General features: G+C 58.6%; 1 protein-coding gene across 2 annotated transcripts; it reads left to right on the top strand.

The window, feature by feature from the left end:
* Window positions 1-43482: 43482 nt before the first annotated feature.
* Window positions 43483-93324, top strand: ITGA5 (integrin subunit alpha 5). 2 transcript variants are annotated; one of them, XM_074935002.1, is made up of 30 exons: window positions 43483-43745; window positions 58575-58705; window positions 62558-62670; window positions 62892-63015; window positions 63389-63450; window positions 64322-64367; window positions 64572-64697; window positions 65748-65792; window positions 66562-66605; window positions 68411-68467; window positions 69505-69557; window positions 72140-72348; window positions 72778-72969; window positions 73818-73863; window positions 74515-74622; window positions 76301-76356; window positions 77432-77586; window positions 77894-78031; window positions 79228-79295; window positions 80982-81132; window positions 81554-81646; window positions 82402-82481; window positions 82796-82876; window positions 83196-83301; window positions 83757-83909; window positions 86400-86501; window positions 87098-87211; window positions 89825-89926; window positions 90288-90410; window positions 91093-93324. In XM_074935002.1, exons 1-30 carry the CDS (start codon window positions 43591-43593, stop codon window positions 91174-91176), a joined length of 3117 nt encoding a protein of 1038 aa, XP_074791103.1. In that variant the 5' UTR covers window positions 43483-43590; the 3' UTR covers window positions 91177-93324. The 2 variants fall into 2 exon arrangements, with proteins under 2 accessions (XP_074791103.1, XP_074791102.1); XM_074935001.1 differs by having other exon boundaries at window positions 58572-58705.
* Window positions 93325-115318: the final 21994 nt, after the last annotated feature.

The raw sequence follows: 115318 nt of genomic DNA, 5'->3' as shown, positions 1-115318 counted from the left end.
ACACACCAAGATGTATCTCCTTGTTCCCAGCTGCCCAGCCCCAATATGCCAGGCTAGCAAGGCATTAGAGGACCCCCACAATTAATTTCCTGAAGTTTAGGCAAATGGAGCTGGCTTTTCAGATATTCAGGCACTGAACGATGCAGATGGGCACCTTGTGGGATTTTCAAAAGCACCTATTTTCTGGATCTTTAGGTGCCTAACTACCCTTAAAGATCTGTCCATGCTCCCCAGCCCTAAAACAGCAACCCAGCCAGGTGCTGGCATCCCTGGGGGGGCAGAGGGGAGGCTGTGCAGTGGCGTTGTGTTGGGACCAGAGGGCAGGGGGCGCTGTTGTGCAGCAGCTGCCTGAACTCCACTCAGTGAAGTGACCGTAAGGGGACGGGCTCCTGATTGATCAGAAAATCAGAGCCTGATGCCCTGCCAATTACTAGGCCTACTGTCACCCTCTCCCCATCTCCCCCTCTCTTCCACTGGACACAAGATGTGGCAGAGCTGCATGCTGTTACCCAGGATGCTCAGCGTGGCGTGCAGGGCCAGGCCAAAGAGGTGGAGTGCAGACCGAGCTAAGCTGCTGTGTCTGAGCCTGGCCAGCTGGAGCTGTTCGAAGGGGCTTCCTCCTCCTCTGCCCCTCCCGGAGTTTTAGCTTTATGGCCCCAGCCCAAGGTGCAGATGTGCATGTGGAAGCCTCCAATGAAAAGTGCGCGGCTCCCTCTGCTCAGCACGCAGGCCACGCTCAGGAATTTCACTCGGAGCCGTTTGGCTCCTTTCCTCCTGTCTCGTGACTCCCCAGAACAGAGCAGCTCGGCAGCATGCTTTCCCAGCCGGGTGCTTGGGGCCAGCCCACAGCACCGTCCATACCAACAGCTGCTGCCTTCCCTTCCCAGAAGGGCACGCAGAGCTCCAGGACTTATGGCTCCTAGCTGGGCTCCAGGTGCTGCAGCTTTTCCCATATTTTGCTTCCTTAAAGGGATACAGTCAATTAATGCTCACTCTCTCTTTCTACAGTCAGCTTCTTGCTGGCGAAAAGTGCCGGCTCCGCAGGGCACCAGTAGCTGCAGGGCCTTCCTCCAGCCCCCCTGCCCACATTTACAACACAGCAGCACCTGTAGGCCCTGAGCAGAATCATGGCCTCCTGGTGCCAGGTGCTGCACAGACACAGTGAGAGAGAGTCCCTGCCCCAAAGTGCTACAGTCTGACTAAACAAGACAGCCACACGGAGGATGATTATCCCCATTTTACAGACGAGGGGCTGAAGCATCAAATGCGTTTGCCAGAATTACGCATGGACTCTGGCAGACCCAGGCAAAGTTCCAGCCTTGTCCCTTAGCCCCAAGCCTGGCCTTCCTCTCTAACCCCTCTAAAGTGCAGGGGGCTCAGCCACCCCAAGCCCTTGGGGACAGGAATATCACATGTCCAGGGGAATCCCTAGGAGTTTGGTGCCATAGGGAACACAATGTATTGGACCCTTCCAAATTCACGGTCCATTTGGTCAATTTCACCGTCATAGGATTTTTTAAATCATAAATTTCATTATTTCAGCTATTTGAATCTGAAATTTCACATTGGTGTAATTGTAGGGGTCCTGACCCAAAAAGGAGTTGGCGGGGTGGGGCTCGCAAAGTTATTGTAGGGAGGGATGCAGTACTGCTACCCTTACTTCTGCGCTGCTGGCGGGGGTGGCACTGCCTTCAGAGCTAGGCAGCTGGAGAGCAGCAGCTGCTGGCCGGGAGCCCAGCTTTGAAGACAGCGCCACCAGCAGCAGCAGCAGCGCAGAAATAAGGATGCCATGGTATGGTATTGCCACCCTTACTTCTGCGCTGCTCCCTGCAGAGCTGGGCCCTCAGTCAGCAACCACCACTGTCCGGCCGCCCAGCTCTGAAGGCAGCGCCACTGCCAGCAGCAGCACAGAAGTAAAGATGGCATGGTACAGTATCGCCACCCTTCCTTCTGCACTGCTGCTGGCGGTGGGGGGGCACTGCCTTCAGAGCTGGATGCCCGGCCAACAGCTGCCACACTCCAACCGTCCAGCTCTGAAGGCACTGCAGAAGTGAGGGTGGCAATATTTCAACCCCCATAAAATAACCTTGTGACCCCCCCTGCAACTGCCTTTTGGGTCAGGACCCCCAATTTGAGAAATGCTGGTCTACCCTGTGAAATCTGTATAGTTTAGGAAACTTTAGGGTAAAAGCACAAAAAAGACCAAATTTCACGGTCCGTGATGCATTTTTCATGGACCTGAATTTGGTACGGCTCTAAAAATGTGGCATTTGCATTTGCCATATAAACTCCAGCCAATACACAGACACTTGTGCCCAGTGCACCTTTTGTACCATCTGTTTTCAGAGCATAAACTTCCCTGCCCCCCAGAAATACCTAATCCGTCTGTGTCTTCCTGCTCAGTGAAGCTTTGCTGGTTTACACCACCTGGGAATCTGGCCCTTACAGACTGTGCAATGCTTCTCAGGAAAGAAAACAGGAAATTCCCAGACAAAAAACTCTGTTAAATGGAAGTGAAGATTGTGACAGCAAATAATTGAACCTTCATGTTCAGTGAATTTTAGAAAACATTATAAAAGCTGACCACTGACCGATCAAGGTCATTTATAGAAATAGCCTATTGCCTTCAAAGCACCTTTTTTTGACCTGCAATGTAAACACGTCCAATCTCACTTCACATGTTTCCAGAACAGCCTGCCCCAGACGACCTACATTTCCCGCACCCACGTCACTAATTACATCCTCCTGCCGGATGTTTCTGCTTCTACCTGCCACTCTTTCCCGGGGCTTGGCTTTGTGGTGTGCAAATGCAGACACTTGCTCTGCTGCAGGGTTCCATGAGAAAACCCTGCAGGGAGGATTTTTCTTCTCCTGAATCAGTAAGAAAGGGGCTGCAGATGCATTTGGGGCTCTGGTTCACCCTCTGCTCCCCCCTTTGGGGTCGCTTGTCCCTGCTCCCTCAAACTGAGGCCTTCATGCTTCACAGCCAGATTTGTATTATCCAATAGGCCAGTTCCCAGTGTTTCTGTGCTTTGATTTTCCCCACTTGTGTCAGGCACAGATTAGGCAGCTCATCCTTGAGAATGCTAGATTTGCCTCAGCAGCCACCCCTCGCTCCACTCCCCTGATTTTGCTCCCCTTCCCAGAACCCCTCCCCAAGCTGGACTGAAACAAACAAAACCGGGTCTTAGGAAATGCCACATGGAGGAAAGCAGGTTTGCTGCCTCCCAGCTCTAGCGGGGCATGTCTTTGTGGGTCTGCCCATCTGCCTTCGGGGGTGCAGTATGGCTGAGTGTGCTAGTTGGCATGTTTGTGAACATGTCTTTGTGTGTGATTATCTGCCTCTTTGTGTGTGCACCTCTGCGTGTGTGTACCTGTATTGCTGGGTGTCTGTGTGTAGCTGTCTGGGACGGGTCTGTGTGTGTGTGTCCATGACGTCTCCCCCTGCTGCAGCACTCGCTCTCTATTCCCTGTTTGTCCCTGTTAAAGGGGGGGAGTGGGGTATGGGAGGGGGATGCCCAGAGTCCTGCAGTGCAGACTTGCAGCCCCTCCCAGCGACAGCGAGAAGCCGAACACAGACGCACCCCTGCTTTCTGTGTAAGCAGGGTCTGAATGAACTCTCCCCTGACAGTGAGCTGGGAGGGGGAGAGACTTCAGGAGCAAACTGTATTTACATGAACACACCTACTCTGCGTAGGTGTCCAGCAGACAGGAGCTGTGTTGCACAAAAGTGATCAACTTTGGCTAGTGTTGGGTGACAAATCACTTTAGTACTGAATGCAGAGATAGTGAAATGCTGTTACCAATGTTGTTGTCTTTACTGTATGAATAAAGGGGAACAGAACTGTGCTTAACCCAGGGGTTCTCAAACTGGGGTTTGGGACCCCTCACCGGGTCGCAAGGTTATTACTTGGGGGGTTGCGAGCTGTCAGCCTCCACCCCAAACCCCTCTTTGCATCCAGCATTTATAATGGTGTTAAATATATAAAAAAGTGTTTTTAATTTATAAGGCGGGTCACACTCAGAGGTTTGCTGTGTGAAAGGGGTCACCAGTACAAAAGTTTGAGAACTACTGGCTTAACTTGTCCCAAATGAAGGGTTCACCCTCAGCCGAAAGAACCTTGTTAAGCCAGGGGCTCAAATGCCAGAGCCCTGTGAAAGAAGGGTAGGGACACCTGTGTGAGGTAGGAGGTGTGGACTCTTCCCTAAAGGCCTGTGGTCTGGTTTAATCTCTTTCTCCCCATTGTTCAAAGCTAAATAGGCTTCATTAGGAGCCTTTTGTTGTTTCAAGTCCTTAATAAGAGCTGACAACACTTGTGAGGCTGCAGTGTTTCTGCCCAGCCTGATGAGTTTTAAAAATCGCTAAGAGACTGATGTGCGGAAGTCATAGCAGAGAGGCAGGTGGCAGCAGAAGGTAACTGATGGGCAGTTAGCAAAAGTAGCAAGCAAATGGGAGCAGCTGGTTGAGAGGCCAGCAGCAAGGAGCAGTGGCTGGCAGGGTGGCCAGCCAGTGCAAGTGCTCAGATGGCAGAGCAAACAAGGTGCCTTCTTCCCCGGGTGGGAGGTGAACTCACACAGGTGCACCTCTGAACCCTGGGTCCTCACTGACCAAGGACAACCACTATGAGTGGGGTGTGGGGGGGAGCAGAGGGGGGCACAGAAAAGGAACTTTTGGTTGTAGAACTTAAGAACATGAGGCAGAAGACTCTGCCCCACTCCGGGGTGGGTGTCCTGCTCATAGTTTTACGATTATGAATCCTGGTTGTGGCATTTTCCCTAATTAATGTTGGGTGACTTCCCTCCTTTCATTAAAAGTTTCTTTTCTACACTCACACTCTGTGCATGTAAACGAGGAAGTATTGCTTCACAGAGGCGACCAGGGGCCGTGTGTAATTTTCCCAGGTTACTGGGTGGGGGCTTGAGCCTGTTCTGTGTTGTACTGTTGAAAAGAAACCCCTAGATATTGAACCCGGCCCTGGTTGCTGCCAGCTCCACCTGGCAGAAGGGTTACATTTGTAACTTGTCTAGACGCTGAGCGGAAGCAGGAAGATATTTTCTCCTGGGTTCACAAAAAGGGATTTCTCTGTTAGCCTGGAATAGTGTTTCAGGCAAAAGGAGGGGCCACGAGGAACAGGGGCTGCCCCTAATGGGGGGGTGCAGGAGTCAGGGGCTGTCACCAGCAGGGAGTGCAGGAGTCAGGGGCTGTCCTCAATGTGGGGTGCAGGGGCCAGGGTCTGTCCCCAGTGGAAGGGGCCAGAGGCATGAGGCTGTCCTCAATGGGGGATGGAGGGGCTGGGGGTGTCCCCACTGGAGGGTGCAGGAGACAGAGGTGATCGAGGAGTTGCAGACTATCCCCATTCGGCTGGGGGGGGGGGCAGGAAGGGGTCAGTGCAGTGGCTGTGGTCTGCCTCCATTGGGAGGGATGGAAAACTCCAGTCCTGGCAAACTCACAACGATTAACAATGTCATGGCACCGTTCCCAGAAGCCAGGGTGTTAACTCAGAGCCCTGGCCTGATGCTACACTGCTTGTCATGTTCCTCCGCCTTCAAATTCCCATTGCAGTGCCAGCTGGATACAGGATTCCTCTTGCCTCTCTATCCTTCCCTGCTGTGCAGCACTGCTGGGCTGCTCCCTAGCACTGGCTGTATTTCAGCCGCAGGTAAGAGGTTCATGTGAGCATTCTACATAGAGCTCTGGAAGCCCTTGAAAGACAGTGGAGAGATGATGCACTTGTTTGTCTGTGACTCCAAACCTGGGAGAGGCTGGCTCTGTGGTCCTGTGATTTCTAGTGCTATTCATTTTCTGTATCACGGTTGTGCCCCGCAGCCCCACTCATGGACAGGCCCCCATTGTGCTGTGTGCTGCACATTATTAGTGTGATGTGATCACTGGGGTACAACCTGGAACTGGGATACCCCTTAACTCTCCAGCCTGGGCTGTCTCTCACAATGCTTTGCTAGCGACAAGCAGCAAACCCCTCCAGGTGCTGTCACCACTCAGCACAACAGCAGATGGAGCCCCACACCCAGCTAGATTGCATGAATTCTTCTGAGTCACTCACAAATCACAGGAACCAGCAAATCTCCCAAGCCCCAAGTCATGCACCCCTGGAATATATTGTCTTGCCCTGGTCAGAAGCCTGAACAGTGTAAGTTTATCTCCTAATCTGCCCCTACCTTGATGTGGAGAAGATACACACTAGTCTTTGTAAACTGAGCTGAGATTTCCCAAGCACTTCAAGCAAAACACACTGTTTTAGGTAAAATATAAAACAGATTTAATAACGACAGACAGCTAGATTTTAAGTGATTATAAGTGGTAGGCACAAAAGGTCAGAGATAATTATCAAAGACAATAAAAGGTAAGTGCGTGGTCTAAATCTTAAACCTTATTACACTAGGCAGTATTTGGATCAAGCAGTTTTTCTCACCCCACTGGATGTTGCAAGTAGGTTATAGTTCTTAATACACAGGTTTCCCCTTTAAGCCTTGGACCAGTCTCCTCAGTTCAAGTCTTTGTCTTCCTAGCATTCTTGTTGCTTCCAGCATAGGTGAGGGAGGAGAAAGGTAAAAACATGATGCCACTGTCCCCTATTATTCTCAGTCCATGTGCCTGGAAGACACTAGCCCAGACGTGTCCTGGTGAGCTTTGCTGAGTCACAGAGTTGAGCAATCCCCCTTGTGTGGTACTTACAGCATTGTAAATCCCTTGTTTACAACTCCCCTGCTGATTACTGGTCACTTAAAACCTGCCTGGGAGTGGATCACCTCTTTTCTTGTCACTGGAGAACTAGCAGTGGACAACTCCCAAATTTACCACATATTTCAGTAACAACCATACAGCAAAATCTCACAGCTTCACACACACTAATGATCAACACATTTTGACAGAACAATGGGTTTCAGCAGATCTTGACCTTTCGTATAAAATCTTACATTGCATGCTTTGTATGAAATTTATCATAATCATATGACAGGAGTGAATATGGGGGTTCCAGGGTGCAGCTTTGAGGTACAGAGTGCCACAATTAGGTATATTATGGTATTTTAGAGAACTATCCACAATGAATCCAAGATCTCTTTTTTGAATAGTAACTGCTAAATTAGAGCCCATTATTTTATATGTATAGTTGGGATTATGTTTTCCAATGTGCATTACTTTGCATTTATCAACTCTGGATTTAATCTGCCATTTTGTTGCCCAGTCACCCAGTTTTGTGGGATCCCTTCGCAACTCTTCGCAGTCAGCTTTGGAGATAATTATCTTGAGTAATTTTGTATCATCTGCAAACTTTGCCAACTCACTGTTTATCCCGTTTTCCAGCCATTTTGAATACATTGAACAGCTCCAGTCCCAGTAAAGATCCTAGAGGGACCCTGCTATTTACCTCTCCACTGTAAAAAGAAAAGGAGCTGTAGCTCACGAAAGCTTATGCTCAAATAAAGTTGTTAGTCTCTAAGGTGCCACAAGTACTCCTGTTCTTTTTGCGAATACAGACTGACACGGCTGCTACTCTCTACTGTGAAAATTGACCGTTTATTTCTACCCTTTGTATCATATTTTTTTAACCAGTTACTGATCCATGAGAGGACCTTCCCTCTTATCTCATAACTGCTTACTTAAGAGCCTTTGGTGTGGTTGTTATTTTTTATGCCTTTTGCTAGTTGCTCTTCAAACTCTTTTTTGGCCTCCCTAATTATACTTTTACACTTGGCTTGCCAGAGTTTATATGCCTTTCTTTTCGCCTCAGTAGGATTTGATTTCCAGATTTTAAAGGACATATTTTTGTCTCTCACCACCTCTTTTACTGTATTGTTTAGCCATAATGACATATTTTGGTTCCTTTTACTGTTTTTTTTATTATTATTTTATTTGGGATATACATATATTTTGAGCCTCTATTATGGTGTTTTTTTAAAGTTCCCAAGCAGCTTGTGGGCATTTCACTCTTGTGACTGTTCCTTTTAATTTCCATTTAACTCGCCTCCTCTGTTTTGTGCAGTTCCCCTTTATGTCGTGAAATGCTCCTGGGGTGGGTTTCTTTGGTATTTTCCGCCCTACAAGGATGTTATATTTAATTACATTATGGCCTCCATCGCAAAGCAGTTCAGCTATATTCACCTCTTGGCCCAGATCCTGTGCACCACTTAGGACTAAATCAAGAATCACCTCTTCCCTAGTTTCAGAGTAACAGCCGTGTTAGTCTGTATTCGCAGAAAGAAAAGGAGTACTTGTGGCACCTTAGAGACTAACCAATTTATTTGAGCATAAGCTTTCGTGAGCTACAGCTCACTTCATATGCATCCGATGAAGTGAGCTGTAGCTCACGAAAGCTTATGCTCAAATAAATTGGTTAGTCTCTAAGGTGCCACAAGTACTCCTTTTCTCTTCCCTTGTGGATTCCAGGCCTAGCTGCTCCAGGAAGCCGTCACTAATGGTATCTAATGGGTTTCAGAGTAGCAGCTGTGTTAGTCTGTAGCCGCAAAAAGAAAAGGAGGACTTGTGGCACCTTAGAGACTAACCAATTTATTTGAGCATAAGCTTTCGTGAGCTACAGCTTACTTCATCAATGAAGTGAGCTGTAGCTCACGAAAGCTTATGCTCAAAAAATTTGACTCTAAGGTGCCACAAGTCCTCCTTTTCTTTTATCTAGAAATTTTATCTCCACATCCAGTCCTGAGATGGCATGTTCTAGTCAATAGGGGGGTAGTTGAAATCCCCCATTATTATTGGGTTTTCTGTTTTGTAGCCTCTCTAATCTTCTTGAGCATTTCACAGCCACCGTCACCTTCCGGAGTGGTCGGTAGTATATTCCTACAGCTATATTGTTATTATTCAAGCATGGAATTTCTATCCATTTCTCTCTGTACGTTACTGGTGTATTACGGTAGTGCCCTGGAGCCCCAATCCTGGACTAGGACCCCATTGTGCTGGGTGCGGTACATTATTAGCTGTATTACGGTAGCGCCCAGCCGCTCCAGCCAGGGACCAAGGCCCTGCTGTGCCAGGCACTGCACAAACACATTGTCTGATAATCTGCCAGCATTCACAGCGCACCCGGCACGCTCTGGGTATTCGCGCCACACAACAGATTGTACATGGTTAAAGCAGAGACCAATCCCAGAGGGAAACAAAACGGGATCTGACTATCCCATCCTGAGCATGCAGCCGCTCGCTGAGCTTTGTCCCCCTCTGCTCTCCATACCCGGCACCCATCTCCCACCAGCCTGCTAGTGGCATGTTCGGCTTCTCCCAGCTGGTGGGGTAAGTGGGCTGCAACTCTGTGTGAAACAGTTTAGTGGCGATATTCTGCTCTGCACCAAGTCGTGTGCAGACCGCAAAGGCATTCGTCTGGTTTTCAATTGCACTGTCAAAGGAGCAGAGCTGCCAGTCTGTTACTGAAGGGCATGCGTAACCCTGGGGCTGGACAAGAGAGCACGGACTGGGCCCTGGTCTGCACTGCCAACCTGCATCGGTGTCACCTCCTCACTCAGGGGTGGGGACAAACCCGTTTTAGCGACCCTAACTCCCGGGGAGACAGCGCTGTGCTACAGGAGGGCCTGTCCCGCTGCCATAGCTGCCACCTCTCGGGGCAATGGGTTCACTGCGCCAACGGGGGAGCCCTCGCCCCAGCGTAGGCAGCGTCCTCACAAAGTGCTGGAGCAGCAGCGCTGTAAGTGTCCCCGAGTCTGAACTTCGGGGGTGGGGGGAGGAGGTTGAAGCTACACACGCACACAAACACGCACACAGAGCCAGATCTGCTAGACACACAAATACACACAGCCCAGACCTGTGACACACACAAACACACACACACGCGCACACACACACATAGAGCCCGAGCTGCTACACACGCGCACACACACACAAAGCCAGAACTGCTACACACGTGCATGCACACACAGAGCCAGATCTGCAACACACACGCACACACACACACACACAGCTGACCTGCTACACACACACACACAGAGCCCAGACCTGCTACACACACACAAAGCCCAGAGCTGTTGCATAGACACAGCCCAGACCCGTCTCTCTCTCTCACACACACACACACACACAACCTGGTCCTCTTACACATCCCCACACACCTTGGCCTGGTTACACACACAGCCCAGACACTGGGAGCGGCAAGATACTCACAGTATAAACACATTTTTTTTAGATTGGGAGAAAAAATCAACAGAAACCAAAGTCTCCTTGAGAACGAGCAGGGCGTGCGTGTGGGTGGGCGCATCTCCTGTGAAATGCAGTGGGTGTGTTGTATGTTTGTGCACCTGTTCTGTAACATGCTGTCTCTCAGCATGTGTGTGTGTGCACGATGCATGCACTTCCTCTGTAACACTGCATCAGCTTGGCTTCACAAAATGGCAGAGCACATGGAAAACACATTCCCAGTAGTTGCGTAGCTGCAGACGCACTAATTACACCCAACCCCAATGCCTCTCACAAGCAGACAGGTGGGGAAGGTGGCCTAGTGGGCAGGGCACAGGAATGGGACTCCAGAGAGCTGGGCTCAGCATCTGGCTCTGCCACAGGCTTCCTGTGCGGCCTTGGGTGAGTCCCTTCATCCACCCTGAGCCTCAGTTCTTCTGTAGCCAGGGAAGTGCTTCCCTTCCCCCCACCCCCCCATGGAGCTGGTGGGGCTGGTGGGGACAGGGGCGAGATAAAAACGATCATTTTCATCACAATTTTGCATGGGGGAAAAAGCCCCTTTCCTGCCCAGCTCGACTCATTAGAGAATCTTGCTGCAACAGGGGCCTCTACTGAACCAGCTTCCACTGTGACCGAGCACGCAGCTGGCAGCTACTTCTGAGGAGCCCGGCCCCTGGAAGCTGTCTCCTCCCCAGATGTTCTGTTATGTGATCTCCCCCTCGCCTAGAGCCCAGCAGCCCACGGGCCTGGGCCCATGGTGGGAAGAGAAGATTCCTGATTTTCTCCAGGCCGGGTGTGACTCACAGCTGGAGTCTGTGAATGAGAACTGTCCCCTGAGCTGGGCGAGCACCCAGGAGGGCATGGGGGAGGGGCAGCGGAAGCCCCCTGTTTTCCCACGTGTAACCCTGAGCACCTTTGCCAGTGGGGAAAAGGAGGAGGTGATATGCATCTCCCCAAGGCCTCTTCCTGCCCTGCGACACGGAGAGGACCATGAGGAAGGGGTGAGGACACCTCTCTCCAGGGGGCTCTGCTGCCTTCCTGCCTCTGCTCCTGTCCCGCCAGTCGCAGCTGTTTCCAATGTTGCCCTTCCCCTCCTCAAATCCACAGGCAGGTCAGCCCCGCCATGGGTCCCTCGGATCTGGGGACCAGGTGAGCGCAGTGCCGCCCACCCTAACTGCCAAACTCAGGAGGCAGGGCCCAAGCAACCCTGGGACTAGTTTAAAGGTCTCAGACCAGAATCCCCTCGGGGTCCGGCCTCTGAGCCTTTCAGTCCTGCTGGGGTCAGCTCTTCAGTCTGTTCTCCTCATCCCCTTCCTGGTCACACACATGGGAAGGGGCTTGGGCGGAGTGTGGGGCCAGGGATTTGGGGGTGATGTGGGGTCAGTTTGGGGGGGAGTACGCAGGGAGAAGCGTTGGAGTGACGTCTGGAGGGTTTGGGGCAGCATGTGAGGAAGGGTTTGGGATGACACGTGGGGAGGGGTTTGGGCGGAGGGTTGGCATCAGTGCTTGGGGAGAGTTTGGGGTGAGCATGTGTGGAGGAGTTGGGGGAACATGTGGGGAGGGTTTGGGGGAGCATGGGGGCACGTGGGGAGGGTGTGGGGGCACCATGTGGGGAGGGTTTTGGGGGAGCATGTGGGAAGGATTGGGGGGCCTGTGCGGAGGCTGTGGGGGCACTGTTCAGGGAGGTATTGGGGGAACACCCTTCCTCTGCCCCTGCTCCCCACACTATGGCTCCCTGGAGCTCCTGTGGAACGCACTGAACTGGCCATGACCCCCACCCCCAATTCCCACTGCCCCAGCCTGAAGTCATCTTGGTTACCAGTGTGTTTGTTTACCCTCCTCTCTTAGGGCGGATGCAAGGCCTCCTCTTCCCTGCCTGGTCCCCCCTGCCCGGAGCTGAGCAGGATGGTGGAGCGAAGGCTCGTGGTGCGAGTCATGGGGGGGCCAGGGGAGTGGCTGTGAGGGAGATTCCCAATTAGCCCCAGAGCCAGGGGCTCCTGCCTTCGTTCCTGCCTGGCCACATAGAGCAGCAGAGTGCAGGCCCTGGGTCCCTTCCCAGCCCCCCACCCAGGCACAGACCCCTGGGGCAGGTCACCAGCAGCAGGGTCGCTGTGGGACACAGGATTGAATCAGAGTGGATGAAACCCAGCGACCCACCCTTATGTTTGGGATTCAGCACGGGACCCTGAGCCACCCTTGGAAGCCGGGTGCTGGAAACCACCCTCCTGTTTGTGCAGTAGTGCCTAGAGGCCATGGACCATCCGTCTGTCTGTCTGTCCGTCTAGCACGGGCTGTGATTGCAGCTAGCTCAGGTACCGGGGCAGTGATTGGTACCAAGTGACGGCTCAGCAGACTGGCCCTGCTGCCGCAGCACCGAGCTAGCTCCGCATCTCCACTCGAGCTGCAATGACACCCCGGGAAGCAGCTGGGGTGTGTAAAGGCTGGCTGGGTCATGGGAGCTCCCATCCTGCAAATCCAGGCTCCAGCCAGATCCTGAGACTGCCAATTGAACGGCTCGTACTGATTTGGGTGGGTTACCTGGGACCCCGACCTCTCTGGACCATAAAGGAACCCCCGCCCCATTCCCTCCCCCACTACATACAAGAGCTCTGTGGCCCTGTGGGACAGGGCAGAGGGAGCAGCCGGGGCTGTGGTCTGACAGATGCACTAGGCATTGTGCATTGTCCAAATCTCTTGCCAGGCATTTTTATTGCCGTGGGGCCGATCCCTGGGTCTGCCCATGCCGGGAAGTGACGGCTCCAATCCTGCACTGTGGCTCCACCATTCCCAAGGGGCGGATCGCTAGCTACGTCCCCCTACCCCAAATACAGTATGTGCATGTGTATGTACTGGGGGGAGAGATCAAGCGGCAGCTTATCCACTGCTCTGCCTTTATGCCTCCCACAAGGTAGGAAGGGGCCATCCTGCCAAGCCCTAATCCAGGCCTGGGCTCAGGCGCAGCCTGCCTGGGGAGGCTGCACAGCCTGAGCTGACTCCTCTGCAGCTTTAGGCACATCATGGCACCTCTGTGCCTCAGTTTGCCCCTCTCCTTAATGGGGCCATCAATACTGCGGGGGGACAAGGTGACTATGCAATGGCTACAGTCACCTCTCAGATGCAGATGCTGCCCTGTGGCAAGGGGCTTCTGTCCCAACCACGTGGGGCCTGCTTTGCTCTATTGGATGTGCACGTGCAAATCAGCAGTGAGTGTGCACAGCCATGTGGAAAACTGGGCCGACTAATGTAATGTGGAGAGAGGCAGCTGGCTGTGACGCTTGGGGGTGCCTGTAGCTCTGTGGGGCAAGAGATCCCGGATCTGGGTCACCCAGTGTCCCCGGGGGCTGCGAATGCAAACGGCGAGCCATTAAATGCGCTTCACTCCTTAACTAGCCCAGTGGGAGTGCAGATTAATTGGGTAATGGATGTTAGCAGATGGAGCCCAGACCACAAACCTCCAGCCTATATATAGCCCCTTGTTAGTGGCTGTATGGAGTGAGCAAAGAAATCAGCCACGCACTGAGCCTGCTCAGCAAGTGCGGGCTGGGGGGGGGAGTCTGCCCAGCCGCGGGGGTGGGGTGGTGGGGGGGGCAGTGGGTGCTGGGCCAACAGGCAGGAGGAGGAGGAAGGGTGAGAGTGCAGCATGGGAGCCAGAGTTACAACGTGCTCAGCCAGGTGAGGAGTCGCTTGCTCAGACCATCTGCTCCGTCCAACACACTTAGCAAACTGCACTGCCCTCTACGGGTAAGAGAGGGACTCTGTGTGTGTGTGTGTGTGTGTGTGTGTGTGAAGGGTGCACACTGCCCCCCACAGGCGAGACAGGACAGCCTGTGTGGGTGTGCCCCTGTGTCAGGCCTTGGAATCTCAGCCATGTAGTTCCCATCCCGAGTGCAACATCCCAGATTTGGGAGGGGTCAGACACAGGCCTCCCTTCTCTGGAAGTGGCTCTGGGCCAGGGCTCGGGTGTCCCTGCCCACGTGTCTGACTCTGCGGTTTCAATTCATGCCCATTTTAGTATCAGTCGGGAGCTACTGAGCCCTTTGGTGAGTGCAGCTGCCAGGCCCGACTCAAAACCCCTCACCCCCACTGCCTGGCTGACTGGGGCTTTCCTTGGGCAAAGCCGCAGAGGCCGTGGGGGTGACCCAGGGGCCGCGCCCATGGAGAGCATGTGGGGCAAGAACACGCATGGGCTGTGGCTGATGCCCGTGTGCTTACAGGGAGCATTGCGGGTCCCTGCGACAGGGCAGCTGTGCCCTCGGGGGACCTCGCGTGTAGCCCGGCCTGTAACTGATCCCAGCCGCACTCTGCTCCCACTCTGCCCCAGCCCAGGATGATCTGCCTGCACGCCACCCAGAGCCGCCAGGGTGAATCCGAGCCGGCAGCAGATAATTCAAGTGTCGGGGCCCTGTGACAATGCTCTGAGGGGCCCTGATTTCCCTCCCAAGCGCTGCACGATGCCGGGCCCAAGGTCAGCGACCGCGGTGAGTCAAGCTGGCGCAACGGTCCTTGGAGCGGACAGTGGGTGTTGGATGATGGTGCAAAGGGTATTCCTGCCCACAGCGACCCCTCTTGCCACCATTTCCCCTATAGCTTTGCTGGGATGAACTCCCTCCACCTGCCGAGTGACTAGCACAGTCCCTGTTACGCAGCTGGGGAAGGCCCTGGAGGTCTAGCAGCCTCTCCTGCTGCTCTGTCTCCAACACAAGGGAGCCAAGGGGAGGTGAGAGGCCCCTCCAGAGTGTGATTGTGTGTGTGTGTGTATTTGCACACACAGTAGTGTGTGTGTGTGTATCTTGGGTGGGATGTCGCCCTCTAGTGGCTGGGCCAGTAGGGATACAAACGGGCCATTCCAATCCCCAGTGCTGGGTGCTGTGGCTGTCCCTCCTCCGCCCGCCCCCAAGGAGAGCCCTGCCTTCCCTTTTTGGGCAGTGAGGTGCGAGTCACTGTGCTGCCTGGCAAGGGGCCAGCTCTCTCTAACGGCTCCAGGCACCACAGGTCCTTTTTGGGACGCAGCCCCTGGAAACGGTTCTCCCTGTTCTCTGGGAGACAAAAGCAGGGCTCCAAGCCAGCGCCCCGGGGGGGTGCGCAGCTTGGGGCCTGCCAAGCAGGCCTCTCAGGAGAGAATCCCTGGCTCCCAGGTTAGCTGTTTGCTCCAGCATGTTTCCCCAGCCCTGGGCAATGCTTGGATACCCCACAGCTCAGACACTGGTGTGAATAGCACAGCTCACCCAGAGCACCTTTCATTGGGGGAAACTGAGGCAGGGCCACCCAGGGGGTCAGTGTCAGATCCTGGCCTGCCTGGTTCCCCATTGCTCTCAACCTACACCTTCTGCAGCTGCCCCAAGGGTCCCAAAATCCACTTGGGGGGCTCTCATGAGCTTTCCCACAAGCTCCCCGCTCCCAGCCAGGGCAATACCATAGGCATTCTCCAGGCACAGCCACAGGGCCCCCCAAACAGGAGAGCATTAAAGGGGACTGGACATACTGGGAGGGTCCCATTATCCACCGCTTCATCCCAGGTCACATAATCATCTCTCCTCAGGAAACATGCTGCCGGACTGTGCCCAGCCTCCCTGAGGGGCAGAGCAGACTTCTGCTGGGTCCAGCTGCATAGAGAGATTGGCCCAGGGCAGATCTGTCCACCTCCCGCCCCGATCTAGGACTGGACCCCAACTGGGCAACTGTCCCCAACTTTCCCTAATGGGCTGAGCCAGGACATCATCCGCTCCCCAAAATCCTGGAGAAGAACCAAGAGCCCAGCCTGCCCCCTTGGCAGGGGGGAATGGACCACCCGGAGCACACAATGGGACTCCTGTGCTGCCCCCTGCAGCGACACCCTGGTACCCACACAGCCACAGGCAGCATTGGGCACCCCAAAGCTGTAACCGCCCCAGGAAGATCAGGCTGCAGCATCCCCTATGGGCAAGCTTCTGTGCAGGGCCTGTCCCTGAGCCTTGCAAAGCCAATGGCCCCACAACCAAGCACAGGGAGCCCTGGTAACCAGTGCACCCTCAGCCTCCTACCTGACCCAAGGACACACCCGTTCTTGGCCCAGGGGCCCCCTTAATCCCCATCCGCAGCTCAGGGCACCCTCAGCCTCCTCCCCAGCCCAGGGCTGTTCCCAGTCCCTTCCTCAGCCCAGGGCCACTGTGACACATGGATAGAAAGGGTTAAACATCCAGCAAAATAAATAACCCACAGAAGACGTGGGGAGATAATATTTGTGTTTTTGCCCTGAATATGAGATTTGGACATTGGACTATAACCTATGAACTGAATTCTAAAGGAACTCTTTGCAACTACAAAGCTCACCATCTCTGCTGTGAATCTGAACCTCAACGAATTGAACTCATGTCTGTATGTATATTGCAAAAAGAAAAGGAGTACTTGTGGCACCTTAGAGACTAACCAATTTATTTAAGCATAAGCTTTCGTGAACTACAGCTCACTTCATCGGATGCATTGATCTTTTAACCATACTTTCTCTCTTTTGTTTTTTAATAAATTTTAGTTTAATGGATAAGAATTGTCCATAGCTTGTATTTGGGTAAGATCTGAAACGTTCGTTAACCTGGGAGGTAATGTGTCCAATCCTTTGGGATTGGTAGAACCTTTCCTTTTATATGATGAAATAAGATTTACAGAAATTTTCATCATATTTGACATGGGTACTTAGATGGATGCCTGAGGCTGGATCACTTTAAGGGAACTGTGTTGTTTGGACTTCTGAGTAACCAGTAAGGTAATAAAAAAAGCTGTTTTATGCTGGGTTGGTAAATCTAAGTATTGGAATATCCACCAGCTTTTCGGGGTTTGGCTGCCCCATTCTTTGCAGTTCACCCTAATTGAGTGACCACAGCTGGCTCCACCCTAGGATCCCAGTCACAGTGGCGCAGGCCTGCTTGGATACACATTACCACAGGTTAATTGGGTTTTTGGATGAGAACCACACACTTGTCAAAATTTAATTTTGATATTGGAGAGTTTAAGGGTTAAAAATCAGTTACAGTGAGTGACTCATGATCAAGATCCTGACAGAAAAAGCCTGGAAGAATTGTGCTCACAGATAGGGTTGTATTTTAAGCAAAAGGCCCCAGAGCAGCAACTGAAAAATCTGTTAATTGCCAGTGATAAGGAAGCAGACCCAGCAAAAATGGTTGGGGTGAGAAACCAGCACCTAGAACTTAAACAAAAGCAAAAAGATAGCTGATATGGAAGGAGAAGTTGCTAAAAGAGAACACCTGTGTTTTGAACATGAACAAAGAATGGCATATATTCGATTGCAGGAACTAGAAGCTATGGCAAAAGTGGACAGACTTAAGCTTCTATACCAGAGACTAAAGAACAACAGGAACTGTATCATCCTGAAAAGCAAGCTCCTTTGAACAGCAAAAATGGGGATAGAATCTATCCAGTTTGTAACAATGTTGGTATGTTGTTTGACTCTAAGCAGTTGTCTGTGTGTAACCAAATTTACCCCAACACTGCCGCCTTTATGTAAATGCTTTTACTGTGAGCTCGGGTGAAGGTAACCCCATAACTTCTGCAGAGAATGTAAAAGTCAATGGTAAAAACTGTTTAGGGCAAATTACAGTGTAACATTGGTATACGGACCTGTGAGCTGCTAGGTCACTCCAATCTATAAGGTGGACTATAAGGTGGATAGAAAGCTGGCTAGATTGTCGGCCTCAACGGGTAGTGATCAATGGCTCCATGTCTAGATGGCAGCCGGTATCAAGTGGAGTGCCCCAGGGGTCGGTCCTGGGGCCGGTTTTGTTCAATATCTTCATAAATGATCTGGAGGATGGTGTGGATTGCACCCTCAGCAAGTTTGCAGATGACACTAAACTGGGAGGAGTGGTAAATACGCTGGAGGGTATGGATAGGATACAGAGGGACCTAGACAAATTGGAGGATTGGGCCAAAAGAAATCTGATGAGGTTCAACGAGGAGAAGTGCAGAGTCCTGCACTTAGGACGGAAGAATCCAATGCACCGCTACAGACTAGGGACCAAATGGCTCGGCAGCAGTTCTGCAGAAAAGGACCTAGGGGTTACAGTGGACGAGAAGCTGGATATGAGTCAACAGTGTGCCCTTGTTGCCAAGAAGGCCAATGGCATTTTGGGATGTATAAGTAGGGGCATTGCCAGCAGATCGAGGGACGTGATCATTCCCCTCTATTCGACATTGGTGAGGCCTCATCTGGAGTACTGTGTCCAGTTTTGGGCCCCACACTACAAGAAGGATGTGGAAAAATTGGAAAGAGTCCAGCGGAGGGCAACAAAAATGATTAGGGGACTGGAACACGTGACTTATGGGGAGAGGCTGAGGGAATTGGGATTGTTTAGTCTGCGGAAGAGAAGAAGGAGGGGGGGATTTGATAGCTGCTTTCAACTACCTGAAAGGGGGTTCCAAAGAGGATGGCTCTAGACTGTTCTCAGTGGTAGCAGATGACAGAACAAGGAGTAATGGTCTCAAGTTGCAGTGGGGGAGATTTAGGTTGGATATTAGGAAAAACTTTTTCACTAGGAGGATGGTGAAACACTGGACTGCATTACCTAGGGAGGTGGTGGAATCTCCTTCCCAGAAGTTTTTAAGGTCAGGCTTGACAAAGCCCTGGCTGGGATGATTTAGTCGGGGATCGGTCCTGCTTTGAGCAGGGGGTTGGACTAGATGACCTCCTGAGGTCCCTTCCAACCCTGAGATTCTATGATTCTATGAATCCTTGACTCTGGGGGCCAGCCTTACCCAGCTCTGCTGTGACAACCCCCACTCCGGGCCTGTTCATGCACAGCCTCTGGCATGGAAGCTGCTCCTTGGATTGTGCAAACAAATGACACGAGCCAATATCTCCGGTCTCAGACACAACCCTAGGAACCTCCTTCTTGCCGTGTCCAGTTATGCCCGCTGGATGCTGCAAGCTTATATGAGTTCACCAATTTAACAAATAAATGGATATGTTCCAGGCTTCAAACCAAACACACTGCTTCAGTAGCATAAACAAACAAATTTATTCACTACAAAGATAGATTTTAAGTGATATTAAGTGATAGGCAAAAAGTCAGAATGGTTACCAAAAGAAATAAAATATAAGCATGCAGTCTAAACTCTCAACCCTATTAGATTGGGCAGCAATTAGATGAAGCAGTTTTTCTCACCCCACTGGATACTGCAGTCCTTCATATGCAGGTTTGTTCCTTAAACCTGGGCCAGTCTCCTGTGTTGGAGTCTTGTCTTCTTCTCAGTGTCTTAGTTGCTTGCAGCGAAGGTGGGGGCAGGAGAAGGGCCCAGTATGTGTCCACTCTGCCTGTTTTATACCCTCAGTCCATGTGCTTGGGGAGCACAAGTCCAGGCATGCCTGGGGGGCATTGCTGAGTCTCTCCAAGCAAGGTTGAGCAATTCCCCTGGTGTGTTCTCATGCAGATGAATCATTGAATTTTAGCTCCCTTGCTGGACAAAGGCTGTTGATGGGTTGTTTGACACCCCACCCGGGCGTTGGCTACTTTCCTTGCTGTTGCCTCTGGGGAGCTAATATCTGGCTGATTCCCCAACTTGCAGCATGTTTTAGTGACCACCATACAACACAATTCTCATAACTTCATATGCATTATTGATACACATCTATGGATAGAGAATCATAACAGCAGATCATAACCTTACAAGGCCTGCTTTATATGTAAGATCACAAATATATGAAAATGAGGAATATGGGGGTTACAGGACGCTCCCCCAAGGTATAGAATGTCACATACAGCTTCTAACATCACTCTTGTTAAAGCAGATCTTGTCAAAGAGGAAGATTATTTACCAAATAAGAGTGTGAATATTGTAATCCTCTATGAGTTTACTAAGTGTGCCTTTAGCTAGAATCCATCTTGAATGGAATGGTGTTAAACATGTTATAGCTGGTGTAAGAAAGTTATTACCTAACGATCTTTTGATTGGGGATGATATTAAAGCTTTGTTCAGTCAAGTTGATGATATAAACCAGTCACAGGAAAGAAATAATCCTGAACCTGTGTCTACTATGGGCAAGGATTTGCCTACGGAGGGTTTCTCCAAATGTTTGTATGAGGAAAATAGCTGTTTATCTGTGCAAAGAAGCAGTGCATATGTGGAAGAAATTTCTTAGTGTCTGTCTGGTATCTCAGAAGTGAATCTGGCATTAGATAAGGCTCAGGAACATGTTTCTCTAGAGCAAATTAAAATTGGTGATCAGGTTAAGCCCTAACTGAGGAAGGAAGGGGGACAGTCTTGCTGAGTGATGGATCGTTGGTTAGTAAAGCTTGGGAAGGTAAACCTCATCCAGGTAAAAGTGATGGTCCTAAAGTAGCTCGGTGTAATAAGACACTATTTGTGGGAAACAGCAGTTTACCTGGTAAGGGAGGGAAAGGCAAAGAAAGTTTAGATGAGCCTAGGCAGACGTCTGGGCTGACGGCGTTGTCTAATCAGCAGTTTGGGAAGGCAAGGTTAGTGGAACATGAGTATCCCTACACCTTACCTGTTACCAGTGTGAATAATTGTGACAGTGAAGGAAATGTTCCTGTGTCTGTTAGGGGTAATGACTTGCCTATGAAGGGAGCTACTCCAATCTCCAAGCAAATTGTCCGTGAACAGCCATGTGTGCTGGGACAAGGGAAAGAATATTCCAAGCTGTTTGTCTGTTAAAGGGGAATGTTTCTCCAGCTCTTTTCTGTCTGTAAAGCAGACAGAAAAAGCCTGTCAGCCTATGATGTTTGAAAATTTATCAATTGACCCAGAGTTGATTCTGGATACAACTAAAGCCCAGGAAGGAAGTGGTCCTAAATTTGTGTCTGGTAGGGATGATGACATTGTAACTAGGTTGCATCCAGTTAAAGTCATAAATAGCTCCTAGAGACCAAGTGATTCAGGTGCTTCTATTTTGCCTGTTGCTAGTGTGTGACTGGGTAAGATATGACAATCTTGTCTGATCAGGGTGATATCATCGCCAGGGCACAAGGAAAGCATGAAGGTAATTTGACTATTTTACCCACTGACAGTATGGAAACTTGTAACAAGGAAGAGAATGCTTCTAATCTTGTGACTATGAAGTCTAGCAATTTACCTGAAAGGGGGTTTTGTGAAAATCCTCCTGATGGGACAGAGGTGATTCTGGATTTAAGGAAAACCCAGGAAGAGTCTGTTGTTGCTCAGGAAAATGTTCCTTTAGAGCAAGCCCTAGGTGAAAAGGGTAAGGGCAGAATTTCTGTGAAAAATGGGTTGTTGCTTAGAAAGATTCCTGAAGAGGAAAATCTTCAGGGTGCTTTTTGCAAGCAGTTCGCTGCAACTGATGGGTGTGGAAGTGATTTGATTGAGTCAGCTCAGGGTGAATCACTGTATAGAGAAAGCAACAGTTTGTTTGGGAGTCTTGTTTCAGTTCCTAACTGCCAGAGTCTTTCTGAGGTGTACAGATCCACCAACTTTGCTTTAGAAAGGCCCAGCGTGGATCACTTTGAGAAGGTTTTAGATGGAATGAAAATTGTCAGGGAATTTGGACGGCCCTATGACCAAGTGGCTGTGCTGGACCGGCTGGTTGGGAAGACAATGTTGTTGGGACAGGAGTGTCTCCATATTGATTCTTTGAGTGAGCAGTCTGTGACTCAGGTGCTGAGGAAAGACTTGGTTATGGGTTTTTCAGAGCAGAACAGCTTTATAACTGAACTCACCAGGATGCAGGGGAGAGCAGGCAAACTCTCACCCTTAGGCCTTGTCTACACTTGCAAGTTAGAGTGCATTAAATCAGCCCCGGGCGCCCTAACTCCTGAGGTGTCCACATTGGCAAGGCACGTAGAGCACTCGGACTCCACAGCTGGAGCGCCCCTGGTAATCCACCTCCACAAGAAGCATAAAGCTTGCTGCACCCTGGCTGGAGTCATGCAGCAGTCCCTTAATGAAAATCAAAAAGCGCAGGAATGGCGGGAGACTGAAACTGGGAGTTTCTGAAACTGGCTCCACCAGCAGAATGCAGATTGCCGGCACCAAAGCACGGAGCAGCTCATAAGCATTGTGGAGCGCCAAGTGGACTCGATACAGGTGCTCATAGCACTGCAGACAGAGCAGATCTGTGCCCGCCGCCCCCTGCAGCCCTTGTCCAAAAATTCTTTCCTTTGTGTTCCCATGTCACCACCATCCCACTTCCTCCAACATGCAGTTTCATACCACCACCAGCTGCTTCCAACACCTGTAGCTTCACCACCCAGCCCTGCAAACTACGACCCTTACCCACTGCACTCAACCCCCATCTCCAGGCATTTTAGCAAGTCTGAAGTGCAGCACTCATTGCGCAGCACTCCAGACAGGAAGGCTGAGTATGATAACAGGACATATGCCAATCTGTGATTGTCCCGTTCCCCACCCCGCCCCCTTCCCTCCTCCCACACAGTACAGATGTGTCATGCCCTTTCTGTTTCCCCAGCAGTTGTGTTTCTTTTCAATAAATGAATTTTTTGGCTTTGAAAACATTCTTTATTGCATTAAGTAAAAGATACCATAGCCCAGGAAAGCAAGAGGCACTGCAAGTCAGTGCATCGTACGTAGCAAACACAGATGCCTACTAACATTGGAGCCACTGCACTTCACTCCCGTGCAGGGCACCAAACATTACTTGTGGCTTTCAGCATCGAATTGCTCCCTCAAGGCATCCCTAATCCTTACAGCCCTGCGCTTGGCCCCTCTAATAGCGCTGGTCTCTGGCTGTTCAAATTCAACCTCCAGGTGTTGAACCTCCGTGATCCATGCCTGAGTGAAGCTTTCACCCTTCCCTCCACAAATGTTATGGAAAGTACAGCACGCAGCTATAACCGTAGGGATGTTGTCATCGGCCAGGTCCGGCTTCCCATACAGACAGCGCCAGCAGCCCTTTAAACGGCCAAAAGCACACTCAACAGTCATTCTGCACTGACTCAGCGTGTTGTTGAACCGCTCCTTGCTGTTGTCAAAGCTCCCTGTGTAGGGTTTCATGAGCCATGGCATTCAAGGGTAAGCAGGGTCTCCAAGGATCACAGCGGGCATTTCAACTTCCCCTACGATGATCTTCTGGTCTGGGAAGAAAGTCCCAGCTCACAGCTTCCTGGACAGGCCTGTGTTCTGAAAGATGCATGCGTCATGCACCTTTCCAGACCAGCCTGCGTTGATGTCTATGAAACGCCCACGGTGATCCACAAGCACCTGGAGAACCATAGAGAAATACCCCTTCCGATTTATGTACTTGGAAACTAGGTGGTCTGGTGCCAGAATTGGAATATGTGTCCCATCTATCACCAAAGGCGTGGCATGACAAAAATTATTGTGAATGTACACCTGCAATGAATTTAATGTTAATGTTAATACAAATGTTAACTTTTGTGACTGTGGTGCTGATACCAAGAACTGTAAAAATGTGCAATGCTGTTTGGTTCAATAAAAACACACTTTGTATTAAAAAGCCTAATAATGTTAAGGTTTTACAGCTAATGCATAGACACATTTCTAAAACTTTCCACAGTAGAAAAACCACTGCAAGCTTGAACTGCTGTGCACAAAGGGAAACTGAGGCACAACAGCTCACAGCCTTCATGGCTGAATGCCAGAGTAAGTTCTCTTTTTGAAAAACATTAATGGCTACGTTAAGTCAACACATAGACCAAACCCTGGAGTCACTAAAGTGTTTCACAAACTATGTATTATGTTTTTGGCTGGGGCCAAAGCATGCATCAATAATTTGGCCGTACAAAGAATTCAATGTAAACACAGCTCATATCAATGTTGAAAGGTCCTTAAAGTGTATCCGGGAGCTGTAATTTCGCCCTTCCACACCAGTCTCGTGTTGGGGGTGTGACACATGGCTAGAAAGGGTTAAACATCCTGCAAAATAAATAACCCACAAAAGATATGTGGGAAGATAATATTTGTGTTTTTGTGTATTTACATATGTATGAGTAGGGTCCACAATGTAATCAACAGTCCCTGTCTATGCTGTATTCTGATAATTCAGAGGTCAAAAGAAGATCCTGGCATTTAAATGAATTGCAAACACGGGATATCTCGGAATTCATCTCTCTTTGAAATGTACTGTGAATGGTGGAGGAAAAAGCAAATGGCCTTATGTTAATTTGTATAGCTAAGTACCAGTGATGGACCTCCTTCAAAGTCATCCTAATTACCTTTTGTTCCCCAGGAAATCCCAACTTGTCAAAGAGGACATGAAATTGTACAAAAGATCCTTGGGTCCTGATTCTGTCATCTCAGATCTGCTTAGACTTCATCAGGGGAAGGTTGAGTCGCAAGACTGAGGTCCCAGTTATGCTGGCATGCCCTGAATATGAGATTTGGACATTGGACTATAACCTATGAACTGAATTCTAAAGGAACTCTGCAACTACAAAGCTCACCATCTCTGCTGTGAATCTGAACCTCAACAAATTGAACTCATGTCTGTATGTATATTGATCTTTTAACCATACTCTCTCTCTTTCGTTTTTTAATAAATTTTAGTTTAGTGAATAAGAATTGTCTGTAGCGTGTATTTGGGTATGATCTGAAACATTCATTAACCTGGGAGGTCATGTGTCCGATACTTTGGGATTGCTAGAACCTTTTCTTTTATATGATTAAATAAGATTTACAGAAATTTTCATCATATCTGACATGGGTATGTGGATGGAGGCCTGAGGCTGGATCACTTTAAAGGAACCGTATTGTTTGGACTTCTGAGTAACCAGTAAGGTAATAAAGAAGCTGTTTTATACTGGCTTAGTAAATCTATGTATTGAAATATTCACCAGCTTTTTGGGGTTTGGCTACCCCATTCTTTGCAGTTCACCCTAATTGAGTGACCATAGCTGGCTCCCCACTAGGATCCCAGTCACAGCTCAGGGCACCTTCAGCCTCTTCCCCGGCCCAGGGCTGTTCCCAGTCCCCTCCTCAACCCCCGGCCGCCCTCAGCCCCCATCCCTGTCCAGGGCTGAGCCCAGCCGGGGATGAGGGTCAGTGTGCTGGATGTGGACGGGGGAACAATGGGCTCTAACCCCATCCCAGTGCCATGGGTGCCCATCCTGTTGGACTGGGGCCCCCACAGTCTCTGCACATCCAGCCATCACCTGCCACGTGGGCACTGCTGCTAGCTGAGTGTGACGAAGCAGGGAGGGGGGAGTGTTGATCTGGGAATGTGGCAGGGGAGTTTCACTGGGGATGGGACACCTGAGAGCCTGTAACCTGAGCCAGGAGGGGGAGGGGTAGGTAACACCTCTGCCCGGGAATGTGGAAAAGGCTGCAGGACAGAGCCTGCTGGGGAGGGGTTTTGGTTTCAGTTTGGAGCTGGGTGGTGGGACGCAGGGAACCCCAGGGATGGGGTCTAAGCTCCCTGCTCCCCTAGAAGGACTTGACTGAGGGGTCCTGGTTGTACCCACAAGCTCTGTTTTAGACTGTGTTCCTGTTGTCCAATAAACCTTCTGTTTTACTGGCTGGCTGAGAGTCACAGTGAATCCCAGGAAGAGGGGTGCAGGCCCCGGACTCCCCCACACTCCATGACACTGAGTGGCCCCACCGCAGCTACAGGGGCACTGGGGCAGATCAGGGGGCGGGTGGGATAGGTGGCTGGGGGTCTCTGGGTGAGGTGAGTTTGGGGGATGGAAGGGATGTACGGTGGGGGGGAGAGTGGGGGGTGATGGTCTTGTCCCGACCACTGGGCTGTTTGATGGAGCAGGAACCCCAGGATCTCACCTTGAGCCGCAGGCCCCAGAGCAGCCCAGAAGGTCTCACTCAGCAGCCAAGGTCTGTCCAGGCCTGGAACCCCCCCAGCCCAAGTGTTGTGGGGGCTGGAGGAACATGGAACTTCCTTGGGTCGCTCCGGGTCGGGCTTCTTGGGACCCTCAGTATAAATAGGATCCTGCCCGGCTCTGGGAGGATGTCCCCAGCACTGACTGGTGGCTGCTGGGTGCTAGGAAACAAGCCACTCTGCACTCTAAGTGCAGCTCTGCAGGAGTCTGCGGGCTCCCCACAAGCCACAGAGCAACCCGCAGTGTCTCCGCCAGCGCTGAGGATAACAGCCATGCACCCAGCGCTGATCACGGGCTGGGCACCAGCTCTGATCAGCGCTGAGATGCCAGGGTCATTAACTGCCCACAGTGACCCGGTCCCTGGGGGCGGCTGTGCCCAGACGGTCCCTGGGGGCAGGCAGAGGCCATGGAGTGCAGGCCTCCGAAGAGCACTGGGCAGAGAAACCCTGGGGAGTCCCTTCCTGGCACAGAATTCCCTTTGCATCGGTAACCAGTCACCTCTCCAGCCCACTGCTGGGGACGCTGTGCTGTGCTGCTGGCATGAGCTGCCACCTGAGGTTCTGGCCTTGGCATTATTCAAATATCCTGGGGCTTTTGGACAATGTCGGGTGCGAGCACCAGGGGCTTGACCTCAGGCCAGCTTGAGTCATCACATTCCACCTCCAGATCTCCCCTGGGGTACAGGGTTCCTTCATTTCCTGTCCTAAACTGTGCTGTTGCTGTGTGCTGTCAAACAGCTGCTGTGTCCCACCCCAGAGGTGGCAGCATTTCAGTGAGATGTGGGAGGAGATAGGAGATTCCTCTGTAAATACAACCTGTCTGCTTCTTTGGGAGCCTTGGGGGGATAATGGGCTGTAGAAAACAAAGAGAGAATTATCACAGCGAGACAGGTCCCCTGACCTAGAAACGGGGAAATGGTTTGAGCACACGACTGGCAGCCAGGCTGATCCATCTCTGCCACCAGCTTGCAGGGTGGCCTTGGGCAAGTCCCAGCCCTGCTCGGAGCCTCTGTTTCCCCATCTGTAAAATGGGGATAATGATAATGACCAATTCTAAAGGGGTTGTGAGGAGGCATCTGTCTGTCCCCATGAACACACATCATCTATCTATCTATTCCCCTACACACCCATTATCTATCTATCTATCTATCTATCTATCTATCTATCTATCTATCTATCTATCCCCACTCACACCCATCACCTATGTGTCTCTCTACCCATCCTGCATCCCTCACCCTGGTGTCTGCCCCTGTGCTCTCTGTGCAGTGGTTGGAAGCTGTGAAATGCTGCCCAGCATTGCCCCTTCAGCTGTGCTGTGGCGTGTATGTCTTGGCTCCTTTCGGGGGTGTTGGTGGGGGGGAGTGGACAACGGGGGAAGGGAAGTGCCAGTGCCGGTAAGCCAGATAAATCTTCCCTCCCCCGGCCCCACGCAGTGCTGAGTAACGGTCGGGCTGCTCCTGCCCTGAGCTCTGGATGTTCCACTGACTAAGGAGGGAAAGGGAATCACACATTCCTGGACTTGTATGGTAAAGGCAGTGGGTGTTTGATGCACGGGGCAGCAGGCAGCTCCGGGGGCGTGGGGGTGGGGGGGCATATGGAGGGATCTGACTTCTAGGGACTCTGAGCAACAAACAACAGCAAAGCCAAGTGGCCAGAGACCCTTCCCCTGCTCCCAGCACAGGGGTTCTGGTGCCTGGGAACTTTGGGGACAGCAGGGTTTGCCACATGCATATGTGCCAAGGGATTCTGATCTGACCTCTCTCCCCAGGGTTGCAGATACCGATGGGGCACGCCTGGCAGGTGGGTATGGGCCAGCTGCGCCCTAGATGGAGCTGCTAATTCCTGCCACCAGATGGAAACGTCTTTCAGTCACTCTCAGCTTGGGCTATGTGTGAACCAGTGCCCCAGAGGGGAAGGTCCTGTGTCCCGTTCCCCACCCCCCTGGGCCAGCCAGTCCCCGCATCCTGGGGCCGGATCGGAGCGAGCACCCTAGAGGGAAAAGGCCCCCCGCCTCTCTCAGCCAGCCAGCGCCATAAATGAGGTGACGGTTACCCATAGTTAGGAGGGTCTCTTCTGAGCTGTTTGCGAATGGAGTGGGTGGCACAGTCACCCCCAGGCCTCGTCCAGCCCTGTCTGCCTGCTGAGACAGGTGGGGCACGTGTGTTTAGCATCTCAGGGACGATCAGCGCAAACACCAAAGCCAAAGACTGCAGGCCCAGACCCCGTGTGCCCACATCATCCCCATGTGAGGGGGAGAGCCAAAACTGACTCCAGGGCATGGGAGACTGGGTCCCTGACAGGCCAGAAGGGGCTTGACAGATTCTAACTCCCTCCAGACTGAGCCTCACAGCAGAGCATCCCAGGGAAAGCCTTGGCCTCCCTCAGAAGCAGAGCCATAAGGTCAGGAGTCCTGGACCTCCCTGCCTGGTGCGTCCTGTTGCACAGCCATGGGGCTCTGCCCTTCATCAATAAATCTCTGCTTTACCCAGGATGTCTCTATGGTCACCACTGTTTTACAGATGAGGAAACTGAGGCAGAGGGCAAGGAAGTGACTTGCCCAGGGTCATCCAGCAAGCTAGTAGCAGAGCCAGGATTTGAACTCACGTCTCCTGAGCTCTAGGTGAGTTCTTTCTCCACCAGGCCACACAGTCTCCGCTGCCCATCGCCAGCTGCTGCAGATTGGCAGTGTAAGAGCCACACAGCAGCAGGTGTGCAGTGATCTGCTCCCCACGGAGGGCTCCTCCTGACCCCTCACAGTTAGTGACCAGCTGCCTCTCTCAAAGGCTCCAGCAATGGGAATTCTCCAGACCTACCTACTGAGGCCCCTGGAATCTTGCTGAGCTCTTGGCCGTGGCTCAGCTAATGGATAGCGATGCCCCAGAGCAGGCCAGGGGGCAGGCGGATGGATTTGATCTGTTAATGATCAGCTAATTAGCAGCTGAACTCTCAGCCAGCTAACCAGGCCCCAGGGAGGTGCCCCTGAGAGAGACGGACTTGACTTTGCCCTGAGGAGCAGGGTGGCGATGGGGTCAGCGAGATGGGGAAGGCCCGAGGCACGGGACAGAACAGCAGGGCAAAGATGCAGCACTCCGGGAATGGATGTGGCGGCAGTCAGGGCCCCCAAGGCAGCGCCAGCTGGTAGGAAAAGCCAGCAGTTGCACAGAAGGCAAAGAAAAGCAAGAGCAGAATCTGTTCCAGGCCTGTGAGCAGGCAGCCGAGCGCCAGCACGGTGCAGCCTTGGAGCTCCTGGCCAGGGCTTGATGTGACAAAGTAACGTTCTGCCCCCCAGGCTGGGGACCTGCAGCCCCAAAGCGCCTTTCCGGGAGAGGGGCAAAGCGCCATGGGCATTACAGAGATGCTAGTGACTGATCAGGCTCCTGGCCCTGAGATGTGTCTCCAAACACCTGGAGTCTTCTCTCAGACTCTGGTCCCAGTGCCTGGGCTGGGAATTGGGTAAGACCAGGCTTCCCCTGGGGCGATGGTGCCTCCCAGAGCCGGGAGGGGAAGCCGGAAGTGGAAAAGCCTGGCCAGAACAGCAAGCCTGGCATTTCCACACTGCCAGCAAGGGCCTGGCATCGGCTGCTGCCCTCTCTGAGCTGGCTCGTGTGTCCCTGTGCTCCCCTTCATGGGTGAGCCAAGGAGCTTAGCATGCCAGGATGGGAGCCCGGATGCCTGGGCTCTATTCCCATTCTGCCACCAATTCCCTGTGTCCCCTGGGGTGAGTCCTTTCACCTCCTGCGCCCCAGCCCCCCTCTCTACAATGGGGATGAGATCTTCCTCGGGAGAGGGATGGGTCATTTTTGCAAGAGGCTCCCTGGGGTGGGCCCATGCTCTGCACACGCGTGTGCTCAGTGTGTGCATGCTCCTACATGTGCAACCCTCTGCCTCGCAGAGTGCCGTGAGCCCCTGTCACAAAAAGACAGCCTGGCTTCTGGGGGCTCTGCAGCCCTGTGAAGCCGTGGGGCTCGGCCCCAGCACTGTGGGCCGCCACATGCAGACAGATCTCCCATGTCACTCCCCCTGGAGCCGGCTGATCCAGCCCCTGGAGCACCCTCGCCACCCCCACCCTACGCACATCCTGCCATCTGGCCAGCCGGCGCGTGGCTGTGGGAGGACAAGTCACCTCCAGTCATAGCTGCTGGTGACGTGAGGTCCTTATCTGGGGTCAACGCTGCCCCCCACCAGCTTCCCGCCATGGCTATATAGGGCCTGCGCCAGGAGCAGTGAGTCAGCTGCTGTGATTGGCATGGCCGGGGCCTGGATCCTGCCACCGCGCTCTGCTCCGGCTGCAATGACTCAAAGGAAACTCTTTGTAAACACAGGCCAGGGATATGGCCATAATTAGCCGGGCCTGCAGGAGCTCCTGGTGGGGGGGTTCTCCTGTGCTTGTTTCCTTTGGCTGCAGCTCCCCCCCAGCCCACGTCATACTGAGCAGCGGGACCAGGTCAGCTCCAGCCCCAGCTCTGAGGTTCCTGTGAGGAGCTGTTATAGGAGAGCTGAGCATAGCAGCAGCCACTGTGTCTGCCCCCCGGCTCCCACATGGCCTGCAGCCAGCACTGCTGCCTGGCATCCTGCTGTGCCCAGCACAGTGTGACCCCCGGGCCCTGGAGCCGGGATCCTGGCCCCTGGGGACGCTGAGTCCTGCATCCATCCTAATGGGCATGACAGACTGGGGGGCACAGACCCCTGGTCAGAGAGCTCAGGGCAGCAGGCCCTGGCTCGGACACAGCCCAGCACCTCTCACAGCCCCAGCCAGGAGGGTGGGCAAACGCTGGGGAAGGGCTTTGCCCAAGAGATAGCAACAGAGCTGGCTCCCAGTGGGCCTTGCGCACCAGGCGATACGGCCTGGCTTCCCGAGATTGCTCTGAGCACCCTACTCCACCCACCCCACATGCTGGGTAACCATTGGGGCCACTCCTAGGACAGCAGGATGTCCCTAGCTCCAAGCATCCCACGGCCCCCCAGCACCCTCATCCAAACATCCTGTATCCCACAGCCCCCCAGCACTCTCATCCAGCCCCCCTGCACCACCCGGCTCCCAGCACCCACATGCAACACCCTGCACCCTGTGTCCCCCGGCACCCTCATCCAACCCCCCTGTACCCCATGGCCCCCCAGCACCTGCATCCAACCCCCCTGTACTCCATGGCCCCCCAGCACACTCATCCAACCTCTCTGTACCCCATGAACCCCTGGTACCACATCCAACCCCTCTGAACCCCTTGACCCCCCTCCCCAAGCACCTTCATCCAACCCCCTGCATCCCATGGCTCCCTGGTCCCCTCATCCAATCCCTGGCACCGCATCCAACCCCTCTGAACCCCTTGGCCCCCTTCCCCAGCACCTCATCTGACCCCTCTGGTCCACAAGCCGACTCCTAGTGCGGACAAGGACCCGGCCACACCTGTTTCTGCAGGGCTAGTGCAGGGCTGGGCAGGCTGATAAGGTTGGGGATGGGGGGAGTGGAGCAGTGGGGGCGTGGGGGGAGGGGGGGGCTGCTTCCTGCTGTTTGTATGGCTGGATCAAACAAAGGTTAAAGAGCCTTTGGCCGGGGCCCAGCCAAGGGAGGGCTGTGCCCGGCAGGGGGCTTCCTTGAAAGATGCCGTGAAATGCCCCTGCCCCATGGAACCCGGCCAGCCCAGACCCACTGCCCTCCCTGCCCTCCCTGCCCTCCCTGCACAGACATGACCCATCTGTCACTGTGTCGCCGGCGCCTTGGGTTTGATCCTGGCAACAGGGCTGTCACAGTTAGAGGGAGACAGAGCCCAGGAGAGACACAGAGACAGATGGACGGACAAGCTGGCCTGTAGGCGCCCCAGGCAGTTTCCTGGCTCCTCTCCTCTTTGCGGCACGGTTCAGCTGAGTCTCTCAAAGCCCTTTGGCAGCAACTGTCCCCCATTTACCAGTGGGGAAACTGAGTCACACGGCTCCCCTGGCTCACCTTGCAGGGCAGTGGCAGACCTGGTACCAGAGCCCAGCAGGCTGGGCTCAGACTCTCAGGGAAACACGTACTCCTCCATGACAAGCTGCCTGTGACATGTGGGGGGGCTGAGTGAGCCACAGATGGGGCCCTGGTCATGTCTGGGGGCACAGCCCGGCTGGGCAACTTGATCACAACGCAACCAGATCCTGGACCAGCAGCCCTGGTGAGAGCCACCGCCACTGCCAGGGACATCAAGAGCCGCCTGTCTCCGTGTTCCTGCAGCCTGTTATTAACAGCCAGGAAATGCCCGTAGCAAGCGCATTGTTCCCACCCGTCCCCATCCCTTCCCTTGCCAGGCCCTGCAGGAAACGCTCCCATTGTCTGCTGGGCAGGGGGAATCCGGTTGCCGAAGCCCTGTCTAACACAGCTCAGAGCCGTCTGTCCCCCAGCCAGGCCAGGGGCCCAGTCTGCCCAGGGCCCAAGTCTGGGGGTGGCAGCCACCTGTGGCATTGGCACAGAGAGGGCAGCCCCTGGGAATGCTGCACCCCACCTGAGTGCTGGGCAGTCTGGGGAGCGATCCAGTGCAGCTGCTGCAAGCTGTGTAGGGGTCCCCAGGTAGCCATGGGCCCAATGCCCCTGTGTGACTCAGTCTCTCTTCCCCTAGGGGTGTTGGGTGAGGTGGAGTGCTTTGTTTTGGTCGTGTTTTTTTTATGTTCCTGCAGCCCCTCTGCAAACAGACATGGCACCATACGCCAGGGCCACGGCCGGTGGGAGCTCGGCCAACACCCTCATTTCTAGCCCAGCTGTGTCCCGGGGCTGTGAGTTCGGGCAGGGCAATTCAACAGCTGGGGGAAGGAAAGCCATTTCTAGGCCCAGTTGTTTCACCCAGCAGTGGGCTCAAAGGCAGACGTGGCTCAGGGGCCAGGGCACAGGGAAGTGGGCAAAGAAGCCGGATAAACACAGCTGCCCATGTGGCTCAGCAGAGAACCCCCTCCCTCGCACACCCGCATTGCACACGTGGGAGGAATGTCGCCACCCCAGCCATGCGTGGCTCCATACGTGAGGCTGCCACGCCCAGGTGTTGTGGGAGGCCCAGGCCAGGCATCTACAGCCAAGGGGAAAATCTGATGCCCCTAGTGCCAAACTGGGGTCAGCAGCGACTGCGAGGGGAGAGCGCCCCCTACTGCACCCCTGCCCCACTCCCTGCAGCACAGCGCCCCCTGCTGAGCCCCCACCTTGCTCCCTGCAGCACAGCGCCCCCTAGCACCACACTGGGGACTGCAAGGTGCATCCCCAGACGAATTCACTCAGGGGATGGCAGCAGCCTCAGAGTGTGAACAGCCCAGACCCTGGAGCAAAGGAAGGGCCCATTGTGTCAGGGCGAGGAGGGATGCAGGGCGCTGGAGCAGAGAGACAGGGAGGGGAAATGCTGCACAGAGAAATCAGCCCTGCCCACCTCTCTGAGGCTCCCCCTTCCCTCCCCCTTCCCCCAGCTTCCCCTGCCCTCCCTCCCTCTTCCTCCAGCTCCCCCTGCCCTGCCTCCCCATCCCCCAGCTCCCCCTTCCCTCCCTCCTCCTCCCCTTCAGGTCCCCCTGCCCGCCCTCCCCCAGCTCCCCCTCCCTTCCCTCCTCCCCCTCTCCCAGCTCCCCTCGCTCTTCCTCCACTACACCCTCTCATTACATCACACTCCAGCCATGCATCTCCTGCTGTCCAGATTCTTTCCAACCACAAGGCTCATTAGGAGCCCCCCAGAGGGGCTGACCTGGCTGAGGCCAGATTCGCTCTCATCCCAGGTGCACGGGCCCATTGGACCCGGTGCCAGCAGGCGGCCCCCAGGGCAGCCCTGGAGAAGTTCAGTCACTGAGGTGGGGGGAGCCCAGAGCTGGGCTCGCAGCACTGGGGCAGTCACATTTACCCACTTCTCATCGGGGAGCAGGGCCTTTAGTTCAGGTTAGGAGACCCACTTCTTTTTTATGACTGGCTCACTGGCTGGCAGGGGCCTGCGGGTCGGGATTGAGGGGCACCAACAGAGCTGCAGGAGAGAGGAGCCCAGGGCTGGGGTAGCAGGGGCTGCGGGTCGGGATTGAGGGGCACCGGCAGAGCTGGGGGAGAGAGGAGCCCAGGGTCGGGATTGAGGGGCACCAACAGAGCTGCGGGAGAGAGGAGCCCAGGGCTGGGACAGCAGGGGCTGCGGGTCGGGATTGAGGGGCACCTCTGAGCTGTGAGGAAGCTTGGCTGTCTCTGACCTGTGTTTCCCCCTCGCTTTGTTGCACTGACGCTCCGTGAGCCCCAGCAGCTCTGGGCTGGAGCCTTCGTGGCTGTCCCTGGGGGAACACAGTGGGGGGCAGCCCCTGCCCTTCAGTCTCCTCCAGCAGCAGGCGCACAGCGACAGTGGGGGCAGGCGCCCAGGGTTAGCTGGGTGGGTGTCTGCCAGGCAGGGGCTGATTTCAGGCAGGATTGTTTTCACCTGGCTGCTGGTGCTTCGGCACCTGGGCTGGGCATATCCCTGACACCCCCCTCCCTCTTCCCCTCCCCTTCGGGCACTGGCCACCCTCCTCCCCCCCCCCCCCCCCGCATCAGGTACTTGTAGGTCACCCCCACAACCCCAGGGGGAGCAAGTCCTCAGACAGGGTTGCCAAGCAGACCCCAATTTTTGATGGCCTGGTCCCCAGGGCAGGTGTGCAACACACTGGCTAAGTGTGTCACATCCCCCTCTGGCTCACATAGAGGATAACAGCCTTCTACTGCTGCCCACCAATGGAGTCACTCCTTTACTAAGTGCTAGAGGCCTTCACACATGCATCCCCCTGGAAGAGGGGAGCTGAGCCCTTTGGATAATCTGGCCCCAGTGGTCCTGCCCACAGTCCTGCAGGGGGTGGGGCTTGGGCAGGGCTGGGACCTGAACCCAGGTCTCCTGACCCCCAGCCCCATGCCTGAACCAGATGAGCATCTGTACAGCCCTGCCCACCCCCACCTCATAATCCCCTCACCCTCCACCTCCCCTACCCCCACCCCAACACCCCCACATCTCCCCTACCCCCACATCTCTTACCACCTGCACTTCCCCATCCCCTACACCCCATCTCCTACACGTATCCTACTCCCACATCTCCTACACCCCCCACATCTCTCCTACCCCCACCCCAACATCCCCACATTTCCCCTACCAAACATCTCCCCATCCCCACCCCTGCACCACCACATCCCCATCCCCTACACCCCAAATCCTAAACCCCCCACGCCAGCAACCCCACATCAATATCTCCCCTACCCCACACATCTGCTACACCCCTACCCCAACACCCCCCAAATCCCTTACCCCTCTACCCCACCCCACCCCATCTCCTACACCCCATCCCAACAACCCCCAAATCTCCTACCCCTCCGCCCCGCCCCACCCCCATTTCCTACCCCCCCATCCCAAACCCCCACAAATTTCCTACACCTCCCTCAGCACCCCCCCCAACATTATTTGATCAAGTTGGGATCTTTCTCCCTTATCCCCAGAATTCCCACTAGAGACGCCCTCCCGCCATTGACACTGCTCCAGGGCACGGTGGTATGGAAACATCTGCAAGACAGCCGAGCACTCGGGTCTCTCCCTGCAGCCCAGAGGTGTGGGCCAAATCCTCCCCTCCTCCACTGGGAACTTGTTCTGTTCACAGTCAGCCTTTCCTGTCTGGTAATAGCTCAGAGCATCGCAGGCAGAGCCGGGCCCCTCCAGTTGCTGCAGCCCTGGCCCATGAGCTGCTGGAGAATCCCCATTGGTGGTGGCAGTACAGGGGCTATGGTACATGGCAGGGCCATGGTAATGCTGCCCAGCAGGGGGCTGCACGGTGACACACACAGCACCTCCCACTTGGCTGCAGGAGGAACAGGAAGGGGCAGGATGCAGTCACTGGCATGTAACTGTGGTGGGGGCTGGGCTCAGATCCCACTCCTGGGGGAGACATGGTGGAGGCCTTGTCCCCCCAGCAGGCAGGGGCGAGGACTGATGTCCCCTCCCCACTACTGCACTGCTTGCGGAGAGCAGGGGTCCGAGCCTGCTCTGCCTGGGTGGCACCAGGACCCTGTAGGCTCAGCTGGGCAACACAAACTCCCCAACACACAGCCTGGGCGGCTCTGGGGCTGCCCGGCCAGGAACCCCCAGCCTGGAGGGGATGGCCTGCTTGCCACAGCCAGGGCCCTGGCAGGAAAGAGGGGGAGCCCTGGTCTGGGGATGGCAGTGAGTCCTGGGTGCTGTGTATGGGCCCGGCCTGGGGGCCCTGAGCTGGGGGTGGTGAGGGGAGGCCCAGAGACCAGGGGGCCAGCAAGGCACCCGGAAGCTTCTCCAGAGCCCAGTGAGGGGTGGTGCAGGAGGGCAGTACGGGGTGGGGGCCCTGGGCTGGGAGGCTGGGAGCAGTACGGGGCAGGGGGCCTGGGCTGGAGGGCTGGGGGCAGTACGGGGTGGGGGCTCTGGGCTGGGGGGCTGGGAACAGTACGGGGCAGGGGGCCTGGGCTGGGGGGCAGTATGAGGTGGGGGGCCCTGGGCTGGGGGAGCTCTCACTCTGTCCCTGAGCCAGGCCAGATGAACCCTGGGGCTGAGCTCCGGGCCAGGCTGTGAGAAAAGCCTTTGAACCCAGCAGGCGCCTGCTGATCAGAGACACTGATCCGGCCCTTTCGGGTTGGGAGACCCGGCCAGCCCGTGGGAATGGACCCTGGGGCGGGTGTCACTGTGGAGGCCTGGACTTCCCCTTAGCAGTGGGGCTGTTCCTGCCAGGAAGGTTGCGGGAGATGAGGGGTGGGGATGGGGCAGCGGGCATAGAGATGGGGGTTTGGGGGCGGGGAGGACTGGGGCATTTGAGGGGGAAGGGTGGTACCGTTTTAATTCGGCCCTTGAGCTCCTGCTGGGGAGCAGGGTCGGGGGTCGCTCCACGCAGCTCCCAGAAGCAGTGGCGTGGCCCCTCTCCGGCTCCTAGGTGTAGGGGCAGCCAGGGGCGTCTGCTCTGCATGCTACCCCTGCCCCAAGCGCTGCCCCTGCAGCTCCCATTGGCCGGGAACTGCAGCCAATGGGAGCTGCAGGGGCGGTGCCTGCGGACAGGGCAGCACGCAGAGCCACCTCGCTGCACCTCCATGTAGGAGCTGGAGAAGGGACATGCCTCTGCTTCTGGGAGCCGCTTGAGGTAAGCGCCGCCTGGAGTCTGCACCCCTGAGCCTTTCCCTGTGCCCCAACCCCCTGCCCCACCCCTGATCCCCACCCTCTCAGCCTCTGAACCCCTCGGTCCCAGCCCAGAGCAACCTCCTATACCCCAAACTCCTTATCCCCAGCCCCACCGCAGAGCCTGCACCCCCAGCTGGAGCCCCCTCCCTCCCCGCCCCGCACCCCACTACCCCACTCCAGCCCGGAGCCCCCTCCCACACCCTGAACTCATTTCTGGCCCCACCCCAGAGCCTGCACCCCCAGCCTGAGCCCTTACCCCCTCCCGCTCCACAACCCCAATTTTGTGAGCGTTCATGGCCTCCCATACAATTTCTATTCCCAGATGTGGCCCTCAGGCCAAAATGTTTGCCCACCTCTTCTTCTAGACTGAGCCAGGGCAATAAATCGAGGTCCATATAAGGCCCCTGCTGCCCAAGGAACCCCCAAGCCTGCTGGGACCAGAGCATGGAAGAGCCACTGCCAGTTGCTAATGATTAAGCCCAAAGAATGCATCTCTCCTGCTGGGGTGCAGTGGTGTCCCCCAAAGTCCCCCCCGAGCTTCCCATGCTCTGAGCTCACATCCCCCCCCCTCAGTGTTGTCCTGGTTCCCAGTCCTCCCCCCGCAACCCGCTCTAGCCCTGCTGAGCTGTGGTGCGGCTTGTGGGGGTGGCGCTGGGGACTCTAACATGGTCCCAGTGAACTAAGTGCCAGGTGCCCAGCCCCCTTTGATCTCCCCTCCTGGCCCCCTGAGCTGTGTGGCTGTGGGAGGCTGAGCTGCCTCCTTGCTCCCTCAATGGGGCTTTGTTGAGGGCCCCCCCGTCACCCTGAGCAGTATTTATCGACCTGCCGCTTTGCCAAGCCCTGCACCCCCCGCCACTGCCTGCCACTGCTCCCACCCACCCAGGCTGCCGGGCACCCTCAGCGCAGCCCTGCAGCATGGCGAGGGGCTTTGGCCCCAAGGGCAGCGAGCAAGGCCCTGTCTAGTGCCCTGGACGCAGAGTGCAGCCCCAACATGCTCCCCCGCACACCCTCCCTGCAGTACAGCACCCCCTACTGAGCCTCACCCCCCTCCCTCCAGCACAGTGCCCCCTAGCACCATGCTGGGGAATTGAGGTCAGCACTGACTGAGAGGGGAGAGCACCCCCTACTGAGCTGCCACCCGCTTCCTGCAGCACAGCGCCCCCTACTGAGCCGCCATCCGCTCCCTGCAGCCCAGCGCCCCCTGCTGAGCCCCCTCCCCACTCCCTGCAGCACAGCGCCCCCTGCTGAGCCCCCACCAGCTCACTCCTGAACAGCACCCCCTGCTGAGCCCCCACCAACTCCCTGAAGTGCAGCACCCCCTACTGATCCCCACTTCTCTCCCCACAGCACAGCGCCCCCTGCTGAGCCCCCTCCCCACTCCCTGCAGCACAGCACTCCCTGCTGAGCCCCCACCAGCTCACTCCAGAACAGCACCCCTAGCACTGCGTGGGGGCTGGCCCTATCTGCCGCTCCTGGAGGGCAGTGTGAGGTTCACCTGGGCTATTTTGGTTCCATGAAGTCATGGGGCTGCGGCTGCTGCTGCTCTCTGGCACAGAGCGTTCCCTGCTCTGCAGCCCGGGCTCCCCCTTCCCGCCCCCAGATGTGTGCACAGAGCCCATTGCATCAGTGTCCCAGGAATGCAGCCAGCGGTGAGTAATTCCCCCAGTACCCCTCGCCCTCCGCAGCTGTGTGTCAGTGCCCCGAGGTCGCCAGGGGTCGCTGGCCCAGACATCCTCCCACAGCCAGGCCCGGTGGGGAGGGCGGTGCATGGGTCGCTCCCATGTGAGGAAGATGGGGGCAGGGGCTGGCTGTGGTCTGCCCCTTTCACCCCACTGTTTCCTCAGGAAGAAAAACCAAGCGGGTGAGTCTCCCTGGCTGGGCCATCTGGAGCAGGACAAGGGCAGTTTTATTTATTGTAGGGTCTTTTCCCCTGGCCCCCCAGGGAGCTGAGCCCTGCCCACTTCTGGGCTTTGCCCTGAGTCCAAGTCCTCATTACCCACAGAACCAGGCTGAAACTAGCCATGTGTCCCTGAGTGGGCGCCTGCTGCCATACCAACCCCCAGTAACACCCCAGCACAGGGGAGCCCAGGCAGTGGGCCCCCCCAGCCCTTTTAACCCCTTGTGCACCAGCCCCACGGCCCTGCTTTGACTCCATTGTGCTGCGTGCCATGTGCCATGACTAGCACCCCGTAGACCTGAGCTCCCTGGGGCGTTGGCAAGGCTGGGGTGGGACCCCTAAGACGTGGCAGTCTGAGTCATTTCTAGCTGTGAAATAGTGACAGCACCAACACACACACACACAGACACACACAGGCCATTCCCCACACACACTTTCACATCCTCTTGCCCACCGTTGCTGGTTGCTGAGGGATACATGTGCAAACAGAGACTCAGTTTCCTGCTGTGCCCATGGCACTGCCCTCCCATAACCCATGGGTGCCACAGCCTGCCCGCCACCCGCATGGCGCCAGCTGACTGGGCTGCCAGTCGAAGTAGGCTGTTGGGGAGCAAGGCAGATAGAAGGGAATCAGCATCTTCTTCACCCAATGGCGAAACACAGACAGATAGAGTGACGGACGGACTGGGTGGGGTCTGTCCCTCCTGATGGGGACCCTGGCCTGGAGGTTTCTCTCTGCTCCAGCGCTCACCCCCCAAGTTGGTTCTGCTGCCCGGTGGGCTCCATGCCACCCTGATGCTGGATTGATTTTCACTGGCAGCCACTGCAGGGGGAACCTCTTGGGCCCCTTGACACAGCACAGCCCCTCCAAGGGATTCCCAGCCCTCTGCTCCCTGCTGGGCTGCGTATCCCCTGGAACCAGCCCCTGCTCAGACAGACAGATGGACACTCATCTCCCCTGGCCCAGAGTAATGCTGAGCAACTTCCTAGGTAGGGGTGGGAGGAGACCCGCGTGTCTGTGTCAGCCCTGGTCAGTCTGGGGGTGGAGGGGAAGGTGGGATGGGCAGGACACAGACATGATGAAAGGATGAGCTGGGGGAGGAGAGGGGCAGCTGGCAGTGAGATGGAGGGATAGAGGCAACGCCAGAGGGGTGAGGGATGAATGAAGCAAGGGGAGCCCCGAGGCAAGGATGGGGGCAGTGGCTTTTTGAGGTGGCTTTGCCCACAATTCTGGGTGAGCTGGTTCCCTCCCCTCCCCCTGGGGCAGCTGCTGCATGGGGTGAATGGGGGGGAGGTGAATGGGGGAAGGGGTACAGCCCCCTCCCAATTGAATTGCTTTTCTAGTTCAATCCTCTCTCCCCCAAACAGGGGCCATCCCAGAGAGGATCCAGCTGTGACAGGAAAAGCCCTGCAGCTGGCAGCCTGCCCTGCAACTGAGCGCCCCATGACCCTCCGCCACCTGAGAGCCCCCTGTTGCCCCTCCCTTCCACCACCTGAGAGCCCTATGCCCATCCCCCCACTTGAGCCTCCTCCCCCTCCTGAGAGCCCACTGCCACCCCTCCCCCTTCCTGCCACTGCCCCCTCCCAGCACACCCCTCACTGTTTGCCCTGCTGTCTGTGCTATGGTTGGATGGGCCCCAATAAACTGGGCCAAGAGGCTGATTCTGCTGCCAGGGGGTTCAAAACCTCATCAGCTGTCCCCTGCTTGTGGTGAGGGCCCTAAATTCTGCAGGGATCCCTGTGCCAGGCTCAGGCAGTGCCCCAACACGTCCCCCCACATAGGTGCTGGAACTAGGGGTCCTGGCTTGAAGTGGTTTCCATCCTATACAGGATTTACAGTTTGGTTCAATAGCTCTCAGCCCCCACAATGTACAAATTGTTCCAGCTCCCCTGTCCCCCCATCCATTACATCTCCCTGGCTGCCCCCTGGCTATTTATGATGCAGTGGGGATGTCATGCCCCTGTGTCGGCTGAGTGCATGAAATTGGCCAGGGAAGGAGGGCTCAGGAGGAGAAACAGATGGGCATGAGGCGGGGAGGGGGCAGTACAGCCCCACCCCATTCTCGACCTGGAGACTCATTGCACCGCCCTTCCCCTCCCCATGCCCACCAGACCACTCCCCAGCAGGGTCTGGGACTTGGCCTCTGCCCCAGCCACCTTTCCACCTGGCGTGTGGCACTGACTAGCCCCACCTTCTTAGCCCATAGTGCAGTGAGCGCCCCCTGCCTGTCACTGCCAGACTGTTTTCATGGCACCTCCCTTGGTGCAGCTTGCCAAAGGGGCTGACAGCCTGGTTTGTTAGTGTAGGGTCGCCTGTGTGCACTGGGCTCCTGCGTGCTGGGTTGTTATTGTAGGGTTGCCTGTGGGGACTGGAGGTGTCAGGCTGGGTGCCTGTGCCATTTCCCTTCTCCTTCTAACTCAGAACCAACTAGATTCCCCTGGAGTTTCCCTGCACCCGACATCACCTCTGTGCTGTGAGTGGAGACATTCCAGCCCACTGGCTGTTCTGGGGGAGCCCAGAGGTGGGGCTCACCCGCCAGCCGGGAAGTCATGGGGAAATGACTTCTAGCACAAGATTTCTGGCACTTCCTGTTTCCGAGGGGCCAGGAAATAGCACAAAAGCAGCTTTGCTGCAGCCATGGCTCAGCCCTGCTGCCTCTGGCTCCCTGGATTGGTGGGATTTTGCGGAGTGCCGGGAAAGCCTGGGGTGCCTGCTCTGGGTTGTGGGTGCAAGTCAGAGCAGCTTCTAGTAGCCCGAGTTTGGGCCCATTTTTCACCCAGCCAGCTCCCCCGATCCCTCCCAGGGTCCTTTCCCTCCATACCCCCTGGGATGGGCTGTCCTGCAGTAGGGGCTCACAATGGTCATCATGGGCCCCTGGGGAAGGAGCTCTCTGCCCTTCAGCCCCAGGAGAGCTCTTCAGGCTCCTGCCTTTGCTCCCTGTTCATGGGAACCAAGTGAGGCCAGGACAGGCTGCAGCTGCTGAATTCATCTGGACTGAGCTGGCACGAACAACCCTACAATAACACACCAGTGTGTGTACAAGTGACCCTGTGATAACACACCCATCTGTACAAAAACAACCCTGCAGTAACACACCTGTGCCTGCACAAGTGGCCCAACAATAACACAGCAGGAACTGACTCTTGGGTTCTTGTCCCAGTTATGGGAGCGGTGTGGGGTCCAGCAGTGAGGGCAGAACACCAGGACTCCTGGGTTCCGTTCCCAGCTTCTATGTGCTGAGAATTCAAGCAATCACTGACATTAACTTTTGCGTGTCTCCCTCTTTGTTCTCTTCCCTGTTTCACACCCTCCCTCCCTGGCTGTGAGGGCTAATTGCTGTTTGTGCCAGCTGTGGAGCCTCAGGGGGGCAGGGGCTGGAGCGCTGGGCTCCCTGCCCCACACTGACTCAGGCTGGGTGGAGTGGGATGTCAGTGGAAAGCTAGTGGGGTGGTGGAGGCCTGGCGAGCGCTAGCCTCAGGGCGTTTCTCACCCTGGCCTCCTGTACTGGGATACTATGGGAGATTTCCAAGGCTTTTGCCTAAGCAAATGTTTTGCACATTGCAGGGTCACCTCTTTCCATGAACTCAGCCGGGCTGGAGCCGCTGGGATGTGCCCCCCCAGTGGCCATTCCAGGGGGGCTGGCAAGTGGAGAGGCCAGTGGGTGGGGAGCCAAGAGACCTGGTCTCCACCCTGCCTCTGGTACGTGTAGGGGAGGGAGTGTATGTGGCCCCCATGCTGCAGCAGTCTCTGGGCACTGCCCCAAACCCACCGGGGGCAGATCCTTAGCCCCATGCTACAGCTGGGAACTGAGGCCCAGAGAGATGCAGTGGCCCGGCCAGCGCACACAGGAGGCTGTTGTTTGCAGTGTTGCTGTTGCGGGCTGGGCCCAGGATCCGAGAGACAGGGCGGGGCACAGAATAGCTTTTGTTGGACTCACTTCTGCTGAGGCCAGAGGCCAGCCTTTGAGCTACCCAGGGCTCTTCCTCAGGTCCCAAGGAGGCTGTGGCAAAGCTGAGAATCGAGCCCTGCTCTCCTAAGGCCCAGCCCTCTCAGGGCCTCAGTTTCCCTGTCTGTGACATAGGATAATGACCCCAGAGGAGCCATCAGGGATAGAATCAAAGTGCTTTTCCTCCTCTCTGCCTCCTGCCAGCCTCTTCCTGCCTTCTGCAAAGGGCCTTTGCAGGGAACAGCCCTGGGAGGGGCCCCGCTAGCTGCAGAACTACCCCCAGACATACTTCCTTGGGGCGCGGGGATCAGGATCTTGCTCACTTGGAGGGGGGAGGTTGCTGCTCCCCACAAGTGTGAGCTCCCCCTTTTGCTACTTGCACTTGCATAGAAGCTCCCTATGGTTGAACTGAAGAGCGCAAAGCCGGACCCTTCCCGGCCCATTGCTGGGGTCCCGGGCTTGCCCCCGGCCCGGCCGGTGCCAGCGGTGTCGTGTTCTCCAAAACCGCCCCATCTCCTCGCAGCGAGATCCACCCCGCAGGCAGGGGGTGGGCGCAGCCGCGGCTGGTGACTCCTCCCTTTGGCGGGGTGGAAACACCCTGCGGGCGCTTCCAGGAGGGGTTTCGGAGCCCTGCTCCCGCAAGGTCCTGCCTGCGCGTCGGGAGCGGGGCAGCCAGCGCGCCGGGCTCCGCCATGCCGCCCCCCGGGACTTTGCTGCCGCTGCTGCTGCTAGCCCTGCAGCCCGCCCGCGCCTTCAACCTGGACGTGGCCGAGCCGGCGCTGTTCCGCGGAGCCCCGGGCAGCCTCTTCGGCTTCGCCGTGGATTTCTACCTCCCGGAGCCTCAGAGGTGGGTGAGCGAGCGGCCCGTGGGCTTCGGAGTCTTGGCACCTTGTTGAAGAACAAATTGTATCAAAGGGTCATGGGTGGGGGGTTCACGGCCCCCTGCTAGCCCGGGGCCGCGGGAGTGGGGGGGTTCATGGCCCCCTGTGGGCGGGGAATATGGGAGGGGGGTTCACGGCCCCCTGTTACTCCCGGGGGAGGGGGCGTTTGCTCCTGGCCCAGCGCTGACTTCCCGGGCTCTGCTCCCAGTCTCCCTGGCGGGGCCCCGCCTCTTTCCGCCGGTCTGGGCACGCGGCTCCGGCACCGTTCCCCGTCCCGTCCGGTCCCGGCTCGCTCCTCTGAGCCTCGGCCGCGGCGCTCTGGTTCTGCCGGGCCCCGTCCCCCGGAGCCCCGCGCCCGCATTCCTCGCGCTCCCGGGCCCGCGCCTGTTCGTGGCATCCCCGCACGGGGTGGACGCGCGTGGGGATGCGGGGCCGGCCGGCCAGGCGGGCGGATGGGCGGGCGACGCTGCAGCCCGAGCCCCGCGCTCCGGTGGGACCCCCCCCCCCCCCGCGGCCCCGCACAGAACAGGCTGGGAACGGAGCGTTTCCTGTAATCGGAGCCGGGGATCGGCTCCTTCCCTTGTAACTCGGAGCAGGCGGAATTCCAGCGCTGGAGGCGCTTTCTCCTGGCGGCGCAGGGACCGGTGGGGGGACTCCCTGGGAGAGGGCAGCTGGGCGGAACGCTGCGGGGCTGGGGAGGTTATTCCTGCCCCCGCCTCGCCTCGCCTCGCCTCGCCTCGCCAGGGGGCAGCCCCGAGTGGGGCACAGGAACTGCGAACACTGGGGGGCGGCAGGAGTCCCTGACGAGCTACTAACACGGAGCGATGGGGGGGCTGGAGCTGGCGTCTCCCGGACCAGGGCTGAACCGCCCTTGCATTTTCCCATCCCCCTCCTGAACTGGCCCGTGGCCCACGCCCATCAGGGTGGGGGCGAATCTGCCTCCCCCGAGGTCCTGCTGGGTTGGGTGCAGAGGAAGCAACCAAGGGTGGAATGTGACAGGGATCGGGACCCTCATGCCAGTGAACGTGGCAGGGTTGAGGGCAGGACCCCTCCAGAGCTCAGGCGACTCCGGTTCATGGTGCTGTGTAATCAGGGGCGGGGGAGTGGGTGACACTGGGTGTCTTGACACGGAGCCCGGTGTTCCCAGGCTCAGGGTGTTAGGGTTTGTCTACACAGGCACTTTACAGGTGCCGCAACTTTCTCGCTCAGGGGTGTGAAAAAACACCCCCCTGAGCGCTGCAAGTTTCAACGCTGTTAAATGCCAGTGTAGACAGCGCCCCAGTGCTGGGAGCTACGCCCCTCGTGGAGGTGTTTTTCTCAGTGCTCTGGGAGAGCTCTCTCCCAGCGCTGTGCTGTGACTACACACGTTCAAGCGCTCGTTGCCAGTGTAGACAAACCCTTAGTCGGTTCTGACTAGAACCCAGTAGTCCTGGCTCCCAGCCCCGCCATTCAAACCAGTAGACCTGTCCTGGGTTCTATCCTTGTCTCTGGAGAAGGAGTCCTGCCTCACAGCTCGGCTGCTTGAACCCCAAGACCCCACTCCCCTCCCAGAACTGGGGATAGAACCCAGGAGTCCTGATTCCGAACCCCCCTCGGTCCCCTAGGGACACAGAATTCCCAGATGCTGCTCCTGAGAATGCCACTTATCAAAGCCCCTCTCTTCCCTGCCCTGGCAGCGCTGGGTGGGTGTGATGGCTGGTGGCTCTGATCCAGTGGGGAGGGTGGAGTTGGGGAGAGCTGTGGCCTGTGGCAGGCAGCCAGCTCAGTGAGCTTTCTCGTGGAGATGCCCCTCATGAGTGTGCTCTGTTCCATTCACGGTCCCTACTTGCTCCCAGCACCAGTCAGGCTGAGCTTGTTAAAGCCCCAGCATGGATGTGCCAAGGGGCAGCTGAGGGGGTAAAGCCCAACCAAGAGGCAGCTGTTGCCATTGATCCTATTGGCCTAACTACTCTGTTCCTCTTCTCTCCCCCCCCCCCCATCGGCCAGGAAAGTGCCTCCAGCCCCTGGTATCACTGGGCTGATTGGCCTGAGGGTCTGCCATGTCCAGCCCTGTGGGCTCATCCCCTGCCAACAGGGGTTGGGGGTGTAAGAGCCACTTCCCCTCTACTGGGTTGTTAACCCTTTCAGCTGCCAAGCAGACTGCTTAGAACCCACAGTGCGATTACTGTGGCATGTTAGGACAAAAGGTGCAGACCTCAGGGTGCTGTCGGGGCAAGTAGCAGTCTAGCCCCCATTGTCTTCAGTCAAAATCCCAGCTGGCAGGTTTGTTGGCTATTGTGCTCTACCCCAGAGGTGGCTGCATTAGAATGGTGCTGGGTGGGTCCCTTTTGGGGGGAAAGTGTTTATAGACCTGTTGGGCCATGTCCCAGCATTCTGCGATGTGAGAGCAGCCCCCGATGTGACCTGAAACTGCAGGCTGCTCTGCACCTAACTCCCTGTCTGCTCAGGGGGTCAGAGAGAGAGGGCCCAACCCAACACCCTAGCTCCGAAACAGCCAACACTCAGGGGCTAAAACCACACCCATCTCTGATCATTCCCAGATGTGTGTGCTTGGCTCCTTAGGAGCACGTGGTCTGGTAGCTAAAAGTACAGTGGACTGGGAGTCAGGACTCCTGGGTTTGTTTCTGGGTCTGGGGGGAGTGGGGTGTAGCAGGTAGGTTAGAGCAGGGGGGCTGGGACTGGGGTCTAGTGCAGGGGTAGGCAAACTTTTTGGCCTGAGGGCCACATCAGGGTATATAAATTGTATGGCGCGGTGCCACTGATTTCCCAACCCCCTTGCAGCCAAATCAGTGCATCCTGTAATGAAATGTCACTGATTGCCTTTCCTCGCTCAACATGTCATCTCTTTCTTGGCCTGGGCGTCCTGGTCCCTCATGCAGCGCCGATCTGGGCACCACCTGATACAGGGAAGGCAAAACTTTCACCTGGCTTGCTATTTTCCCCTCCTCCTGTTGAAGGGGCTGGCACAGGCTGCCCGTGGCACTGGGTCTGGGGCTGGAAGCGATTGGCACTGGGATGCTCTGTCCAGGGCGCTGGTTTCCAGAGAGGGGGACGTTTCTGGTAGCATTTCTGCTTCACAGCCCTGGGTAATTATCCCACTTTATAGAAGAGGACACTGAATCACAGAGCTGGGAAGTGACTCGCTCAGGGTTACACAGCAAGGCAGTGGCAGAGCTGGGAATAGAACCCAGGAGTCCTGACTCCCAGTCCCGCCCTGCTCTAACTGTAGAGCTCGCTGCAGAAAGCAGCAACCAGCTCTGTGAGGCCCCAGCAGCTCTGCCGGGGGAGGGTCTCTACATGGGGACCACAGGAAGAGGCCTTGTCGGGCTTGGCTTCAGCAGACATTAGTGCTCTTGACGGCAAGGAACAGATTTCACAAGGTTGGTCTGCTGGATTGGGTGTGGGGCTGGGAGGCAGAACTCCAGGGTTCTATCCCCTGCTCTGCCAATGACCTCCTGTGTGACCCCCCCTGTGCCTCAGTTTCCCCATCTATTTCAGGGGGATAATGGTACTCCCCAGTGCAGTGACATTGTGGCCTCCCAGCCTTGCTGTCCTTCCTGTGTTCCCTGGGGTGGTGGCAGCAAGCTATGCACCCTGCCCCCTTGGAATGGGGGGCATCAGCTGGCTATGCCGGGGGGTCTAGCCCACAGCTCCCTGCTACAGTAAGGGGCTGCCCACTTAGCACAGCCCTGGGCACCAAAGGGTTAAATACACAACTGGAGCCATTAGCTTATTGCCCAAGAGCTCTGCCTGGCCATGGGCCAGTCCATGCCAGTCAGATTTCATAATCCATGTGACCATCCAGCCTGACCTGCACAGCACAGGCCTCAGGACTGCGCTGGGCTAGCTCCTGCTTGAGCTCGTCCAAAGGACTTAAAATGGCCAGGGATGGAGAATCCACCACAACCCTCAGTAAACTGTTCTGATAGTTAACGCCCCTCCCTGTTACCCATTCACATCTTATTGCCAGTCTGAGCTGATCTGGCTTCAGCGGCCAGCCACTGGCGTGGGTTAGACTTTTCTCTGCTGGGCTGCAGAGCCCATTGTCATAGGGACTGTCAGCCCTGAACCTTCTCTTTGCTAAACTCACTACATTGAGCTCCCAGAGTCTCTCGCTATTGGGCCCCAGAGGTGCACAAGTAAGGGGCCCTTGTCCAGGCTCCTGGGGTGGGGGAGGGGGCAGGGTCTGGGAACCCGCCAGACAGGCAAGGTGGGTGCAGGACCCAGCTGCAGGCTGGGTGGATGCTCTTCCTGATCTTCCAACCGAGAGCAGCCCGGAGCTCAGCCAGTCTCTGCTCTGGTGTTCACACCACTCCCGTGGGGGGGGGGGGGGAGGGCTTCCTGACTTACCATAGCCCCCAGCAGAGCCTATTCTGATCCTGACTCTTGCCTATGCTGTGAGTGATTCAGTGTCAAGTCCCTGCCACTCTCTGCCTCAGTTTCCCCTCCGAAGTAGGGCTGATAACCCTCACTCACCCCTTCCCTGATGGGCTGGGGGATTCATGAGAGCTGGAAGATCACTGTGAACACAAGACTCACCAGACACCCTCAGAGTATCACAGCAACCGTGGTGCGCACACCCCTCCTCTCAGCCTGTGGCGTGGGGCTACTACCCCGGCTTTCCCTCCTTGCTAAACTACTTATCAGTCTAGCTGGCCTCTCTGCCTCTTCCACTGCTCCAGGTCTTGCTGCCTATTAACTCATTCACACCCAGGCCCAGACCCCGTCCCCAGCAGCAGGGGGGAAGTATCTACACAAAGCTCGGAGAAAGCAGCCAGAGAATGCTTTATGAGTGGTGGGGCCGGGGCCGGGTCTGCTCCCCGCCGGGCTTCGGAGTCCTGGCACCTTGCTGAAGAACAAATTGTATCAGTCCTCAGGGGTGCCAGCAGCTCAGCAGAGGGTGGGAAGCCCCAGAGGGCAAATGACCAGCCAAGCCCCGGGCTGAGGGTCTAGATCCCATGTGGGGTAGTTTAGGGCAGCTGGGCCGTGGGAACAGTGTGTTGGGTAGTGGGACCCCAGACAGCACCCACCCTGACCCCAGAGCAAATCCTACACACTCACCTGCCCCCTGGAACACTGGGAGGTTTGTGACCCCAGAGAGCTCCTGTGTGACGTCTCCCTGAGCAGTTTGACACCCCCCCACCCCAGACCTTCCAGGGAGCTGAGTTTCCCAGGGACTCAGGCAGCATCGGGAGCTGGCGTTGGCTCATTCAGCCTCAGGGTTGTGGCTGCCAGGTCCTGCCCCCACCCCCTCACCCCCACCCCTTGGCTGTGCCCAGTGGGGTGGTCTCCTGACCCGTGATCACTGGGCTTTGCTGTGCGGAGCAGGCTGTGACGTCTAGGGATGGGCCTCCTGATTCCCATGGCAGAGTGGCATGCGGGGGTGGAAAGAGCTGACCAGGATGCAGCCATCAGGGCCTTGCCTGGATTTAGGAAAAGTCTGGTTTGCAGTGTTCGGGTATGCCCATGTGTGCCGCCACCTGGCACGGCACCGCTCACCCTGACTCCGGCCTAGGCTGGGATTCTCCCTTAGTCCAGGTCTCGGGACTGGGGCTTTCGGAGCAGCGGGATCCTGGTTCTCTCCCTGCTGCCCTCAGGAATCGCCGAGCGGCCAGGACTACCCATGGCACGGCTCCCCTGTGCAATCCCTTTCCTGTCTGTCTCTCCCTTTTCCCGTCTCTGCGCACTCTGGCTGGCAGCAGAAGCCGCGCAGTGAGTCAGGCTGTTCCCGGAGCCCTGGCTCCCAGCTGGCCCAAACCACGGAGCAGGAGCAATGTGTGAGCGAGTGCTGCTTTCCCAGGAGAATCCCAGCCCGGATGCCGCACAGCCTCTGCCCTGAATCAGCTGACCCAGTCCCCAGCCGGGACCTTGTGGGTTAGCAGCTGAGTGTAACCCCCACCCTTCTTTCAGGGGGGCTGGCAGGCAGCCGACCGGCTCTCCCCATCTCCAGGGGCCAGCAGGTAAACCCCCTCTGTCCGGAGGCACACTGTGCTGGGGAGGAGCAGGCTGCCATCGGCTGGGCACCATGCAGGGCAGCAAGGCATGCTGGGAAGGATGCCAGAGTATATGAAGCTGCCTGGGAGAGAGCAGAGAGGCCAGCACTGGCTATGGGGGCTCTATGTCCATGGAGTGAGACGGGGGCTCTCCAGCCAGGAGCTGAGGGGCTGGCAGTAGGACTTGGAGCAGTGGAAGAGGCAGAGAGGCCAGCTGGACAGGACTGATAAATAGTCTAGCAAGGAAGGGAAGCTGGGGTAGTAGCCCCAACCCTCGGGGAGCCGCCTGACAGCAGGGGGGTGTGTGCGGTTGCTGCGATGCTCTGAGGGTGTCTGGTGTGTCTTGTGTTCACAGTGATCTTCCAGCTCTCAGGAATCCCCCAGCCCATCAGGGAAGGGGAGGGTGAGGGTTATCAGCCCTACTTCGGAAGGGAACCTGAGCCAGAGAGTGGCAGGGACTTGCCCATGCTATGAGTGATTCAGTGTCAAGAGTCAGGATCAGAACACAGGAGTCCTAACACCCACCCCCACCATCCTGCACTAATCCACCAGACCTCTCTGTCCTCTCCACAAATGGGAGATCAGGCTCAAAGCAGAACCACGCTTCTGGTCCTGGATCACCTTTAAGCTGGGATCTCAGTCTCCGTGATGGGCACCTCCCAGGGTGCTGGGTCTGGTTGGGCTGGGGATCCCTGTGTTTCAGCATGATCGGAGCCGGGTTCTGGCTGGTTCCATTCCAGGCAGCTGTAGCCTGGATTCTGGGCTTTGGTTTGGGCTGTGGGGCAGCCCTGGGCCCCTAGAGAGCCCCACGGTGAGGACATGACGCTTGTTAGCAGGGAGCATGAGCTGGCGGGCAGAGAAAAGTGGGCCTGAGTAAGAGTCCAGATGGGGGGTGTAACATCCCCCACCCCACAAGCTGCAGCATGGGAGCCCAGCCTGGTGCCCATGGGCTGGCTGTAGGGTCCAGGCCCTGGAACTCTGCTCCCCAAACCCAAATGTGCTGCACAATCTGGGCCTGAGCCCCCGACCCCCTCCATCTGTGGGTGCTGGGGGGGAAGCTCTGTCTCTTGCCCCCATGGTTCCCGTGCCCCCCAGTCCAGGGATCCTGCCTCTTGCCCCTTCCCACATCCCCAGTCTCTTGGGGCAGATTCCCCCCACCCCCTTGGCCTGCCCCTCTCCCACCAGCCCCTGGAGCGGGGTGGGAGAGCCAGCAGGAGCTTGGGCTGCCTTTGTTCTCCAGGCTAGCTCATTCCCAGGGGGTGGGGGAGGGGGCTCCAGGGAAAGAAACAACAGGTGCCCCCTCCCCCTTCAGAGACATGAGAGCTCAGTCGGGGCCTTTGATGGCCTAGACCCCCCCCCCCCAGCCCCCCTGCTGTGCCCAACCTCTGCTCTGCTGGAGCTCCCTGCCTTGGCCAGGCCTCCAGGGCCTTCCTCTCCTTCCCCAGCCAGGCAGGCTCAGCCCAGCTCCCCGGGCCGGGGGAGTTGAGGGGGCAGGCTCCCCAAACCCCTGCCTGGGCTGGGTTCCAGGGCCACAGCGCTGCCTGCAGCCACCCTGGGACAGCTGGGCTGAGGCCCCCGCAGACTGTGAGGCAGGAGGGGCTGCATCCCCCAACACACTTCTAAAAAAGGTTCTGGTGCCCTTGGGTCGCCCTCTGTAACTGCCCCAAAGCCACTGCTGGGGGCTCCTGGCTGCTCTTTGAGGGGGTTTTACTCCGAGGGGGGGCGGGTCTCTGTCCAGGTCCAATTCCCCCTGGGACCTGCAGAGCTGGGTGGGGCTGGTGCCTGGCCTGGACTTGTGGCATCCTGGACTAGTTTGGCTGCACCAGACACCAGCTGAATTGCCATTGCCTTTAGAGCCCTTCCCCATCTAAGCCTGCCCCATCTGCGGGATCTGCTGGCTCACTGAGCCCTCGGCCCTGCCAGCCTGCTTTGTACTCCAGGGCGCAGCCAGTTCTTGCAGACCTTTCCAGGGGAGGCCCACGCCGCACTCTCACTCCCACAGACGCAGTGCGGGGTCTCCTTGGGTTGCTTCATTTGGCCTGAGACTCTCTAGCTGCCCATTGTGTGCGGAAAGCCCAGGAGCTGTGTGTCCGTTTCCTTTCAGTATAATTATTACATAGCACCCAAGGGTCCCAAAGCACAAACCAGCTGTGAATTAAGTCACACAGTCACCTGCTAGAGGCTAGTAGAGGTGGGGCCAGCTCATGGGGCAGAAACTGAGGTGCAGTGAGGTGCCCAAGGCTATGGAGAGTCTCTGTCAGTCAGGGCTAGAACCCAGGAGTCCTGGCTCCTAGACCCCACTGCTCCAACCTATTAGACCCACCCTCCAGAGCCAGGGCTAGAACCAAGGAGTCCTGACTTCTTCTCCTTCTGTAACAGTAGCCCCCACTCTCACCATGTCTCAGGTCTTGCCCAATCAGATTCTCTCTTGTGAAGTGCCCTCCCTTACTCCAGGGCTGTGGCCATTAGTGAGGGAGGAGCCTGGTGCCCTGCAAGGGCTGGATGGCACCTCTCCGCCCTGCCCCTCCACCCCGTGGGGCGCCCTCTGGCTCCGCAGGGATTGACCCGACACTCTCCGCTGTAGACAGAAGCTTGTTGCTTTTAACCCCCTTTTCTGTGCCCTATGTGGGGGAGGGGGAAATAGTTTGCGGGGGGGCCCTCGCCAGCAGGAAGTCAGTTGCCTTTTACAGACCAAACCATTCACCCCAGGAATTGGTGCTGGCCCTTCCTGGCTGGTAGCGTCCCCCTGGGATTAGACAAGTGGCTGCCGCTGCTCTGTGCCTGGACCCCCAGCCCCTGCTCCACTGAGGTGCTGACCGCCCACTGCAGGGCCAGCCCTGTTTGTGTGGTGACGGGCCCAGAGCCCCCAGCACTGGGGCTTTTTCGGCCAGTATGGACCCAGCCAAGCTGGACCTGCTTTCCCCTGGTGCTTGTCTGAGGGGAGCGCCCAGCAGCCCCAACTGAGCTGGGGGCCCCTTCGTGCCAGATGCTGCATGGACAGACACAATCCCTGCCCCAGACAGTTCACAGTCTACAGAGACAACAAGTAGGGTGGAGACAGGAAGGAGGGTTCTCCTGCATTACTGACGGAAGCCAAGGCCCAGGTTGTGATGTGCCCAAGGTCACAAAGGGAGGCCAGGCATTGAACCCCTGTCTCCTCATCCCCTGACCCACCAGCGATGGCTCAGCTCCTCCCACCCACACCTGAGCCCTTGGGGAGCTGGTGCTGGGTGCTGGGTGGGATGTGCTGCTGGGTGATGTTGAGGGTTGCCTGGCATCTCCTGCTGTGCTGGGCACTGTGTTCTCCATCTGGCCTGATGGCACGAGTGTCAGAGGGCAGGTATTGCCCCATGGGGTCCCGCAGCTTCTCGGTATGAGTTCCTATGGGGAGGCTGTAATGGATCCCCGGGGTACAACCTGGAACTGTGGGACTGCTGTACCCCCTTAACACTCCTGCCTGAGCTGTTCTCACACTACTATGCCAGTGACTGTGCAAGCTCATTAATTCATTTGGCACTCTGACAAAGGGTAGTGGGTGTGCAGCAGCCCTTGTTAACCTGAGCTGAGATTCCACAAGCACGTCAATCAAAACTACACTGTTTTAGGTAAAATATAAAACAGGTTTATTAACTACAGAGAGACAGGCTTGAAGTGACTATAAGTAGCAGGCATTGAGATCAAAGTTGGTTACCTAAGAAATAAATAATTGGTTAGTCTCTAAGGTGCCACAAGTACTCCTTTTTCTTTTTGCGAATACAGACTAACACGGCTGTTACTCTGAAACCTGTTATTATGCAAGGCACTGAATTTAGCTGTATGGAGTGGAAATCTATCAACTTCATGAATTTTAATTTGTTAGTCTCTCAGGTGCCACAAGTACTCCTTTTCTTTTTAAGAAATAAAAGTAGAAACACAGTCTAAATCAGGGGTGGGGAACCTCCGGCCCACGAGCCAGATCCAGCCCCCCGCTTAATTTCATTCGGCCCACGGCAAGTATCTGCGCCATGGGCTGGAAGCTCTGAGCCTCGGTGTCCCGCATGGGACTGTAGCCGCGAGCAGCAGCTTGCCCTGCTGTGGGGGAAGCGAGGTGCCAGGCTGGTCGGTTGGCTGCCCCTGCAGCTGCTAAGCGCAGGGGTGATCAAGAAAGTTCAGAGTTCGCATGCGCCTACCACCGCCTGCAGGCGCTGCCCCTGCAGCTTCCACTGGCCGGGAACCGTAGCGGGGCAGTGCCTGCGGGCGTTGTCCGCGCACACAGTACAGAGCCACATGGTCACATCATGGGCTGCTTCCAAGAGCAGCAGGGGGCCAAGGCACAGGGGGAGCTTGACTTAGCCCTGGCACCGACGAGGAGCCACCTGAGGTAAGTGGCGCCTGACCGGAACCTGCAACCCAACCCCTGCCCAAGTCCTGAGCCCCCTCCCAGAGCCTGCATCCCCGCCCCAACCCCCTGCCCCAGCCCTGAGCCTGCTCCTGCACTCCAAACCCCTCGGCTCCAGCCCGGAGCCCCCTGCTGCACCCTGAACCCCTCATTTCTGGTCCCACCCCAGAGCCTAGGAGAAGCCCCGAGCCTCCCCCCTCCCCCCCGCAGGGCTGTGTGTGGCCTGTAACCGATTTTTTATGTGAGTCAGTGGCTCCCAATAGAAAAAAGGTTCCCCACCCCTGGTCTAAATTCTAACTTTAATAGACTAAGCAAGATCTGAACGAAGCAGTCTCTCACCCTAAGAGATGTTACAGCAGCTGACAGTTCTCAGTACACAGGCTGGATTCCCTTCCCAGCTGGGGACCAGTCTCCTCAGTTCAAAGTCTTTGTCTTCCAGATGCTGAGATGGGGGAGGAGAGAGTCCAAGTGATGATGTCACTGTCCCTCTTTTAAACTTTCCTCCCGCTGCTAGGAAGATCCTTGCTGTGGCGTGGGTTAGCCCTCACTGGGCATGTGCCCTCTCTGAGGAGTCTCTGGGCTGGCAATTGGGAGAGTGGTTTCCCCTTATCGGGCCACTGACACGTCTGGCTGGTGCTGGTGTAAATCTGTCTCACTAGGTGCTCCTTTGTTGCCACTGAAAGGCCGGCTGTGGGTGTTCCCAACCTCTCAACTTATTTCAGTAACACACCCATAGCAAAACCTCAGAACTTCCTAGGATGAAAGATCTGATGGGAAATGGTGAGGGGGAAAGGTGTTTAAAGTTTTGAACAAATGTTTGACCTGGTTGCTCAGGCGCGTTTCCTAAGCGTATGTAAAGATGTCTGTGGGACCACAATGTGAAAACTGGGGATGAGATGGTGTCTAGCCGATGCCTTTGAGCAGATCCAGGCATCTCTTGAGACTAAACCACAGGAACAGGATGTTTACAAGTATCTTCGGTGCTACTGTTAAACCTCATGATAAAAAATGTGTTGTTCGTGTTAACCCTGATGTCAAACCCTAGGAAAAGGGTGCAATATGCATGATTTTGGGGGAAAGCTCTTGCACATGCTAGGAGTGGTAAATAAGAACTCACCCTGTGTTAAGAGGCCATATGGTAATGCTGCTTCTCAGCTAATACCTGCAAGCAGGCTTGAAGCTTGTCACAGCAGAGAAACCATAATAAACCTGGTCTGCTGTATGGAAGGGGAAACTGAGGTACATCACCTCATCGCAGGCAGTGGGGGTACGCAGTTGGGTGTTTGCAAATATCTTTGTCATACCACCCCATCTGTTTAAACTGGCTGGTTTGTTCCATACCTCTTGTGTCTTCCAGCTCCTTCCTGAACCTTAACATGTGTTCAGTTACTGGTTTTTCTTTTCCTTCAGTGTTCCCTTCGCTATGGGTTCTCAAGCCAATTGTACCTTTGGGGATTTGGTACTGCAGGGTCTAGTGAGGTGAGGATGTAAGGCATTCTGCATATTGGCTGGCCCTTTGCAGAGTTGTCTCCCAACCCCAGGACTGTACCTATGCAAGAAATCCATCTCCACTCTTGGCCTTACCCTGTGTTCCTCACTCCCAGCCCTGAGACCTTCCTTGCCCCTTTTCCTTACAGGGTTGTGATCTGTGCTTTCTGGGTTACAAGTTTGTACTCTTTGGTCAGATGCACCTTTACGCAGCAGCTCTCCCTCAGCCTGCTTTTTGTGTCTTACGAGCCCAGAGGAAACACCCCCCCTCCCCCGCCCGTCAGCCAGCCGGGTCCTTTGCATGCTCACAGACAACCACTGCCTGGAAGCTTCCTGGACTCAACTTCTTGGCTGTTACAGGCATGGGAGCTGCATCTTGACTTAAAGAGACACAGTTACTTTCCACACGCATGTCAGGACTGGGGTCCAGGAAGACTGGGGCATGGATTGGGGTACCCTCCGTCACCCCCTTCTCTGTCCCCAAGAAGTTAGCTGTGTGACTGCTCCCCTCCGTAAAGTCAGTTACACAGTTCCCTCTCTGGACCTGAGTTAAAGGCTGCGTGCACAGATGCTGAATCAGCCCCTCCGTCCTGGCCATCCTCTCCCATATGACCAGTGAGGAGACAGTCATGTGCTCCCACTATTCCTTCCCCATTTTCCTTTTCTGGGTCCAACAGGCTATTAATGCTAAATGGATCTAGACTTTGTAAACGATACCTCCCAAGGCAGACTTTGTACCAGACACATCACAGTCATATCACCATGGGGAATATGGAGGTCCAGGGTGCTGCTTTGAGGTACAGTGTGTCACTGAGGATGGTTCTGCACTGTGCTGGGCAGGGCCTGAGCTGGCCCTTCAGACTGATGGGACTGGGGGATAACCTGGGCCTGAGTGGGGAGGATACTGGCCCCACAGCCCTCTCATGCCACCACCTACAGAAGATAGAGGGTCCAGCCATGGGGAGCGAGGTCACCCCTGTACCTGCGGGCAGTGCTGCCCAGCCAGTGTAGTTTGGGGAGCACTTGGCTTAGAGGTGGCCTTGCAGAGAGTGTTTGGGTGGGGAGGAGCTGAGCACATGGCATTGGTGCAAAGACCCATCCCCAGGAGCCGGAGGTGCCTGATCCAGATGTGGAAGTGAGGTGGGAAAGGCCTGGCATGTCCCTGCGGGTCGGGAATAGTGGCCGCACTGGGGGACGGAAGTCTCCTGTTGAATGTGAGGGCCTTGGGCTGGGAATCCAGGGAACCAGGCTCTTTTGGGGTTTCTGGGGCAGGGATTCTGGCACCTTGGTCCCAGCTGCAGCCTGGGGGCCTAAGTGGTGGGGACCGGCAGCCAGTCGCTGTCCCAACGAAGGCAGTGGTTGGGGCCAGTTCTGGGGGTAGTGACCTGCCCCTCTCCCTCACAGCGGCCTGCGGGCTGGGGTTGGTTTCAGCTCTATCCCAGGCCTGGCTGGGCCCTGGTCGGTGAATCGCAGCCACGCAGCTGCTCTGTGCACACCTGGATGCCCACAACAAGGGCCCATTGTCCCAGGCGCTGACAAGGGTCTGCTACAGACCCTGCAGCTGAGCACAGGGGCCCCATGGGGAGGGTGTGTGCAGAGGGCAATAGAGCTGGGGAAAGGGGGGGCATGAGGAGCAGGTTTGGGGGGCATGAGGAGCAGGTTTGGGGGGCATGAGGAGTGGGTTTGAGGCCTCAGTATGGCACTAGGGGGAGCTCTGCTGCAGGGAGTAGGCTGGGGCACTCTATAAGTGATGCACCCCTCACAGTCAGTGCTGGCCCCAGCGCAGTGGCTAGGGGGCGCTGTGCTGCAGGAAGCAGGCTGGGGTGTCCAACAGGGGGCGCTCTCCCCTTGCAGTCAGTGCTGGTCCCAGCACAGTGGCTAGGGGATGCTGTGCTGTATATTTGCCCCCTGTTGAAGGAGAGGTCAGGCCTGGGAAATCCCTGCGTCTTCTCACAAGAGCCCTTCCCCCCTCCCCCTCCAGCCACCTGGTCATTGCAGTGGTTCAGCCCTGTTTCAAAGCAGGAGTCCTGGCCCCTGTCGATGCTGCCGTCCCCCAGTGGACCCGCTTCCCCAACCCCAGCGGGTACCTGTGCTGGTCTGGTGTCTCGTCCCACCCCCACTCCAACTGTTCTCTCCCCTCTCTTAAGAGCAAGTCCCTTTTTAAACAGCTCTGGTCCTCCTGCTCTTTGGCCCTGTCCCCTCCTGGCCTTATTGGGAACAGGCAGCCAGTGTTTGCCCGAGACCGTGGCTGGTCGTTTCTTTCCTGCTGGCTTTTCCTTAATGAACGAACCCCGTCACTTTCCCATGGGAGTGTCCCAAGGACCAGCCCCCACAGCGATGCTCGGTCACTGCAGCTCTGATGCCCCCCCAGTGCTGGGGCCAGGGAGCTGGCACCATAGCTGTGCGGAAGGGCCGCCTTGGAGCTGATACACTAGGGCTGGCGGGGCAGGGCGGTATCGGTCTCCTGGGGGGAAGATGGGTGTGCGGATGGCGTCCCAGGGGAGGGGCAAGCCTCCTGGATGGCACATTGACCCTGCAGTGAGTCTATAGCCGGTGCTCAGCGAGGCAGCCTCAGGCCTTGGGGGAGCAGGGGAAGAGATGGGGCATCCCCCAGCTCCTGTGCTCTCAGCTTGGTTAAGCTAATTCCTGCAGTGACTCCAGGGGGTTCACAGTGGGGATACCGGGGGCAGGGGGTCTCAGGCCTGCAGACAGCGACCTCACCTGCAGAGCAATCACCAGCGCTCTGCAGACAGCTCCCACAGTCCCTTGTACCAGCCATGCCCATGGAGCATGCGGGGGGTGCTGGAGCAGTGGCTCATGGCCTGTCTGCAGGGAGCCTGGGAACTGGGAAGGGACCCTGGGGTGGCCGGGGGAGAGGGGCCCAGCCCAGCTGCTGTCTCTGACTCACGGTCCTTTCCTCCTCTCTTTCCCAGCAGTATCAGCATCCTCGTTGGAGCTCCCAAGGCCAACACAAGCCAGCTCAACGTCACACAGGGCGGGGCCGTCTACTACTGTCCCTGGCACCGGGGCAACAGCAGCTGCACCCCGATTGAATTTGACCAGACAGGTAAAGGGCATAACTGCCTTGTGGGGGGGAGGGGTCAGTGGGTTCAATCCAGCACCCGGGGAGGGGGCGCGGGGGCGGGTGTCAGCTGTGCTCCTCCCCTTGGGCAGCTTCCTGTCAAACAGAACTGATGGACATCAGCAGAGCTGGCTGTGGGGGAGCCCAGGGCTGGGCGAGCAGGGGGCTGTGGGTCGGGATTGAGGGGCACTGGCAGAGCTGGCTGTGGGGGAGCCCAGGGCTGGGCTAGCAGGGGGCTGTGGGTCGGGATTGAGGGGCACTGGCAGAGCTGGGGGTGGAGCCCAGGGCTGGGCGAGCAGGGGGCTGCGGGTCGGGATTGAGGGGCACTGGCAGAGCTGGCTGTGGGGGAGCCCAGGGCTGGGCTAGCAGGGGGCTGTGGGTCGGGATTGAGGGGCACTGACAGACCTGGGGGTGGAGCCCAGGGCTGGGCGAGCAGGGGGCTGCGGGTCGGGATTGAGGGGCACTGGCAGAGCTGGCTGTGGGGGAGCCCAGGGCTGAGCTAGCAGGGGGCTGTGGGTCGGGACTGAGGGGCACTGGCAGAGCTGGGGGTGGAGCCCAGGGCTGGGATAGCAGGGGGCTGCGGGTCGGGATTGAGGGGCACTGGCAGAGCTGGGGGCTGGAGCCCAGGGCTGGGATTGTGTGGGCTGTGGGTCAGGATTGAGATTCTCTATTGTCCATGAGATGAGCTATGTAGGGGTGACACCCTGAGGCCCTAGGAAGGGTCGGGGGAATCACATGGGGCTGGGGCATGGAGAATTCCCCTCCCCCTTGGGGTTTGTGCCCTTCTGACTCCTGCAGAAGGTGCCCTGTCCCCTAGGTCAGCCCTCTCTGGGTTCGGCAGCTGCCACATGAGACTCCCCAGCCCGGGCCCATCTCCTCCCTCTCCAGCCAGGCGGTTTCTGTTGTTACCCAGCCCAGCAGCGGTGCTGAGGAGGATCAGGACCCGTTGTGCTGGGTGCCCTGGCCTGGCCTGCCTGCGCGACGGGAGCTGAGGGGTGGTTCTTGCTCTCGGTCAACTCCGTGTGGGGCCAGGAGCCGGCCTGCAAGCTGCTACTGCGGCCGGAGTTGACCCGGGACTGAGCCCCCGTAACCCTCACGGGCCTGTCAGAGACTTTCTGCCTTGGAGAAACCTGAGCTGGGGGGAACCTGCTACCGTCTCCCCGCCCCCTCTACTGGCTGGGCCCAGGGACATGGCAGTGCAGCCCCACCCTGGGGCCATGGCACCCGGCCCCCATCCCAATGTCGTCTGCCACACTTTCCCATCCAGTCTCACAGCACCCCCTGCTGGAGAGGCTGGGCTGGAGTGGCTGGGAGCTCCCCCCACAGTGCCCCCTGCTGGAGGAGCCAGGAGCTCCCCCCACAGCCAGCGCTTCCAGTCTGGCTGTTCCCTGCTGTGCCCGCCCCCGCTAGGCCCCAAAGTGGATGTTTCTGCTGCTGTAGCTATACAAGAATGTTTCCCTCTGGGGTCTCTGGCTCCCAGAATGCACTGCGCCTGCCTCCACCCAGAGCACCCCACCCCCCGGGGAGGGAACAGCCCTGCGCCCATGGAGCATTGCCCTAGTCCCCCTCCCTGCCCTGGAGGGAGCGTTGCCCTCCCGGCCAAGCTCCCAGCCTCCTGAGAACCTGCTACAGGTGGAGCTCAGGGTAGGGACCAGGTTGGGGTGGGGGGCAGGTCTGGGGAGGGCATCAGCCCCAGGCTATCCCAACCCCTAGCCAGGGGAGGCTGAGCAGCCTAGCAGTCAGTGCTCCTGGTAGGGGAGAGCCCAGATTAGCTGTAGTCTCAGCCACAGCAGGTGGCTCCTCTGGCCAGCCCAGCCCCCCAGCACTGCCAGGATGGGGCTGTGCTGGGGGAGTGCTGGCCCCTCCCAGCTTGGATGGTTCCTGTGCTCCCCCCCCGTGTCCCCCCATTTTGTGTTTCCTCGCCACTTCCTGTCCCAAACAACCATCTGCTGTCACCGAGCCCCGTTAAACTTCCCATGCGCCCCACTCCAGAGGCGACTGCGTTTCCATGGCAGCCAGCCTGTTCCCAGCGTCCTCCTTGTTTTAACGGGGTCATCCCAGCTCCGGCCCTGGCATTGCTTTGCGTGGGGACAGGTGGGGTGCAAAGTCCTGGTCTTGCCATGGTGGTGCGCACATCCATCCCGCTGTCCCTCCCCCAGGGTCCCTCGGCAGTGATCAGTGCAAGGCCGGGGGACAGAGCCATGGGCTGGGGGTCAGGAGGGGAGCTCCCCCCCCAGTCAGGGCCATCGGGGGAGCTGGGATCCCAGGCTATAGGCTGTGCAGGGGGGAGGGGACCCCCTGTTCCCACCCACGTGGACAGGGCTCTGGCTCTGGCTGTCTCTCACTCTGGCCAAGGACAAATATTTACCCAGCTTTGCAAAGGGAAGCAAGGGCTTTGCGGCTGGATTGCAGAGCTGGCGCCTGGCTGGGGTGACCTGGAGCGGGGTTTCCCCGGCATCCCTGCTGGTGCCCTGGAGGGGCCGGCTTGGATGGGGCTCTGGCTGGCTCGCAGCCAGGGGATTTTCCTTGGCTCGTTGGTCGGGCCGATCGCGTTACGGCCGGAGAGCAGGACGCAGCCCAACGGGAGCTGTCGCCCCGCGCGGCTCGCACCAAACGTTGCTCTCGCTCCAGCCAGACGTGGCCCGTCTGGCTCCCGGCCCCGCTGGCGGATCCGTCTCCAGAGGATCTCCTGGCTCCACTCCCCCTCACGGCACCCTGCCAGCAGCTGGAGCCACATGGCCTCTTGCTCTGGGGCTGTGATCCCTCACCCTGAGATAAGTGGTTAATGATGAACCACAGGTGGCTCTGGGCTCATCCACCCCCTAGAGCCAAGATGGGGCAGAGCCCAGGGGAAAAAAGCGGGGATGCAGGAGGCATGTGGGGTGGGAAAATCCCCCAAAGCAGTGTGGCAATGCGGGAGGCAGTGGGCGAAGGCAGGGGGTGCGCTGCAGGGGAGGAGGACTATGAGAGGGGGAACAACAGGGCAGATGTGGGGGAGGGGTCCTGGGGGTTACAGTATAGGAGGCGGGGGGCAGTGTGGGTCTGAGGGGGCAGAGTGAGTTGCAGCACAAGTTGTGGGGGGCAGTGGGTGGGGGTAGGGGTGCAGGGGAGGGGGCAGGGTGTTGCTGTGGGTGGGGGCAAAGGTGCAGTGCAGGGGGTTGCAGTGTGAGCTATAGGTGGGGGCAGGGGAGCAGGGCAAGGAGTGTGGGCTATAGGTGGCAGGGTTTAAGTGTGGGGGTTGCAGTGTGGGCTGTGGGTGGGGGCAGGGGTGCAGTGCGGGGGTGGGGATTGCAGTGTGGGCTGTGGGTGGGGGCAGGGGTGCAGTGCAGGTAGAGGAGGGTACATGTAGTGGGAGATGGGGGGGTTCTTGCTCTTCCAAGAATTCACCTCTGCTTGTGTTTTCCTGTAAAGCAAAGCTGAGTGAAGGCCCCAGCATGTTGGACCCACTCAGGAGGAAGTGGGGGGGGGGGGGGGCTGTGGGTGGCAGGTGGGACCCGCCTGGGGCTGGCAAGGGCTGGGTGGGAGAGGAGATACTGTCCCTTCCTGGGACACTATGGCCAAATGCCTTCTTTCAAGACAGCTCGGAGCACGCTGCCCCCTCCCCTGTGGCGTTTGCAAGGGGGCTCCCCCATGCCAGCGGCTCCCTCCGTGGTGACAGGGCCTCAGGGCCGTGCTGTCCCACACAGGGTTTGTGCTGGTGAGCTGGCTGGCGTGTTGGGTCAGCGCTGCCCCCTGCAGGGCCGAGCTGGCAGCTCAGCCATGTATCCTAGGCCCCCCGCGGGGGTGGCAGCTGGTGCCAGTCATGGAGCCCGGCAGTGACCACGCTTCTCCCCGCAGGGTCCCGCCAACACGACTTCAGCGGGAATGGCACCGATGGGCTGACGCAGGTGGAGTTCAAATCCCTGCAATGGTTCGGAGCGACAGTGCGGTCCCACGGCAGCTCCATCCTGGTGAGAACGGCACCGGGGGACCCCGGCTGGTAGGGCCTGCCATGTGGCGGGCTGGGGCTGATTCGCTGCCTGGCTATGGGGCAGGGGGTTCCCGCCTGGCCCCACACTGTGCTGGGGTAGCTAGTGGGTGGGTGGATGCCATCAGGTACCGGGGCCTCCTCAGTCGCTCGGTCTCCCCTGTCCTCAACTGCTGCTCACCCAGCTGCTCTATCCCTGCCCAGGCCTGCGCCCCCCTGTACAGCTGGCGCACCCTCAAGGATGAATCTGGCCGAGACCCTGTTGGCACCTGCTACCTGTCTGTCAGCAACTTCACGAAGTTCGTGGAGTATTCACCCTGCCGCTCAGGTACCGGCTCAGGGAAGGGGGGGAAAGTCCCTTAGTGCTCCCTCCTGGGGCTGGGCTGGGGGGCAGTGGGCAGGAGACCCCCAAACTCCTTGGCTCCCCCAGCAGCAGATAATCCCTGCTTTAAGGGGTAATCAGGAAATCTTTCCATCCCAGGCCTCCCTCACAGCCCCAGCGCTGGGCTGGGCACACGTTCCCAGGGGATGGCGTCAGAGCGGGTGGGGACAGCGTTACCTGGGAAAGCAGGGAGAAGAGCCTAGTGGCTGGAGCAGGGGGCTGGGAGCCCAGAATCCCACCCCAGGGTGCTGGTGTCCAGGGTCAGAGCCTCCTGCCCCCCATCCCACCTTTCGCCCCTCACGGGTGTTTCTCTCTTCAGATCTGGACTCGGCGGAAGGGCAGGGTTACTGCCAGGGTGGCTTTAGCGCTGAGTTCACCAAGGTGAGAGGCCCTGATGCCATGCAGCTGTGCCCCTGAGCTCTAGTAGCAGCACAGCGCCCCCTGCCTGCTGCCCCCAGCATGTGTATGGGGGATTGCTGAGTTCCTCAGCGGGGCCTCCCGCAGTCAGACCCCCCTGAGTGGGGCTAGGGTCTAGGTCCCGGGCTGCAGGCTCTGGTACCTCCTGCCCCACAGAGCTGCATCTCAAGCCCAGACCCACAAACAGGCACCTCCTACGGGAGCACTCCCCTAGCTGGTAGCAGTTGCAGGTCCCTTATCCTCTCTGTGGGCGCCCCCCTAGAGGGAGCATGTTCTTATGTGCAACCCCTTGCATGTTGGGAGCTGCTGGATGCTGGGAGTGGGGCCTTGTGAGGAGCCCCCCAATACCTCCGGCCCACCCCAGTCACATCCCCCATGCCCCACAAGCAGGTCATTGCCCTGTTGGGCCAGCTGGGTGGGTCTCTGCCTGCTCTCACCCCTCTCCTCCCCCCCCCCCCCCCGGGTGCTAGGGCAGGTCTCCGGCGGTGTCATTCATGCCCGAGGGGACACAGAGAGCAGCAGCCCTTCCTGTGTCTCCCTGACCCCTTAGGGGGCAGCACGGAGCCCCCCTCTGCCTGTTGCAGCTGGGCCTGCAGAGACCAGCCCTGCCCCACTCTGCTACCCCCCTGTGAGATCCCTCCCTCCCCAGCTCCAGGGTGGGGGGGACACTGAACCTGCTCAGTCAGCTACCTCCCTTGTGGCCAAGGGGGGAGCAGTAGGGGTTTGGTGGGGGAGGGGTGAACCCAGTGACACCGCTGGGGATAGTCTCTTCCCTCCCCCCGACTCCCAGGCAGGATCTCACCTTGTGGCTCTGACCGGGCTCTTTGCTCTGCAGACGGGGCGAGTGCTTCTGGGAGGCCCTGGAAGCTATTTCTGGCAAGGTGAGTGCCCCCTCCCCCTGCTACTGGCCTCCCCCACCGTCTTTCCCCTCCCCCTGCTACTGGCCTCCCACACAGTCTTTCCCCTCCCCCACCCTCTGCTACTGGCCTCCCCATCTTCTCCCTGTTCGACACCTCCCTGGGGTACCACTCCTCCCCCTGTTCCTCCCCGCTGGACTCTCAGCTGCCCGCCGCATCTCCCCCCAGGCCAGGTGATCTCAGCCACGCAGGAGCAGATCAAGGAGGCCTATTACCCCGAGTATTTAATCCTGGGCACCCAGGGGCAGCTGCAGACACGCCAGGCCGCCCCCATCTATGACGACAGCTATCTGGGTGAGTGCCCCAGCTGGTGGGGGAAGGTACCCTCTGGGTGTGGGAGGGGATAGCTGAATGTAGAGGTCCCCCAGTCTTTGGCTGGTTACCCCATCTAGGTGCCTGTGGGAAGCGAGGTGGGGGTCTTGGCCCAGCTCCCAACAGACCGAGGCTCCTCACTGCAGGTTCATGGGCAGTCTCGGCCGGGGAAGACAGGGGGAACTGGGCCTTGCCCAGGGCAGTCCCTGCTCCCCAGGCCTGGGCATAGGCACTTCACCTGGCCGTGCTGCCAGCTTTGGGGGCTGAGACTCGAGTGCTGCTCCCCAGTGCCAAACGGAGAGAAGTTCCCAAAGCCGGTCTTGCTCGCCGAGTGCTCCCCTGCGAGGGGTGCAAGGCAACACCTGCCGTGGGCTGTGGGAGATGGGGCAGGGGGTGCTCCTCGGGGGAGGGGGGCAGGGGGTGCTCCTGTTTATAGCTGGGGAAATGGAAGCTGTACTACTCTCAAGGACATGCAACAAAGTCAGGAATAGAACCCAGGAGTCCTGCTTCCCAGCACCTCCCACAGCTCCAACCACTAGATCCTACTCCCGACCCAGAACTGGCAATAGAACCCAGGAGTCCTGACTCCCAGCCCCGCCCCGATTCAACCACTAGATACCAGTCCCTGCCTCCCAGGCCCCGCACTCCAGCCATAGACCCTGCTTATCCCTGGCACGTTACAGACAGTAACTAAGGGAACAGCTCCGGGGAGCTCCTCTAGCGCAGTCTCAGCCTACGGCTTGGCACAGGTGGGTGAGTGAGGCATGGAGAGGGACTGAGGCTTGCCAAAGTCATGGAGCCCCCGATCTCATCACCCAGTGCCCTGTCCCAGGAACTAACCCCTCTCCGGGGCAGAGCAAAGCCGGTGAGGAGTGTTTCTGTGTGGTTCCCTTTTAATCCACCAGCCTGTCACTGAGAAGCCAGCTCCTTCTGCCCAGTGTTGATATAGGGCCTAACCAAAACAATGGGGACAGAAGGGCCAGGGGCTGAGTGGTGCTGGAGCCTAACCCCTCTGCTCCTCTCCCCATGCAGGGTATTCTGTGGCTGTCGGTGAGTTCAGCGGGGATTCTACCGAAGGTACTGCCATGCTGGGCTCTCTGGAGTCGGTGGGAAAGGGAGAGTAATTGCTGAGGCCCCCTCCACAGGTTCTGCCCCGTTTCTAACACCCCATAGATGTGGCAGGGTCAGTCCCGGGGCAGAACAAGTGCTGGTTGGAGCCCAGGTGCTCTGAGGAAGCAGTTGCTATGGAGGAGGCCAAGCTGATGCTCCTGGGTCTGGCCAGCCGGGCTAGGAAGCTGCACAGGGCAAGCTGGCTCCCACCGTGCGGCCTGGCTGGGCCCAGCGTAAATAGCAGAAATGAGCGTACCATGCCACCCTAGGCCGGGTTCGAACCCAGCATCTCCAGCACCCTGCCCTCAGAGCAACTGGGTAGGCCATTACCCTGGTGGGCCAGCTGCTGTGACATGCTCGCCCTGTGTTACGTGAGAAATAGCTGGATAGGTGAGTTTGGTGGGTTGGGGTCCAGGGCTCTGGTTCGATCTGCCAGTCCTCCCGCACTGAGACAGTGAGTGAGCTATCAGTGGGTGAAGGGTGGGCTAGGGCTTCAGCCCCCAGAGTTTGGGCTCTAGGATTCTCTCCCCCCGCCCCACCCCCCAAATTGTGGGTGAACTGCTTTACCCTGGGATGTGGCATTGGACAGCCCAGGGTCACATCTGCCTGGGGAGCTGGCCTGGCTTTGTCTGTGTTGTCCATCCCACCCTAGCATCACACAGGCTGAGCTGCCCACAGTGACCCCCCAGGGACCCGCCTGAAGCTAACGGACCCGTATCTCTTTGCTCCTTTGCAGACTTTGTGGCTGGCGTTCCCAAGGGAAACTTGACCTACGGCTACGTAAGATCCTGAGCTGGGGCAGTAGGGTGGGGGTTCCTCCCTTGGGGGCCAAGGGAGCCCCCCTGTCTCTCCACCTGGCTGCACCCAAATGCTCTGGGTCTGTCCTTTTCCAACTACATCTCTGCTAGACTGGGCCCTCCTTCCATCTGCCCTGGGAGCCCCTTGCACCAGGCTGGCTCGGGCTGTTGCTCCCAGTGCTGCTACGCCCCCCAGAAGTGGATGGTTTGGCCCCTTTCTCCTACTCTTGCTCTCACCAGCTTGGCTTTGCCCCCCCCATAGGGATCTCGCACCCCAGGGGTGTCAGCAGGGTGGGGAGGCGCGGTGCTCATGTCATCAGCTGTTGTTTGCAGGATGGCTGTGCAGGGCAGGGTAGGGCCGTGCCTGCCAGCTCCGGTACAAGCTCCCCTACCCCCAAGAATGGACCTTGCTAAGCCCCACAATCCTGCTGATTTGGTTGTTTCCATAGTAACTAACACACTTCCCCGGGCAGGGCTGAGGGCACATCTACAGTGCGATTAAACACCCACGGCCGGCCAGGCCGCTGACTCAGACTAAGGGGCTCTTTAATTGTGGGGTAGATGCTGAGCCGTCCCACCTCACAGGGTCGTAGAGCCTGGGTGCCAGCCCAAGCGCTGATGTCTGCCCCACAGTTAAACAGCCCCATAGCTTGATCCCTGCAAGCTGGGGTCAGCTAGCAAGGCAGCAGTGGGTGCAGCCTAGACAGACTGTGACTGACCAAAGCCTGAGCCAAGGCCGAGGGGTGAGGAAACAGAGGGTGGAGACGGCGCGGAGGAAGGAGGGTGGAAACAGAGGGTGGAGAAGGCCCGGCCCACCCAGGGCTTTTGTGGTCACCCCCAACGCATGTGACCCCATCGCCCGCTCTGTCGACATCCCAGGCCCTTCCTATGACCTGCTCAGGAATCCTGCTATGCGGCATCATCAGAGCCGCTGCCCGGGGGCTGGCTGCAGGGTGACTGCCCAAGAACTTCTGAGTCGTGCCAAGGCCCCTCCCCAAACTCCCACAGCTTAAAGATGACAGGGGAGGTTTTAGAAGAGAGATGGGACTTAGCACCCTTGGTTCTGCTCTCTGATCTGGCAGGAGTGGGGCTAGAGTTTAGAGCGGGAGCAGGGAGGAGCTAGGACTCAGGACCCCTGGATTCTGCTCTCTCCTTTGGCGGGAGTGGGATCTAGAGGTTCGAGTGGGGGCGGGGAGGTGCTAGGACTCAGGGCTCCTGGATTCTGCTCTCTGCTTTGGCAGGAGAGGGGTCTAGAGGTTAGGGCAGGGACGAGGAGGTGCTGGGACTCAGGACCCCTGGATTCTGCTCTCTCCTTTGGCGGCAGTGGGGTCTACAGGTTAGAGTGGGGGCGGGGAGGTGCTAAGACTCAGGACCCCAGGATTCTGCTCTCTGCTTTGGCAGGAGCGGGATCTAGTGGTTAGAGCGGGGGTGGGGATGAGGGCTCATGACTCCTCTCTGGTGTGGTTTCCCATCTTTTACGTGGGGAGGGCGCTTAGCTGCTGTGGGCATCACCGGTAGAGCCCCTCAGAGGTGAGGCGCCAGAGAAGTGGGAATTGGATTTTCTACCTGACAAAGTTGCAAATACCAGGTGAGATCCCCGGCCTGCGCTCTGGGTCAGCAGAGCAGTGGAGTGAGCAGGGGCTGCCGGGGCCAGAACCATCCAGAGGAGGAGAATAGAAACCACCTGGGGGCTGGGACGGGAGTGAGTCCCGGTCAGAGTGGTTCTGCCCTGCGGGCTTGGGATGGGGACTTGGCGACTGAGCTGTGACCTGGGTCTTCTCTTGCCAGGTCACTGTCCTGAATGGATCAGACATGAAGTCCCTGTATAACTTCTCTGGAGAGCAGGTGAGCAGGATGCGCTGGCCACATGATCCAGGCCCATGTGCATGGCAGGGGCTCTTCTGTCGTCTGAGCAGGGCTTTGGAATGAGGCCACCCCGAGGGATCGAACGAGCCCCATGGGCAATGGGTGGCAGGCGATGCATGCTAGGCCCCTTGCTGGGTGGGAGCTGCCAGCTCTTCCCAGGGGGAGGGGCACGGCCCTTACCCAGATCATGTGTTACTGACCCAGAGGGCCCCTGGGTAGCACCATGGGGGTGCATGGGGCTAGAAGAGCTTCCCTTGTTGGAAATAACCCTGTCTGTGAGGGGAGGAGGGTGAATTATCTCCTGCAGCATGGGAAAAAGCCCCCTTCCCAGCATTTGTGCCAGGGCACGAGAAACAGCAGACATACCACCCAAGCCAGCGCGCAAGGGGCCTGTCGCTGTTTTGGCGCGTGGGTGGCATGTTAATAGAAAGATCGTCTCTTGAGCGCTCTCCCCAGGCTGGTGGCCCCATGGCCCCAGCAGCAGCAGCTGCCTCTGTAGAGGCGTGACTTTGGCTGCATCCCTGGCTGCAAAGGGGCAGAGCCCAGGGCAGTGCCACTGTCCAGAGCGGCTGGGCCCTGTCCCTTCGCATGGCGCTTAGCAGCTGGGGATGAGATGGGGAGCTGGTGCCGTGTGGTGTTGGTTCCTCACAGGCTCAGGGTGTCTGCGCCAGCACACAAGGGGGGGGGGAGGGGACGGCAACTAGAAAGGGGAGCTTTGAAAATCCCTTTGTCATCCTGGCAGCATCCCTGTCTCAGGCCAGGGATCGGACGCACCAGCCCCCTGCTCACCACGGGGAGTCAGCCCGGAGCCCCTGCTTCACCCCACCTGCTGCAGAGCCAGGACCAGCCCATGGCTTGGCCCAACTGGAGGGAGCCCCTGGCCCTCAGCCTCTCATGTGGGCCCCGCCCTGAGAGGTTTCCTCACTTGTGGCAGGACGGGGGAGTGGTGGGGGCAGAATCCATGGGGAATCTGCAGCCTAATTGATGAACCCAGCGCTCCCTTTCTCCCGCCCTAGATGGCAGCCTACTTTGGCTACGCGGTGGCTGCTGCTGACGTGAACAGCGATGGGTGAGTGGGGGCCCTGCTAGCCGGGGTGTGTCTGTGCCATTACTGGGGGGTTGATGGATTAATGGGGGCAGTTGGGTCAAGCAGAAAAGGGCTGGGCTGTGTTGTGGGGGCAGGGGGTTTGGCATTGGAGGCATAGCAGTGTGTGGGGGAGGGGAGGCACATGGGGACCTGTGTAGTGCAGGGGTTGGGGGGGCAGAGCTCGGAGCCCACTGACCCAGCAGCATCCCCTGTCGTAGGGGATGGGACAGAGCAGCATCCCTGACCCCAGTTCCCCCCGCTCTCAAGTGCTGGGTCACACACTTGGAGAACCCCCTCCACCCCCAAAACCCTTTTGCTTCATTGCAAGATATGGCCTGCTGAGAGACATCCTCACCCCGCCCCCACCATGGCCTTGGTTGCTTGGAGCAGGAGCAGGGTTGAGGGTGGGGGTGGGGTAGGTGGGAGCGGGGCCCGGAGGGGTGTGTGGGAGGGGGCGGGGCCCGGGGGGCTGCATGGGAGCAGGGGCCAGGGGGTGTGTGGGTGGGAGCGGAGCCGGGGGGGGGGGTGCGGGAGCAGGGGCCAGGGGCTGCATGGGGGAGCCAGGGGTGTGGGCGGGAGCAGGAGCCAGGGGTGTGTGTGGATGGGAGCAGGGCCCAGGGGGTGTGTGGGCGGGAGCGGGCTCCAGGGAGGGCGGAAGTGGGGGGTGGGGGTGGGGGTGGGAGTGGCAGCTCCTCTCCCCTCTGAGGAAGTGGCTGACCTCAGCCCTTGGCTCCTGGCGCCTCCTGCAGCAGGCCCAGATCTGATTCGAACACACACCCCCTGCTCATGCGCACCCTCCCACACGCACACAACTCATCCCCTTGCACGTGCAACCCTCCCACACGCACACAACTTATCCCCCGGCGTGCGCATGCACACACCCCCACCCCCACCCTCCCGTGCACACCTATGCACACACCCTCTGCGCGCACACACTCACAGGGCTACAGGAACCCCAGAGGATCCTAGCCCCTGGGTCTCACTAGGTGAAGGGGATGGAGCCCGGTGGCAGCGCTGGAGCCAGGGGGTCGGCTTCTCCCCAGCCCCATGGGGGAGCGGGTTGCTCAGCCAGAGCTGTGTGGCCTTTTCTGCCTAGGCCAAGGCTGCCAGCAGGGACTGGTTAGCACCGCATGTGACAGGGGTTGTGACAGGGGACATCTCCCCACTGGGCTGCACCCTTGGTTCACCCCTGGGCCTCCCTGGCAATGACTGGGTGTGTCTGCACTGCAGTCAGATACCCGCCCCTGCCGTTGTCTCCAGCTAAGGGGCTGTTTCACTAGCTCTGGGACCCTCCCACCGCACAGGGCCCTAGAGCCCGGGCTCCAGCCCGAGCCCCAGGGTCTAACCCGCAATGAAACAGCCCCTTAGCCTGAGCCAGCTGGCACAGGCCCGCCATGAGTGTTTAATTGCTGTGTAGACATACCCTGTGGGGCCAGGTGACCCTGCTCTATGCCCCAGCCCCATAAAGGGGCTTGGCTCCCAAGGCTGGAGGTGTTTCATCTGCCACGGGCAGGTGCCTGTGGCCCCAATCCAGCTGCCTTCTCAAGGTTCAGGTAGGGCGACTGCATGGTACCTCCAGTAGGGGCTGGGATGGCAAAGACAGTGTCTGAGCTCCCACCACAACACAGCTGTACCCACACATGCCGGCGTGAGACACATGTGCAGCTGTTGCCATGCAGCTGCCCTCTCTGGCCTCTCCTGCAGGTGTTAACTGGCTGTGGAAGAGCTTTAAAAACTCACGTGAAGTGGCTGTCCTTAGGTTTCAGAGTTAACACGACACAGATGTTTTTTTTTAAAAAAAGCCTTCTTCCCAGCTGTCAGGGCGAGAGGCTTTATAGCAAATGGCCGTTCGGGTTCTGCAGCATGTCGGTGGCAAGCCCCAGGGCCCCACGTGGGCACTGGGAAATCAGGACTCCAGGGTTCTGGTCTCAGCTCTGGGAGGGAGTGGGGTACAGTGGTTTGGAGCAGGAGTCTCGTGGAGTGTCAGGACTCCTGGGTTCTAGTCAGGGCCCTGTCACGCCTGACACGTGGTGAGTTGTGGCGGGGGTGGTTCCAGGTGGCTTGTGGGCCCGGAGTGGAGAGGAGGCACTGTGGGGGAGGGATTGTTGGAGAGTGAGTGCACCCCACAGTGGTGGCTCCTCTCCCATGGGGCTGGGCTTGGCTCCCTGCTCCGGCATGTGGGGTCGCAGCATCATTTGGGTCTGGCCTGGCCACCCCTCCAGCAGGTTGCGAGGCCCAGAGCGGGAGCCAGGCTCAGCCTTTTGGGCAGGAGCCCCCGTCGTGGGGTGAATGTGAGGCGGGCTCACTCTCCAAACACCCACGCACACCCCAGGCTCCTCTCTGCCCAGGGCCAGGAACAGGGCTGCGGATGACCTGGCTGCTGGAGCAGCACCACCAAGCAACAGTGTGCTGTGAATGTCGCCCCCTGCTGAACATGTGGTGGAAGGACGAGTTACCCACCGGCTCGGCAGCCCTCAGTGCCCCTCTGGGCCTGTCGGCTGCTCTAGCACGAACCCAGATTCGAAGCCCCTGCTCTCTCTTTCTCTCTCCCCTCCACCCCGAAGCCTGGATGACCTGCTGGTGAGTGCCCCGCTGTTCATGGAGAAGACAGAGGACGGGCGGGTGCAGGAGGTGGGCAGAGTCTACATCTACCTGCAGCAGCCCCGCGGCATGGAGCCCAATGCCTCCATGGTGCTGACCGGGCACCAGGAGTTCGGCCGCTTTGGGAGCACTGTTGTCCCACTGGGAGACCTGGATCAGGATGGCTATAATGGTTAGTGCACATGCGCGCATGTGATTGTCGCCCCCTGCTGGCTGCAGCCGACGCGGGATTTAAGCTAGGCGTGTGCGCCTGTGTAGTTTGACCACTCCCTGCTGCATGTCAGGGGCCCGGTGCTGGAGCCCCCTGCTGGGTGGAATTACCAACTGTGGAGACCCAGCGGCCCTCGCCCACCTCAGAGGGCAGGAGTGTGAGATAGAAACCAGGGGAAGGGTCAGTCCCTGCAGCCCTCGCTGCCTGGCATTGAACGGGACGGCTCCATGGATGAGCTTGGCTCCTGGTGGCTGGCTGTCTTTCCCAGCCGTAAACCCCTAGGCCCGTTTCCCTGCTGCCTGTGCTGGGGGCGACGGATGGGAGCGGGGTCCGGCTCTTTCAGGGTGCCTCACACTCCTCTGTTGACCTTGGTGTTTGTCTCCCCTCCAGACATTGGCATTGGGGTGCCCTTCGGCGGGGATGCGCAGCAGGGCGTGGTGTACGTGTACAATGGACAGGCAGGCGGGGTGAACACCCAGCCTTCCCAGGTCCTGAAGGGGCACTGGCCGCCCGGCCGCTCGCCTGACTTCTTTGGGTTCGCCCTCCGCGGAGCCAAGGACCTGGACGGAAACGGCTACCCAGGTGAGGGCTGGCGCAGGGGAGACTTGGCTCTGCCCCCTGTGACTGCCTGGCCCTCTTAGTCCCCATGGGGGGTGGGGTGTCAGCCACCTGGTCCCCGGGAGAAGCAGCCAGCATCATGACTCTGAGCACAGATCGTGCCCGGTGCCTGAACTGGCTGTTTGGAGGCTGCACTGCTCTCTGTCTCCAAGAGGAGGCGCTGTTCCTGGCAGGCTCCATTCCCTTGCCTGCCTGTCCGTCTCTCCATCCCTGGTTGGCTCTGGGCTCCCCGTTCTTGCCTCCTGCACCCTCCTCTCCCCCAGTTCTAGCAGTGTGCATCTGGGACAAGTGCTGCTTCTAGCGCCTCCTGCTGGGATGCGATGCCCGGCTCTCCCCAGGGGGGAGACTACACTCGACATCTGCTGGGCTAGCGCAGCCTGGGTGGGACTCTGGGCCAGGCTGAGGTGCTGCGGATAGCTTAGTGCCAGTTGGAATGGTGCTGAGTGCCATGGGATAACCTGCCACTCGCCTGCCCACCTTCCTCCCATCCCCCCTGGCAGCGAGCTCCCTGCTCGCTCCCCTCTGGCGCAGACCCTGCCCCGTCCCCCTGGCAGCAAGCTCCCTGCTCGCTCCCCCTGGACAGACCCTGCCCTGTCCCCCTGGCAGTGAGCTCCCTGCTAGCTCCCCTCTGGTGCACATCTACCGTCCCCCTGGCGATGAGCTCCCTGCTTGCTCCCCAGCACAGGGGACGCACAGCACTGAAGGAGCCCTGCCCGTATGCTGCTTCCCCTTCTCTGTGGGCTCTGGCTCCTAGGGATGCTGTCCTGCCGCAGGATCCAGCTGATCTGTGTGTGTGTGTGTTTGCCCTGCAGACCTGATTGTGGGTGCATTCGGAGTGGACATGGTCATGGTGTACCGGTAGGTGCTGTTCCTCTCTGTGGGCTCTTTCCTGGGGATTTGGGGGCTGGTTCCAGGAGCCCACACTGTGTGGGTCAGCAATGCCAGGCCTGCCCTCAGCCATGGGCTGTGGGAATCTAAAGGCACCACTGCCCCAGCCCACCATAGTGTTTCTGCACACCGGGTCCTTGTGCCCACCTGACCGTCTGCCCCTGCCCTATGCTGGCTGCCCCCGGCTGGAGGTTACCCAAGCGGTGGTCCTCTCCAGCCAGCTTGGAACTCGTTTCCTAGAGTGTCGGCAACACTGGGGGATGGCATGGGAGCCAGCTTGAGCCATGGGCATCCCCGGCTCCTGGCTGGCATCGCTTTGGGCATGGCGGGGAGGGGAAGCAGCTGCTCTGGGGATTCCTGGCCCAACTGGACCAATCTGGAGTCAGATCCTCTCTGGTGTGAATGGCCCAGCCCTAGAGAAGCATGGGGCTGATTGACACCAGCCAGGGAGCAAGCCCCTCGGCAGGCAGAAGAGGCAGCGTCCGAGCTGTCTGGCCCCATTTCCCATCACCCCTTCAGGGTCAGCCCAGTCCCAACCCTGCCTTAGTCCCTTCAGGCTGTGAATATAGCATGTGACCATCTTCCCTGTCATTCCTGGCCCCCTGCCCCCCCCCCACACAGAGGCCGCCCCATCGTCTACGCCAGCGCCTCCCTCAACATCTTCCCTGCCATGTTCAACCCTGAAGAGCGATCCTGCATGCTGGAGGGCACCAACACCCACGTGGCCTGGTAGGTAACACACCCCCTTCGAGATGTGTCCGGCCGGCAGGGGGTGGAGAGCACCGGGCGGGGCTCAGGGCCTCCCTCCGGACAGGTGCTGCTTCCATCGACTTCTTCTGACGCAGCTTGCCTGTCTGAGAGTCTCGGCTGAGGTGACTGGCTGTTGGGTTCTCCTTCACTTCTTGCCCTGCACTGCCGCATCTGTGGTTAAACAGCTGTTGCGTCCCACCCCAGAGGTGGCTGCACTGCAGTGTGGGGTGGTGGGGAGCGCACTCTGTGCATAGTGTGCACGAGGATCCGGCAAGGCAGACGGCCCCAGCCCCGTCAGCGGGGCTAAGCGGGTGTCGGGCAAATAGCGTCTCCTTTTAGCTTTTGTTATGAACTCAAGTGCTGGGGCTGGCCTCACTGAAACACTGCCAATGAACTCCGCTCTGGGGGGGGGGACCCCCCCAACATCCCCCTGGGTGTAACCCCGCGTAGCTGGATATGGCGTGTGTGAATTGCCCCCTGCGGCTCGTTGGTCTCACTCCAGGGAGGCGTGGGGGGTTAATGTCCCCCGGGCCTGCTGGGGGTTTGTTTATCCCAAGCTATTTATCCGTTGCTCAGCAACAGGGGCTGCTGGCCGCCTGCCCTCCCCTTCCATGAATGAGCGATTGTGAAGCACTTGCAGCCAGCTGGAGGGAGCTGGGGCGCTGGCTGTCCGGCCTGGACCGTGGGGCTGCGGGCGGGGCAGCTAGGGGGAGGCAGCTTCAGCCCTGGAGTGGGGGCGGATGGGGGTATCGGCATTAGAAGGGGGGAGAGGGTGGGGAGGGGGATCGGCAGTGGGGGTGGGGAGGGTTGGCAGGATCAGCATTACAGGGGGTAGGGCGGCAGGAATGCCTCAAGGGGCCAGTCAGGTGCTGCTCCTGATGCCCCTATGTGCTGTAGCAGCCCTCCGCACCCTTCACCCTGGGAAGGATTTGACCTGAAGAATCCCCTCGCTCTGATTATGATCTTGCTCCCACCTCCAGTGGTTTGCTTGCCTTCGGGGTTAACGATTAACCAGGGGTTGCTGGTAACCAGCTCACAGCTGCACCAAGGACAGGGTGCGAGATAGGGATAGGTCCGTAACTCCGGAATTGGGGGGGCAGCAATCTAAGGGCTATTTGGAAGTGGGGAGGCGGCAGCCCTGGAGCTGTCACTGGCTCTGGGGTAACTGAAGATCCTGGGATCTGGGTTCAGGGCTCCAGGGCTCTCCTCCTTGGGTCCAGCTGTCGCCCAGCCTTGGGGCAGCCCAGGTCTGGTAGGAGCACAACTTGTGGCCATAGTGCAGACCAGGGGCCCCGTGCCCATTCCCAGCCCTGCCAGTGACTCTGGCCGGATCAGTTCCCTGCTCTGTGCCTCAGTTTCCCTGTTGCACCATGAGGAAGGCGTCTCTCTCCATCCACCTTCCCAGAGGAGTGGGTAACTAAGGGGAGGGCAGAGCCTGGGACTTGGGGTGAGCACTCCTACGTCCTGCTCCTGGCTCTGCCACTGACCATCTGCACTGACATGGGTTGCCAGGTCTGTGCAGGGCTCCCGAGCCATTGCCCCCTCGGTGGGTAAGTTCTGCCCCTGTGCTGTTTCTGGCAGGGCCCTGGCAGGCTCTGCCAGGTGTTGTCCTGCCCCAGGCTCATTGCATGTCTTTCTCTCTCTCCCGCCTCGGCAGCATAAACCTGAGCTTCTGCCTCAACGCCTCGGGGAAGCACGTGCCCGACTCCATCGGTGAGTAATGAGCTCGGGCGCCCGTCAGAGCAGCCAGGAGCCCAGTGCTGCCCCAGATCTTCCCAGAATCCCCTGGTCTGGGGTCTCACTGTCCCGGGGCACTGGGAAACCAGGCAGCCAGTGGGGGCGTGTCCATTTTAGTGTGGGGTAGGTAGCGAAGCAAGGTCAGGGCTTGGGTGGGAACCAAGGGGGCAGCGCATACTGCTGTTGGTGAGTCAGTAGGGGGTGCTTGTCCCCCTAAGGAAAGGTGGTTTCATGGTTGAGGCACTGATCTGGGAGCCAGGACTCCTGGGTCCTACACTCAGTTGTGCTGCTCCCTTGGGGCAAGTCATTTACCCACTTTCCCTCAGTTTGTCGCTGTTCATGAAGTGCTGGTAACTCGCTCTCAGTCATTTATTACCTGATGGATTTTTGAACCAGTATCCCAGCACGGTGATGGGGCACTGTGCTGCAGGAAGTGGGGTGAGGGCTCAGCAGAGGGCGCTCTCCCCACGCAGTCGATGCTGACCCCAGCACTTGGGGACACTGCTGTGTTTCAGATGAGATGTAACACTGAGGTCCTGGCTATTCGTGGGTATTAAAGATGCTCTGATCACTGTTCCCTCTAAGCTGTGCATGTGTGTGCGCGCACACACAGATCCTAAACCCCACGCACACAAAAATTTGCACAGAAGAAATTTTTTGCGCACACGGCCTGTCAAAAATTAGAGGGAACATTAACATTTTCCCGCGGTTGGGGTGACCTGTTTGGTGACCTGTGTCCTTGTTCAGTTCAGACTTGGTAATTTCTTTCTGCCTATAAATTCCCCTTAATTCCAGTGGGACATAGGAATTCATCTTTACTTCCTAAACTGCTTTGTAAGGTTGCTGTGTGCTGTTAAACAGCTGCTGAACCCTGCCCCAGAGGTGGCTGCATGTCAGTGGTAGATGAAGAGCTCCCTTCTGAGGCCAGCTGGTGCCTCTGTGAAGAGAGGTGGGGAGTTAGTGGGGTTCTGCTGAGTCCCGGAGCCGTGACTGCAGAACTGCCCTGGCCCCTGAGCTTTCCAGTCACCCTGGCCTCTCCTTCCCTCGACAGGGTTCACTGTGGAGCTGCACCTGGACCACCTGAAGCAGAAGGGGGCCATCAAGCGGGCGCTGTTCCTGCACTCCCGCCAGCCCCACCTGGCGCAGACCATCAAGGTGCACAATGGCGCCCTGGAGGAGTGCAGGGAGATGAAAATCTACCTCCGGGTAAGTGGGGTCAGCCCAGCCGAGAGCCGCAGCCCTGCACTGGGGTAACCCACCTGATCCCCAGGGGGCTCAGAGCCAGCCCTTGCCTGTGAGGAGGGTATAGGGGGCTTGTTGGGGAGGCTGCCAGACCTGTGGTTCTCTCTGGCTCCCCAGCGCACGTTGCCCAGTGCACCTGAGCTCTCACAGCCACGGAAGGTCTGCGCTGGCCAGGCTGCCATGGCAGTGGAGTGCTCCGGGGGTCCTGGCCTGTGCCAGCCCTGGGCCAGAGCCGGGTCTGTGCTGCCCCTGAGCACTCCTCTCTCCCCAGAACGAGTCGGAGTTCCGCGACAAGCTGTCCTCCATCCACGTGGCGCTGAACTTCGGCCTGGACCCACAGGCCCCAGCAGACGCCCACGGGCTGCAGCCCATCCTCAACTACCTCACCAAGAGCTACATCGAGCGGAAGGTGCGAGGGGAAAGAGGGGTGGAGACCTGCTGCTACCTCCCAGGGGGACTGGCGCCACACTGCCTGGGCTCCTCTGTAGCGGGTGCTGAGGACTACAGGCTCTGTTCTGGTGGCAGGGCCTGGCCGGGGTAGGGGAGCCCCAGCTTGGATCTCAGAGTTGGGGGGTTGCCGGCCTGGCTTTGTCAGCAGGGCCAGGCCCTGGGAGGGAGGAATCAAATCGGGCGCCCAGGGCCATTTTCCAGGGGCTTTCCTGCCTGCTGTGCCCCCAGGAGGTCCCCTAGATCCAATCTCACCACGAGAAGGTGCCTCTTCCCAGGCCGCGGGCTCCTTAGCACCCCCCCTTGGAGCCCGCATACCAGCTCCCAGCTGCTTCCTGCCCTGTTCTGTTTCCGGTTGGCCCTGGCACTGGGGGTATCATATAATCATAGAATATCAGGGTTGGAAGGGACCTCAGGAGGTCATCTAGTCCAACCCCCTGCTCAAAGCAGGACCAATCCCCAACTAAATCATCCCAGCCAGGGCTTTATCAAGCCTGACCTTAAAAATATCTAAGGAAGGAGATTCCACCACCTCCCTAGGTAACGCATTCCAGTGTTTCACCACCCTCCTAGTGAAAAAGTTTTTCCTAATATCCAACCTAACTCTCCCCCACCGCAACTTGAGACCATTACTCCTTGTTCTGTCATCAGCTACCACTGAGAACAGTCTAGATCCATCCTCTTTGGAACCCCCCTTCAGGTAGTTGAAAGGTAGGGCAGGCAGAAATAAAACACCCACCCCCACCCCCCCAGCACTGCCATCCCCACCCCCTGATGCACCAGTGGAAGAGATGAGGCCCAGGAGGGCACCATGGGGCCGGGTGGATCCCCATGTGTGTGCACCATGGGTCTTGGCTGTGTGGTCCCCCAGCTCTCTATGGGGCCCTGGCTGACTGTGCTGTGCCCATCCCTCTCCCATCGTGCCCCAGGAGCTGAGGGGCAGAGCGCTGGGACAGGGCCTTGAGTGCTAAGCTGGGCAGCTCCGTGGTCTGCACCAGGCTCTGGGGTTCACCCCGTGCCACCTCGGGGGGGGCCAGTCCTGGGGCATGGAGGCTGCTGTCACTGTAGAGACAGCAGGGGAGGGGGTACCCCATGACCAAGGGACACAATTTGGAGGGCTGCTCACACAGACCCCCACCCCTTCTCTCTGACCTCCAGGCCCAGATCCAGCTGGACTGTGGCGAGGACAATATCTGCGTCCCCGACCTGCAGCTTGACGTCTTTGGGTAAGGCTGGCAGGAGGCACTTCGGGCAGGGGCAATGCCCGGGGGCATCTGCAGTGACCAGCTCAGAGCGTGGGGTGAGCTGTGGGCAGCAGCCTGCCCAGGGGGAGCAGCCCCGCCCTATGTGGGGAATGTGGTCTAGCGGTGCTGGCTGGCAGAGACGACTGGTGCCTGATGATAGCGGGGGGGGGCACAATTTAAAGGTTCCCCCCCAAAGAACTTGAGTCACGCCTCCCCCCAACCCTAGTAGCCCTTCCCTGCAGCTCCCAGCTGTTTGCTGCTCCCTCTCCCCACGGCCGCAGCTTGCCGCTTGCCAGCACCAGGAGCTGCCTCACAGGGAAGGGGCCTGGCCGGCAAACCCTGGAAGAAATTGGGGGGGGCATGACCCCATGTGGGGCCCCCCCATGCATCACCTCTGCAGGCTGGGAGCTAGGACTCCTGGGTTACATACCTAGCCTCCAGCACCCTGCCCACGTCTCAGTGAAGGGTCCATGCTGGGACCAGCGCTGAGGATGCTCTGGGAAGCCCGGGCATAGGGCAACCCCCCGCAACCCCCCGTCAGGCTGAGGGTGCAGAGGGCTGGGAGCAAGGATCAAGGCCAGCCGCCCAGGTGGATGAGAGCAGGGCACTGTGCATGAGTTGCCAGCGGGGCGGAGCAGGGAGGGGGCACAGTTAGGGCTAGGGAGGGGCAGTTAGCGCTGGGGGCGGGGCAGGGAGGGGGCTATGAGTGATGCTGCTCCCCCAGGCTGGGTTTCTGGGCTGCAGCCCCATCTTTTCTGGGTGCTTGCGTGTGGCAGAGACCCTGGGGAGTCTCTTTACCTCACCACGAGGTGGGGCTGTTCCTTAGGGCACCTGCTACCTTGGACTTTGGGGCAGGTCTGCCCAGATCTGGCTGGGACAGCGCAGGAGTGGTGTCTGGGGGTCATGACTCAGGTACCCTACAGCAGGATGCCAGCTTCCCCCCCACCCCCCCCATCAGCTTCCTTTCCTTCCACCTCCCTCCCTCCCTCTCCTGCTGCCCAGGGTGCCCAGCGGCTGATGGTGCCCTGCTCTCTGGGTCATGGGGTGTGAGAGGAGAGCTGCCCCCTGGGGGTGGGGCTGGGCAGTCCCCGGAGGCCCCAGCTCAGAGGGGTGGGGTGGGGATCGCCTCTGTCTGGTGCGGGATGGGAGCCCAGGGACGCTGCCCGGAGTGCCCCCCTCTGCTCTGGACCTGCTCCAGTTTCTCCCGGCCCCATGGGCCTGAGGCAGCTGGGTCTGGTGTGGTGCTCACCCTCCTGGCAAGGCCCCGATGTGGTGAGAGGAGGGCAGGAGCTCAGCCCCCTCCCTCGCAGAGCTCTGAGCCCAGCCTGGAGGAGGCCCACTGCGGTACCCCAGCTGCGTGGGCGACGTGACTCCCCCTCCCCCACACACGTGGCCTAACGCAAAGCAGCTGTGCCCACATATGGAAGCCCTTAGCCTGGCGCTGAGTGTAAGCGGAGCTGGGCGGAGCGCAGGCAGCGTGGGCACAGCTGTGTGAACAGCAGGTCCCCCCCCACTAGCTGCTGAACGGGGGTTCTGGCTGGCAGGCGCTGTGCAGGCAGCAGGTAGACTGGCTATGCCGTGCCGGGGTGGGAGGGGCCGTGTCTCTGGATGTGGCAGCGCCAAGGCCAGGATGTGCCCGCTGGTTCTCATGCCCGTTATGCCCTGCAGGGAGCACAGTGTGGTGTACCTGGGTGACAAGAATGCCCTGAACCTGACCTTCAACGCCCGCAACCGCGGGGAGGGTGGCGCCTACGAAGCCGAGCTCTACGTCATCCTGCCCGCTGAGGCTGACTACTCTGGGGTGATCCGCAACCATGGGGTAGGTGGCAGAGACACCCAGGGATCGGAGCACCCCGCAAGCCATGCCGCAGCTGGCTCACAGCTGGGCAAGGCCCTCTGCTCTGGGAGTGATGCAGGATCCAGGGACATTGCTCACGGCTGCTCCTTCGCAGTGCCATGGGGCCCATGGCCCTGGCTCGGGGCTGCAGCTCCTTGGCATGGGCCCCTCGGTGCCAGTCTGAGCCCCCAGAACAGGGTGGCCTGGCATGTGCTGCCTGCTGTAAGGGGACCCCTGGGGACGGGACTCCTGCAGGGGAGCTCAGGTGTGCCTCTGCTCCCCACAGCAGGGTGGGTACGGGCAGAGGACCCGGTATCTCCTCTCCCCTCCATTCCCCGTCCTCTGCAGACCCCCTTCCCCTGCAGCCCTGCTCTGATCCCAGCTTTCTTCCCCTCCTGTGCAGAACTTCACCAACCTGAGCTGCGCCTACGAGTCAGTGAACCGGACCCGCATGGTGATCTGTGACCTTGGCAACCCCATGAAGTCAGGCACCAGTGTGAGTAGCTGTCCCACAACTGGAGCACCCTGGAGAGCTGCCCCGGGCAGTCCTCACTGGACAGTGCCCTCTGCTCCCTGGGAGTGGCCACCTAACTGAGAGGCCAGGCAGGACAGCTGGGTGCCATGGCACTGAGGTGTCTGGCCATTTCCAGTGGGCATTGGGGAGGGTGGGGTTTTGGGGTGCCCGGCCTGGTGAGGCTCCAGGTGTGGGGGTGGTTGGGTGCTAGGGCAGGTGGGCATTGGGAAGGGCAAGGCCAGTGGGGCACAAGGGTGGCTGCATGCTGCGGTATGTGGGGCGCTGGGACAGCTGGGCATTGGGGAGCTGGGGAGTGGGGGTGGGGCAGGCAGGGGAGCGGGGGTGGGGCAGGCAGGGAATTTTTCCCTTTGTCCCCAGGAAATCTGCTGCTGGGAGCTGCTGGCATGTGTTGCTGAGGGCCCAGCTCCCCTTCGGATGAGCCCAGGGGCACGTCAGGGGTGGGCAGGGAGCTGGGGGCAGATCGGGGGAGGGGCTGTGAGGGGCCGGGGGCAGTTCGGGGGAGGGGGGAGGTCAGGGAGCTGGGCTGTCAGGGGCCAGGGGCAGTTCAGGGGAGAGGGGAGGGCAGGGAGCTGGGCTGTCAGGGGCCGGGGGACACATTGGGGGCAGATGGGGAGCTGGGCTGTCACGGGCCAGTGGGCACATCAGGGGCGGGTGGGGAGCTAGGTCCTTCCAGGGAGCTGGGAGAATGGAGCCATTAACTCTCCTCTGTCCCTCAGCTCTGGGGGGGCCTGCGCTTCACCGTCCCCCATCTTCGTGAAAACAAGAAGACCATCCAGTTTGAGTTCCAGATCCGGAGGTAATGCCAGGCATCCTCTTCTCCATAGCCCCATTGCTCCCTTAGGGAGGATCCCAGGCTGGAGCCCAGATGCGCCCAGGGCTTAATTTGTAATGAAAGAGGTGCCAGGGCTCAAGCGATTTTTTTACATTCTTAACAAATGTGGCAAGTCCAGAGGTGCCGGGGCTCTGACCGGCCACGCCCGGAGGTGCCAGGGCTGTCCCCACGGAGGGAGTGGGCCGTCCCATGCAGGGGAGCAGGGAGCCATGCGGGGCGCAGCAGGGAGCCGTGCAGGGGAGCGGGCTGCTCCGTGACACGCTCTGCTCTCTCCACAGCAAGAACGAGAACAACTCCCGCAGCGAGGTGGTGGCGTTCCCGCTCCGCGTCGAGGCCTCCGCCAGGGTCTCCTCCCACGGGTGAGTGTGCCCAGCCTTGAGCCAAGGGGGCCTGGCCTTGGGGGGGCCAGCACTGAGTCCAGGTCCTGCTAGCTGCTCCTTTGTAGCCCCCCAGTGCCCCTCCAGAAAATGGCCCCCTCCCCCAGTCACTAATTCACATCCTGCCCAGGCCGGCAGGGAAGCCCTGGCCCAGCTGTGGCTGTTCTGTGGCCCCTGCATGACACGAGTTCAGCAGCTCTCAGCGCAGATCACCAGTGGCCCCACGCTGCAGAGGCTGACTGGGCTGCAGGGACTGATCCCCAGGGCCAGCAGCCAGTGACCACCTGCGCCTGACCCGCAGGGTCTCCAAGCCTGAGGCCGTGTCCTTCCCCATCTTGGGCTGGAAGCCTGGCAGAAATCCAGAGAAGGAGCAGGACGTGGGCCCCGAGGTGCAGCATGTGTATGAGGTGGGTGTCATTCGCAGCACAGCTCCCCTGGCTGGCAGCATCGGGGCAGGGAGCAGCGCCATACCCCCTGCAGGCTGGGTAGAAGCAGTCCAATCTTCCAGCCCCTCTGCTGGGGGATACTGGGGGGGCTGCGGGGCCAGGACAGGTTGGGGAGGGAGGTTCTGTGGGGCCAGTATGGGAGGAGAGGGGCTGCCTGTGGGGCTCGTCTGATCGGGAGGCCCTGGGGGCCCATACTGAGAGGGAATGTTTGGGGGGGTGCACACTCCACCGGGGCACTCTGTCCATGCCAGCTGGAATGTCCCACTCCCTGCTTTCTCCTCTCCTCTCGCCTGGGGGTCATGGGCCCCAGGAGGCCACAGCACAGCCAGGTGGGCTGCCCCATTCCCGGTGAGCTCGGCACCCCGCGGGACACTGCCGCCTGGCACAGACCCTCCCATTCCTCTCTCCCCTTGCAGCTGGTGAATGAGGGTCCCAGCACCATCAGCCATGGGGTCCTGGAGCTGAGCTGCCCTGTGAGCTTCCAGGGGAAACCGGTGATGTACGTGACCAACTACTTGGTGCCAGCCAACTGCACCTCCAGCCAGCCTGTCAACCCGTTGAAGCTGCAGGTAACTGGGACGCAGGGTTGGCCCCGGGCAGGGTGAGCCTTTGTGTGCTGCGATGGGCTGGGGCTCTCCACTAGGGGGCAGTCCCCTAACCATGCTGTCTGCACAGGGGCCTGGGGCAGAGCAGCAGGGGCTCAGGTTGGGCCAGCCACGTGCTGAGTCAGGGCTTCCAGGGGCTGGCAGTTGGGTGGGGGTTGGAGTTTGTTTCAGGAATCGCAAAAATTAGTGAGTTGGGAGGGACAAGCACAGAGGAGGTGAGAGCTTCTGGGAAACCAGCTAATGCCCCAGTCCTGACCTACAGCCCCTGCTACTCTCGCCCTGCCCCCCATGCTCCTCATTGCCACCCGCAGCCCCTGCTTTGGCAATGACCGATGGCGTTGAACTATATTGTGTGTTTCTGTGCGGGAGATGCCGTCCCATGCCCCTTCTTGGCTCCTGTTGCCGATGTCGCGTTGCCCGGAGCAGCTCAGGACTTTGAGTGCCGAGTCAGGCAGACTGTCAGAAGCAGGGCAGACGCCCCAAGTGGGTGGTATGTTCTGTAATTCGATTTCACCAAGCCAGTAACAACTGTGAAAACTCCTGGATCGCTGTACCAGCCTTACCATGGAGTCACAGACCCTCCCCTCAGACTCTCCAGTCTGTTTTGCCACTGGACTTAATGATAAATCGTCACACACACCAAAAATCACACCACATCCAAGAGACCAGTCACTTACCCCAGATCAACTGATGCTCTAGATCCTACTCCAAAAACAACAGCTGTAGCCAGTTCTTTACTTAACTGTTTAAAGGTTTATTAACTAGGAAAAAGCAATAAGGGAGTTATTTACAGGTTAAAGCAAGCAAATGTATACACACCATGAGTTACCATCTCAGTCCTAAGAGGGAAAGCATTGTAGTGATCTGTCTTTTCCAAGTGTCTTTGAATCCCCTGGGGATCTCTGGCCTCAGTTTCGAGTCTCTGGCCCTTCAGAGTTCAAACAGCCAAAAAGATGCTGTTTCTTCTTGTCAGGAATTTTTATTCCCTTCCCCCAGAGTTCAGGATGATGGGAGGAGTCCATGTGCATGTCTCCTCTTCCTGGGTGGAGGGTCTTTTGTCCTCTGACATTCCCCAGTGGTTTGTCTGGTTCTATTGGCAGTTTCAAAGCAAACATTTTCACATTGCAGAGCAGACAATGAAATCTGACCTTATACCATGGGACCCAGACATTATCAGTGAAATGAATACATTACTCCTGGGGGAATTCTGTGCCAAAAAATTAAAAATTCTGCACACAATTTTATTTATCAAAATAACACAGTATAATCAGATTAGTTCCAATATTTTGGTAATTTATTCCAAAATACCTGTCAGCAAGTCTGTCTGTAACAATACAAACAACAAAAAACATTTCCTGAATGTTTATTGACAAATAGATGCCTTACTAGGCATATTAATACAGAACTTTGAGTAATACTTCATTTAAACTACAATACAGAACCATATTTCCTGCCCTCCTCAGAAGCAGTGCAAAGGCTGGGGGGAATCAGGGTAACATAGTTGCTGAGGGAGAGGGAAGTAATTGCTGGGAAGAAGCCTGGATGTGAACTTGGAGGGTTGTTGGGTGTGGTTGGGAAAAGTATGGAACAGGGTTTTTTTCTGGGGAGAAGGGGGATTGTTAGGGAGCCTTCACAATGCAGACACTGGCTGACCCCCTCCCCCCATATGTCCCTGCACCCCTTGTCCACATGTGCCCCTGCGTCCTCACTCAGCCACCCCCCACTCCCATTCAGCCACTGCTCCAGTCTTCCCTCCCACTAGCCCTTCTGAATCCCAGTCTGTGGGCCCCACCCAGAAGCCCCATGTGCCACACACTGTCCATCCCCCCCCATAGCCCAAACCTCCTGACCTGGTCCCACAGGCAGGGCGTTGGAGGAATGCAGCCTCTTCTCTTCCCTATCTGCAGCTGGCGCTGCTCCTGCCTGGGAGCGGCGGCTCTGTTCTGGCGCCACAGCGGCCTCTGGTGGGTGAAAGGTGTAGCTGCAGCGCGTCTCAGCCGAATGTATTTTCTGCTGAGAAAAAAAAGTCTGCACGGCACATGAATTTTGCGCATGTGCAGTGGTGCAGAATTGCCCCAGAAGTAATGCACACAGCAATGTACAAGTATTCCATAGAGTCTAGACACGAAAAACATTCTTATAAAACTAATATCTATTTTGAGCAAAGCTAATGTACAGGTGACCTGGTCTGGTCTCCAGCTACAAAGCCGTCAGTTCTTAGCTAGTGCCTACAGCCTGGGCAAGGGCTGGCATCTCTCTTGCAAGGGTCACAGCTGGATTGCAGTCAGAGGGGTTGGCAGCTGTGGGGCAGGTCAGAAGTGCTTGCCTTTACCAGTGGGGGTGGGATCTAGCGGGGGCCTTGCAGGCCTGGTATCCACACCCTGCCCTTCCCTTGCACAGGGCATGTGGGGGGCCAAACGAAGGTGACTCACTCTCCTTGGAATGTGTTTGCAGCTGGAGCAGAGACCCACCGCCTCTCCCAGCTCGGAGCAGCATTACCTGCAGAGACGAGACGCAGCGTGGAGCAGTGGGTCCTCTGGGAGCCCCCACACCCTGGTCAGTGCCTCTCTGAACTCTGCACACCTCAGGCCAGGGGTCGTTGATTTCTGTGTGCAGCTGCACCCAGGGTGCCCTGTGACTGCTGGGGGAACAGTGCACAAGAATCAGTCTCCGCCCAGCCCTGGGAGTAAAGAGTCATGAATCAACACCCACTCCCCAGGGCCTACGGGCCTGGCACGCATGAGCAGAGTGTTACCCATGTCCTTGCCCTGTTCTAATTCAGGAGTGTTTGGTGCATCCAGCCTCCTGCCATTGCACCTGGATTCAGATTCTCCTCCCACTCCCACGCAGCACTGCTGTGTGCTGTCCCGCACCAGAGGTGGCTGCATTCTGGTTCTGCCACTGCTACCAGCCTCCTTTTCCATGCAGAGCCTGGTGCCAGCGATGGTTGCTCTGCCTTTCAGAATGCCGAGGCTAATCCCAGTCATTGGGCTCTCAGCCCGGGCTGTCTCCACCGAGCCCCCATTCCTGGGGCTGCTTGCCAGTGGCCACAGGTGTCCCAAGGTCTAATGTTGGAGATGGTCACTTCTATTCTGCTGGGCCCCAACCCTTGCTGTGTCCCTGACCCTCTGTCCAATGGCCTCTCCCCACAGAAATGCCCCGAGGCCGAGTGCTTCCAGCTGACCTGCCAGGTGGGGTTGCTGCAGAAGCAGCAGCGGGTCAGCCTGAAGCTCTACTTCCGGATATGGGCCAAAACTTTCCAGCAGGTGAGTGCTGCTCTGTCCCCTCCCACCCCCACCCCCCAGGGCAGCCATGTCTGGGAGCCCCCCACACATGCTCCCCATGTGGGCCTAGCCTGGGGCCTCAGCTTTCCTGTCAGCAGGGGCCTCCTGAGTCTCTGTCTGTCCCCCAGGGCTGCCAGCTCTTCTTTAGCGCCTCAGTCCCCTCCAGCCCTGGGTGTCTGCGTGGCTCCCTCCATTTGCCAGTGTGTTTGGCAGGCTGGGGGTGGGGCTCCCCTTTCCCTGCTCTGGGCAGGCTGGCTCTGCCATCTGTCTATCTGCATGGAGGCCCCACATTGCAGCTCCCACTTACTCAGCCCTGCCCTGGGGTCTCTCTAGGAACTCTCTCTCTCTCCCCCCTCGTCCCCCACACCAGGGGAGCTGTGACACGGATGAGCTCCCTGAGTCTCCACAGCATCCCAGGGCACCTGTTGCTCCCTCCCAACCAGGCTCTTTGCTCAGACCCATCCTACCTGGGAAGGGGTAAACGGGGTCTCGCCCCCCCACACACACACACACTCCTCCAGACCAACTCGTGAGAATCACCCTAGGCGGTGTCAGCTGCTTCCAAGGATTGCAGCAATGTGTGGGTGGCACACGGCACCAGCCTGCCCAGCCCCCAAGCAATCCCCAGCAATGCACCTGCCTGCCCAAGCCCCCAGCAATGCACCTGCCTGCTCAGCCATCTCCCAGGACCGCAGCAATGCACCTGCCTGCTCAGCCCCACAGCAAGGGTTAGCTGGGCTCCTGTCTGCCAGCCTGTGTCCAGATGTGAGGTGATAACAGCCCCTGGTGACTATCCCAACCCCTGCACTCTCCCAGCTCCATTGCTTGTTGCAACCACAAATTCACATCTGTTTCATAGAATCATAGAATATCAGGGTTGGAAGGGACCTCAGGAGGTCATCTAGTCCAAGCCCCTGCTCAAAGCAGGACCAATCCCCACTAAATCATCCCAGCCAGGGCTTTGTCAAGCCTGACCTTAAAAACTTCTAAGGAAGGAGATTCCATCACCTCCCTAGGTAACGCATTCCAGTGCTTCACCATCCTCCTAGTGAAAAAGTTTTTCCTAATATCCAACCTAGACCTCCCCCACTGCAACTTGAGACCATTACTCCTTGTTCTGTCATCTGCTACCAATGAGAACAGTCTAGATCCATCCTCTTTGGAACCCCCTTTCAGGTCGTTGAAAGCAGCTATCAAATCCCCCCTCAGTCTTCTCTTCCGCAGACTAAATTCCAGTTCCCTCAGCCTCTCCTCATAAGTCATGTGTTCCAGACCCCTAATCATTTTTGTTGCCCTCTACTGGACTCTTTCCAATTCTTCTACATCCTTCTTGTAGTGCGGGGCCCAAAACTGGACACAGTACTCCAGATGAGGCCTCACCAATGCTGAATAGAGGGGAATGATCACATCCCTCGATCTGCTGGCAATGCCCCTACTTATACATCCCAAAATGCCGTTAGCCTTCTTGGCAACAAGTGCACACTGTTGACTCATATCCAGCTTCTCATCCACTGTAATTCCCAGGTCCCTTTCTGCAGAACTGCTGCCGAGCCATTCGGTCTCTAGTCTGTAGCAGTGCATGGGATTCTTCCATCCTAAGTGCAGGGCTCTGCATTTGTCCTTGTTGAATCTCATCAGATTTCTTTTGGCCCAATCCTCCAACTTGTCTAGGTCCCTCTGTATCCTATCCCCACCCTCCAGCGTATCTACCACTCCTCCCAGTTCAGCGTCATCTGCAAACCTGCTGAGGGTGCAATCCACGCCATCTTCCAGATCATTAACGAAATTTGCCCAGGACAGAGCCCAGTGTCCTCTGATTGCAGCCTGGTCAGCTCGTCCTTTCCCTTCTCCTAACCCCAGCCGGGATCCCTTCGCTGCAACTGTATCTGGGGTCACCCATCGCAGCTTCTTCCGGTGCGGCGTCAGCCCTGCTGTTATGGCAGCCCCACAGCTGGTAGCTTAGAGCTGAGCTGGTGCTGTTGCATGCTGCTCTTGGTGCCTGTTGGGCCTTTCCAGCTAAGCAGGGTCAGCCCTGGTCAATGCTGAGATGGGAGACCAGCAAAGAGCACCCAGGGTGTGCAGGAAGCATTGGGGGATGCTCTCCCCTTACTCAGTGCTGACCCCAATGCAGCATGAGGGGGCGTTATGCTGCAGTGTGGGTGCCCCCAGGGTGAGAATGGCTGTGCTGCGGGGGGCAAGTTGGGTGCCAGGGATGAAGGGCTGACTGTGCTGCTCAAAGGGTAGTGGAGGGAAGGTGTAAAACCAGGGTCCTGGCCCTTCTGGTGGTGCCCTGCCCTGTGGGTGGGTCATCTCCCCACCCCAGAGGCAGCTGCATCTTGCAAAGCCCCTCCAGGGCTGTTAGCTGACCCCTGTGTTATCAGCACCCATGGCTTCCTGGACCTGAAGCCAACAGAAGCAAATTGCCCCGACATCTGGGCCATGCATGAGCTCCAAGGTCTGATTGCTGGCAGTGCCCAGCCCTGTCCTGAGCCCGCCCTCTCCCCGCGGCCATCGCCCAGCTGCGCCGGGGCACCCGCTACCCTCCAGATCCTGTTACTGTATGTTGCCAACCTGCCCTTCCGGGTTTCCCTGCAGAAAGAGAACCAGCCTCAGGCCCTGCAGTGCGAGGCCGTGTACCAGGTCCACAGGATGCCCTACAAGATCCAGCCCCAGGATTACCCCAGCGAAGCCTTAAAGGTCAGTGGCTGCCCATGGGCCATGCAGAGCGGGTGGGGCAGAGGGGGACACATGGGGGGTGCCTGGGGCAAAGTCAAAGCCCAGCCCAGTCCCAGGTGAGAGGAGCCTGTGGCAGGTCCCCACCCCAGGCCTAGTGACCAGCTGAGTGCGTGTGTAGGAGAGGGCCTTAACCTGCCGTTCCAGGCTGGTCAGCTCTCTGGGCCTGACAGCTCAGCTCTGGGAGCTCAGGGCGTGGGAACAAGGTCTGGGCCCACATGGGGTTCAGGAGAGCAGGCTGCTACAGGCCGGGGAAGCAGGAGGCTGTGAGGGGAGCCCAGGCCCCAGCTGCTGTTTCACCCTCCCCATCTCACGGCGTCGGCAGGTGTCCACGGCGATTCAGTGGGCGAAACTGGAGAGCAGCCACGGGGTCCCGCTCTGGATCATCATCATGGCCATCCTGCTCGGGCTGCTGCTGCTGGCACTGCTCATCTACGTGCTGTACAAGGTGAGTGCATGGGACCGGGAGCGGCCGGCTGGAGCTGGAGAGTGCCTGGGCTGGGGCTGGGGGGTGGCCAGCAGCCTCCAGAACCAGCCCTGGGAGCAGAGGCCTGGCTGTCCCCCTGCGGGCACACTGCACCGGGGCCGGCAGGCGTCACTCAGCTCAGCAAGACTCGCCGCACCACTGGGCGATCGGTGCCAGCTTCCCCAGGCGTGCAGCTGGGGAGCAGGCACTTCTCGCTGCCCATGGGCATCTATCCCTCCCCAGGCAGGGAACAGGCACCAGCACCATGCAGGTCCTGAGCCAGCGGTCTGGGGTCTCAACACCTGTGAACATCCACCAGGCTCCAGTGTGGGGCCTGCCCTCCGTGAGGAGGGAGCTCTCCACAGGCTGGGATAGAGCAGTGCCAGGGTGGGGCTGTGCCAGCACGGAAAGGGCAGGCGAGGGTCTCCCAGAAATAACTCCACCCAGGACTGGAGTTACAGCTCTGGAGCTTGGGGATCAGTAGGGGGAGGAGCTGGGATTCCTGGGTTCTATGCCCAGCTCTGGCGGCAGAAGTGGGGCAAGTGACGGGAGCAGGGGGCCTGGGAGATGGGGCAGGTGTTCTCGGGGCCGTTGGGGCATGCTGCTGGTGCCAGTGCTGCCTTGTGCGCTCACTGCCCTGCTTCTCTGCCTCTTGTCTCTGCAGCTGGGGTTTTTCAAACGCTCCCTGCCCTACGGCACGGCCATGGAGAAGGCTCAGCTCAAGCCACAGGCGGCCTCAGAGGCATAGCGGGGCCAGGGCCGCCCAGCTGCTCTGCGCGTCTGGGCTCTGTTTGTCTGTCTGTCTTGTTTGCTTTTTCTGGTGCGGCCGCCTCAGAGCAGCATCGGGGAGGGGCGGCGTGGCCTGGCACAGCAAGGACGGGCTGCACCCAGCAAGCTTGCCAATGGGGCAGAGACAGACCCAAGGAAGCCCCACCGTGGGGGGCCATGAGGTGAGCACCCAGGACTGCAGCAGCAACTGGAGAGCGCCCTGCCCGCTCTGTGCCTATGGGGTGGCATCTCTGCCTTCCCTCGGCGCCAGACCCCGGCAGCCACCCACTGCCCTCTGCGGGCGCCCCGGCGGGTCAGATGCTGAGGGCTGCGCTCTCCAGCCATGGGCAATACTTGAAGGCTGCCGGGAGGCCCTGCTGGGCTCTGCGGAGCCGTGGACTCCTCCCGCGGCCCAGCGTGAAATGCCGTCCCTCTGTCCGGCCGGCTGGTGTTGGCACAGGGTCATGGAGTCTGAACTGGACAGTTTACAAGCTGCCCGTCCACTCAGACTTGCCGGAGCTAGGCCGGACAAGCACAATCACCCCATGCAGCCACCGCCATGGAGCTGGGCAGGACTTCCTGCCTTCCCCAGCCCACTTCCTGTCTGAGGCAGCTCCCCCGAGGACATGATGGACACTTCCAGTCAGGGGTCCTCGGGGCCACTCTCAGCGATGCCAAAGATTGCAGCATAGGAAGCCGAAGCCATGGCCCGCCAGCTGTGCTCGCGCCAGCACTGAGCTCGCAGCCCGGCAAGTGGGGCGGGGCGGCCCCGGGGCTGCGGCCAGGATTCTGGGCTCTAATTTAAAGTCTCTCCAAGTGCAATAAACCCTTCGACGTCAGTATTAATTTTCTTAATTATGATCAGGAATTTTCTCGTGTGGTTGGAGGTCTGGCCCAGGTGCTCCCTGCTTTGCACTGACCCCACGCTGTAGGGCCAGCCCCATTCCCCTTCCCCTCCAGCCTCCTCGCAGCATCTCTAAATTATTATGTTATGTCTCCTGTATGAAATCTGGGGGTGGCCCCGAGCTAGCCCTGCACTGCCCTCCGATGCTTGCCCTCAGGGATGGCATAGCCTTGCAGGACCCCCATGGAGAGTGCTGGGTTTTGCCTGGCTTTCCTGTGCAGCTGTCCCCAGTCTGGGCAGACTCTGCCATAGAGAGGGATGCCAGAGCAGCCTACTCCGCGGGCTCTGCCCCATTGCCCCCTGGGCCAGCTGCCCCACACGCTGGTGCCTAGTCTCGCGGCCAGGTACCTGGTCTCACTCCCAGACGGCACTTGCTGTTGAACTGACCCCAGCCATTCCGGCGGGAGGGGTGTCTGAGGGGGCTCTGGGCTCCAGGTGGGCACTATGTGGAAAGGGCAGCTCTTGCCCTAGTGGCCCAGTCCAGATGCCAGCACTGCCGGTGCCAGCAAACAGGACAGCCAGGCTGCTGGAAGGGCCTGGACTGGAGCTACCGTGCAGCCAGACGCTGGCCTGGAGCCCCCATCCTGTCACTGGGATCCCAGGCAGCACACCCTTCTCAGGGCCGGGAACTCCTCGCTCTGCCAGGCTGAGCCAGAGCCCTGGATCCTGACCCTCCCTCTCCCGGGGCCGGGGGGGGCTCAGATGAGATTGTAACTCGTGCTCCCAGGGCCGTTCTGGGGTCCAGGCCGTCAGTGCCTCAGGCAAACTGGGGGCCGAGGCTTCCTTCCTCTCTCCTGCGGGCCATGGGCAGGGGATTGAGGGCGGGGTCCCGTGGCTGGGGGTGGGGCTCTGGCAGCTGCTGGATTCTCACTGGAGCGTGGCCCACTGGGATCAGGGCTCATCAGAAACGCCAGCCCTGCGGATCTCTGCAGCCACTCCCAGGGCAGGTGCAGCAGCCGAGAGTCAAAATTGCACTACAGCTAGCAGCCCCTGCCAGCCGGGGTGGGGGATCCTCTTCTTGGTATTTATCCTTCCACTTTATATTGGCTGTTCCAAACAGCCCCCCACCACCCTCTGCCCTCCGTGGGGGCAGATCCCAGCTCAGGAGGTCAGAGCCCTGGTGCCCCTTGGTGCTGTGTACTGGGGGGACGGTCCCTGGGACTGGGGCCCTCCCCATGGCGGACACTCTCCCCTCTTTGTTCTGTGTTGATTTGCTGTTGGTTTGAGAGAAGGGGGGGAAGGGTTGGAAATTTTTGGTGAATGGGGGAAAAAAAACAGGTTCCCCACCCTCCGCTCGAGGGAAAGTGGGGGGGGGCTGTTGTCACTAATTGGTTGGGGGGGGGGATCCAGCTTCCTGCCTCAGGGAGGCGCTCACTCTCTATTGTTTTATTATTAAATGTGTTCTAAAGACCCTTCCTCGCCTGGTCATTGATGGCTCTGCCTTGGTCACCCTCGGGCATGATTAGTGGGTGCGAGCAGCACTGGGGAGAGAGAGAGAGAGGACGGGACCTGTGTGTGTCTGTGTGCATGTGTGCTGCTGCCCCCTGCTGGTCAGGATGGGACCTGTGTGTGCGTATGCACCAGTGCACCCTGCTGGAGCACATGGGGCTGATGTGCCACTGCAGCCTGCTAAACAGGATGGGACCTATGTGTGCGGCTGCATGCGCTGCTCCCCCTGCTGGAGAGTGTGGGACCTGGGACGCCATGTGCACCAGCCACTCAGCAGCATCCCCAAAGCCTGTGTAGGGTGCCCCGGCTCCCTGTACAATCCGCGTGGGGAGAGAGGAGCCTAAGAACGAGCTCCCCAAACACCAGCCAGCTAAGCCAGTCAATAGCAGAGACCAGCGAGGGCTGGGGGGGTCCTCTCAGGTGCCCAGATCCAGGCTGCAGGGGGCGCCTTCCTCTGCTGGCCACTGCCCAGAGCCCCTCTCCTGGAGTCCAGCCCCAAGCTGGGTCTTGCATGAACAGCAGGAGCACATGCATCACTCCAGCTTTTAACCCTCAGCCCCAGGGCTTTGCACATTTACCCTGGATGTGGGAAACCCTGGTTCAATTCCCCTCTCTGACAGGGACCCCAGTCCCATTCCTTCTCCCCATCACCCAGGTAGGGGTCCTGGGCTATGGGGTGTTCAGGGTGCTCTCAATCTCCTCCCCACTCTATAGCCCACCCACTGCCCAGGGCACCCCCCTGGGCAGTGGGATGTCCCTGTTCAAATCCCTTCTCAGGCCGAGGGGGTCTCCTACAGCACAGGTGTGTACACTGGGCTAAAGCTTAGATCTACAAATGTAGAGCTGGAAGGGCCTTGAGCCGCTAGCTAGAGAAGCGCCCAACTAAGGCAGGACCACGGGAGTCTAGATCTTTCCTTTCTAAACCTTCGATCCTTTTTGTTACTCTGCTCTGGACTTTCCTGTTTGCCTCTTTTCTGAAGTGCAGCACCCAGAACTGGACACAGGACTCCAGCTGAGACCTCAACAGCTCGAGCAGAGCGGGACAGTCACCTTCTGTGTCTTACATACAACACTGCTGTTTCACAACTACATGGCGGTGCTGACTCCTATTCAACTTGTGATCCACACTAACCTGCAGGCCCATTGCAGCAGTACCGCCACCAAGCCAGTTGTTCCCTATTTGGTAGATGTGCATGAGTTTTCCTTCCTAAGTGAAGTACTTTTGCTCCTGGGGAAATTCTGCACCACTGCAGACATGCATAATTCACGTGTCCCACAGGAATTGTTTCCTCCCACAGAAAAGACATTTCTGCCCACGAAGTGCTGCAGTTCCACCTTTCGCCCACCAGAGGCACTGTGGTGCTAGAACAGCCAGCAGCAGGAAGCAGCCAGCTGTTCTGGCACCACAGTGGCCTCTGGTGGGAAAAATATGGAACTGCAGCTCTTCTGGGGCAGAATGTATTTTCTCGGGGCAGGGGGGGGATTCTGTGCATACCCAGCTACAGAATTCCCCCAGGAGTAGAAATTAATCACAGCACCCTGCCTGCAGAGCCAGGTTTGGACAGAGCAGGCCGCTGGGGGAATCACAGACGGCTTCAGAGTGGCTAGTGGGGGGGATAGACTGGAGTGCAGGCTCAGGAGCTAGTGGGTGACAGCACTGAGCCTAGGGAGAGGGGCTGCAGGGACACATGGGGATGGGGGGGAGTGGGGGATGGGGCAGATGTGCCTGACTGAATGGGAGAGGCTTTTACCAGAATCTTTTTTGTTCTGTATTGTTATAGACATACTGGCTGACAGGTATTTTGAAATAAATTGACCAAAATCATTAAAACTGGCATGATTATATTGTTATTTTGACAAATAAAATATGCAGAATTCAGCAGAATTTAAAAATATTGCATGCATCTCCCAGGATTTCCAATAGGGCCAGGTATCACCAGCGTTGGGCCCCTGTGCTGCGGGCCCCTGCAAGGGATCGCCAGCGCTGGGCCTCTGCCTGAGATCACCAGCGTTGAGCCCGTTCCCCATGGCCATGCTGCAGGCCCCTGCCAGGAATCACAGGCGCAGCGCCCATTCCCCATGGCCGAGCCGTACTTCGCCAGGGATCGCCAGCGCTAGGCCCATTCCCCATGGCTATGCTGTGGGCCCCTGCCAGGCATCATCAGCACTGGGCCCCTTCCCCATGGCCATGCCATGGGCCCATGCCAAGGATCACTGGTGCTGGGCCCATTCCCTATGGCTGAGCTGCAGGCCCCTCCCAGGGATCACCGGGTCTGGTCCCGTTTTCCATGTCCATGCCGTTGGTCTCTGTCCGGGATCACCAGTGCTGGGCCTGTTCCCTATGGCCATGCTGCAGACCCCTACCAGGGATCGCCAGTGGTGGGCTCATTCCTGATGGCCATATCGTGGGCCCCTGCCAGGGATCATTGTCACTGGGCCCATTCCCCATGGCCTTGCCACAGGCCTGTGCCAGGGATTGCCAGCGCTGGACCTGTTCCCCATGGCCGTGCCGCGGGCTTATACCAGGGATCACCTGGACTGGTCCCGTATTCCATGGCCGTGCCGCAGGCCTATGCCAGGGATCACCAGCGCTGGGCCCAATTCTCATGGCTGTGTCGCAGGCCCCTTTCAGGGATCACCAGCCCCAGGCCCATTCCCCCTGACCAGGCCATGGGCCCCTGCCAGGGATCGCTTCCCCTTGGCCAAGCCGCAGGTCCCAGCCAGGGATCACCTGTGCTGGATCAATTCCCCATGGCCGTGCCGCAGGCCCCTCCCAGGGATCACTGGCGCTGGGACCGTTCCCCATGGCCGTGCCGTGGGCCCCTGCCAGGGATCACCAGCACTGGGCCCATTCCCCGTGGCCATGCTGTGCGCCCCTGCCAGGGATCAGCAGCACTGGGCCCATTCCCCATGGCCGTGCCGTGGACCTGTCCCAGGGATCACCAGCGTTGGGCCCATGACTATGACGAGCTCCGCAGAGCCCAGGCCTTTTAGCTGCTTCCTCTGGTCCCATGGGGCTGAGTTGCCACTTTGGGCACCAGGAGGCTTGCGGCCGGTGTCTGCCCCCCAGGGTCCTGCTGGCCCCTTTCAGAATCCTGCACGAGGCTTGTGCAGCATGTCACTGCCCTGCAGGGGGGGGTCACATCTCCATGTGTGCCACGTCCCAGCAATTCCTGTGATGGCAGCATCACACCCAGGCTCATTCTCACTGCCCCTGGGCCTGCTGCAGCCAGGCTCCTCTGGCTCACTGAACAGAAGCCGCCCCCAGCTCCTCCCAGTGATGGCCGGGGCAGGGATGGGAAACCCAGGTGTCCTGTGGCCCAAGGTCTCTCGAGAGGGGTGGGCATGGATGTGGCACCGCATGGATCTCCTGCCATGTGTCTAGGGGGCCTGATGTGAGCAGAGCCTGGCATCTGACCCCCGTCCCCCTATGCTGCGGCCTGGGAAGCTCTGCCCCATGCATCCCGCCCCACCAGGACCCAGAGGTCCAGCTCGGGCAGGGTTAAACCCTGGGGTGGCTCAAAGCGCCCAGCACAGACTTGGTGGCTGTAGCAGGACGGAGCCACCAGTGGGCGCCACGTCACCACAAATACACAGCGAGCCCCGAGCCCCGCCCGCAGGGAAACGCGGGGGCGGGAGGATTCTCTGCTCCGGGGGACGTTCGACCCCTGCCTCCCCCAGCCAAGGTGCATGACGGTGCCCCTCCATCCGACCCGCAGCCCCCTGCCAGCCCGGCCGCGCCCCCCAGCTCTGCCGGTGCCCCTGCATCCGACCCGCAGCCCCCTGCCAGCCCGGCCGCGCCCCCCAGCTCTGCCGGTGCCCCTGCATCCGACCCGCAGCCCCCTGCCAGCCCGGCCGCGCCCCCCAGCTCTGCCGGTGCCCCTCCATCCGACCCGCAGCCCCCTGCTAGCCCGGCCCCGCCCCCCAGCTCTGCCGGTGCTCCTCCATCCGACCCGCAGCCCCCTGCTAGCCCGGCCCCGCCCCCCAGCTCTGCCGGTGCTCCTCCATCCGACCCGCAGCCCCCTGCCAGCCCGGCCGCGCCCCCCAGCTCTGCCGGTGCCCCTCCATCCGACCCGCAGCCCCCTGCTAGCCCGGCCCCGCCCCCCAGCTCTGCCGGTGCTCCTCCATCCGACCCGCAGCCCCCTGCTAGCCCGTCCCTGCCCCCCAGCTCTGCCGGTGCCCCTCCATCCGACCCGCAGCCCCCTGCCAGCCCGGCCGCGCCCCCCAGCTCTGCCGGTGCCCCTCCATCCGACCCGCAGCCCCCTGCTAGCCCGGCCCCGCCCCCCAGCTCTGCCGGTGCCCCTCCATCCGACCCGCAGCCCCCTGCTAGCCCGTCCCTGCCCCCCAGCTCTGCCGGTGCTCCTCCATCCCGACCCGCAGCCCCCTGCTAGCCCAGCCTTAGGAGCCCTGCAGGAGAGGGTCCCTGCCTCAGTGCACCAGGGTCTCTGATCCTCCTGGCCAGGGGCAGAGGGTTCCCCCCTGTCCCCAGTTTGACCTCCCCCCCGCAACGGGCCAGACTCCTGCCCCATGCCTAGGGGAGCTGCTGAGAGGTGGCTCCTGGCCCAGCAGGTGAAAGCTACCACCACCTGCCCGGCAGCTTCCCCCGCCAAATCCCCCAGCTGCCAGCCCCGCTGCGGACCCCGATGTTCTGGCTCAGAAGGGAGAGACATTCCCCAAACAGAGACACCGCCCCGCACCACCACAGCCCATAGGGCAGGACCTCCGTGCAAAAAAGCCCAGTGGCTGCTGTCCACCACCCCATTGTTGCTCACTCAGCCCTGGGCTCACCCACAGGCTGCATTCACCAGGATCAATCACCCCCCTGTCCTCCCTCCCCCAGGAGAGCGAGACCTGGCGGGCACATCAAAGCCACACCAGCCTACAGGCCATGCCCCCTGTGACCTGGGCAGGGCTGCAGTGCCGAGTGACCTCTGACCCCATGTGGCAGCAGTTCCAAGTATGCAGGCAGGCGACGACATGCCTCTTTCTTCGTTGCCGCCCTGCACATCCAGCCAGAGACTGGGTTTTTCCTGCACTTCCTGTCCTGAACTTTTGTGCCGTGTTGCTGTTCACCCTGCCCGGGCAATGGCTGCAGCTCAGTGCTGGCTGATTGAGCCCTCCGTCACACGGCTTTGTGAGTGTTACACACAGCTGTGCCCTGCCCCAGACGTGGCTGCAACATGGTGGTAGGTGGGAGCCGTCATCACTGGGGTGCTGTTGAGGTGGGAAGGGACTGCTATGTCTCAGCTGGCCATGGGGGTGTTTGCAACCAGCAGGGTGGGTGAAAGCCCCTGCACTGCAAGCAGCTGGGGAATTCGCTGTAGCTCTGGTGTTGGGGTCTCTGGGATCTCTGCCCACAGGTCAGCGTGGCTCTGTGGGGCTGTGCAGAGCCCGTTGGGCAGGCCCTAGAGTTTGCTGCCATCTAACAGGGCCGAGGGTTTGTGCCCAGAAGTGACAGTGTCCCTTTGCCCTTCCCCCACACTGGCTTTGCCACCCTGCCCCAGCCCTACCCCGATGCGGTAAGTGGGGCGCTGCGGCTGCCCCCTCTCCACTGGGCCCGTTCACCTCCCCGGAGCATGATGCAGCTGGGCTCCGGGCTGCTTGGCAGGAATCTGGCACCAGGGTGAGGATGGGGGGAGCCGCGGACAGACAGAGGCTCCCTGGTGTGGAATGTCCCACAGGGCTGTGAGGGACTCCCCAGCAGGCCTCTGCTGGGGGAGCAGCACCTCAGGCCTCCTGCGGGGATGGGGGGACAGCGCTGCCTGGGGGGCCGCTGGGAGGGGAACGGTCTGGAGGGGAGGGGAGTTGGTCTGTGTGGGGGAAGGGGACTGGTCATTGCGGGGGTTGGTCTGTGCATGTGGGGGAGGAGCACTGGTCAGGAGAACCCCATTATCTCAGAGCAACGCAGGGAATGCTCTGGGGGTGGAGGCTGCAGCACCAGGCACCGTGTGACATGATCCCGGGGCAGCAGGAAGGGAGGAGCTGGGGGCAGTGATGGACTCACTCCCATGGGATTCACCCCACCCCACTTACTGGGTGGGGGCTCCTCCTCTTGGGAACGGCATTGTCAAGACTCTGGCCTTCGGTGTCCATCCCATCCAGGGGGCTGAGCCACCCGCCTTGCCATGGGGTCCCCTGCTGGGCTGCCTGCCCTGCCCCAGTGCGCCTCGCTGAACCACCCCCGGCACGGTGCCCCAGGGCATCTCCCTGGCGGAGCTGACCCCTTTTCACTGAGGAGCTGGGTGCCCCCCTTGGCAGGCGCTGGCACAGGAGGAAAGTTTCACTGCCATCATTCACTAGCTGCAAGAAACTCGGCAACACAGCGATCAAGAGGCAAAGCGGCAGGCGAATGCCAGGCAGCAGCATCTCATCTGAACTTCAAAGGCGTCAGAGCTGCCGAAGATCCCTCATTTCAAGTGTCAGGGAGTTCCGGAGGGAGGAGGGGAAACGCTCGCTCCCAGATCAAAGGAGGATGCCCGGAGTCTGGTGGAACACGAGTTCTGAGCTCTTGCACCCAGATCCTCGTGGAACGCAAGTTCTGAGCTCTCACGCCTGGATCCTTGTGGAGTGGGGTCCTGAGAGAGAACTACCCCCATCCCACCCTGCACCCCCCTTCCCTTGTGCCCAGCTGGCCCCATACCACTCTGTGCCGACCCTGCCCTGTAGCTCCCTGCCCCCATGCCTACCATCCTGCCCCACCGCACCCACCCTACCCTGATATCCCCCTATCCCCCTGCTCTCACCCTGCCCCATTATCACCCAGTGCCTACCCTGCCCCCATGCCTGCCCTGCCCCCATATCACCCTGCACCCATGCTGCCCCCTGCACCCACCCTGCCCTCATACCACCCTGTCCACCCCCATGCCCACCCTGCCCCAATATCACCCTGCTTCCTCCCACATTCTCCTGGCCTCCCCTTTGCCCATATCCCCTTCCTGCCTGTTCCCTTCCCTCTGCCCCACCCCTACATTCCCTGCTCCCGCACCCCTGCAGGATTGGCAGGGACATTCCCGGAATGGGGGGCTGCTCTGCCCCCAAGCAGTGTTAACCCTTCCTGTGCTGCCCCAGATGGTGGGTTGCGGACAGGGAATCAGGACCAGCCAGAACCTTCAGCTGCTGGAGCCTGGAGGTTCAGCCAGGGACACCCCAACCCCCGCTTCTCTGTTTCTTCTGGAACCAGCCAGGTACATTGGGGCTTAAACCCCAACCAGCTTGGGGGGACACAAGCCCCAGCAGGGCTGCTCTCCATGGGTAACCTGCCACTGGGGGAGGGGGCATCTCGAACTCAGACTCACCTTCCGGAGGGCCAGAACCCCCCACCCCATAGCCCCCAGCTTCCCCCCCCACCCCCCGAGACACAGAGCCCCTGCCACCCTGCACTGCCCTGGGGCTGCAGTCGGCACGGGTGTTGGGGAAACATTCCTCCTGGCTAGCTGTCGAGGGTTCCCCCTCCTCCCCTGGGCATCCCCTCCTGGAAACCCCCCCATCCCTCTCCCAGAGCCGAGCAGCACAGCCCTGGCTGCCCAGAGGCCCCAAGCAGGGGTGAAAGGCCAGGGAGCAGGGACTAGCCTGGGGGCTGAGCTGCACGTGGGGGTGGGGGAGCAGCCAAGTGAGGGTTGGGGTCAGGCATGTTCTCTGGTGCGGCCCAGCCTGGAGCAGCCAGGAATCGCTGGCCCTGGGGGAAGCAGCTACTGTGACTTAAACAGCACAGGGAGATTGGCATGGGGGGAAGGAGGGGGCCTCTCCTGCTGCCCCTGACCCCCACCTCAGGTGCAATCAGTGGCCTCCTCCTCCAAATTACTACCCCACTGAGAAAGGCCCAGACAAAACCTGCCTGTCCAGCGGCCCCTGGGGCAACTCCAGGCACCTGGGAAAACCACTGCTGTGGGCGTAGCTCTGCCAGGGATGGGGGCAGAGCCTGGGGCAGCTCAGTGGGTTTGGGCTGGTGGGCGGGCTGTGCCACTCCTTTGGGGAGGAATGAGGAGGGAGCTGGCTGAGTTGTGGGAGGGCATGATTTATAACCCAAAGGGAATCTCAGCTGAGAGCACCAAGGGTGAGATCACCCCCTACTGAGCCACTGCCCCACTCCCTGCAGCACAGCATCCCCATCTGAGACCCCGCCCTGCTGTCCGCAGCACAGCACCCCCTAGCATCACGATGGGGCATTGGGGTGAGCACTGGTTGAGTGGGGCGCATGCCCCCTACTGCCCCTCTATCCTACCTGGCTTGAGAGCACTGACGAGATGTTTGTCCAGCTGCAGCGTCTATGTTACACTCTCTCCCACTGGGGGAGGGGGGGGTCCTCCTGGGCAGGGGGCATGCATTATGGGGCTCACCTGCTTGCCAGGTGCAGGAGACCATGTGCCAGGGCTGCCAGCCAAGCCCCTTCCCCTCGCACAAACCCTTCTTGGCTCACGAAAAGAGAAGCCAGATATCGGAACGGGAGCTAGCATGGAACCAAATAGCTGACTGGCTGGCTGGATGCAGGGACATGGGGCTGGCGCGGCACCGGTGGCTCCTGGGAGAGCTGTGTCCCCTTGCATGGGGGGCTGGCAGTGCTGGACGAGGTGCTTGTGGGCCGAGCACAGTGTTAGTATCTGCTGAGCATCCCTGGCACTTGCGGGCAAAGCAAGCAGCACTCCCCTCCGCCCATCTCTGTGTCCGCCCGCTTGCTGGTTTGCTGCTCTCCCTGGCGCCTACGGAGAGGCAGGCTTGGAAGCCGGCCTGAGCCCGCTGGGGAGCAGTCACTGCTCTGAGGGTTGGTTGTAGTTAAGGACCAGGGCTGGAAGCCAGGGCTCCTGGGTTCTCTTTGCAGCCAAAGCTGTCCTATGGTTAGTGGCACTGGGGACACAGTGGCTGGACTCCTGGGTTCTATCTCTGACTCCGGGAGTGGGGTGGGGGCTAGGGGTTAGAGTGGGAGGTCTGGGAGTCCGGACTCCTGGGTTCTATCTCTGGCTCCGGGAGGGGCGTGGGGCCTAGTGGCTAGAGTGGAGCGCTGCCTGGGGTTCGGAGTGAGGTCTCTTGGGTTCTATTCCCAGCTTTGGGTGGGGGGCAGGGGGACTTGGCAGCACACTCTGCACCGATGTCTCCTTGCTTTTCCATCACCTCCTCCCACCCCACCCTCAGCCAGCTGCACAGGGCTCCTTGCCAGTTCCCCACTGGGCCTGGAGCAGGAGCAGGCAGGTTCTTCTGGGGCAGGAGCGGGCACCGCCCCACAGGGTGAGGCTGTTTCCATGGGGACCACATCGCCGATTGGCTTCGGGACTGGGTGGGGGCAGTGAGTGCGTGTCCCTGGTGTGGTAGGGGTTGGCCTAACCCCTGACTAAGGTCAGAGCTGCCCTGTCTTTGTCTCCTCCCACCCCAATGTCTCTGGCCCAGATGGGGGATACCCCCACCCGCCCCCTTCAGGGGAGAGAATGCTTTCTGCTCGGCAGGGCTAGCGGTGGCTTTTGGGGGGTAGGGAGCCTAGGGCACAGAGAGGCTCCTGGATGGGGAGGGATCTGTGGCACTCTGCAGAGGGGAGGGGCAGGCCCATGGGCGCTCTCTGTCCGTCTGGCTACAGGAGCCACTTGACATAATCTGCAGCACTGCAGATCTGCCACGGTTTCAGCAAGGCCTCACAAGGAGGCAGAAACACCAGCCATGGGGTGATGTTGGGGACAAAGATACATGTAAGATAGGCCATGAGTTCGAGGCCCGCCCAGCTGTATCCTCTACAACCCTTTTATGAGTCCAGGTTTCCTTGGGGCTGGCTGTTATTAAAGCAGTGTCTCCAGGTGGCACCGTGACATGTGGTGTTCCAAGTGCCTTTTCTTAAGCATGCGAGCAAGTTTTCAGTGCTTGGAGAAATGCTGCATTGTTAGATTGCGGCTGTGGTTTCTTGGGAGAGCTTGCTCTGTGCCTTTATCTAGACTCCATTCTGGTTCTTATCGCAATGGTCGAGGGCCCAGCAGCACCATTCAAAGGTCTCAGATGCAGTCACAACTGGCGACCCATATAGGGGTATCGTTATATTGGGTTGGGCTCTCTGGAACCACCACGCTCTGCTCCTAGGGTTGTTGCTTTAAAAACAGGGTGTGGCTGACAGAGAGCGTTTTTTGGAGACTGAGAGCTGGTGCCCATGTGGGCAGAAAGGGGAGGCCGGGCCTACGTACGTGCCGTGATGGGCAGAACTGAGTTTAATAAACACATCTTTCCTGAAAGCCAGAATTGTGAAGATGGAACATCAGCATTGATGGGACTGGCTGCCTTGTATGGCTAACGAGCCCCTGGCCTGCATGTCACTGACTCAGCCCAGCTCAGCAGGGATTATAAACCGTGCCTGTCAAGGGGGGTTTTCTGGCTTCACTGTGAGCTGAGTTGGGTGGTCTCAGGTCCAGCTCCCACCTTTCAAACTCACCCCGTGCTTTGCACTTAATGGAGCACTGTGGGGCCGAGCCTGTCTTGCCTTGTATCTGTGCAGTCCCCGGCACAATGGGGCCCCAAGCTTGTGCAGGCCCCTTTGCAAGAGCTGAAAAATACAATCAAATCATTTTAATTTATTTTAAATCTCATGATTTTGGGTGCTGACGTATGATTCTTGCACTTTCCCATCAGTCTAGAGTCTGAGGTCAACAACCATCACTGGAGCACCTGGCACCTCCCAGGTGTTTAACAAACAAGAATAGCAACAATTGGTGCCTTGACCTCCCTGCCTTCCCGGCCCCTGCAAGGGTGTGCTGCATAATTTGTCGTTGTTGGTTTGATGGTTTTGTGTTTGTCTCTGTGTCTGGATGTGTAAGTGAATGTGTTGTGTGGGTATTGTTTGCTGGCTGTGTGCGTTGTGTGGGCTGTGCCTGGGTGAGTAGATGAGTGTGTGGCTGTTGTCATGTTGGCTGTGTGGGTCTGTGCTGTGTGTGTGTGTTTACATAGATGTGTGGGATGTATTTTCTGAGGGTCTGTCTGTGTAGTGTGTGTGTGGGGGGGTGTTTCTGTGCATGTGTGTACATGGATGTGTTGTGTATGAAGTGTGTTGTGTGCTTTGTGCCTGTGATGAACTCATGAAGCTCACTGAGCTAAGGTTCGCGATTTGCCCTGGGTGCAGAGACACTGCCTGCTCTCCAGTGGCATGGAGTTCCACAGTCTGGGCCCAGCTCCCAGGACAGTTCTGTCTCCTGCACTCTCTACTGTCCTCTGGGGTTGGATGGCTCCTTAGCTCTGGTGGAGCATTGGGCCATGGCTGCAGCAGGAAAGGTCGGGAGCAGGGGGACTTGGCCAGGAGGGCCCTGAGCTGGGCTCTGTATTGGGGGGAGTGGGGAGCTGGGGGAGGCCTGCACGGAGAGGATGGGCAGGGACTGAGCTGGGACCCCCACAGCTAGCTCCAGGCCTGATGGGACAGGGGCAGTCCCTGGTGATCTGAGGGCTGGGCCCCAGCTGCTCCTCATCCAGGAGCCAGGCACATAGGCTGGGGCTGTGCTGCCCCCTCTGCCCAGCTCCACCTCCCTGAGCCCTTCCAGCAGCCTGGAGGACACATCCCAGGATGCCTCTGCAGCATCCTCACCAAAGAGCCACTAATGCCCCTGGCAAAGCTGCCACGTCCCCATCCTTTCCGGCCCCGATCGGTGAATGTGCAGGGACGGGGCTGGAGCCCGCAGCTTTGTTGGCTCCTATTGTTTACTGCCTGGCGGAGGTCATGGGCCCAGGTTTGTGATGTCCCAGACAACACCATGGCAGCCAAGTGTGATGTCATAGACGCAAGAGTCTATGACTCTATGATATTTTGTAATATTTTAATTCCAGCAAAATTTTTCTTATGTTGACCCTTTACCCCTTCGTTAATTCTCTCTTCCTTGCTATGCCTGGGTAGGTATCATTGTTTTTATTTATCCATGTTATCGCTGCATTTCTTATGTAATGTTTTGTTGTGTTTTTAATAAGTTGACATATTTTTATATGAATAATAATGTAGGAGGGCAGGAGAAATGTTAGAGCTGGGGCTGGGAGCCAGGACTCCTGAGTTTCTTTCCCTGCTCCAGGAGACCAGTATTGTTAGTGGTTAGAGCAGGGGCCTGGCAGCCAGGCCTCTTGGCTGCTGGGAGTGTCAACTCCTGGTTAGAGCAGAGGGGACAGGGCACCAGGACTCCCGGCATGTACTTTTGGGAGCTATTCCACTTTGATAACTCAGCAACTCACAGACCAACCTCAGGTGGGTAAAATCTCACAGGAGCAGCCGAGTTGGACCAGGTCCCAGACAGGCGTGGGGTGGGAGGAGCAGGAGGGAAATAGGAATCCCAGCAAGAGGTGGAAAAAATAAAAACCAATCATCGGTGCCTAAGGGGTCACAAGCTGGGGGGCACCCACCCCAGGTAAATTGCTGAGTCACCCTGCTAGGAGCAGGGGGGCTCAGGCCCCAGCAGAGTGATGTCCCCTGCATCGCCCCACTGACAGTGCACGATGCTGTCATGACGTAAGTGCTCTGAGGGGGGCGATGGGGTCTCTCAGTCCCCCAGCCCTGGCGGGCACCACAAGATAAATGGGGAAAGAGCCACATCCGGGTTTTTGTTTTGTTTCCTGATGGGGCAAAACCCAAACGCCCGGAAATGGGGAGGAGAAAGCCCTGGGCGGGCGCGCTTGGCAGACACTGCCCCTTGGCATCAGGAACACAACATGCCAGTCTCACCTGTCCCTGGGCTGAGCCCAAACTCCAGAGCCAATTCCCTAACTGGTGGGGCAACAGGATCCAGAGCCAAACTGGACTTAACACAAGAACTAGGGGCCACCAAATGAAATGACTGGGCAGCAGGTTTAAACCAAGCAAAAGGAAGTATTTCTTCACACAGCGACAGTCAACCTGTGGAACTCCTTGCCAGAGGATGTTGTGAAGGCCAAAACCATAACAGGGTTCAAAAAAGAACTAGATAAATTTATGGAGGATAGGTCCATCCATGGCTATGAGCCAGGATGGGCAGGGATGGTGTCCCTAAGCCTCTGTTTGCCAGAAGCTGGGAATGGGCGACAGAGGATGGATCACTTGGTGATTGCCTGTTCTGTTCACTCCCTCTGGGGCACCTGGCACTGGCCGCTGTTGGAAGACGGGATACTGGGCTAGAGGGACCTTTGGTCTGACCCAGTCTGGCCGTTCTTATGGTCTTATGACTTCTCATAGCCCAGCCAATGAGACGGAACTGCTCTAGCCCTGGGGCATACAGACTGAGGGGCTGGTACCAGCCAGGGCAGCTCAGGAAATGGTTAATCCAGCAGCACGTCTGGCTGCCTTGCCCCCTTTTCATCCCATTTTTCTAACAAAAAAACAATGGTTTTCCATAAAGAACCCAGGGCAGAAAAACAAAGTGAGGTCCTGTAAATGGCACAATAGCCCCACCTCCTCATGGGCGGGGTCTGAATCTCCTCCCACTGTGGACAGAACCTGTAGTATATTATAGCCCCTCCCTTTATTGGTGGAGTCTGTATATAAAGCTCACCTGTGTCCCATTTCTATGGAACACCCCCTAGGAGCTACATGTCACTCTATTTACGGTAGGGCCTTCAATATCATTATTGGAGCTAGGCCAGAGCTGTGGGCTGGGAAGTTTGTGCCAGTTTGGATACAGGTTTCCAGCTCGGATTCAGGGCCCCTTGGGTGGCTCAGAGGGACTGCGGGGCTTCCCTGCCCTCTCAGACTGGGATCCCTTAGGCCACACAGTGCCAACAGTACCAACAAGAGCCTGGAGTCCTGGGCTGTGCAGGAACCACCAGCGTGGCGAGGTGGAAGGCTGGGCCAGGCCCTGTCCCATTTCCCCTCCCAGCCCCTCAGGGCTCTCCAGTTACCAGCTCTGACATCCACTGATCTGCTGCAGTAGCAGGGGGAACCAGGTATCAGGCAGGACACGCTCAGTGTGATCCTGACCCCTGAGCCCAGCAGCAGTGGCTGCCCATCGGCCTCATCCTAGGTCTGAGTCTCTCCAGTTCTGGACTCCTGGGTAAGGGGGCAGCTCCCCCAACCCTGCGTGTGGAAACGCACACGCACAAACATGCAGATGCACACACTGGAGCTAGCACATGCATGCACGGAGATAGTCAAATGCAGCCACAGCCTCTCAGAGCCAGGGTCTCTCCTCCACCTGGCATCAGCGCAAAGCGCCCGTGGGAGGGACAGGAACAGAGCAGGAAGAGTGTGAAGAGAGAGCGGGGCCGGGGGGATGGGGTCCTCAAATTTCCCTGATCCCGTGGAAACCCAAGGCAGCCCTGATGGCAGCTCTGATAGGGCTGCGGGGGGAGGCTTACCCGCGCAGCTGGCTCTCAGGTTTCCCCCTCTCATCCTTACATCCATTAAAGTCCTGTTCGCCCCGCACACAAAGGGTGAGAACAGCAAATTAGCAGAAAGCCACAGAGCACGACACAGCCCAGCCTGCATTATTAATACCCACTGGCTAATAAGTAAGATGAGCCTGCGCCCGCTGGGGATCACATCACCCCTCAAGGTCAGGAGCCAGCGCCCGGCCCCGGGACCAGGCCAGCCCCAGGGCCTTGACGCGTGTCCCCGGTTTGACTCGGAAATCGGGGGGTTTCATGTGGGAGGCTGGGCCTGGCCCGTAAAGTCAGACACTGTGGCTCCTGCTGGCCCAGAGTACCTGGGCCTGCCCCTGTGACATGGGGAGGGAGTCACTCAGGCAGGCCGAATGGGGCACCCCTGTGTGTGAGTGACAGCACAGCCAGGCCCCAGCCCAGTGCTCCACCCTGAGCCAAGCAGGGACATGGGTTCGAATCCCTGCTGTGTCCCTGAGGTCTCCCACATGCTGGGTATATGCTTCAGCCATGGGCTCTTGGGAGAAGGGAGCACCTCCTCCTCCAGCGCCTCTGAGCAGAATGCCGAGACGGAGATTCCCATCAGGGCGTGGGTGTGAGCTCAGCACCAGGACTTTGGGCCATTCTGTGCCTGCACGTGGCAGAGATGTAGGCGCCCAAGGGATGTTACTGGCAGCAACTAGGGAATTCAGGCACCTGCAGGGTCCATTGCCAGCTGAGCGGGGCTTTGGGGGATCTATGTTTTGGAGCGAGGCGCCTGAAGTGGCGGCAGGGGGAGGGGGGCCAAATCCCTGTGTGGATCCTCAGGGACCAACGCCACCCAGGGCCAGCTCGGCCCTGCCGCTCGCCACGGCCTGTTGGCAGAGCTGGTTATGAGCAGTGTAAACAGTGGCTGCTCCCTGTAGTTGGGCCATGCCAGGGCTGGCAGGGGTGGACTATAATCAGCTAATTACACCAGCTCCCTCCACTGCGGGCCCTGGGCTGTGCTCCCCTCGTGCCCGCTCCATTAACAAATGGCTCTGACTTTCAACAACAGGGGGAGGGAAGGCGCTCAGGGCTAGCTGGCACCTCCATGCCAGGCTGGGGGTAGGACTACCCCCTTTGAGATGCAAGAAAACCTGCCCCCCCCGCCCCACAAGGCAAGCCCACTGCAACCCCAACCACAAGGCAACCCCACCAAGCCACTCGCTTCAGCAGCCACTTACAGTATCTTGAGAGATAACAGGCACAGAGAAGATTAATAGCATCATTCTCTTACCTTGGTCCTGTTGCTCCAAGCTGCTTTGTTTGTGTCTGACTTCAGTGAGATGATTTCTTCCCAAACTGCCTTGACCCTATATTTTAACTATATCCTCGCATGGGGACGTTTTGGAACTTTATCCGTAAAGAAAATCCATCAAGTCTCTTCCTTGACTTTGCATTTGCCATTTGATTTTGCCTTTCCCAACAATTCCTTATTCTTGACAGCAACAGTGTGAATTCCAGACAGGAGTAGCTGAGGTGGCAGCTCATGCAGAGCTCACTTTTGACCACTTTAATGCGTAGGCAATTCCTCTGGCCAGCCCCAGGTTCGGGGTTGGGCAGACAGCTGCTGGGTTTTGATCTGTTATCGCTTAAACTGCAGAGGTGGGATGGGAACACTGCAGCATCTTGAGCTGGACACAGACACTTTTACTGTTAGCTAGCCCAGTGTATGGTGAGAACAATGTGAATCTTTAGACCCATGTGAAAAAACTGGCAGATTAAATTATTTGTCTGGCAACTGGCAACTCCATAAAAAACCAGGCCGGTCAAATACCAGCCGGGTGGTAACTGGTAACCTAGCTGGGGTGCTTCACAAAGCACTGAGGCACGGACCACATGAGGCAGATTTCGGGGGAGGGGGTGTCCAAAGATCCTTTTGGATGGATTTGTGGGGGGGCACTCAGGTGGATTTCTGAGTGGGGGGCTCCCAGGTGCCAGACTGGGTGGATTTCTCGGGGGGGGGGTTCCTAGGTACCAGGTGGGGTGAATTTCTGAGGGGGTAGGGCTCCCAGGCACCAGCTTGGATGGATTTCTGAGCAGGGGGGCACCCAGGTGCCATGTGGGGTGGATTTCTGAGGGGGGTGCCCAGGCACCAGATTGGGTGGATTTCTGAGGGGGGCACCAGGCGCCAGATTGGTGGATTTCTGAGGGGGCGTGACGTTATTGACTTGAACTGGGACCGTATAGGACATTGTTGCAACCAAGGTCCTGCAGTGGCACCAAATCTTGTATAAAGGGGGTCAAATAAGGTATCTAAGACAAGGTTATGGTTTGCTGGTTAGGATTATGCTATCTGTTTGCATGTATCATTTTTGTATTTAAAGATATAAGTATTGGCTCTATACTGTCTGTATTCCAAACTTGTGCTATGCTTCTGGGTGACACCCCAGACAAGTTGGTGTCAGCTCTGCCTAGCCTGCTTGGTGGCCCATTAAGGACCATCAGCTATACAATTGACCCATTGAGAGAAGGCAGACACGCCTTGGGACTCAGCAAGGCATGCAGGGACCTGCCTATGGACACAACTCTGAGGTTTTCCCAGGCCATGTGATGGACAGCTTGTCTTTGGGACAAAGAAAGAAAGAGACCACATGGCAAGAGACTATAAAAAGCTGCTGCAGGTCCTCCATCCTGTCTTCAGTCCTGCTTCTGACCTCTGGAGGGACTTTGCTACACTGAAGCTTTGAACCAAGGACTGACTGACCCATCCCAGCTGTGGATGTTCTCCAGAGACTTGATTTGAACCTGCAGTTTATTCCATCACTGCTGCAAGCCTGAACCAAGAACTTTGCCATGACTGGATGTAATGGATTCCATTTAACCAATTCTGGCTCTCGTCTAGCTCTTTTTCCTTTTATGAATAAACCTTTAGATTTTAGATTCTAAAGGACTGGCAACAGCGTGATTTGTGGGTAAGATCTGATTTGTATATTGACCTGGGTCTGGGGCTTGGTCTTTTGGGATTGAGAGAATCTTTTTTCTTTTTCTGGGGTATTGGTTTTCATAACCATTTGTCCCCATAACGAGTGGTACTGGTGGGGATACTGGGAAACTGGAGTGTCTAAGGGAATTGCTTGTGGTTAGCCAGTGGGGTAAAACCGAAGTCTTCTCTGTTTGGCTGGTTTGGTTTGCCTTGGTGTGCACAGAAACCCCAGCCTTGCTTTAAGCAATTTATCCTGAATTGACACTCTCAGTTGGGTCCTACCAGAACCAGCCTCGTTACAGGGGGGCGATCAGGCGCCAGATTGGGTGGATTTCTGAGGGGGGTGCCCAGGTGCCATGTGGGGTGGATTTCTGAGGGGGGCTCTCAGGCACCAGGTTGGGGTCACCTGGTGCCCTGGCATGGTCCCTATTCCAGGGTTACAGCCCTCCCAGCTAGCACAAAGTGAGGAGTTGCGCCGAGTGCCCCAGGTTGTGCAGTGTCCATTGTTGTGTTCTTGGCCTCTGGCAGGAGCTCTCAGCAGCTCGTTGTGCCAGCCGTGCCAGCTGCAGCCACTGCTGGCTCTGGCAGCCGGAAACCGAGTTCTCTTTTAGCCGATCAATAGGGACAAATGCTGGAGCCGGGCTATTTATGTACTGGGGCGGGGGCAGGGAGGATTTACGGGGGGGGGCGGGGCAGGGACTGTGCTCAAGCCTTGATGTGAGGGTGGGTTTGCTTCAGAACCCCAGGGGCACTGACAGGATTGGTGGCAGGGGCTCAGCAGGGGCCGCTCGGGGAGACAGGATTTTAATGATCAGCTGGTGCTCCATTCCCCTCCCCTCCCTCTAGGTGCTGCAGAATCAAACATATCTGGACCTTGGCTGATGGGCTAAGAATCCTGTGTCTGCCCCATAACATAGCTGGATCCCCAATTCTGGTTGCAGCCTGGGCATATGTGCCTTGCCCGCCCTTCTGTATCTGTTCACTGCAAACCTCCTAGCCTCAGCGGGTCAGCACAGGATGCCCAGTAGGGCTGGAGGGCACTAGGTGATTGGCAAAAAATCTGCCCCCAAGCCAGGGGGCCACTGGCTCTGGGAGGCTGCAATGTCTGTAGCCTCTAGTGGGCCACAGCCCAGGTAGGGGGTGACTTCTCACGCTCACTAGGGGCACATCCAGAGCCCACCCCCTTGCCTGAGCCCCCCACTGCCACATGGAACAGCCTTGCACAAAGGCTGAGGCGGGGCCAGTAGATCCCTGCTTTGGTGCCCCTCAGGCTGGGGTCTGCAGGAAGCCGAGCCTGGGCCCACGCTGCCAGAGGAGCTGGCCCTGTGCAGGGAGCTGGGACAGTGTCATCCCACCAGGAGCCCAGGCATGGGGCGTCTATTGGCTCCATGGGGCAATGCACGCAGCCCCTGGGGAGCCTGAACACCAGCTCCCACTCTCCACCCTGGCGCTTGGGGCCGAGGAGCAGACGCTGCAGCAGCTTCCCCCTGCCGTCTGCCTGGGTCTGTAACCGAATCCACAGCTGTAACCGAACCTCCCGCTGCAGTGGGAGGGAAGGTGCCTCAAAGTCACAAGACACACTGGGGATTTCACAGGAAAGAAAACCAATGAAGAGTAGAAGGGCTGGCAGGGTCTGGAGACCCCAGAGAGCCAGTCCCAGGTGTGCTACCCGGGGCATCGCCCTGTTGACAGCAAGGAGGGATTCAGGCAAGGGCAGGGCTATGCCTGGAAAGTGCCGCTCCCCCCGAGCCGCGGTTGCCGCAGGGAATGGGGAGGGCAGGTCAAGTTGCCCAGGGGCTCTTTGCTGAGCCTCAGCCAGACCCTCTGGTTCTTCTCCAGCCCCCATGTGCTTAGCGCCTGACCCTTGCACCCTCTAACGCATTCACCAGGAGAGGGGCAGGGCTGTTACCCCAGGGGGCAGACAGGAGCAGGGGCCCAGCATTGCCACGTGACACACCGTGGGTCATCCAGGGAGCCTGTGGCAGAGCAGGGAACTGAACCTGGCTCACTTGAGTCCCAGGCCAGCACCCAGTCTGGTGTGCCCTCCCCCCACCTCCCGGTGCTCCTGTGCTCCGGTCTGCACCATGCGGTCATGGCAGGGCAGCTGGTTACATGCTACTGGCATGTTACCAGGCACAGCTCAGGCCTAGACACCCTGCAGCTTAGTTGCTTCAGGGACAGGATAATGCTGCAGCCAGGCGGCTGGACCCCAGACCAACATCAGATGGGCAGGAGCCTCTCCCCACAGGATTGCTGGCCCTGAAGGATGTGGGGAGACATCAGGGGCCCATCACAACTGCCCAGAATACCCAGGGCGCTGTCCCGCTTAGCCTGTCTGTAGCAGGCTCAGGGTGCCACCTAGGACACCAGGCTCCGGAGCAGGTCCTGGGAGTTTCACACCCACTTTGCTTGGGGTAACTGCCCGACACACGGTACAGGGCTTGGGGAGCAGCCTCGGGGGTTTAGTCCTGGGCTCGAAGCCAGGACACCTGGGTTCTGGTCCTGACACTAACTCACTGTGTGGCCTTGAGGGAGCCCCTCCTCCACTGCGTACCCCCCATTGCCACAGAATGGGATCCCGACCTCCGAGGGGGGGGGGGCACAGCCTGTTGGCTCATGTCCCTGGCACTTCCCCTCAGACACTCCCTGCCTGTCTCATGAGTCTCACAGGCCTGGTGGGGGGCAGGCGGCTCAGCTTTCCTCAAACAAGACTGAGACAACCCCCCCCCCCCCACAACCCAGCCCAGGGCAGGGGGAGGGGACCCTCCGTGGAAGGAGGCCTCAGCAGCACAGCTGGCCAGGATCCCCTCCCCCCACCCTTTCCCTGGCTCGGGCAGGTCGGGGCGCGTTTGGGGCGGGAAGAGGCTCCGGAGAGGAGACTGTCTGGCACCAGGTGCTTTATGAATCCTCCATCTGCTCCCACCTGGGGGCTCCCAGCAGTAACAGCCCAGCCTCTGCTGCAGCCCCCAGGTGCCACCGCGCCCCTCCCACACCGGGCACCAGAGCTCAGGCCTTGCATGAGGAGCAGCCCCCAAAGCTGGGGAGGAGGGGATAGAGGATATGGGGTACAGCAATGACGAAGGCCCTGCAATGTTCCACCCGCCCCGTGAGCTGGCAGGGTGGCTCCGGGCTGTGCCGTGGCCTGTCAGTCTCAGCCCCCAGCTGGCAGGCCTGGGAGGGATCCCTGCAGCATGGCGGCCCGGGACAGGTACCCACGGCAGCCGTGATAACCCGCGCGAAGGACCAGACCAGCTCAGGTCCTGCTGTCAGCAGATTAGTGACACATGCAGTGTGTGTCTGGCCTGTGCACTGGTGAGGGCTGGAGCCTGGTGCCAGCAGAGGAGGGAATTAATCTCTAACCCCAGTCCCAGTTATTGGAAATGAGGGAGTGGGATAAGGCAGCAGGACGGGGGGAGGCTGGGAGTCAGGACTCCTGGGTTCTACCCTGTCTCTGGTAGGGGAGTGGGGTCTAGTAGGTTGGGTGGGGAAGAACCGTCAGGATTCTGGGCCCTAGGAGGGAAGTGTTGTTTACTGATTAGAACAGGGGATGGGAGGCAGGACTCCTGGGTTCTATTCCTTGCTCTGTCGCAGATTGGCTGTGTGACCTTGAGTCTGTTTGCCTCAGTTTCCCCTCCCCTCAGAAATCCAGATCCAGACCTAACTCCCAGGAGCTGGGAGGATTCATTAGCCTGTAAAGTTCATTGAGATCCTTTAATATCTTGTGCTGAATGGCTGCAGGGACACTCCGCCCCCTGCACGTGCTACTATACAGCAGGGTGGGGGGCATGGGAAAAGCACGGCTCACAGCTGGGATGACTCACTGCCTGTTACTCATCCATGGGATGCCAACAGGTCCTGCATGTAAAGCGCCCATCTACAAAGCAGCAGAGAGCAGCCGGGAACGGACCTGACCTCGCTCAGCTCTGCTGCCATTCAAGGTGCCAAGAGACACGCGGCATGGCCCACTTGGTCCCTTCCTGCCATGCGGCGCCCCTCTGAGACGGGGCATCTTTAAGTGGGGCACAAACCACCCATGGTAGCTCTGCAGCGACTGGCCCAGCTGTGTGGGAGTGAGATGGATCCTATCCTGCCTGCCCTGCATCACCCATAACCATCAAAGGCTGGATCATTATTGTTGAAATAAGTCAGGATCTGCCCTACCATGGCCCTGCCCCCCTGGGCATTACCATACACTGGTCAACGGCAGGATTAATTGGTGCTTTTGGCACAGTAGCCCCCCCTCCCCCGAGGCCTCACTTGTGCTGGGCGATATGCAGGTCCCCCAGCAGGAATGGAGCAGACAGATGCAGAGCATGGGAAAGCCATAGGGCCAGGACTAGAGTCGAGGTGTCAGGCCAGGGTCCTACCCACTGCACCCCCTTGCCTCACAACCCGCCCTCCGACCCCCGACAACGTTCCGCCATGCTCAGATGAACATGCCAGCACCTGGCAAAAGCTTTCCCTCCTCTCCCCGCTGGGTATGGCTTTGGATGGGCCAGGGCCCGGTCCCACATCCCCAGAAGTCAATGGCAAGCAGCT

The sequence above is a fragment of the Natator depressus genome, chromosome 20, assembly GCF_965152275.1.
Source record: "Natator depressus isolate rNatDep1 chromosome 20, rNatDep2.hap1, whole genome shotgun sequence".
In the NCBI taxonomy this organism is placed as follows: Eukaryota; Metazoa; Chordata; order Testudines; family Cheloniidae; genus Natator; species Natator depressus.
The sequence above is the reverse complement of the archived record's forward strand: the minus strand, read 5'-3'. Positions and strand labels throughout refer to the sequence as shown.

Bases quoted from the DNA above. Each gene is read 5' to 3' on its own strand.
- ITGA5 (XM_074935001.1), top strand. From the start codon at position 43,591: ATGCCGCCCCCCGGGACTTTGCTGCCGCTGCTGCTGCTAGCCCTGCAG. The intron at 64,698-65,747 runs GTGAGTGCCCCA...CTCCCCATGCAG, and splicing joins CTATGACGACAGCTATCTGG to GGTATTCTGTGGCTGTCGGT. The intron at 81,647-82,401 runs GTGAGTAGCTGT...TCTGTCCCTCAG, and splicing joins CCATGAAGTCAGGCACCAGT to CTCTGGGGGGGCCTGCGCTT.